The sequence below is a fragment of the Hibiscus syriacus genome, unplaced genomic scaffold (genome assembly GCF_006381635.1).
Source record: "Hibiscus syriacus cultivar Baekdansim isolate YM2019G1 unplaced genomic scaffold, ASM638163v2 tig00111061_pilon, whole genome shotgun sequence".
In the NCBI taxonomy this organism is placed as follows: domain Eukaryota; kingdom Viridiplantae; phylum Streptophyta; class Magnoliopsida; order Malvales; family Malvaceae; genus Hibiscus; species Hibiscus syriacus.
The window spans coordinates 107,048-220,336 of NW_024062967.1; the positions used below are offsets into that span (position 1 = coordinate 107,048).

Below are 113,289 nucleotides of genomic sequence, written 5' to 3' on the forward strand. Positions count from 1 at the left end.
ATTTTTTTTGAGAAAATAACATCAGTGCCTAAAAATGCCTTATAATATACGATTTTAACCAACTTTTTTTGGATTTGCCAAAATGACCAACTAAATCGCAATGCGATCGATAATTCGCAACGCGATCTCCGGTATCGCAAATCAGTTTCCAGATTCGCAACGCGATTCTGACTATTGCATTGCGATTTTCCTAAATTGCAATGCGAATACGTAAATCGCAATGCGAATTAGGAAAATCGCAATGCGATTACGTAAATCGTAATGCGATTACGTATTCGCATTGCGATTTACGTAATCGCATTGCGATTTACGTAATCGCATTGCGATTTACGTATTCGCATTGCGATTTTGTAAATCGCAACGAGATTCTGACTATCGCAATACTGAATTTCTAATTCGCAACTCGATTTCTGAATTCGCAACAGGTTTTAATTTCGCAACACAAATGTTTTGGGTATATAACTACGCAGCAGTAGCAACTCATAACCTAAATCCCTAAATCGCAACTCATTCCATCTCCATCTATCACTCTCTCTGGCGACATCCGTTCCTATATCCAACGCCATCCTTCCCCATCCGGCAACAGGTTTTAGTTTCGCAGCTCGTTTGTTTAGTAAATTAATTTACAATAATGAAATCATCTAATGTTGATCATGTTTGGATAGATTTGTGTTTTGGAGGGTCATGGGAGAATGTTCATGGTGTTTTACAATATATGCCTTTACCCATGAATCTTCAACTAAAACTGTCATTAAAAAAGTTAACTTATGAAACTCTAATATTACGTGTTGCAAATAAATTGAATTTAGAGCCCTTAAGTGGATTTAGTCTATCTTATCAGAGAAATGGTAAAGTTTATTTGTTAACTGACAATGAAGATGTTGAACGATTCATTGCTTACATTAGTGTTTCAAGTGATGATGTTACATTGTATGTTGTTGAACCTAGAAGTAGTGAAGTTGGGTCAGTAGCGGGTAGTAATCAACTAAGTTTTTCAACCCTAGTTTATGGTGCTCAAAATTTAATGGTTCCACCACAATTTTATCACCAAGTAAATATTGTTTCACCACATTTCCAATACCAAACACAATCTCAAAACCCACAACCTTTCCCTAATCCAAATCCCAATCAACTTTCAGCACCAAATTCCGGTTTTCGTATTAACCAGTTGACGATGATGAGCCAACAAAAAAAATTGTGAGTACTAGTCAGTATTCGAAATTTGATCTTGGTCAATACCCGGACTTTGATCTTGGTCAATACTCGGATTTTGATGATTTTTCAGAAGAAGAAACAGACCCTGCGTGTAATGATTTTGATATTGGTCAATACCCGAATTTTGATGATGAAACAGCCGTTGCCGAGGAAGATGTTATTGATGATAATGAGGAGGAAGTTACGACTGTAAATGAACATGTTGAACATCCATTCTGTAATTCATATAACACTGAAGAAGAAAAAGAAGAAGAAGAAATCCCCAAAGAAAAGTCCCCGAAGAAAATACTACAGGAGTATAACTGGAATATGCCAGAATTACTTCAGATACCGGAAGAAGAGTTAGTAAAGATAGCAGTTGATTGTTACACAAAAATTATTCGTATCAAGAAAGATGATTGTTTTGATACAAAGGAAGACTTGAAGATAGCTTTGTATACGAAATGTGTGGAAGATGGCTATCAACTAAAAGTTAACAAATCAAGCAAAGATCGTTTCGAAACAAGGTGTATGATTGACAAAAACTGTATGTGGCGTATGATTGTAAAGAGGATAAAAGATTGCGAAATGTTTCAAGTAAGGACTTTTATTGATAAACATACATGTTCAAGAACCCAAGTTTTTCCTCACCATAGACAGGTAAACAAAAAGGTGTTGGGTGATTTTCTGGCTGAGTTAATGTTTTTGAATGGTAAGGTATATCGGGGACATGAAATTATGACTGACATGAATGCTCGGTTCAAGATTAGTATCTCATATTCTCAAGCTTGGAGAGCCAAATGTTATGCCTTGGAATTGTTGAGGGGGTCGCCAGAAGCATCGTTTGCCCAACTGCCAGCTTATTGTCACAATTTAAAGCTGAAAAATCCTGGGTCGGTAACTCATATCAAAACAGATAGAGATGGACGCTTTGAGTTGATGTTTATCGCCATTGGTGCTGCGGTTAGTAAATCAATATAATTTTGTTGACTCGTTTTTGTTAGTTACATGCATTTCACATTTAAATGATTATATTTCTTGTGTATATGATTTTGTAAATTCGTTCATTTATTAATTACATGCGCCCAGTTATTATAGTTAACGGAGCACATTTAAAAGGTCGATACATTGGAGTAAACTTATTAGGAGTAGCCATGGATGCTAACAATGGGAAATTGCCAATAGCTTACGGGGTTGGCAAATATGAAACCTCTGATTCATGGACATGGTTTATGGGGCATCTTAGGGATTACATAGGTCCTATTAGCAATCTGACAATCATATCCGATAGGGCAAACTCAATTGACAACGCTGTTAGAAGGTGTTTCCCAGATGCTTTTCATGGACTTTGTGGTGTTCATTTGTATAGAAATCTAAAATCAAGGTCTGCTGGTATAAAAAAATCACAAATGGACATACTAGAAGGCTGTAAAAGCTTATCGGGAAGTGGATTTTAATAAGCATATGAACTGTTTAAGACGTGTTTTGCCTCAGTGTGCTCAAACACTAGAAGATGTCGGGTTTGAAAGATGGTCAAGAGTACATCAACTTGGAGCAAGATATGGTTTCATGACGTCTAATAGTGCAGAATCATTCAACGCTCTAAGTCGTCATTCCCGAAAATTACCCATTACTATGTTAATGGAGTTTTTTCGAGCCTCTATTCAACAATGGTACTACAAGAAAAGAAATCATGCAGGTATTATTTCTTTAAATTCGTAACTTATCATATATTTTACTAAGTATTATTTATTTAAATTTACAGGAACATTGGAACATCGTGTTACACCATGGACAGAAAAAAAGATAACGAAACGTGTTGTGAAGTCAACGTCATGGAGAGTTGAACCATGTTCAAACACTTTGTTTGAAGTACTGGATAATAACTTAAATGGGCTTGTCGATCTAAATGCAAAGACGTGTAGTTGTATGAAATGGCAAACATCTGGTTATCCATGTGGCAATGTTATAAAAGTTTCTCTTCATCTAAACCAAGATGATTCAAGCGCATACGCTATGGATTGCTACACTACAGAAGTATATCGACAGACTTATGGCGAGATTGTCTACCCTATTCCACATCCTTCTGAGTGGGACATACCAGATGACTTACAAACAGTTTTGCCACCAGCCATGGACAGAAGGCTACCTAGCCGACCAAAAATCACGATCGTATACCGTCTAAGGGTGAAGAGAAGAAGAGATCGACATGTAGTCGGTGCAAGGAAAGTGGTCATACAAGGTTGACATGTGGATCACCAGTGCCATCACAATCATCTTTTCCTATACCAAAATATGGATCCTCATCAAAATCTAAAGCTCATATGGTGTTAAGCAAAACGCAATCAAAATCGCAATCAAAATCGCAATCATCTTTAAAATCCCAATCACAACCGGCTTCACCTTTTGGGACTGTTAACTTAGGTGATTTTTAAATGCAAACGTTGTATTATGTGGATTTTATGTGTGAACTTTTAACATTTTCAGTTAGGCATATATTAGTAACTTGAGTTTGAAATTGCTATGATCTGTTCAGTTGTTATCACTTATTAGGCATTCATTTGACTATCGCAACACGGAAATGACGTTCGCAATCATCTTAATGTCTACCGCAACGCGGAAATGACTATCGCAATGCGAAATGAAAATTGCAACGAGATAATCGCAATGCGAAATGAAAATCGCAACGAGAGAATCGCAATGCGAAATGAAAATCACAACGAGGGAATCGCAAAGCGAAATGAAAATCGCAACGTGAATTTAGTTTCGCGTTGCGATTTTAGTTTCGCGTTGTGATTTTGTCGTTGCGATTCTCTCGTTGCGATTTTCATTTCGCATTGCGATAGTCATTTTTGCCTTCAACATAATGCAGATTGAAATCAACAAAATCAACCATTATATTTCAATCAATTAAACAAGCACAAATAAGAATTATGTTCACATCAATTAAACAAATCAACTTTTACAAATCATCTTTTACAAATCAATTAAACAATCAAAAAATAAGCAATAATTCTTATTTATTTCCTCATCTACTATTGAATCAACTTTTGCAGCCATATATCATTTTCACGCAGCTCACTTCTGAGATTAACCTGCAGAAACCAAACATTTTCTCAAACAACACTTTCTACACATCTAAAACCTACAAACAACAAATTATTGAATTCTAGGTACTTAACCAAACATTTTCAAACCAAAAGCCTATAAACTTACCAATTGTTTATGGACATTTTTATAACGCGGATGCAGGTAGGCTGCGTCTCGTATATATCGATCTAGCCATATAATGCCGAAACCACAAGCCTACTGCAGCTCTATCTCTATCGGTGGGAGAAAGATACTTTATACTTCCTATGATCAAACACTCCAACGCCAAGCATACGAGAGGACCACAATCCCCTCTGGGTCCATTCGTTTGTTGTGGTGCGGTCTCGTCTCTGTTAACTGTAATATTGAGCTTCTTTGGCTTCTTGTTTCCAGAACTAGTCCAATAATTTATCGCATCCAAGAATTTAGCCAAATGAGAGATCCATCCCTTAATAATATCTCTTAAATCAGCCAATGATATGTAATTTATCATGCTGTCATATACTATTGCCTTAAGGGATAGGAGCTGAAGCTCGATGAGAAGCCAATGTTTACGTTCCAAAACAGGGATAAACACCTGTAATCATAAGTAATAATTCATTCATTTGCGCACTTATTTATGAATACCTTTAAACTCAATCTAAAATAAATACTAACCTTATCGACCTCCCACCATGCAGGATAAAGTTTAGCTTGTCCATTGCCCAACGCAAATGATTCATCTCGTTGATTCTTCAAGTGAACGGCGTTAAAAGACGTCGGCATAATTGTATATCGTGTATTTATTTTATTTTCCTTACGTTTCCTAATTATTAGAAGACGTGACACCCACGCATCGATATGCTGTTTTACAAAAAAAGACATATATTAGTAACTTACATAAATTTAAAAAAAAATAATCAAATTGAAATATAAGAAAAATATAAGACTTACCCCTCCTTCGAAATAGCCATTATCTTCGACCCCTAATAATACACCCCACCAAGACCGATCAAGAAACAAATAGATATCATTGTTGAGCTTGCATATGTCAGTGAAACACCCCTGGCTCCGCTCATGTAGATAAAAATCAAATGCGGTCTTAGCCCAAAGGGTGTTATCCAGAATTGTGTCCGGTAGTTGTCTCCTCTCCACTTCAGATACCGGAATGGTACTGGCCGGTAACTCATACGAGAGCCAACTATCATCCATCATGTCCGGCACGTCAGAGGGTTTCTCAAGAATCTTACATATGACGCCATGTGAATCAGGCTCTTGAATGGTGGGAGGGACTTCTTCAACGATGAAAGTGGCCTCTTGAACGGTGAGAGGGGACTCTCGAGGAATGATAGGGGCCTCTTCAACAATAGGAGTGGACTCTTGAGGGATGACAGGCGAGTCGGGCTTCTTCTTGCGAAGTCTTCGCACTATTGGGGTGTACGGAGACTTAATAGCACGTGCACGCCGTCTGATGCGTGAACTCTGTCGTGCAAGAAAAACCCGACGTAACGCATCCACCTTATCGGGCCGCTAAATAATTAAATACAAAAATCAGTAAATAAACAGACATGATATTTAAACAATGAAAACAAAGACAAATATGTTTCAAACTTGCATTGAATTAACCCAAGTCATTATTCTATCATAGTTCACAAAATGCATCAGATAACAAAGACAAATATGTTTCAAACTTGCAAAACTGTCAACTTAGTATTTTTCTTTGTCTATTGGTTGAAGTAATGCAATTCATTCAAGTTTCAATTTGCAGAAGAAGAATAGTTTCTGGAACTTAAAATCGCAACGTGAAAAATGACTATCGCAACGCGAAATGAAAATCGCAACGAGAGAATGAAAATCGCAACACGAAACGAAAATCGCAACGCGAAATGAAAATCACAACAAGAGAATCGCAATGCAAAATGAAAATCGCAACGCGATTATAGTTTCGCGTTGCGATATTTGGCTTCGCGTTGCGATTTTTGGTTTCGCGTTGCGATTTTGTCGTTGCGATTTTCATTTCGCGTTGCGATTCTCTCGTTGCGATTTTCGTTTCGAGTTGCGATTTTCATTTCAACCAAAAGACAAAACAGTGTTGCTAAAATATAGTTTCAAGAATAAACTATTTCTTCTTCTTCTGCAAATTGAAACTTGAATGGATTGCATTACTTCAACCAAAAGACAAAACAAAGACAAATACTAACTTCAGAGTATTAAAGAATACACAGTTTAACAGAATTGGCAGCAAACGAACAAATTTACTTTCAACCAAAAGACAAAACAAAGACAAATACTAACTTCACAGTGTTAAAGAATACACAGTTTAGTAGAATTGGCAGCAACCGAACAAATTTACTTTCAACCAAAAGACAAAACAAAGACAAATACTAACTTCACAGTGTTAAAGAATACACAGTTTAGCAGAATTGGCAGCAACCGAATAAATTTACTTCAACCAAAAGACAAATACTAACTTCACAGTGTTAATAAACAGTTTAGCAGTATTGGCAGCAACCGAATAAATTTACTAAGCAATCTAAGTGAAATGGTTAATCTAAGTGAAATTACGAGTAAATTTATCATCAAGTTAAATATGAAAAATCTTAAACTTACCTCGTTGCGTAGAGTATGAACCTCATTCTGCAACGATACTACCATCTCACGTAGAGCGGCAACCTCACCATGTAAAGTAGACACCTCCACACACCATGCACCATCGTTATCGCGTAGAGTACCGATCTCCTCACGCAAGGCATTGACCTCATCACGTAACTCCCTTGACTCATCCCGTGGAGGTGGAGAACAGGGAGATAGAAGTCGTGGCATCTTTGTCGGTCGCCTATCATGAGGTGATGGTGGAGAAGAGGCTCGATGATGTGACGGGATAGGTGATGGCTCTCGTTGTAGAGGTGTATAGTCGGGTCGATCAGGTGATGGCTCTGGGTGAGGTGATGGCTCTCAAAGTTGAGGAAGTGGAGGCTGCTCATCATTCGTGCCATCAAGAAAACGCTGACTAGCTTGCCACCAATCAGTGGCAAGCTCAGCCTCCGTGGGTGTCAGTCTCATTAATGGAGTGTTGGCCTCCTAAAAATATAAAAACTCAAACAAAGTTAAACGTCTACTATTAATAACTTGTTTATATATGATAGTATTTGTGTTAACTTACATTATTTATTGTCGCATATGGTATTAAGTCTTCCCAATCCAACAGACGTTTCCTCTTCCAGGAAATAGCCCTAGGAATATCATTTGAAGTTTTTAATGCATATGTCCGCATGCTGGGGAAAGCCTCGAATATCCAAATCTACAAACAATATAATGACAAACATTAGTAATTGTTAAATAATTAATTATAATTTTGAAAACATTATATAGAAATTCTTACCTTAAAGGCCCAAACAAAGCCTGACAAAGTGTATTTCGACCCATCGCCACGCAAACTTTTACGGTCATCAAAGGCAGACGACAACTTAGTCCAGGTAGCTTTTCATATATACGAACCCCACATAAACAGATTCCATGCATTTAGGTCCTCTACCAATAATATTAGCTCATGAGGAATAGGTTGTCTGGCATCTCTGCCTAAAAAGCCGGCATACAAAAGTACTAGAAGGCATACTCGGACAACATCGACGTCATTCATCCGAGTAAAACCATCTTTCTTATTAAACAATTTCTTCAGGTCGTCGACGTGTAAGTTCGGCTTCTTTATTGACTCATCAGGAAAAACCTTGGATAACCATGATGGGCGGGTGATATGACGAGTGTACCGGCCTACATCATCTTGTCCGAATCGTAGACCAGTGATTAAGCAGAACTCCTTCCGCCCAAAACAAGTATACGTCGGTGGAAAATGAAACCATATCTCTTCCTCACCACGTTGTATACTGTCGGGTAGATCGCTCGTCATGGTCTGAAGCCACAAATGGGTCAAATTAGCATCTCCACCCGGATGATGTACTCTCAACCATGGCCCGAAGCAGGTTTCCTCAAACAATTTCTTTGTGCAGGTGAAAGCTTCGAAGCAATTGTAGTGGCTAGGCTAACTTTATTCCTTAATGTCAATGAAGCCGAAAAAAATTTCTACAAAAACATAAACATACCAAGTTAGATATACCAAAAACTACACTGTGAAGATATACCAAAAACAATAAACATAAATAGTAGTTTATTCTTGAGACTAAAATTTGCAACACTGTTTTATCTTTTGGTTGAAATGAAAATCGCAACGAGAGAATGAAAATCGCAACGCGGAAATGACTATTGCAACGAGAGAATCGCAACGCGAAATGAAAATCGCAACGAGTTTCGCGTTGCGATTTTGGTTTCGCATTGCGATTTCATTTCGTGTTGCGATTTTCATTTCGCGTTGCGATTTTCATTTCGCGTTGCGATTTTCATTTCGCGTTGCGATTCTCTCGTTGCGATTTTCATTTCTCTCGTTGCGATAGTCATTTTCGTGTTGCGATTTTCATTTTCATGTTGCGATTTTAAGTTTAGAAACTATTCTTCTTCTGCATTACTTCAACCAAAAGACAAAACAAAGACAAATACTAACTTCACAGGGTTAAAGACTAAACAGTTTAGCAGTATTGGCAGCAATTAAATGAATTTAATAAGAAATCTAAGTGAAATGGTTAATCTATTATTGAAATTACCAGTAAACTTATCATCAATTTCAATATGAAAAACCTAAAATAATGCAAAATTTTCAAAATAAAAATAATTAAAAAAACTAACCCTCGGAGGATGATTTTCCATTTCTGAATGATTGTGAGGGATTTCTGACCGTGAATGGTTGTGAGGGATTTCGCCGGAGATGGGGATGGAAATCTTCGGAGATGGGGACGGATTTCGCCGTAGAGAGTGAGAGATGGAGATGGGACTGAGTTGTGATTTTAGGTTTTAGGTTATGAGTTGCGATTACGGGATATACTGTGGACGGTTCAGTTTCCAATATATTAATATATTCGTGTTTGGAATTTGAAAAAAAATATGCGTTAATACGAATGGCGCTATGTAAATCGCATTGCGATAGTCAGATTCGCATTGCGATTTACGTATTCGCATTGCGATTTTCCTAATTCGCATTGTGATTTACGTAATCGCATTGCGATTTACGTATTCGCATTGCGAATTAGGAAAATCGCAACGCGAATTTGGGAAATCGCAATGCGATAGTCAGAATCGCGTTGCGAATCTGGAAACTGATTTGCGATACCGGAGATCGCGTTGTGAATTATCGATCGCATTGCGATTTAGTCGGTCATTTTGGCAAATCCAAAAAAAGTTGGTTAAAATCATATATTATAAGGCATTTTTGGTCACTGAGGTTATTTTTTTTTGTTCTGGCATTGATCTGGAATGTAAAATGGAAGCTCTACAAGCAGTACCATCCTCTCACTCCATTCTCTGTAAAACCCTAAATCAAAAAATCATCACCGTTTTCACCTTTACAAACACATCAACGTCAACCGATACTCTGAAAAAACAATTTCAATCCCCAAAAACACAAACTATCATCAAACTATGTCAAATTACAAAAACCATTTACTTCTTGATTTCATATCTCCCCTCAAACACCCCAACCCACTCTGTAGATCTTCACGTCGATCTCTCCAGTCCTTCGCTTCGAAAATCATAGACAAAATTTCAGATCTAAAATGTAAGCTCAACCAGGAGGATAAGGAACACCCATTTCCTTCTTTAATCACCAATATATATGTATATCCTAAAACTCCAAACCTATTTCATGGATTCATCCTTTTCCCGACCCTAAAATCCTTACCCAAAACTCTTATCTTCCCTTAAATCTTCACCTCAATTCTCACTTTCTTGGGAATTATGGAGATGGTGAAGGAAGGTAGAGAGAGTTTGGGATACAAAATGGAGAAAGGAAAAACAAAAGTATTATTAAGGAAAAGAAAATTTACCTTCATTTTTCATTTTATATTGCTCTCTTCTCATCCTCATTGGTTAGGTGTTTAGTCTCTCTTCATCTTTGATAAGGATTGTGAAGACACTTAATTTCGTCCTTTTCCATTCGATTAAAATTATTATGTTATATAATATAGTTACGTTATTTCAAATTATATTATATAATATATATGTTTATATTATTTATTTTATTACATTTTTAGGCCCAAGACAGCAGGACTCAATACAATAAAACATTACAACAGCAGCCCAAGACCAACAAGTCAACAACCCAAACTTGTAAGAGAAGACTTGCGACCCGATCCACCAGAGCAACCCGAGACTCGATCTGCTTGTGCTCGACCTGCATCAGTAAGCTAGGGTTTCCAGAACCTTAACCTCTTCTCCATTAGCACCGCAACTACCGAAGACTCCTCTCCTCACGGCCGGTTTTCTCGGAACACCAAGTCAAATAACATATCAGTATCGTAGGACTCCAAACAACCAAAAAAACAAGAATTTTAGTTTGAGTAGGGGTCTCTAAAAATAGATTTTTTTAACTATATATATATATATATGCACGCATGTAATACAAAAGGGGGAGGAAAGATAGAGACGAATATTGCACGAAAATCACACAAAACACAATAGCATTGTAAGAGCATTCAGAGCATTTTTCGAAGTGAAATAATAGGTAAAAGATTTTACCTTGCTTTCGGTTTTCTTTGCTTCGCATGTTACACCTACATTGCCATTGGTTCGTAAAAAACACCGATCGGCCGATGAACGGTGGCGTTTTTTAGATCTTCCCTCTTAGATCTAGCCCTCCTGAGGCCTTTTTTTCTTCAAAAAACCAACTTTGTTTTCAAAACGAGGAGGAAAAGATCTTCGAAAATGTGCAAAACAATTTTGGGTAAACTACACGGGAGACCACCAAACTATGGTCATTAATCGATCTTGCCACCGAACTATTTTTTGTTTCAATTCGACCACCAAACTTTTTAATTAATTCAATCAGACCACTCTCCGTTAAAAACGGAGAATCCGACATGTTCGTTAATAAATTAGCATAATTATATATTTGGTCCTTAATATTTCCATAATTATACATTTGGTCCTTAATATTTATATATTCTATAAATTTAGTTACTATTTTAATTCAATTAAATAAATTTAACTATCAAATTAGAACATGACACGTGTCAATACATGATTGGAAGATTTTATTTATAAATTTTAAATTATTTATTTAACTGATTTTTTAACCAATCAGGTGGTGACACATGTCACCACCCAATTGAAATGGAAAATAGAAGAACACAAATTTGCGCCCAGGGAGAATCAAATCTGAGTTAAGGGGAGAGTTTCCAGGCGCCTAAACCGTTAAGCCAAAGCTCCCCAATGGTTCTAACTTACAATAAGTTTTATTTGACTTGCAAACGTTTGTTAATAATAAAAAAATTAAACAAATTATTTGTTTAAATAAATTATTTTTTCTTTAACCGTTAATCGAATCAAAATTTATTTGAAAATTATTAACCGAACCAAATAAACCGATTTTTTTCTTTAACCATTAATCGAACCAAAATTATTTGACTGTTAATCGAATCGAAATTTATTTGAAAATCATTAATCGAATTAACCGAATAAAATAAATTATTTTTCCTTAACTGTTAATCGAACCAAAATTTATTTGAAAATTATTAACCAAATCGAATTAACCAAATTTTTTTCTTTAACCATTAATCGAACCGAAATTATTTGACCGATAATCGAACCAAAATTTATTTAAAAATTATTAACCGATTAACGGTTAATTTGGGTTGGTTAATAATTTTCAAATAAATTTCGGTTCGATTAATGGTTAAAGAAAAAATAATTTATTTAAACAAATAATTTGTTTAAATTTTTTTAGCATTAACAAACTTTTACAAGTCATATACAAATTATTGTAAGTTAGAACTATTGGGGAGCTTTGTTCCAACGGTTTGGGCGCCTGGACACTCTCCCCGTTATTGCAGGTTTGATTCTCCCTAGGTGCATATTTGTGTTCTTCTATTTTCCATTTCAATTGGGTGGTGACACCACCTGATTGGTTCAAAAATTAGTTAATTAAATAATTTAAAATTTATAAATAAAACCTTTCAATCATGTATTGGCACGTGTCATGTTTTAATTGGATAGTTAAATTTATTTAATTGAATTAAAATAGTGACTAAACTGATAGAATATGTAAATATTAAGGACTAAATATATAATTATGCCACTTTTACTAACGGACACGTCACCAAGTCTGTTAAAATTAACGGTGCTGTGGTCTGGTTGAATCAATTAAAAAGTTTGGTGGTCGAATTGAGACAAAAAATAGTTCGGTGACAAGATCGATTAATGACCATAGTTTGGTGGTCTCCCGTGTAGTTTACCTAATTTTTTTGGGCCATCGCTGATGAGCGACGGTCTACGAGGCGGTGGCCATCGATTTCTGGAAAAGGGCGACAGAGTGTTCTTCGTGTGAAAGAACACTTGAGAGAAAACTTTGAGAGGGGGAGAGGGCTTTGGTTTCAAAGAAGAATTTGTTGACTTATATAGTCAACCCGTCGAGACCCACTGACCCGACCCGACCCATATCCCCTCTGACCCACGTGTTTTTGTTAAGGGGGAAATTGCAGTTTCGGTCTCCCATTTCTTAAAACCCTCATTTTGCCTCGATTTCCTTTCGAATTTCACTATACATTTCATTTTTCTTTAAATTTAATCCTTTTCTTATTATTATTTATTATTTATTTATTGTTTATTTTATTTATTTTATTTCTTTTTATCTAATGTTTCATTTATATGTTTTACTTTATTTTTTTTATTATATATGTATATTTTTTACTTTTTTTAATTTATTATTATTAATATTATTTTATTTTTTATTATGTTTTTCCTCATGTTTTATTTATACGTTTATATATATATATTACTTTATTTTATCTTTTTATAGTTTTTTTAAATTTTTTTATTGTTTTTCCTTATTTTATTAAGTATTATAATATATATATATATATATATATATTACCTACCTTAGCCCCCTCATTTTTTTCTTCTTCATGTCATATCTCTCTCTAACCATGTTTTTTTCATTTTTTAGATGAATTGATAGGTTAAGTTTGTTGTTTTTTTTATTTTTGTTGTTTTTTCCTAGTATTTTATATGTATATATTTATTATTCTTTCATTATTGTTTTTCACTTGTTTTATTAAACACTATATTATATATATATTCTTTTTATTCCTTTTACTATTTTTCTTTTATTTATTTATTTATTTTGTTTCTGTTTTTATTTAATTCCATTTTTTCTTTGTTTTTATTCTTGTTTTGTTTTTATTTATGTTACCATTTTGTTTATTTTGTTTTATTTTTATTTTTATTTATTTTATTATTATTTTTCTTTGTTGTTATGTTTATTATTTTCATATGTGCACACTTTCTGTCTTAATTCAATTTTATACTTCACTACAAATCTAACATTTTTAAGGGTATTTCAATCGATCAGACGTGAGTAACTTGGATCCTATTTTACCTTTCAATTTAACTTTCAATTTTCTTAATTAAAGACAACTGGAAATTAATTAGTACCGAAAGGGCAGTTCAAGGGTGCTACTCCTTCCTTAACTGTAACCGACTCCCGAATCTGACACATCTTTGGTAAACGCAGATCGGGTAAGATGGTATCCGATCAACCTAATTTTTGTCGAAAAATAAATGATCGGTGGCGACTCTAACATTTTTTTCAAGTCGAAGCCCAATTCCGGGCCCAACCGAAAGACGGTTCTGATAGCTTGGCAACCCTACTGGGGACAGGTAAGTGAGTCAGGCTAAGGTAATTTCCAGTTGTCTTTTTAAAGAAAAGGGTAAGTTTAAATTTTAAGGTAACTTTTCGATCCTTATTACTTAATTTTGATTACATTTGCAAATAAATAGTTGTACTGACAATTTCTTTCAATGGTTTCAGTTTATCAAACTCTTTTTTCCAACTAAAGCTCTAAACCCGTTTTTAATTGGGGGTAAAAGCGACGCTCTCGTGAGAATTTATTCTCCGTATGGGCCTAGCAGGTAACTTCTGGGATTCATATACCTTATGCTTTCGTGTGAATTTATTCTCCGTATGGGCATAAGGGAATGTATCCTCTCGAGTTTAACTTAGTCCACATGAGCCTATAATAGGTTTAGGATTAAGGGTCTGGCAAGCCTAAGGGGCACCAGCAAGGAGAACTCGGGTAGCTTGTTATTAGAACCTAAACCGGGAGACTACAGGGAATTAAAGTCCACCCCAAAACCTCATTTTAAATCCTAAGCTATTTTGAGATTATTTCCTGCTTTATTTTCTACTCAAAGCATGTGAACTAGAAATTTATGCAGTTAGGACTTATTCAAAATCAAATTATGGGATAAAGATCATGTTCGGGTATGAATAATAAGCATGTTGGGTAGATATCATGTGGGGTAGGACTTTTATTATCATTTTAATTATCATCTTTATCTCACTAACTTTGTTTCCTTTCATTTTTGTTTTCTTCTATTTTATTTTTTATCATTTATATCATCCAAAAGAGGTGTTGATCCATCAAAAATGTGTTCAATAAACATAAATAATTTGTATTAATGGAAAAAAGGGTTATAATACAATAGATAAAAATTGAGAAGTCTGGCTATGGTCAGAAAAGACTCAGAATAGATCAAGATTTACACCGAGTTCATCGAAAATCAACTTTTTATGGTGGCAACAGTTGTAGGGGCAGACGATAAAAAGTTACTGACCTGAGGAGTCCCTTCAAAGATAACAAGAACAACATGGCAAGGTGATAGCTGAAACTGGAGGCCATTATTAGCATATTCAAGAAACAAGCAGATGAACTTCAGATAGTTCCTATCAATGGAGGGCTACAATGGAGTTTTCGTTAGGGAACAGACTCATCAGATAGTGAAAACCAGAGATGCAACCATTCGATACTTTTAGGACAAGTACAAAAAGCAGCTCAGAGAGGCCAAAATGGTTTGACACGGTATTCAACCGGTGACAAGAGAAGGCGGAAGACGAAGCAACCTGACAGAAGTTGTTCGGGGTCTACCTTTAAAATATTTTTTGTCTCTTAAGAAATAACACTTTTGTCACCAATAAGGATTATTTATAATAACATACACATTTTTGGACCAGTGCCTCGAACATTTCATGCATCATGCATCGCATATTTCGCATTATTTTTTATTTTATTTTCTCATTATATTCACGTTAACTGACAAGGGATGTCTCATAAAAAAGGAACAAAAACTGGACACATCGAGCTCGTTCAAAACAAAGATAGTTAAAAGAGAAACATTGAAGGCAACTTGAAATTACCTGAAGCGTGTCTGTAAAAAGATCCAAAGCAATGAATGAGATACTAGCGCGTGTTTGTAAGATTAAGAAAATTCAAGAGCAACTCATAAAAAACCAACAGGAGATGATCGATCAAGCAAGAAGAATTCATGATGAATCAAGAGAAAAAATGGATAAATTGATAGATATGGTAAATATTGTGATCCATAAAGAGAAGCCACTAGTGGATCCCATTTTGGATGGGACTATGAATGCTGGTGCTAAAACTGAAACGACAATGAACAGAAAACCTATTAAGGAGCCATATACTTCAGGTTAGCCCCAAAAACCAAATGTGGTTGTAAAAGGTTCCACTGGGCCAATAATAGAGGAGGAGCTAATGAGGGATGAAATTTCTCTTGTGAGAGATAAGCTTCACTCAAAGAATATGGTCATATAAGATGACCAAATGTTAATCAAGAAAGCTAAAAATGATCAACCTCTCATGATTAGAGGTTCTAACCCTCTACAATCATCCAGTCAGGACACTCAAGTTCTATCTATAAAGTCATTGCCAAGTAGTATCTCTTCATGGGACTATATGAGAAGAAAAAGATAGTGCAGGGCTTTCAGTCCCCTCCATTCCATTTTTCACTTGAAAAACTACATTAAAAATGCTTACAGTTGGATTGGTTACACCGGGATATGTTCAGCCACAATGGCCCCCAAATGAAAGGTGGACCTATAAGAAGATTCCTTGGATAAACCAGGATGGAACCCCAGTTTGTTCAGTTAAGGTTTCAAGCAACCCTGAGGATCTTTTAGAGTAAGCAATTCAGGGGTGTAAGGTAGAAGAGAAAGGATGAAAGTCTAAAACTCGAAAGTCATCGATTCAATAGAGAATGCATGTGAAGAACATAAGAGGCAAAAAGATGTAAAAGTAAATCTAAGAAGAATGACCCCATTAATGTAATTCGAGACTAGCTGTGGGTTTGAGAATGGATGGGGCAGATGTAGCCAAAAAGACACCTCAAACTGTTTCAACAGAGGATTCCTGCGAAAAACATAGAGCGCAAGAGAATCGAAAAGGAAATCCAAGCAGAAGGGCTTCTATGAATGTAGTCCGAGATTGGCCCATGGGTTTAAGAATCATTTGGACAAACGCAACTTTGAAGACACCTCAAACACCTATATCAGATTTCATGAAGACAAGAGGGGTTCTGGACAGCTTAGAAGGCCTGACGAATATTACGCCAATCACAGTTGCAATATGCGTTTGGGATCCAACTAAAACTATCATCGCCGAGGAAAATCATTATGGATCTAAATTTGGGCCCAATTTCCACCCAAGAAATAAAAACTGGTAAATCGTATGGAAGTAAGATCTTCCCAAGAAGTTGCTTGAGAGGAAGCAGAAGTTTGTGCGTCTGAGGGTACATCAAAATGAGCCTCGGTAAGTGAAACAATTGAGAAATGGGGAGCAAGTGTAGATGAAGGCCCTGATCCAACTAGTGGGGCATCCTGATGAAGCCTCATTACATTTTATGGCATCCTATTTGAATTTATTTTTGAACTTTCTCATATTTGGAACCTATTTTTTTTAACTTTCTTTTTATAAGGATATTGAAATGAATTTATGTTGAATGTTGAACCAAATTTACAACTTGAAATTCTTTGAATACCAGCTGAATCAAAAACTCTGTAAATAATTGGAGTTATAGATCTTTGACATTGTGACATGATTTAAAAATAGCGACACTTGGTTTTACCCTAAAAGATACGCTCAAACACTATACCCTTCTCTTGCAAAGAATTCATAAAACCTTCTCCTTTCATAAAGGAATGAACAAGAGGCTTGGTATTAGGTATGCATAGGAGCGGACAACATGGGACATCTCGTGTGTATGACATTTCTATACTTTTGTTGAAGACATTCAGTGATGATAACAATCCTCACATATGGAATAATCGAGTGTGTGAATCTAGTTCAGCTCAATTGCTTTGAAATTGAACTTTAAAGATGAGATTCCTTAACATTTAACATCACCTAGACTATAACAGGTTCTTCTTGACAAACTTAAGAGATTGAATCCGTATACCCAGATTATAATATTTTATATATACAATAAAGCTTGAGTTATCCCTTTAGAGCAATTGGTTAAACGTCCTGGCTTTATGGATAAGATTCAGCCAGCCTGATAAAGGTGATTATAATACCTATACAATAAAGCTTGAGTTATCCCTCTAAGGCAATTGGTTAAACGTCCCGACTTTATGGACAAGATTCAGCTAGCCTGATAAAGTTGATTATAATATTGAGTTGTCCCTCTGGAGCAAATGGTTAAACACCCCGACTTTATGGATTCAGCTAGCCAGACAATGGAAAATTAAATCTAAATAAGGAGTTTCGGTAAAGATGGACTAAGGGAGTTAAGGAACATCTGTTATAGTCAATTTCACACGAATAATCAGGAATTTCATTTTTAGACCGATATTTCCGCACTGCCTTTGTTAGAGGAATCTACATAGCTTGAATAAATGGAAGATTTCAGATGACCAAAATAGAAGGCCTAGTAATTGATTATGCTAGTTGCGTCATTTTGTCTGCATCCGATTAAAATGCCAAGCCAAGAAATAGGGGCATGTTGCGATGTTCAAAAGGACCAAGAAAGAAACAACATTTTGGTGGCCAAAACCTTAGAAAATAGGAAGCTAACCTAAAACCATCTCATCAATTTTGGAAATTTGTCAAAGAGATATAACTCTGAAAGCGGTAAAGAGCTATTGATTATGTTGATATTATTTGAACTCATGTTTATGATTTGATTCGATTGCGAGCCTAGATTGAGGGGCAATGTTTTATAGAATTTTTACATTTTTATATTTTTTCCCTCTTAAAATAAGAGAAATGAAAAAACATTTTCAAACAAGACAATATCAAATGTGAAAAGTCCTGGAAGTCATTGAGGCTCAACAATGCCAAATTTCGACCAATTCACATTCTTGAAAACAATCAGTCTGAGAGACCGGATAGAACTTGTGGCATTGTCAACAACTTGAGAAGAAAATGGGGCACGATCGATTCCAAGGACCATATCGGCAGACAAAGCATGAGACTCCACCCAAGAGATAAAACAAGAGCTAATTCATATTGTATGGATCTTAGATATACTTAAGAGCATCACATTCATTATTTTTTTGCATACATAATTTTGCAGCCTTTAGAGTCAATTTCAACTTCACAACGAATGATATTGGACTCAACACCAGTTTCATTCAGTGTCAATTTCAACTTCACAGTGAAGGATATTGGACTCGAAACAATGCAACCCTTGGATTTCAACTTCATGACAAAGGATATCCAATTCAAAGCTCAACTTCACAACGAAGGAGCCATCCACGATTTCAACTTCATAACGAAGGATATCGTGCCCACAAGCAGCAATGCAACCCTTAGATTTCAACTTCACAACGAATGATATACAATTCAAAGCTCAACTTCACAACGAAGGAGTCATCCACGATTTCAACTTCAAGACGAAGGATATCGTGCCCACAAGCAGCAATACAACCCTTGGATTTCAACTTCACGATGAAAGATATCCAATTCAAAGCTCAACTTCCCAATGAAGGAGCCATCCACTATTTCAACTTCACGACGAAGGATATCCAATTCAAAGTTACTCTTAACAATGAAGGATACATCCATGATTTCAACTTCATGACGAATGATATCGTGCCCACAAGCAGTAATGCAACCCTTGGATTTCAACTTCACGACGAAGAATATCCAATTCAAAGCTCAACTTCACAACGAATGAACCATCCACGATTTCAACTTCACGACGAATGATATCTAATTCAAAGCTCAACTTTATAATGAATGAGCCATCAATGATTTCAACTTTACGATGAAAGATATCGTGCCTAATGGATCGAATTAAAGTCATCTGCAACAATTGGGACTCATTCCCCAGCCCAGTGCAGCATAACTCAAGGCGAGAAGTGTAACACCCCCAACCCGTACCTGACCCGGATACGAGTCCAAGATGTCACAACGACTTTTTAAAACAATATTCTTATAAAATATCAAAATATTTGAACTTATATTAATAAAATACTATTAAATTATGCTTTATTATAAAAATTTGAAAAAATACGTATTTATGAACAATAAAATACGCTATGAACAGTACCATAAACAGTACCATGAACAGTGAAAAATTTTAATTATAAATTGTGTATCGATGCACTGCTACAGTACTTTCGTAAAACGTATATAAAACTCGTAAAAATTTAACCGTTCATTACTATGCATTTACATTTACATACATACGTTTAAAACATTACAAAACTCGATCATATGATTTTACAAAACCAATTAGAACATATTGGATTTAAACCTTTATTTATATGCCAACCACTATCCTTATTACAAAATACATACTACACATTTCTTTTCTGATCTGATCTTTAGAAAGGAGAACTGACATGTCTTACTTAGCTTTTATCATTCTTCCTCTTCTCGGAACCTACGTGTGAAACAATCACACGCTAAGTCTATGACTTAGTGAGGCATATAAACATATAATAAAATTTTAGAACATTTCATATATTAAAATGCATACATATACACATACCATCATATAATTCATGTAACATATTTCATATCACCAAATCATATACATATCACATATAGTGTATTTGTTATTATCTTATTAACCCATGTACACATGTCACTAATTCTTTTTATCATATAAACATATACTAAACATTTCTATACATATCATGGAATACATATATCATTTAACAACAGAACATACATCATATCCTATCAATCGATTTATTTACTCTCTCTAAAATCTATGTATTAGCTCATGTACACTTTTGAGAACTTAAGGTATGTGAGTACATTGAGGTTATGCACCACTATGCTATCACCACAGCTCGTATAAATATCTCGAAGGACCAGTCCATAGATTCCTAAGAACCTAGGTAAACAGTCCATATGTCCTGAAGAACATAGGTAAACAGTCCATATGTCCCGAAGAACATAGGTAAACAGTCCATATGTCCCGAAGAACATAGGTAAACAGTCCATATGTCCCAAAGAATATAGGTAAAAAGTCCATATGTCCCGAATAACATAGGTAAACCCTCGACCCTTGGCATGTCAACTATACCACTAACGCTTATATCACATAACATGGGCATTATAAATTTATAACAGTTCACATCACTTATTCACATAATTTCTTTTTATAAACACTTATCTTTCTTTTTTGTCACGTATCACATGTACGTGTAATCATTGATCTTATAATCACATATTTCTTTTCTTCTATCACATACTATATGTATGTGTAAACATTTGTTTCATATCATATAACATGTATCACATGTGCATATAATCACATAGCATATAAACTTATACATGTATTCATGTACATACTTATATATATTTTGTGTATCCATGCCAGATAATTTATATCATATATTTTCCTTTATTCATGTAATTCAGTATCACATATACTCATTTCCATTTATTCATGTATTCATACACACATAAGCATCATATCAATCAAAATTCAAATGACATTTAAGGAGTCACTTCTTACCATAGTAACTCCGTCACTGGCTCATCGCAAGCAATGTTTATTTAATAATATAAGTACAAATTAAATTGCACTCACCTTAGCCTTGCTTTGATTCAATCCTAACTCTTTGATTGTTTTGTAACTCATTTAGGCTCGATATCTACATAACATAAATTTCGAGACGATTTTCAGAAGCCTAAACCTTATAACTTGGTATTAATAACTTAGGCTAATTTAATGAACCAAAATTCCATTTTTCCTTTAGGGGTGTATCGATGCACTATGGGTGCATCGGTACACAAAATAGCTTCGAAATTCCCATGCATCGATGTACTCCTTAATGCATCGATGCACCTTCAAAATTTGCCTTAGTGCATCGGTACATACTCATAGTGTATCGATACACCTGCCCATAAATCACTGTTCATACACGAAAATTCACTATTTCCAACTTCAATTCTTCATATTTCATTCTCTTTCATATTCTTAATTCAAATATACATACTTAAACCAATTTCTACTCATTTATCACATCTCAAACCTCAAAATCCTATTCTCCATATAAAAATCAATAATCATACCCAATTTTCAATATACTCTAAATTGAATTTTATCGCTTCATATTTCTTAATTAAGTTGATAACAAGTCAAATTCAACTTATCAACTCTATTTCAAGATTTCACTCAAAAACTCCAAATCTTTAATCTTCCTTAACTCCTTTATCTTTTGATTTTAAGATAACTTAAGCTTTCCTTAAGCTTAGTTATCATCTAATGATCAAAACCCAAACTTTAAATCAACAAAATAGAAATCTCACCTTTGCAAGCTTGGCTCTCTCTTTCTCTCTTACTTGAAGAAGAAGAAGAAGAAGATGAAGTGGAGAAAATATCTCCTCTTCCTTATCCCCACCTACATATATATCATTTTTTTATCATTTCCAAGTCAAATGACCATTTTGCCCTTTTATTCTTTTAATAATTAATAATAACTTTAAAGAAATATCTCCACATAAATAATTAAACTATTCAAATTTTCTACTTTTGTCCCCAAATTCTAAAATTTTACAATTTGGTCACTAACCTGGTATTGAGGATGTTACAAGAAAGGTTACCTGTCAACCATGACCCTCGAGTTCAATTACAGTCAGCTCAAAGGCACATCCAATTTACAGCATAACTCAAGGTGAGAAGGGTTATCTGTCAACCAAGACCTTCGAGTTTGATTACACTTAGCTTAAAGGCACATCAAATTTACATCATAGCTAAAGGCGAGAAGGGCTATCTGTCAACGAAATACCTTCAAGTTGTATTCCATTCAGGCCGATGACACATCAAGGAACTACTTTCCGGTCAAATTTTTCACACCGAGGTCTTTAAGTCAAGAAGAAGACCACGTTAGGAATGGCAACAAGAAGCCATTTTCTATTTTTTTTTCTTACGATTTCAACTTCACAACCAAAGATAGCGTACCCAAAAGGCTAACACAACTTCACGACAAATGAGTCATCTGTAACACAACAACACCGAAGTCTTTAGATCAAGTTTCATCTTCACGAAGAAGTATCTTAAGCTAGAAGATGGTCCAAGAGCTACTTGCCAAAAGCTTTGAGTTTGATTTCAACTTCACGACGAAGGATATTGTGCTCAGAATTTTTTAGTTCCACTCAACCTCAAGAACAGCGAGTCATTTCGTGATTCAATCCAAATTGAAAAATCAGTCTTAATATCGGATTTCAACTCTACGACAGAGGACGTTCGATATGGACGAAATTTATGTCTTTTAATCTTTACTCTATTTTTGTTACACGATAATGAGCAAAGAGGGGTAGCTGAAGACATCTAATTTTGTTCATTTACATTCAATTAAAATTATTATGTTATATAATATAGTTACGTTATTTCAAATTATATTATATAATATATATATTTACATTATTTATTTTATTACATTTTCAGGCCCAAAACAGCAGGACCCAATACAATAAAACATTACAACAGCAGCCCAAGACCAACAAGTCAACAACCCAAACTTGCAAGAGAAGACCCAGGACCCGGTCCACTAGAGCAACCCGAGACCTGGTCCGCTTGTGCCTGACTCGCATCAGTAAACTAGGGTTTCCAGAACCCTAGCCTCTTCTCCATTAGCGCCGTAACTACCGAAGACTCCTCTCCCCACGGCCAGTTTTCTCGGAACACCAAGTCAAATAACATATCAGTATCATGGGACTCCAAACAACCAAAAAAACAAGAATTTTAGTTCGAGTAGGGGTCTCTAAAAATAGATTTTTTTAACTATATATATATATATATATGTACGCATGTAACACAAAAGGGGAGGAAAGATAGAGACGAATATTGCACGAAAATCACACAAAACACAATAGCATTGTAAGAGCATTCAGAGCATTTTTCGAAGTGAAATAATAGGTAAAAAAAAATTTACTTGCTTTCGGTTTTCTTTGTTTCGCATGTTACACCTACTTTGCCTTTGGTTTGTAAAAAACACCGATCGACCGATGAACAGGGGCGTTTTCGAGATCTTCCTTCTTAGATCTAGCCCTCCCGAGTCATTTTTTAAAAAAAAATCAACTTTGTTTTCGAAAGGAGGAAAAGGTCTTCGAAAAGGTGCAAAATTTTTTTAAGCCATCGCCGATGAGCGGCGGCCGGCGTCGATCTATAGTTGTCGACGAGGCGGTGGCCATCGATTTCTAGATGTTCTTCGCGTGGAAGAAAACTTTGAGAGGGGGAGAGGGCTTTGGTTTCAAAATGAGGCAAATGAAATTTTAAAAGAATTTGTTGACTTATATAGTCAACTCGTCGAAACCCACCGACCCGACGCATATCCCCTCTGACCCGCATGTTTTTGTTAAGGGAAAATTGCAGTTTCAATCCCCCATTTCTTAAAACCCTCATTCTACCTTGATTTCCTTTCGAATTTCACCATACATTTCATTTTTCTTTCAATTTAATCCTTTTCTTATTATTTTTTATTTTTATTTATTTTATTTATTATTTATTTTTATCTAATGTTTCATTTATACGTTATATATATATATATACTTTATTTTTTATTATATATGTATATTATTTTTATTTTTTTACTTTTACTTTTAATTATTATTATTATTGTTTTATTATGTTTTTCCTCATTTTTATTTATACGTTTATATATATATATTACTTTATTTTATCTTTTTGTTTTATCTTTTTTGTTTTATTTATTTATATTTTATATTTATATTTTTTTCTTATTTTATTATGTAATATATATATATTATCTACCTTGGCCCCATCCATTTTTTTTCTTCATTTCATATCTCTCTCTGTGACAATGTTTTTCTATTTTTTTGGTGAATTGATAGGTTAGGTTTGTTTTTTTTATTTTTACTTTTATTTTTTCCTAGTATTTTATATGTATATATTTATTATTCTTTCATTATTGTTTTTCTCTTGTTTTATTAAACACTATATTATATATATATATATATATATATTCTTTTTATTCTTTTTACTATTTTTATTTTATTTTATTTTATTTTTGTTTTATTTTTGTTCCTGTTTTTTATTTAATTCCATTTTTTTCTTTGTTTTTATTCTTGTTTTATTTTATTTTTTATTTTATTTTTTTTATTTTATTTTTTTTGTTTTGTTTTATTTTTATTTATGTTACCATTTTGTTTATTTTTATTTTTACTTATTTTATTATTAGTTTTCTTTGTTGTTCTGTTTATTATTTTCATATGTGCGCACTTTCTGTCTTAATTCGATTCTATACTTCACTACAAATCTAACATTTTTAAAGGGTATTTCAATCGATCAGAGGTAAGTAACTTGAATCCTATTTTACCTTTCAATTTAACTTTCAATTTTTTTAATTAAAGATAACTGGAAATTAATTAGTACCGAAAGGGCAGTTCAAGGGTGTTAATCCTTCCTTGACTATAACCGACTCCTGAATCCGACACATCTTTGGTAAAACGCAAATCAGGTAAGATGATATCCGATCAACCTAATTCTTGTCGAAAAATAAATGATCGGTGGTGACTCTAACGTTTTTTTTCAAGTCGAAGCCCAATTCCGAGCCCAACCGAAAGACGGCTCCGACAGTTTGCAATTCCAAAACTGCCAGAACTAAATAAAACCTTTACGGTGGAGGTGGAGGTGGAGGTGGAGGGGGGTGGGGGTGGGGTGTGGAAGAGGACATTTTTATACATAGTCAAATAATGAAAATTAAAACTAAAAGGTGATATTACATCTTATGATTGTTTCATGATTTTTTTTAAGGATGTTAACAATTTGGGGTAAACGATATAACGATTTATTGTTGAAGGGACATTAAATTAACATAAATTTAAATTTTTATAGATAGTTTATAAGTGGTAAATTTGAATTTAAACATTTATTAATTTAAGTGTCGGTCTATATTAAATTTATCTAGACATGATTATTTTATTATAATTTTACAGATTTCAACCATCAAATTTAATCGGATTGGATTGAATCAAATACAAATTTTAATTTAAAATATTGAATTAAATTTCAAATCGATCAAGGTCTCCTAAATCCAAATCAAATATGAGTCGAAGACTTCAATTTTTCAATTGAATTCTAATATGTGAAAAACCCGATCCAACTTAACTGTTGTGATCTCTATTCCTATCCAAATTTCATTCATAAGTGGAGACAAAGGGTTGGTAGGCCTTTCCTCATGAAATGGTTAAAATTTTATCTTGACTTTCCTATTTTATCCCACCAAAAGTTATATATTTCAATTTAATCATATTGAAAAATATTAAATGAATAAAATTAATTTGGTGGCTCAATTCCTCGAACGCAGACTTTAGTCCACATATAGATTTATAGAACATAAAATCATTTGGGCTAGACAACTTTGCTTTGTTTATTTTGCATCATGATAAGTGGTATTACTGAATTTTATAATATAAAAAACATTGGTCAAATCATAAATATTAAATATAATAATTATATATCAATCTTATTAAACGTAAGGATAAATTATTTTATTTTCAGTGAAGCTTTTAAATTATTTGAGTTAATAAAAAAATATTACGTAAGCAAGTTAATAAAAATTATCTTGACTTTTAAAAAGATTTTAATCCATTTTTTTAAACTATAGACCTACTAGTTGCCGAACATTTAATAACTTGTATAGACCGTTGACGAAAATATTCCCAACACAAAGTATAAGTTCAAATCAAATTACCTCCTCTTAGGCGTGGTAATGGGGCGGGTTACGGTTTTGAATTATCCAATTCGTCCTAAACACTTGTGTTTACAGTTTTAGAGAATCCTCATTATATGTTTGGAGATTTTTTTCCCTCATACACATCTCTTATAGATTCTTGTGGATTTCGGTTAATCTTCGTCTCTAAAAATAAACAAACATTTTTTAAATCAATGCAACACTTAAAACTTGTAAGATATATCAGATTGTCTCAAATTTGTCTCTATCTATAATATGAAAGTTTGAAATATTAATATTCATCTAACACCCAATGTATATGTACAATCTTAATCATTTTCAATCTCAATAAATCAATGTATATTAAAAGAAAAAATATATATATAAACTTCAATTTTAGTTCCTTTGAGATGTAACGTGACAAAACATAATATTACAATCTTATCATATATAATTTTTATTAAAATATATATTAAGGGTATATAGGTAAATGATTATAAATATATTTTTAAAAATTTATAAAATATAAGAGATTCCTACGGATATTTTTTGGGAATTCCCACAGTTATTCACACGGATACGGTTCGGTTATCCCTACGGTTCGGATATAACAATCTCATCCTCATCCCCATTTGAACTCCGTAGATAAAACTTCCTCTATCCCCATCCCTATAGATGAAGATTTCAATTATTCCCCAATCGCATCGATTCAAATCCTCACGATTTTCGATTTCCCCACCTGATTGCCACTCCTACCTCCTCCCCCAAAGTTACCTGACTTAAAAACTTGTCAAATTTGTGCGAGATTATTTTATATTTTTGGCGGTATTAATTTATATATTTTTGTATTTAATAAGTTAACTTAATTAAAAAATTTAATAATAATAATAATAATAATTTGATATATTTTTTTTAAATTTTGTAATATCAATGCAACATTATCTTCTAGTGATACATTAACAATCATTATTGTTCTTTTAACATTGAGCGACCAAAATAAAATTAAAATATAATATTTGGTTTATTTGAAAAAAATAATTAGAAGACTAAAACATAAACTAATAAATAGGTGGTTGATCAAATGTATAGTTTGCCCTTTAATTTTTGAGTAAATTATGTATTTAGTTACATGACGGTCACTTTCGTTCCGTTTTTGATACTCAACTATTTCTTGTCAAAATCATACTCAATGTTGTGCTTTGATCACACGACATTAAAAATAAATAGAACTACTAACATGGAGTTTTTTTATTTTTTAATAATGACATGATATTACCTTATAACGATATACCGGCATCAGCATTAATTATCGACGGTGAGTAATGAAACATAATTTAAGATATGATTTTGAAAAAAAATAGTTGCATGACTAAAATAAAATCAAAGTGATAGTCACTAGACTAAATACTTAGTTTAGCCTTTATTTTTCAAAGGAATTAACGTTCTTGTTATTCTAAGTTCTAACGCGCATCGGACACGGAATTTTGGCTTAACTTCCAAGGCCAAGTAACATATATTATATTAAATAATTCATTTTATTTTTATTGTAAAGTGTGTTCTTTTATGGGAACGGACGTATCGTAAAGGTATATCTCCCTATCAAAATGGGCTGTATTACCCATCAACAACCAAATGCTGTACAGCACTTTAAAACTTTAAAGGGAATCTTAAAATTTATTACACATTAAATCAAAATTTATGCATATTTTTATTAAAGATATCAAACTTTATATTGAAGCGATCTTAAAGAGTTACAATAAGCATAAAATTAGGGATGGTAATGGGACTCGAATTTGACGGGTTTTCACTCGATCCGATTCGATCGGATCAATTTAAAAAAAAAACAGGGTCGGGTCGGGTCGGGTCTTTTTAAGTGTGATATTCGAGTCAGGTTTGGTTCGGATTTAGGGAGAAAAAATATCCGATCCGACCTGAACCGAAAAATATATAATTTTATCTTATATATTTAGGAATAATTATAATAATACCCCTCTATATATAATTGTTTTCAATTAAGTCACTGTTTTATTGAATAAAAATATTTTTTTTATTATTTCAGGCCGGATTTCTAAGTTATATATCAGGTCTGGTGAAACCTTGTTTTGGTTGGGTCGGATCGGGTCTTGGGTGGAGGCTCCCTTGTTCTCTGGTCGGGTCGGGTGGACCAATAACCCGACCCAACCCGACCTATGTCCATCCCTACCTAAAACATAAATATTGAGTATTCAATTGATTGTATAATTGTTTAATGTGAATAAAGATATTTTTATCAATGAAGTAAGGGTGAAATCGTATCTTAGCTGGTCTATTAGTATTATTTAAGTGCTATAAGATTATTACTTTTAGAGCTTGCAACATTGATAGATGTCTCTTTAAATCATATACAAATATTTATTATGCATGAGACAAATTAAAAATGTATTTGATTAAAATTACTGACCTAATATATTTCGAAGATATGTGATTTTCTTTCATAGAATGAGATGCTAATTATTTTGTACGAAGAAAAATAATTCTAAAGATGATTTTGTAAGAAAAAGAAATCAGTGACTAAAATAGAAAAAGGCAATAAGTTGTTGAATAATATTATAATTTACCTAAACTTTTACATCGATATTCTTATTTCCACTTATTATTTACGATCATAACGCCAAGCACTAAAAAAATCTATGTGGGCAGCCCATTTTGTAAATCCTGCCAAAAGAAGTAAATGACGAATCGTTCACAACTTCAACAACAGTGAAAAGAATTCAAAAATGGTATACAAATTTCACTATACATATGCATGTATCCAGTTCCCTTATTCCCCACGCTTCCCACAAAGCCTTATTTATCTGGGAAAAAAATTCCCCGGAAAGAGAAGGAAAATAAAAGAGATAGAGAGAAAATATCATTCTCGTTGAAACTACCTGCAGAAAAATCAGAAAACAATGAGTTATTACAATCAGCAACAGCCTCCGGTCGGTGTTCCTCCTCCTCAAGGTCAACTCCAGATTCTTCGTTTAATTGCTTTGATTTTCTTTCCTTTTTTAAAATCACATTCATTTTGTATATTTTTCCTTTTTTTTGCATTGCGATTGAATGGATCTGGTAATCTGGTGGATCTGATTCTTTTGTTCCTTTTGAAATTGTAAGGTTATCCACCGGAAGGATATCCGAAGGACGCTTATCCGCCGCCCGGATATCCTCCACAGCAAGGATATCCTCAAGGTTATCCTCCTCCTTATGCACCTCAGTATGCTCAGGGGCCGCCGCCTCAGAAACAGCAGAGCACTGGTTTCATGGAGGGCTGGTAAGTCCTTTCTATCATTCTCTGTACGCTTTAGGATTTCCTTGTACAGTACAACTTTATACCGAGTATTTCTGTAGCGTATATACGGCTTGCATGTCAGATCTACGGTTTTTTCGCAATTGCCGAAAAAATAAACAAACAGATCTTCAAGTTTTCACATGAACAGTCAAATTGTTCAAGTTTTTTTGGTGAAAAGTCCCCAAAACACCCCTTGGTCAAGCTTTTGATATAGTCTTCCGTTTTGCAAGTCGGGGTGTTTTGGTCATAGAAAATTGTCTTCTACACTTTTCTTTTCAATTTCTGGTTGATTTGAAATTTCAACTTTGAAAATCAATCAAATCTGTTGATGTCGATAATAATCACAAGGCGTTTGAATTCTTTTTTTTCGGTGCAGTTTGGCTGCTCTGTGCTGTTGTTGCCTGCTGGATGCTTGCTTCTGAAGAACCGAGCTTTTGCCGGCCTTAATCGAATCAAATGCTCTTCATTTTCGCATGTATCTCTCTCTTTTCTTCTTGTTTTCTATTGAATCGGACCTTTGCTTGGATTTAAAACTCTCTGTGATACTGTTCTTTAACTTCAATTATATACATCTATATTATTTATCTTAATTGATCCACTGAATCACCCGTGAAGTGAAGAATAATCTGTATTTTGATCCGAGAACTATCTTATAATTTAACTAATTATTAAACAATCGAAATTATTATGTTATATTTATCAAATCTACAAGCCCCTTACTCGATTAATGTCTTTTAGAATTGTTGATTTGGGCCTTTGGGGTACACGAAAGGATGAAACAATCCCTTGCAATTGAAGACTAATTAAATTAGAATTGTATCCAATAATCAGCTCAGCTTGCCGTCGTACATGTAATGTAATTATTGTTTGGTTGGTGCATGGTCTTTTCATTTAAGCAACCCAATCCTGATCTTTCATTTTCTAATCAATTAAATATTTAATCGAGAGTCGAATTAACAGTTAAATCTTTATAAAAGAAAGCATTAAATCAAGATGTATTTTAATTATTAATTTATCTGTTTATATTTTTTTATTAATGATTGATATAGAAAAATACATGGATTGAATTTGTAATTTGGTTTTCTAAAATCAAAATTTACTTTTATCCAGCTTATACCCCTCCTCCATCCCCATACCCACCTAATATTTTTCAATCTACCATCCGCTCACCACTCATGATGGGTACAAATTTTCAAATCCATACCCGTCCACGCGGGTACATTCTCAAATTCATCCCCACCACTACCTACTAGCGACATACCCGTATAGACCCGCCTGACAGCAAACTTAAGTTATACATAAGCAACAAACATAAAAAAACAAGTCCATTAAGAAACATAATAAAATAATCCAAGGATTATCTAAGTTAAGTGTTAATATAGATCTTAAAGTACATAAAACACCATAATAAAAGACATAATTAAAGTCTAAAACATAAATGACAAACACATAATGTTTTTGTTCTTTGGCACAACATTTAAAATTTTAGGCAATACTTGTGACATCTGATACTTATTACAAACATCATTATCTATTTCCTCCAATTGAGAGCGCTCCAATTTAAATTCACTACTACCTACATATATAATAGAAAGTAAAACTAATATAAGTTAGTAACTAAACTTTAATAAGATAATTAAGCACAATTTGACAACTAATATAAACTAAATAATAATATTACCTTTAATATCGGCCCAAAGCCAATTATGAGCACACATTAATGCTTCAATCGTCTCCGGAAGTAGTAACTACGACAAGGACCATATTAAAGACTAAAGAAGAGATCATATTAAAGACTAAATATCCCTAATATTTGGTTAAATTACATGTTATATCTATACAATATTAGAGTTTATAAATTAGTCTCTAAAATTACACCTAAATTCATAATGGTCCAAAATTTAATGGATATTTAACTGGGCGGGCGGATGCGGGGCGAGTAATGTCTCAAACCCATTACCTGCCCACAACCACGACGGGTACCACTTTATAAATCCACACTGTCCACTACCCGCTAAAATTATACTATCTCTGCCCCAATTGAAGCGGATGCGATACAAATCACGAAACTATACTCGTTTGCCATCCCTAGCTGCCAAGAGATCCAATATTTATTAAAATATATTGTTTACCTCTTTTTCTGGTAATATGTTGTTTTCTCTCTTCAAATAATAAAGTAAGATGTTGTTTTCTCTCTTCAAATAATAAAGTAAGAGTATTTATAAATTCAGCCATACACACTAAAGAATATTGTTTTGATGTCAAGTGACACTGACATGGGTTGTATAAATAAAATTAATTAAATTTACATACAGACATAAAATTATTTTCAAAATATAAACTTAACAATTTTTTTAAAATTAAAGTAATCTTGAATTTCACATTTTTTATTTTTATATCTTTCTAAAAATGCTACACACCATCAAAATAATTAAAAGATTAATGAAAATATCACAAAGTTTAAGATGTTCAAAAACATTACTGAATTTGAGAAAAAATATTTTATTTTATTTCATAAAAACTGATAAAATATCACAATTCATATTTAACTGAATTTCCAAAAACAAATGATCAAACCTTTGTTACTCTTTTGTTAGTGCAGTCAAAATTCAGAAGCCGCCAAATTCGCGGGACACGTGTCGATACCAGATCCATTCAGGGATCGCAGCGTGCTTCCACACGTGACACGAGTAAACCCTAGAGCCGTATTTCATAAACAACATAAAGAGAAAGGGCAAAATAAAAATTTAGAAACCCTAACAAAAATTTCCGCCAGAAAATCACAGCATCCCCATTGAATCGCCGTGAAATCTCCTGTAGCATAGCGTCGCCATTATAGAATAATTGAATTTAATTCATAATTTTAAAAAATTTCCCGTCTTTTAAAGAAAAATAACAAGCCTTCAATTCCCGACCTCCGACTCAAATTACCCACAAAATTGTTGTACGGTAATTAGCATTCTTTTCCCCCTAAATGTCTTAGATATTTATGCAACATATGGTGATTTGATTTTTTTTTATGTTGCCATGGGTATTTTCTTTGTTTATGTCTTGATTATTTCAAATCCCTAAGTAATTTTGATTATTTTCCTTTTTTGTGTTTGTACGATCACTTATCTTTAGAAACACTGTGGATGAAATTGGGTTTTCCTTGTGGCTTTATTATTTGAATTAGTATTAATTTTATATGATGCTCCTTCATTGGAACCATGCATTGTTGATTTGGTAGTTATTCTCTGTTAGGAATTAGCTAAATATATGCAATTATAACACAAGATGGTTGATAATTGTTCCAATGTTATTTTCTGAGACAACAATGCTTGGCTTTGATTTTATCTGTTAGTGTGGAGGGAAACGGTTTTAGCAGCTTGTTAAATTTGAAGGTTGTGTTTTCCTTTATATTCCTGTAAATGGGTGCTCCTAAGCAGAAATGGACACCTGAAGAAGAGGCTGCGTTAAAAGCTGGAGTCATCAAACATGGTGCTGGAAAATGGCGGACCATATTGAAAGACCCAGAATTTAGCGGTGTCTTGTATCTGCGTTCCAATGTAGATCTTAAGGTTTGTTGCTTTTACTTGGGTAAAATGATTATGTTTATGGGCTCGTTTTTATTCAAGTCTTAATGAATAGTACCTTTAGTCTATGTTGCTTGGGCTCTTCATTGTTTGTAAAGTATTAGTGTCCGAACCATAGTCACATGGATCGCGGTACGCTCGGTACGGGAACGTGGAACGGAATCGCAATTCGCTAGGTCCCTAAAATTCGGTATGAGGGGGTAGACTTATTTCGGATCGCTCCGGTAAGATGTACTATATAAATTGGTACGATGTACCAGTTTCTTAGATAGAGATCAATTATGCATGGCTCCTTTAGGAACAAAATAATTCAAAACTCAAAATCTAATATGCATAAATCCGATTTAAGGACTAAAATAAATTGAATAAAAAATGAGCATGGCTCCTTTAAGAATAAACCCACGCGAACAAAAATGGACCACCCTGGACCCCAATTAAACGGCAGTGTTTAACCAAACTATCTAAAGCCTTTAAAATTTAACCTAAAAATAAATCATAATTTATGCTAAACCTAATCCCTTCCCCCTGCGCCGTTTTGAACCTCTTCTCTTCTTCATCCTTTACTCCTCACACCCGCATGGCCGAAAGTCTTCACATCCCTAGACCCGAGCAAATTCGAACCCTCTTCTCTTCCATCACCTGAGAAGGAAACCCAAAAGGCTTCGATCATCGATCATCAACCCCGATGAGAAGCTGTTTTGAAACGGTTTCCCCTCTCCCTCTTATTCTCCTCTGATTTTTTCTCTCAAACCCCCAATCCCTTTATTTTTCTGATTGCATCTCCTCTTATCCCTGCTGCAAAACTATGATGTACCGAATCGCGATTTTGAAACGATCCGATTGCGATTTTGAAATGATCCGAACGCGTTCGTACCGCGTTTTGGATCGCAACATTCAGTACGTAGATCGTGGCCAAATGAGCGATTTATGTAACTATGGTCCGAACACTCGTATCTGGCACATGGATATAGTGATATGACTTCTAAGGATCCTTTAATTACATAGGAAAACTTAGAAAATATAACATATCCATCTTATATACATATTTATATACGGCACTCATACCGGGGCTTTGTTTAACATTGGCATGGTTTTGTTCTAGCCAATTCATTTTATTCTTCTGTGTAGGATAAATGGAGAAATATGAGTGTGATGGCCAATGGATGGGGTTCTCGAGACAAAGCTAGATTGGCTGTGAAAAGGACATCTAGCTTTCCTAAACAGGAGGAAAGTACTACGGAGCTTGCTGCTGCTCCAAGTGATGAAGAAATCGTGGATGTTAAGCTCATCACAGCTCCCAACACTACATTGCAGATTCCTTCTAGTACAAAGAGATCCATTGTCAGGTAAGACATCATTCTTGTTTTTGTTTGATGTATTTTCATCTTGTATCACTTCACTTCTGACGTTAATTCTTCACTGTTGTAGATTAGATAACCTCATTATGGAAGCGATTACAAGCTTGAAGGAGCCTGGTGGTTCAAATAAGACAAATATTGCTGCATATATTGAGGCATGGTTTTGATGAAGTTTTCATGTTTTTTAATTCAATTTTATGTTTTCTATTTAAAGAAAGTATAGCAGTCGATGTCTGTAATAAACAGAGAAAAGTGGAGCATACCTGATTTTGAGATATGAGAACTTTAAAATGCCACATGATTGGTTGATATCCACCTTTTAATTTCTTCTTTAACCGGCATCAATTTCTTTTCCTAGCTATCACAAAGAAGAGAAGTGATGTGAGGAAAGGCTGGTGTCAAATAAATGTTTCATTATACATTTCGAATTTTAAGGCGGTTGAAATGGAGTACATATTTATCAATTTTGTCAGTTTTCTGTATGCCTTTTGTTTAGGGTATTGCTAGTCTTATTTACTTTCAAATATAGAACCCTGCCAGTTCTGCATGCCGCAAGAAATTTGATGGCAGTTAACTTGTCAATAATAATTTCGTCATTTTAATATGCTTTCTTGGACTTAAAATGATATGATGTTCCATAAATATTTTGCTGATGACAACACTCACTATGCTTAGCTCATATGTTTCTGTCGGTTCTCCCGTTGGCTTTAGCATTCATATGTTTATGGAAATGTGTTTACTTGAGAGTTTCTTCGTATGACTTACTGATTTTTTCATCAATTTATTCTGCTTTCTTGGATACAACGTTCCACCTCATATTTTGGTGATGACAGCACCCACCATGTTTAGCACATACGCTTTTCGGTAGTCCTGTTGGCTTTCTACGTCTCAGAAAATATGTGTTCACTTTGTTGGCATAAGGATCTGAATCGTTTCCTTACGAAAACCTAATTTTAGAATTTTAAGCTGATTTTTTCTCTTTACGAATAATTTCTCCTTGCTCCGTTCTCGTACTACCCGGTTCTTACACTTCTCTGTTCGCAATATCTCATAGCCTCGTGATTTCCTCCTCTTTAAGCAGACACCTTTAATCCAAAAGTCTAAACTTTGGTTTGGATTCATCGGTTTACCAGTTCGAGTTTGGATCCGTTTCTCTCTTTCTTGAAATTCCGTGTTTGGATCTGTTTCTCACTCTCTCTTCCTTTGAATTTCCGTGTTTTGATCTCTCTCTTCGTTGAATTCACCAAACAGATTCCATACCTTTGGAAAATTAGAGTTTCGATCTGTTTTTTGTTTTCAATTTTGATTCAGATTTACGCTCTAATATGAATTTCATTGCCTTATGAGTTGCTATATAGGTTCAATATTCATCAAGTTTGCTTGATCTATATCAGATTTGGACTTAAATCCAAGCTTGCGTGTTTTAGTGTGTTTGGTTTCAGATTTTATTTCTTCTGATTTTCAGATTCTTGAAAACCTCAATTTCCCGTGATTTTTTATGTTTCCATTTTCCTTCCATCCAAACAGAAAACTAAAATCCCATTTAGATAGAGCAGAGGGAAAGATCTTAATTTCGTTACCGTTTTTATAGTATTTTTTGGTTTGCTAGACATTCTCTAATTCCTTTTTTCCTCTCTTCTATTTGTTGCCTTGTAGTATTTACTTTTCTTAGTCTCATGAATCGAATTTGTTTCTAGGGTTTATATGATTATATAGATCATTTTAGGGGCTTAGTTTTCTATTATTCCTTTTTTCTTCCCCTTTTAGCTCGTTTCTTGTGCTTTTTGGATCTATTCAATTTTTTCATCAACTGTAAGTTGGGAAAAACCCGTTCGTCTTTTTCTGTAGCCTTAGTTTTAACCTAGAAACTTCTCAGTTCTTATTTGGGTAACTTTGATATCTTAATTGTGAAGCTTCAAAATCCAGCGTTTCACTTCCGGCTCAGAAAAATTTGGTCGCTATTTCTCACTTTGCTTTTTACGCTCAAATTTGGAAATTTAAACTACAAATTGTAGTCTCCAACAGAGGGTGCCAGTCCTGCCAGCTCCAGATCCAGGCCTTTCAACAGCTTTCTGCCCAAATCTAACTTCTTTGTTTCTCTAAATCTTTGATTAGCATTTCTAATTCCATTTTCTTGTGTAGAAGTTTTTCATGTGAAGAGTGTTGGTCCCAGACAGGTTCTGAACTCGGCGTCAAAATTTTCTCAAGTTCAAAAGCCAACCCCTCACCATACCGCGTGCACTATTTGTGGATCTCTTCAACCCTCGCGCATCTGTTCAAGATCCGTTAGTTAAATCTCTTTTGAATCTCATATTTTTTATAGTTTGATTTTTTTTTCTTTTCTTTTGGTTCGAATCTGTTAGGTTTTTTTTTCTTATAAAAGAACTTCGTTTTTCGTATAGTTCCACTATTTTTTGTTCTGATTCTTTTTCGCCGTGAGAGAAATATATATTTATTTTAAAAAATCATAATATTTTGAAATTTCGTTATTTTTATTGCTAGGCCGTACTATATCTGTAGGAATAAAGTTATAGATCAAACGGCTGATATAGCTTCCAACTAGGCTTTTTAGTACCCTTCAATTCTCTAGCGTTTTCTGGTGCATCTTCTGTCTTCTTTGGATTCATTTTCTATAGTTTCTCATAGCTTCGACTATAGATGATTACTTGAGGTCATGTCCTTCTTTTAGAGCTCATGGGACGTATAGGGGGAGGGCTCAACATAGTGGTGACAAGAAGACTAGACTTAGAGTTTGCTCGTTGAATGTAGGCACATTAAATGCTAGGCTACTGGAGCTGACCGACGTACTTAATAATAGGAAATTAGATTTTGCATGTATTCAGGAGACTAGGTGGAAAGGGGCTCGCGCTAGAGAGTGTAATGGGTACAAGTTGTGGTATTCAGGCGTAGATAAAGTTAGAAATGGGGTGGGTATCTTGGTATCCTCTAGGCTTAAGGAAAATGTAGTTGAGGTTTGTAAATATCGGGATAGGATCATGATGATTAAGGTTATTATAGAAGAGGAAGTGGTGAATGTCCTTTCAGTGTACGCCCCACACGTTGGTCTAGGGGAGGGGGAGAAATGTTGCTTCTGGGATCAGTTAGATGATGTACTTAGGAACATTCCGGAGGACCAAAGAGTTTTCATAGGGGGAGACTTCAATGGCTAAATAGGTAGTGTAATCGACGGGTTTGACGGTGTTCATGGGGGTTTCGGTTATGGTAGCAGGAACGATGAGGGACGTACGTTGTTTGAATTTTCTACTGCACACGATTTAGTGGTCACTAACTCCTTATTTAATAAGAGAGATGCGAACTTGATTACGTTTCATAGCGGGGGGAATTGTACCCAAATCGACTACATCCTAGCTCGAAATCGGGATCGATGGGCTTGCATTGACTGTAAGGTGTACCCTGAAGAGGCATGTGCATCACAACACAAATTGTTGGTTTTGGTGTTCCGCGTACCGCACGGGCGGAGCACTCATAGGAGAGCTAAACTGGGTAAACCTAGGATCCTTTGGAAGAAGTTACATGGAGCGACAGCTGATGACTTTAAGAGTAAGGTTTTGTCTAATACAGGTTTTGGAACTACAATCTCAAATAATGCAGATTTGTTATGGAAAAATATGGCAAATTCCATCAGAGAGATGGGCAAAAACACCCTGGGGTTGTCGACGGGGAAGGCCAAGGAACATAAAGAATCATGGTGGTGGAACGACGAAGTCCAAACTAAGGTGAAGACAAAGCAAACTTGCTTCAAGGAGTTTCTACAATGCAATGACGACGAAGAAAGGTCGAGAGCTAAACAAAGATACAAGGAGGCAAAGCGGGAAGCCAAGAAAATGGTGGCTAAAGCAAAGGATAAGGCATACGAGGAAATGTACAAGAGATTAGACACCAAGGAAGGACAAAATGACATCTTCAGGCTTGCAAAATCTAGGGAGAATAGGAAAAAGGATCTAGGTAGCATTAGGTTTATTAAGGACAACAATGGTGTTCTGCTAGCGAAAGATCATGATATTAAGAGGGTTTGGGGTAGTTACTTCTTTGGCGTATTTAATGAGGGTGCCTCTCCCTGTAGAGATAGTACCGTTGATGGGTCAGCCGACCATCATACTACGGCCAATGACTGCCCTACAAGTAAGATTGGGTTTGAGGAAGTCAAAATGGCTCTTAGAAAGATGGGAAGGGACAAAGCTGTCGGTCCTGATCAAATTCCTATCACTGTGTGGTTGGCCCTAGGAGAAGAGGGAGTTAAGTGGTTGACCAACATCTTTAATATTATTTTAGAGACTGCCAAGATGCCAGATGAGTAGAGAGAGTCCACGGTGATACCAATCTATAAGAATAAAGGAGATCTCCAACGTTGTGGTAACTACAGAGGTATTAAACTACTCAGTCATACCATGAAGCTATGGGAAAGGGTGATAGAGGCTAGGTTGAGACAAGTTACTAGGGTTTCGGAAAACCAATTTGGATTTATGCCAGACAGGTCTACCACGGAGGCGATTCATCTACTTCGACGACTCATGGAGAAATATAGGGAAAAGTCTAGAGATCTTCACATGGCGTTCACTGACCTTGAGAAGGCTTATGATAGCGTTCCCCGAGATACGATTTGGAAGACTTTGGAAACGAGACGGATCTCAACTGCTTATATCCGGGCGATTCGTGATATGTATTGTAGATCTACTACACACGTCAGGACTACAGTTGGCGACACCGAGGCATTCCCGGTGGAAATCGGACTCCACCAAGAGTCGGCTCTTAGTCCTTATATCTTCGCCTTGATTATGGACGACATCTATTGTGCGACACCAAAACGGTGTACCATGGTGTATGCTTTTCGCTAACGACATTGTCCTAGTTGCTGAAACAAAATCTGAGTTGAATAATAGACTGACTACCTGGAAGACTGCTTTGGAAAAAAAAGGTCTAAGGATCAATATTGAAAAGACAGAGTATTTATGTTCAAACTTCAGTGGGGACCAAAACGATGAAGATGTAGAAGTATGCATAGAAGGACACGTTCTCCCCTCAAAGGATTGTTTCAAGTACCTAGGGTCTATGATACATAAAGATGGGGGTGTAGATGATGATGTAACACACCGTATAAAGGCGGGATGGCTAAAGTGGAGGGCTGCTACTGGAGTTTTGTGTGTGATAAGAAGGTGCCTCTAAAACTTAAGGGAAAATTTTATAGAATGACAATAAGACCAGCGTTGTTGTATGGATCAGAATGTTGGGCAACCAAGAAGGATCATGTAAGGAGGATAGAGGCTGCAGAAATGAGAATGCTTCGATGGACATGCGGTAGGACTCTGTGGGATATGACAACAAACTCTACTATTAGGATGTCCTTGGGGGTGGTGCCTATTTCTGAAAAATTGAGGGAGGGAAGATTACGGTGGTTTGGGCATGTCCTTAGGCGATTATCGTCGGATGCGATCAGGAGGGTAGAGTCGATTACAGTCGACGGTGCCAGAAGGAGATGACGACCAAGGCGTAAGTGGGAAGACTGCTTGAGATCTGATTTGATGGATTTAGCCCTTACCGAGGACATGACCTCTGATAGGAAAGTATGGAGACTAAAGACTAGGGTAGTCGAGTAGTGTGGTCACATCTCTAGGGTGTATCATCTCTGTCTTCTTTTAATGCCTTTGTAGTAATTTCCATGAATTCTACTTTTTATATGTTTCTGTTATTAGTATTTATGAAGGCTTAGAACTGGGCTTGCTATCGTGGACTTCTGTGTAATATTCTCTTCACTTTTAAATTTAGTCGGGTCTTACGTTTCTGTCTATAAGCAGAGATTTTTTCGCAGGGATTTATTTGCAGGGATTACTTCCCATTTCAAACGCGCATATAATATTAATGATATTTATGACTGCATATGAATATTGTTCAACTATGTATTTATGTATTTATTTATACATGCTTTGCATTTTATCTATATTTTTAATTTTCTGACTGCCGGAGGTCTTCCATGGAAGCTACTCTCAACCTGGCGTTGGGGGCAGCCTGCTACCCTACCTCCCCTTACCCCATTGCATATGGGAATTGGGTTTTGTTGTTGTTTGTTGGCATAATTTGCCCTTTTTTCTATTTCTGTAGGAGCAATATTGGGCACCTCCTGGCTTTAAGAGGCTCTTGTCAGCGAAGTTGAAGTATTTAACAGCTTGTGGTAGATTGATTAAGGTAATTTATATGCTGCATGGAAACAAATTTGATGCTACTTTATTACAAGTCATGAAGTCTGTTGTCTGAGAAATCAGTAGATTTCTTGTTTCATGAAATATATTATTTGCATGTGGGTGTGCGTTCTGTTATGATTTTTGGAAACGGTTTAGGATTTTGGAGATGTTGTAAGTGATATACGTGATTAACGAGTTGCATTTGATCTTAAGGTGCACTATGAGTCTGTGTGCTCATGGAATCATTAGAAATTCCTGAAATCAGTAAAAGTGATTATTGTGAATTGTGAACTAAGGTATTACAGTGAATAGGCTGGCTGTCTTTGTAATGCAGAAATGTTTGCAGATTTGTTTTTGTGGGAAATCTAATCTTAAGGACCACTGTTCATCTGTGTGTCTATGGCATCATTAATTTTTTTTTTGGGAAAAAGTTGATTAATGAACTGAGAAGCTATTACGGTATAGCCTGATCACACTCCACTGTCTAATTCACAAATGCTTCTTGATAGTCCTAGTACTGCCTTACCAAGTTCGTGCTAGTTTTCCTGATATACGGTTTTGATTAATTGAATACTTTTCCTTTCAGGTGAAACGCAGGTATAGGATCGCACCAGCTCTGTCATTTTCAGACAGGAGGAGGAATCATTCCACGATATTTTTAGAGGCAAGGCAAAGGGGTTCTCCTCGATTTGATAGGGATGATTTAAAAATCATCACAAAATCTCAGATTGATTTAGAGTTAGCTAGGATGAGGAATATGACACCACAAGAGGCTGCTGCAGCAGCTGCTCGAGCAGTTGAAGAAGCAGAAGCTGCTCGAGCAGTTGAAGAAGCAGAAGCTGCAATTGCAGAAGCTGAGGAAGCAGCAAGAGAGGCAGAGGTTGCTGAAGCTGATGCAGAGGCAGCACAAGCTTTTGCTGAAGCAGTTGTGAAAACTCTAAAAGGAAGAAACTCTCAGAAAGTGGTAAATTATTGTCTATCGTCATTATTTATTTTGCACATGAACATATGCCGATGTAAAAGATATCTGATGGATGGAATGTCATGATGGGATGTGAGAAATACACTGTTTACTTGCATTCCATGCTCACACCCACTAACATAGAATTCTTTGCACAAGGAACATGTATTCTGCATATATGTGATTTCTCATTGCTTGTCATTCCCTTTGAACTTTTTTTATTCTTGGTCATTTAGCTTGTTACATCATACAAAATGTTGTTTGTGGCATATGCAGATGGTTCGATGACTTGACAAAATGACCACTGAGGCGTTTAAATTACTATGTAACAGTCACCCAGTGCTCATCCCTATTTGTAGCATACAACCGGTGATCATTCTTCCTTGCAAGAAGGTCCACTTCAGTATAGTAGATTCCATTAACAGCCTTTCTTGCTGATGGTATCATATGCAGGGATTCTTTCTTTTTGTTTTCTTTTTGAGAATATTTCTGGGATTGCAGTTGATATTTATTCATTTCGAATACCTCTGAACTTGGGACACCGGAGAACATAGAAACTAGAATGTATATGGGGGATAGGAACTGTTTGTTTCCATCTGGGATTTATCTGTTGTGTAGTTCTTTGTGTTCCATGCCATTCTCAATAGAAATGAATTGATTTGATGTTGTTTCCGTGTCAAATCTGTTGTATAATTAGATCTGGATCTTTATACTTCTTGATTTGCTGTAGTTTCTGTGTCAAATCTGTTGTATAATTAGATATGGATCTTTATACTTCTACAAGCAAATGCTAAACAAATCATGATTGTAAAGCTCACTCCACTTACAACACCCATTGCCAATGTAACACACCTATGACAGAAATAATGAAAAATTGACTAATATTTAGGAAAAAGAAGACGACTCAAAAACCCCATGGGGCATATCGACTCAGCGACGGATATGGCAACTCGGCTGACTCAGCAAGAACCGTGATGTAGAGCCAATCAAAATCATGCTCATTTGCTACTTCCATTGGTGACCAATTCTGCCAATTGCTCTACCCTCTGCCGTGACTCGTGTGAACCGAGAAGTGAAGATAGTATTAGTAAGTTACGTTTAGTCTTTTTTTTTAGTTTCGCTTTTACTATTTAATTGGGTAATCGGATTTAGGTTTTATTATTTAGTTGGGTTTAGTTAGTTGAGTTGACTTTGAGTATGATACCTTTATGTTTCAAACCCCCAAAAAATTTGAAGTGCATCAAAATCCTTTTTATTTGTTTACAAACCATCAGCATCTGTACACAAAGGATCAACCAAATTTATGCCCGACTCACCCACCAAACAAATTTATATATAATACTTATGATTCGGCTTTGGTTACGTCAGGTTACCTTTGTTTAAGCACCAAGGTTTTCTTCTTAACTCTGCACTTACATTGCTCCGTCAAATTCTCCTTAGACAAGGCTTCTGATTTGTCTATCTTGTTTCCCACAAAGTAGGGGAATGCCACTTGATGAGGATTTACTTAACAGGTCGTGCACTTCTCTTCTTGAAACTTATCGTTGTCGGCAGCAACAACAACATAACTGTATATTGCAGAAAATCCCAGAAAGAACTAGTCGACTATCAGTGTGAAGATGACATACTGCTGAAAAAATTACCTACACAAAGTGGGTAACAAATATGCATGTTCTACCAGGCAGATATCATATAATCCATGTATGACGTGCAAAAGGAAGTTATAAGAGCAGGTGGTATGGAGTGGTGAGGTTGAAATTGCAAAGTTTGCGGAAAGTAAACAACCAAAGCATATCCTTCAACTTTTTGTTTAGGGCATGCTGAATATAAGCTCACCTGAGAACCGAGTTATATAGTTCCTTCAACTTCTTATTGCCCTCCACTAAAATTTTTGAACTATTTTTCATCTTTCACGTAACAATTTACTGATTGCTCATACTTTTAGCTTAAGATAATTAACTGGGAGATGAAAGAAGAGAATTTACAAGAAACCAGCCTTAGTTGAATGTTGTCAATAAGATGCACAGTGAACATTGTCTACAGAGAGGCTTCTTTCTAAGAAAACAAAGTTAGTTCAAGACCAACAATAAGATAGACTGATAGAGGTAATTAGGATACGAACATATATGAATTAACGAAGAGAACACATTCCTGTGACTTCCGTTAGAAAGCTATCACTGGAAAACGAACAAACAGATTTTGTTTCTAGGAAACGAGAGTCTAACATCCTTTAAAATCTAACCTGTATATTCTCATAACAATTATAATTTTGATATAGGAACAACTTTCTTAGAATAAAGACACATTAAACAACTTATATTTTCCAAGTTCATCCCATAAAGAGAAAAAGCATGAACGACTTACACAAAATAGCTGAAACAGCCCGGCAGTATCTGTCCCACACACTTCGAAACCTTGGTTGACCTTCAAGATCCCATAACTTTATCGTAACATTTCCTTTAGTTACCTTCCTCATATTAAATCCTACCTGCAAACAAAAGAGATGTCACGAAAATAAAAACAAACAGAACCCACCAAACAATAACTTGTAGCATGTGAATCACAAATTCTCAAAAATCAATGTTGGTATCGGCTCCTTGGTTTTTAAAGGAGTAAGGCGTACCGAGACGCAAACTCGGGCGTGCCTAGGTGCGAGGGGCAGCTAGGTACTGAAGATGGCGTCCGCCTGGGATGAGGCGAGACGAGATACAAGAGGCACACACCTCTGGGCTTTAGGCACCGGGCATAGCGCCTTTGCGCCTTTCGGATTTTTTTTAAAGATATTAATAGGAAGTAGAACAGATTAAAGAAAATATAAAAAGATAAAAAAAAAGAATTACAGTAGTAAAAAAGAAAGAAGACGGTCGAAGAAGACTAGAAAACTATTTCTTTTTTCACATTTTCTCATTTCTTAACCCTAATATTTTGACCTATTAACAAGTTCAATCCTATAGCCTAAATTTATTTTCCAACTCTAATGTTATTTATTTATAACAAATTATTATAACTTCTTCCGCCCTTTGTCTGCTTTTAACCTAAATTATATGTTTTTTTAGAAATTTAATTATTTAATAATACATAATTAATTTTAATTTTTAAAACAATAAAATATTAAATTAAATATTAATTACTTAATAAATTTTATTAAATATAAAAATTATTTTTTATAAAAATTTTAAATTTTAAATTGATAATAAAATAAATTTGTATCATTTAAAAATAAATGAAATAATAGTTTTAAATATTAAAAATATTAAGTATAAATCAATAATAGTGTAGATTTTAGTGAAAGGGATTAAAATATGTTTATAAAAATAAATAAAATAATAGTTTTAAATATTAAAAATTAGTAATAAATCAATACATTGTAGACAATTATTTTAAGAGTTAATCGGTGGGTAATAAGTATAAATATACTCATACAAATAATTTATAAACTTTTTAGTATAGATATATTTATAATATAATTTTAAATATAAAATATGTTTCATAAATAATTTATAGATTTTTTAATATAAAAGTGTGCATCGATTACAAAAGGTACGTTCATGCGCCTTGCGCCTAGGCTCAAGGACCTTTTGCGTCTACGTGCACCTTGCAAAGCAAAGGGTACAAAAGGTTTCTGAAACCCAGACGCAAGGCACATGTGCGAGCCTTTCGTATACGAGACATACTATGTATATGATATAGATCAAATGTAAATTATATTTTGTACTCAAAATAACATGATAAATAATATTATAGTTTTTTAAAGATCAAAATATTCATATCATTTCACTATCAAATATCAGCTAATAACACGAATTTTATGTTTACCATTTAGCTATAAAAAAAACTAATAACACGAACTAATATAAAAAAACATAGTTCAAATAAAGAAAAAAACAACTTACAATTTAATCAACCAAATCAACCCATTCATGCTGTGACTTTAATTAAAAAGAAGTAACTCACAAGTCACAATTTAATCGAAAAAATAAAAGAAAACAACCATTCATGCTCTGTATATAGAAACGAAAGAAAAAAAAACAACAACCCATGGACATTCATCCTCTGTTAAGTAGTAACTTACAATTTAATTAAAAAAAGTAATAAGTAACCATAAAACGGAGAAACAGCAGCAACCAAGGGGTGAGTCGGTGGTGGTAAAGAAAGTAAAGAACGAGAAGGGGTGAGTTGGTGGTAAAGAAAGAGGAGGAGGAGGAGCCAAGGAGAGGAGGAGAAGGGGATTACCTGGTCGGCGCCCGGCAGTGGTGACTGCTGTGACAGCCGTGACTGCCGACGAAGAAGAGATCAGCTGGAGTGTGTGCGATGGAGAGAGATAAGTTAGGGATTTTGGATTTTAAAAGGTAGGCTTTTTTAGGTTTAAAATTATAATTATTTATTAATATAATAAAAGGTGAAAACAGATACCATAAGCGATAGGCGCTGCGGCCGGCGCCCTACTCGGAGGCGCCCGCCTCATGGCGCCTATTGTATGTGAGTTCGCCCATACCCAGGCGAGCGATATTTTCGTACGCCTTTTAAAACCAGGAATTCGGCTCTTTGACAGATCACTTACGGTTGGTATCATATCTTCACTATATCAACCAGTCTTGAATGGAGATGGCAAACGGGTCATTTCTATTCAAGTTATTTTAGGTCTAAATTATATTTCGTTTAATTTTATTCATGCCGGGTCATATCTAGTTCGGATCTAGTTTGGATGTATGATAAATCGGATCGAGTGATTATCGAATCGGTTGTTTTTCAATTTGGATTAATATCGGATCGATTGATTTTTGGGTAAAGTCAATATCAGATCAGTTAGATTTCAAGTCGAGTCAATATCGGATCGGTGATTTTCGGTTATGTTAACCTTTAGATTAAGTCAATTTAAGTTGAATTGATTATGAGTCTAATTAAGTATATAGAATTATTGATATATACTTGTAAAAAAAATATGTCATTCTTATTTTTTAATCTTATCATTTATGCATAATTTCAATTCTCAATCATTCAATATTTTTAATTAAACCAATATTTATAGATGATAAATCGATAATTTGACACAAATACGATCCTATAATATGTGTTAGAATTTGTTATCAAAATTTTATATTGATATTGTATAAAAAATTTATAATGAAAACTATTTGATAAATAAATACTTTTTTATTAAAAAAATTATTTCCAATTATAAATTTAAAATATTTTTATTAAATTTTAAAAAATAATACATAACTTTATTTGGTAAGTTTTAGTCGTAACATAAGTAAATTTTATATTATTTTTATTATAAATCTAATATTATTTCCTTTCTTTTGGTTGTTTTCTATTTTTTTTTTAAATTTTGTTATAAATTTAATATTTTTATTAAAAGTAAGATAAGTAACATTTATTTATTATTGTTTTCAATCTTACAATTATATTCTTTTATTTATTATTGTTTTTAATCTTACAATTAGATTCTTTTATTTATTATTGTTTTCAATCTTACAATTAGATTCTTACTTTTTATATTCCTTTTATGTAATAATATAAGTAAACTTTCTATTATTTTTATTATAAATCTAATATCTTTCGGTTTCGGTTCGGGTTACTTTCGATTTCGTTAAATTTTTGTTCAGGTATGATTCGGATCGGTGTGGGCCGGGTATCAAATCAAATTTGAGTATCATATTCGAGTTAAACACCTTGGAAAGCAAAAAAAAAAAAAGACTGAAATTACCGAAACATAGCAGAATTTTCTGTTTCCAAATTTGAGTAGCAAATTTAAGTAGCAAAAAACAAGTCAAGAACACATCCAAAACATTGAAGAATTTTTTGTTTCCAAAACAGAGTGAAAAGACTGAAATTACCGAAAACATTATCAAAACAACTCTCCAAGCCTACGATCCAATTTGCACTATTTCTCCTAAATAAGAGCTGATCAAGAACAACTAATATTAACAACCAAACTCATCTAGAAACATCACAAATGACATCAATAAACTATAATTCTCGGATTTTCGAAAAACGTCAAATCAATTTTGTTTTGAGAATTTCTTATCCAAATCAAATGCAATTGAAAAAATTATTTAGTATGATAATAATACCATCATAAACACCTTAATCAACACAAGAAAGCCTTGAAAAGTGATCAAGAAAATAACACATTAAATACCTTCGAAAATCAAGTTTAATTCACAAATTTCTTTTTAAAAGAATTGATTAATTAAAATCATCAAACATTGGATCATTAATCGTTGAAGCACAAAAAGGAACCTAGGAAAAGAGAATTACCTTGCTAGAAAAAGAGATGAAAGGATGAAGAGGTCAACAATGGCAACACCAAGAAACAAAGGAGAAAATGACAAGAAGAAAGAAAATTGGATCAATCTTGATTGAAGAGAGAAAATCAATATGAAAGGAATAAGAATCAATCCACAAATGAATAGTAATTGAAGAAGAAGAGTTTTGGCTATGAGAGAGCTTTTGGGAGAATTTTTAGGAGAATTTACAAAAGTGTTTGGATGAAATAATGAAGAGAACGGTTAATGAAAATTAAGAGTGAAAATGAGAAAGAATTAATAGAATGAATCTAGCTAAGAAATTGGCAAAAAGGAGATGAAATATACAGTTAAGATTGGAGGGAAAAATCATCCACACAAGCCTTGGTAAAACTAGTTTCATAGATTTTGATTTGTTACCTTTTACATTTTAGTCACTAAAATCAACATCTCCAATTTATTCAATTTAGTCATTTAATAAACATTTATTTTATTATTACTAAAAATCATAATTAATATTTCAAAAATCATTTAAACACTAAATATTAATATTCATAATTTTAAAAACCAAAAATATTATTTTTATCAGAAATCGTGGAAATCACTCGACTACCAACCCGAACTCTCAGGCGTTACAGTTTCATTATTTTCCTCTTGATTTTTTTTATTAAAGAGTGCAACACAAGTGGGTTTCACTTCCTTACCTCAGGTGTACGAAGTTTGGAATACTGTGTTAACTTTGGGGACAACATCCATTTTCGGGATTACACCAATCCAAACAAAATTACTTCTAGGACAGTGACTTCTATATCATGACACAATAATTCATTCTATTTCCTCCCTTATTTGTTTATAACTTGTTAATCAATGCTAACAGTGTTATTGACGACGAAAATGGTAGCATGAGAAGGTTAGGAAATTTAGGTATTGGGGTATTATGATAAATTTTAAATTTTTGATTAAATTAACCCTTATATATGCTTACACGTCATCAATTAACCCCCTAAATTTTAAATTTTTAATCAAAATAATCATTGTTAGATGAAAACTATTAATTGACTAATGATTGATGTATGTTGTTGATGTGATATCTTCATATATGTTTAGTTATTGACATGTCATCACATTTGATGATATGCCACATGCCACATCATCACATTAGATAATGTGGTACATATCATGTCATCACATTAGATGATGTGACATATGACAAATAAATAATTTAGGGCACGTAAAAATATCATATCATCAACATATATTAACCGTTAGTCAATTAATGATTTTGATTTAACAATGATCAATTTAACCAAAAATTATAATTTTGAAGTTCTTTGAGAAAAAGTAATAGATGCCAAAATGATCATTCAAACAAATGTTGGGAACTAAATTTGATATTATGCCAAAGAATTTTGATTGTTGGTCTTTAAAATTTTCTATTTAAATAATTTAAAATGTAAAAATTAATTTAAAATTCAAATCATAGCTTAGAAAAGACTGGTGCAATTAACCCATTTATACATTTATCATTATTAGACTCAAGAAGAAGTTTGTAACAACAGCTTAAACATTAAATTGGACAAAGACAGTACAACTTTCTATATCTTTCGTTACCTTAAAGCTGATTGTAGCCGATAATTTAGCCCCAGGTGAATATAGTATAAAGTATTATTTATTTAAATATTTAATAATAAAGACTTACACTTCTGTACATTGAATGTTCAGATTCGAAATTTAAGAGAATAACAATAAATTCCTCAATGTGATTTGATTCATGCTATTAGAGTTTAGGATAAAGTACACAAATGGTCCCTTCATTATAAGTGTTGCTTTGTGAAGTCCTCGACTATCAAAAGTTACAAAATGGTCTTTTGACTATATGATATTATTTTGTTGAGTCCCTCTACTATTAAAAGTTACAAAATGGTCACCTGACTATTCATTATGCCCCAAACTCGTCATTTTTCGTTAAAAAATAAAGATAGTTTAAGCTAAAAGTTAATTTACTATTTGAGATATGATAGTCGTTTGAGATTCTCAAATCATATTTTATCATATATCAGATAACATATTAACATATAGCTCAAACTACCATCAATTTTTAACGAAAAAAAATTTGGAACATAATTAATAGTCGGGTGATCATTTTGTAATTGTAATAGTTGAGGGACTCAACAAATCAATATCTTATAGTTAGGGATCATTTTTTTAACTTTTGATAGTCAAGAGACTCAACAAAGCAACACCCTATAATTGAGGGATCATTTGTGTACTTTACCCTAGAGTTTAATGGTTATTAAGCTTTAATTATAGGTGGAAAACATTTTGTTTAAGGTAAAAAAAAATAAAATCATGAAGTTTAGAAGATTTATTTACCATTAACATTCATAAAACATATTATTCATTTTATAGTAAATTTTGAAAAGAAAAGATGAGCATACGAACAAGTATTTGACGAAGCGAGATACTTTCACTGGCTCTTGCAGCGGCTTGCTGGTTTGTTGTGCCTTGTGCTCAAAGCACGCGAGCCACGTGTCCGTGGTTCGAGGGCCAGTATCCTCAGCTGAGGAATCTTTCAAAGGGTAAACTACAAGTTGATCACCTTAAGCAATAAGAGGTATTTTCAAATACCTTTATTTTTGCACATATTGTTCAAAATTAAATGTTGATTTCCTACTATTATTATTATTATGTACTTAAAGTTATTCTTTTATTTTAATTTGATTATTTTTAATTCATATATTTCTAAAAATTTAAAATTTTGATCTTGAATTTAATAGTATATGTTAAACATGTTAAGTCAAATTCTATTATTAATAAATGTATTATGTGTACGCTTGTAAACGAATTGAACAAACACGAGTGGAGGTATGTTCATGTTCGTTCGTTTAACTTTAATCAAATAAATAAATGATCACGAATAATTAAATAAATAGAATTTATTATTTGTGTTTGTTCGCTAAAGAATGTAGCTTGTTCATATTTGTTCGTTAAAATTGATTAAAAACATAAACAAACATAAATAATCATAAACAAATTTAAAATATTTAGGGTATTTTTTTTCAATTTATCATGAAATGAAAGGAATAGTGAGTTATTGGGTTAGAAATACATATGTGAAAAAAGTTAGACGAACATAAACGAACATATTACCGAACATAAATGAACATTTTGTTTGTGTATATTTATTTAATTAGATGAAAATAAAATATGGTTCATGTTCATTTAATAATAAATAAACAAATATAAACAAATTTTCCGTGGAATAATTCACGAACATTTCATTGAATATTCGATTCATTTACAACCTTGTCCATGCATAACTTGTAGACTTAATTTGTGTTTCTTAATTTTATCATTTTTAACAAGTATTGATTAGATCATAATTAGAACTTAATCAAATTATACTATAAGTACACATCTATAATTTACACACATTACAATTATTAATTCTAATCATACTAAACACAGTAAAACTTTAGTTATACAAGAACAACAATATAATTTGGTGATGCTTCAAATAATATCACAAGAGATTGATATTCTTTTTTGAGGTTATAAGTTTAAACAGTTGTATCTACATTTATAAGGTGTGTACGCGTTATCAATAGTTAAAAACAGATTATAAATAGACACTACCTTATAATTACCTTAAAACTATTAAAAATATATATTTAATTAATACTTTTTATGAAAAAATTTAATACTTGAACCGTATATATTAAATCACTTCTCAAATCTCAAATATGATAATTCATCATTGAAGATACAAATTATTTTCATATTATATGTTTTTATTGCAACTCTCTTAACACCCAATCCCTACACATGTACCAAACCATTATAAATAACATAAAGCATAAAGCTAAACATTCAGAATAAGACGGGTAAACTTCCCAAAACAAAAGCGAATATCCCGAGAACATATAAAGATATTTATATAATTGAGGAGCTGAAAAGGCACCGGCCCTTGTTCCGGTTTGTTGGCTTTGGTGTGTTTCGGTCAGAGCACACGAGGCACATGACCTTGGTTCGAGGGTTGGTGAAAGAGAAGAAGAGAACAAAGAGAAGGAAGTATAAACAAAAAAATGAGGTATTCAAAAGTACCTCTCAACTTTTTAATTTTTACTCCATTTATGTTTTTTCCTCCCATTTTTTACACATTTTTTGGCGCTCTATTTCCGTAAAGGCTCTTCCCTCCGAGTCCTCTCTCCCTTCTCCAGCAAGCCATGGAAGATAGCGAAAGTGCGAGCGATAACCAGCGGCCATGGCAATCTTATCACACTGTTTACACTAACGCCAAAGCAGGTAATTGACTAACATCTTCTCTTTTCTTAAGTTCCGATCCATCATCAAATCGCTTCTCGCTTTATCTCTTGTTCGATTTCTAGGTATTATTCAATGTCAATATGCCATTTGATATGTTAAGTCACCTCGAATTTTTATATCATTGACGGATAAATTTGAAGATCTGATAACTGTTAGTTGATTTTTTTTTAAATAGAAATTAGGAATGGAAGGAGTTGATAAAGAGAAAGTCCAAAGAGTAGTTTATGAGATGAGCAAAGGATCGAAACACTTAGAAAATGAGGAGCGAAAAGAGGCCTTCATTCGTCAAAAAATAAAGCATGTGCGAGCTCGTGCTGCGAAGCTCTCCGCCTCAGATTTATCTCATTATCAAAAGGTTCTTTTAAGCTTTACCTTTCTTGTAAAATCTATTTATACAAATTGCGAACTTTGGAAATTGTGTTTAGGTAGATGAATGATTTGCTGTTTCTTAGGTTGCGGAGAAGAGAATATTAGAGCTTGAAGCTACACGTGAGCTTTCTAGGATTTGGCTACATGTAGATATGGATGCATTTTATGCGGCTGTTGAAACTTTGACCAATTCTTCATTGAAGGGAAAACCAATGGCTGTTGGTAGTATGTCTATGCTTTTCAGTTTCCACTGCTAATTATGAGGTCTAAATCACTTTACACGATTAACTTGTTAAAATCTGGTTTGTTGCTGGTAAAATTACTCTGACTAAGTTTCATTCAGTCTGTAGGCTCGCAAATTTGGTGTGCGTGCTGCTATGCCTGGATTCATTGCACGTAAATTATGTCTGGACTTGATATTTGTTCCCCCAGATTTCAATAAATATACTTATTACAGTGGTTTAACCAGAGAAGGTTAGATATTTTGATTTTAAAACAGAGTTCTTGATGCATTTTGGGCTTGTGGTTTAACCAGAGTTCTTGTTGTTTCTCTATGTTAGTTTTTCGGAACTATGATCCTAATTTCATGGGTGCCGCTTTGGATGAAGCTTACCTTGATATTACTAGGGTTTGCAAAGAAAGAGGTATTACTGGTGGAGAAGTAAGTTTGAACTATCAATTAATTTTTCTAACTGCTTAACTGACTGGCTTTTAAGCTGACCTCGTCCTTCTATCTGTTTAGATTGCTGAAGAACTCATATCTAGAGTACATAATGAGACTGATCTGACATGTAGCGCGAGAGTGGCTCCGATTCGCTTACTTGCTAAGGTTCTATCATCTGTTCTTGGCATGCAGTTGCTGTTGGCAAGTTGCATCTTCAAATTGGCAACACAATAATCGTTGCTATTGTTACATTGTCATTAATGATGTTGGATTGAGATATTGCATATCATGCCGTAAATTCTAAAATTTCCCATTGGAAGTTGTTGAAGACATTAGTGAATAGTGATGTTGGATAGAGATAGGACAATTCTTTTGTTGATCAACAAAACTTTGTTGTTGACTGTCTACTTTTTTGGATTATATTTATTGGATTTAGTTTATCGGCATACAAAATATCTCAAATTCAATTTGCTTGTCACAGTTTCTGTTTGCTAGTAAAAAAATCAAAAGTAAAGCAATCTAGCAGGACATTTCATATTTATCATCACAAGATTTACATCTAGTTGTTACACCTTTCTTTATTGCCCGTTCTGATTGTATTGTATCCCCCAGGTTTGCTCAGATATTAACAAGCCAAATGGGCAGTTTATTTTACCCAATGACCGCTTGGCTATTATGACATTTATATCCACACTTCCTATTCGAAAGGTATTCATTGATTGGACAATCTTGAACCCTTGTTTCAGAATTGTTATTTCTGATTTGTAAACGATGTCTATCTGATAAAACTGGATTTGTAGATTGGGGGTATAGGCAAGGTCACAGAAAATATTTTAAAGGGTGTTTTTGGAATCAGCACTTGTGAAGAGATGCTGCAGAAAGGAAGTTTCCTCTGTGCGCTATATTCTCGTTCTTCAGCAGGTTAGCATACTAATAAGGCGGTTCTCCTGTTAAAAAAAGAGTGATTATGATAGGAAATTGTGTGAAACTGCTTATATGGTTGGAAATGGGGATAATCCTCTTGCATTCTCTTATTACTACAGTCTACTGGATCAACATGGCAAAACCTAGTGAGTCCAGTCGAGGTTGAACTTTAATTAGAGCTTTCGGAATCATTAGGCAGTCAGAGCAGATATTACATCATCTTTTCTGGTACTTAATTTGATGTGATTCTGTTATAATCATTAGGGGTAACTGAGTTGAGTTGTGTTATTATTATTCTAAATATAAGTGAGCATGATGTTTCTAAGTTCTTGAATTAGTTGTAAATTATTAATAATCATAATGCTAAAAAAACATTTTGACTTTGGCATGTGAGAGAAGCTCCTGCATCTCTCTAGAGCCTCGAGCCCAGGCGTTTTTAAAAATTATTTTCTCCACCCACATCCACCGTCTTGTCCACCGTCCGCCGTCGCCGTCAGCCGTCCGCCGCTACACTCCGACCTCCGTTTGATGCCTTTTTTTCCTGGAAATATCATCTGCTCATGGTGATTCCAAATCTGGGCTTAGATCTACGATAAAGTCTTTCAATCGACGTAGATCTACACGCCAAAATTCCAAGACAACACAAATCTGGCCTTAGATTTGTGATTCCAAATCGTTGCTGTTCTGCCCCAAGACACCACGGGAATCACCAAGATTGGCGACAAAGAGTTCCAACACAAATAACAACAACCAGGCAGTAGGATCCAACAGCTGCGATTTGCGGTTTCATAGGCCACTGTTTTGGTAACGAGGGACAAAAAATCCTCTTCTGTTGCTTCATATGCTTTCCTTATCAAATCAACTGACATCCATTGTTGCTCTGAAGTGAATCCGGAAATTACAAATATCACCGGTACAAAACTTTCTGTTCTTCTCCTCCGCCATCACAGTCTCCAGACGCCATGCCCGCTGCCACCTCCGGTAGTCGTTGACCTCGGATCAGGAGCTCTACTTTCACCTTCATCACAGTTAATCAACGCCAAGTTTCGTATAAAAAACTTTGTTTGATTCGTTCCGGTTCCAGTTATCTTGATCTGAGTTTTGGGTCCTTTCTCCACAATATCGATTGAGATCAGTTCGGCGTAGAATGTATCGATCTCCTATGACAACCGCTGGATCGTCTCGGATCCGAGGTAGGTTGCTCCCAAGGTTATACAATGCCTTCTCACCTTTGGGATTAGCCAAAGGAGAGGTCAGACTTCGGTTAATGGCTCTGCCCGAGAGATTCGAATCAAAGATGGCGACTAGGAGGAGATAACGGGTTCGCCAATCACAACCGGATAACAAAACGCGCGTCGATTTTTACCAAAAGAATCATCATAGCCTTTGGTTTCCTACGGTGTTGCAAAGGAAAATGTTAATGGTGGGTCTGGTGGGAATCGGAAGCAGCTAGTGACCGGTGGCGGTAACCGAGGACAGGTGAAGTCGAGATCGTCTGAGGAAATGCTTTTGAGATGCCGATTGTAGGCTACGTCGGCGACTGAGGATACATTTTTTTGTAAGGAAAATGACGGATGTTGACCAAGATGGAACCAAGGAGTTCACCAAAAAGGGGTATTCCGATGACAATTCTACTGCAGTAGTAAGAGGAAAGAGAATCGGGTTTTATAATTGGTGGAAGGAAGGCCACCCAAAAATCCGTAATGGGTACAGAAGCGGTTGCTTCACGTTATTTATCGAAAATTTACCAGAGAAGATCCATTAGAAGAGGTTTGAATCTTTATTTTACACTCACGGTCGGGTTATTGATGCATTCATTCCAAACAAAAGAAATTTGAAAGGGCTTCGCTTTGGTTTCATTCGTTTTGCAACAATCGAAGAAGCAAGGAAAGCGATCTCAGAAATGAATGGATCTCATATCGACGGGAGCAAAATTAGTGTATCTTTGGCTAAATTCAAATCTCAACAGTCTTTTTGGAGAAAAACCTCTACATCTGTTCAACGTAAATCTGGGATGGAAGGTGTTTCGACGAATAAGCATTGTGAAGTTGAAGGTGTTATTGACGAGGATAAACTTCACGTGTTGAGTAAATTTCTAGTGGGATGGTGCAAGGAATTTATCAAAATCGGTAATCTCGCTAGTCAAATGCAAGCCAAGGGCCTCTGTAACATCCCAAAATACGGGTTAGTGACCAAAATTGTAAAATTTCAGAATATGGTGATTAAAGTATAATAGTTTAATAGTTTAATGATTTGTTCGGAAATATTTCCTAAAAGTTTATAGTAATTATCCAAAGAATTAAAGGGCAAAATGGTCATTAGACTTGAAAATTATAATTAAATGATATATATATATGGATAAGGATGGGAGATTTTCCAGAAAAATCTCTTCTCTCTTTTCTTCTTCATTTTCTCTTCTCCACGTGTGAAGCCAAGCAAAGGTGAGTTTTCTTTTGAGCTGATTATGTGCTGAAATTTAAGTTTAGTTTTGATTATTAGATGCTAAGTAAGATTAAGGAAGGATTAATTTGCTTTAAAACAACAAAATGAAGAGTTTATGAGGATTTAAAGATTTGAAGTTTTTGAATGAAATATCGAAATAAAGTTTATATTGAGAATTGAAAGTTGAATTTGACTTGTCATCAAGTTAATTAAGGGATAGGAAGTGTTAGAATAGGAATTTGAACATGTTGCAAAACTAGTATAATTTTTGAGATTACATAGGAATGACTAGATTTGAAGTTAAAGAAGTGATTATGGAATAGAAATAAGTTTAAGTATGTGTATTAAAGTTAGGAGTATTAAAGGAAGTGAAATAGGAAGGTTTGAGTTGAAAATTGATGATTTTCGAGCTTAGAATACAATTTCTGGGTAGAGGGAACCGATACCCTATGAATGGGAATCGATTCCCCCTCTTGAACGAAAAATTCCAGTATGTTCAGGGGGTATCGATTCCCCTGGGGGGTATCGATTCCCCTCTAAATGAAAATATAGAATTTGATTCATTAAACCGGTTTAAGTTATTAACATCAAGTTTAAAGTTTAGGCTTCTGATAGTTGTTTTGAAATGATATATTTATGTAGATATTGAACCTAAACAAGTTCCGAAATAATCAAAGGATTATAATCGAGTCAAAGCAAGGCTAAGGTGAGTGCAATTTAAATTGTACTGATGTGATTGATCAAACATTGGCTTGCGATGAGTCAATGATAGAGTTACTATGGTAAGAGGTAAATTATATAATGTTATGTGATTACTCTGTGTGCATTAGTACATAGAAATGGATGTATGTTTATATGTTACATGATTTACATGCTTACATGAAAATGCAACATATGATATTAGATATGTGCTTACACATACATTTGATATGTGATAGAAGAGAAGGAACATGTGATTATGATATCAAGGATTACACGTACATGTGATACGTGACTGAAAAGAAAAGATATGTGTTTATAAGAGAAAGAATATGAATAAGTAATGTGAACGGTCATAAATGATAATGCCCATGTTATGTGATATGAGAGCGAGGGGTATAGTTGGCATGCCAAGGGTCGAGGGTTACCTATGTTCTTCGGGACATATGGACTGTTTACCTATGTTCTTCGGGACATATGGACTGTTTACCTATGTTCTTCGGGACATATGGACTGTTTACCTATGTTCTTCGGGACATATGGACTGTTTACCTAGGTTCTTCGGAATCTATGGACTGGTCCTTCGGGACATTGATCGAGCTGTGGTGACAGCATATGTGTGCACAACCTCAATGTACTCACATACCTTAAGTTCTCACTAGTGTACATGGGCTAATAAAGTGATTAAACAAGCATATTGAATGTGATATGTATACGATGGGTTTATAAGTGGTTTGAAATGTGTTACGTGAACCATATGATGTTATGTGTGTTTCTTAATGATAATGATGGTATATGTTTATGTATGATTTATGTTATATGAAATATTATATGTTTTATATGCCTCACTAAGTCATCGACTTAGCGTGTGATTGTTTCACACGTAGGTATGGAAAGCGAAAAGAGAAATAAAGAGGGAGCAAGACAGGTCAGTTCTTCTTACCAAATGTCAGATCAGAAAATATATGTATTGTATATAGAGTGTAGTTGGCATGTAGTCTAAAGATAAAAATTGTATGAACTCTGATATATTTTGTAAACGTTTTGAAATAATTTAAATGTTATCAAAGTTTTTAAATTACTCACTATTTTATACGAATAAATGTTTGAAAAGTCAATGTGATACTTCGAACTCGTATTCGGGTCGGATACGGGTTGGGGGTGTTACAGCCTCACTGATTTCTCGTTAATGAGAGTTGCTGGAAATGCAGTATTAATGATTTTCGAAGACTCTGCTTTATTGAGAAGTGTGAAGAACGATAAATTAGAGACTCTTGCAAAGTGGTTCTCCAGAGTCGAAACTTGGTCAGAGAGTTTGGTAGTGGAGTGTCGTCGAGTGTGCTTAGTTTGCGAGGGTGTTCCTTTTCACGCTTGGAATTGGGATACTTTCAAAAACATTGCAGATAGGTGGGGTTTTTTATTAGCAATCGACAAAAGCTGTCAGTCACCATCATCTTTTGATCGGGCAAAAATTCAAATCCTCACAAAGGCTCAGTGAGAATTGATGAGACGTTGGAATTGAAGGTCGGTGACAACTCCTTCAAAATCATGGTGCATGAGATTGATCCTTCATTTAAACCAAACTCTTGGGTCCTTGAAGAAGTCGATTCTCATTAGGTCTCGTCTCTTCAATTGTGGCTTTGATTTTGTTTAAATGGTTGCAAGTGCTGGTTTTCTTTTGTGTTATGTTCTTTTGCGTTGTTTTCATCATATTGCTGGAGGTGTAACTTACAAATAGGGTGATTGTCGATTGTGGGTTTTGGTTGAGGATGTGAGAGTTTAAGGTGTTTGTTGTAATGGTGTATATCACCATAGGTGGATATTTAGTGTTTTCTTATGTATTGGGTATTATTATTAATAAACTATGAGGTACTCTTTTCTTCCTTCCAATGTTCGTTAACATACTTCTTAGTATGTGGACGAATACGAAGGGAGTTTTTAATGAGACCTTCAACTTTTATAAAAAAAAATAATCATAATGCTAAAGTGACCATCTAAGTAAACATAATTTCATGCATACAGAGGTGATGGGGAATGATTTTCATGGGATTCTGACCCTTTTTCCTTATTATTTTAGTTTTTTTTTTCTATCTGTTGGATTGGGGCTTGGAGGGACAGATACTCCCGAGGCCAGGTTTCGAAAAAGTATCAGCAGTGAGAACATTTTCAGCAACAGAGGATGCTGCATTGCTTTGTCAGAAATTAGGTAACATTCTCTTCTTCTTTTTTCTCCTTTGAATCCAGAGATTGCTGGTTTCTTGGTTTTAATGATCATGTATTTAGTACTTCGTTAAAGTTGAAAATGGTTTTGAAATGTTGAGCTTACCAAATTAAAATAATAGTTTATTGGAGGTATCGGTATCAATCGGTATCAATTTTTTAGCCGTAGCATTTTGATAAGATTGTTAAGATGGATGACAGAATGCACCTTTCTGGTCTCTGTCTTGGGATGTTTTGCAAAAGTCTCCTAATTTAGATGGCATTGTCTGCAAAATTGTCCAATCATTTATTTCAGCAATTTAACTTTGTTCTGTTTGTATTGCAGCTGATATTGCAGAGATGCTGTCAGCTGACATTCAGAAAGAGGGTCTTTCTGGACAAACTTTGACTCTTAAATTAAAAACTGCATCTTTTGAGGTACTATCATGAACCATTATACCGTATTGTTTTTCTCCTTTTCCTTCCTTTTATGCTCAATAGTTAGGGTAAAATGTAAAGGAATGGGCCAATGCTGGTTTCAGATTCTTTTAGCTTTTGGCAACTTAAACTTGATGACTTGTCATCCATTATTGGTTTTATTTCCTCATATCATGTTAGGGCATTCCCTTTTTCGTTTCAGGTTCGTTCAAGGGCGGGCTGTCACTTTGCAGAAATATATTTGTTCGAGTGATGACATCTTGAAACACGCTTCAAACTTGTTAAAGGCAGAATTCCCTATTTCTTTGAGACTGATAGGTAAACTTTAATTTGTTGCCTTTTGATTATTTCGTGGCAGGAAACAAATATGAGTAGAACAAGTCTTTGTTGTCTGCGTGTTCTAAGCTTTAAGATATAACGGGTACATTTGTGTTCTTTGCTGTTAGGTCTGCGGGTGTCTCATTTCAATGTTGATAAGGAGGGCGTACCTACCCAACACAAAAAACTCTCGCCGAGTTTTTAATATCCATAGATGGTCCTAAAAGAATTGGGGATTATCAAAGCTCCTTTGGTTCTGATTTGAGTGATCTCCATTTCAGGAATGAAAAGGGAATCACCATATCTCTTAACAGCCACAGGACGTGTCACTATGAGTTTGGAGGATCGTTTGAGAGCAATCATTTATCAGATATAGATGACAACAATTGCATTTCATACGAAAATGCTTGTGAAATGGAAAAAATTGGTGAACTTTTAAGCCACAAAACTGCAGCCACGGTACTTACTGAAGTTTATGTACCGTTTATTTAGCTAGACTAGATCTTCAAGTATTCACAATACTTAATCTAAATGATGGTTTTCTAATAGGCATTTATCTATTTCGCTAGGTGAAGTTTGAAAATTTCCTAAAAAAGAATTATCACGAGTGTCAAAAGAAGATTCTTCTGTCCGGAGGGAGTCAAGGACAACAACCCTGACAGATCAAACAAAAAACCTAGTTCCTCTGGAAATAAGGATGAGTACAAGTTATTTTGGGTCGATGACTACAAGTGTTCATTGTGTGGGGCTGAATTACCTTCAAGCTTTATTGAAGAAAGACGAGCACTCTGGTTTTCATCTTGCTGAGCAGCTTCAGGATGAGGAATCTGGTACAGGCTCGAGCGCCATGATTCCAAGGCAAAGGTACTACAAATTTTAAAATGGTATTATAATAAATAGTTCTTATTTGATGAATTTAATCAGCAAGCATCATTAAAAAATGTGATTAATTCTCAGCCTGCTACCATGTTGATTCTCTTTTTCTCCTCTTCACTGAAAAAAATATTGATGCATTTAATATAAAGCATACCGCATTCAGAGCGGACAATGTTATATAATTTCCGTGTCGTGGAGGGTTAAGTTTTGACTTTTATACAACGCCATGGCTATGTTATTTAAAATTGCACAACGAAACATGTAACGCGAGGTCCTTATTGTACTTGGACATATTCCCTTTGGTGAATTGCTAATGGTTATTTAATTTACTTGTTATAAATGTAGAGTTATGCCAAAGGAATATGTTGGGAGCCAAAATAGGCGTTAAGAAGCATAAGCCATCTCCAGCGGTAGTCAAGCATCTGCCAATTGACTCGTTCTTTGCCAGGAAGGGTCAGAAATTGTAGTCCTCTTATGTATTCATTTTCTATTTATCTTACACTAGTTTTGTATATATCAGTATTACAATATTTGTTTTGTGGTTGTCTGTTCCATTTTCTTTCATTGTGAATATTCACTAATGATAACTAGTGCAATTCTTTGTAAATGTAATGGAATTCAATAATATTTAGGGTGAACTATACTAATGAATCCTTGAACTTCTAGGAAGCTTGCATTTTACTCATCTAACTTTTAAAATTTGCACTGGATTCATTAAATTTTTAATTCACCTTCATCTCAATCACTGTTGTTACCTGTCATAATCGTTAATGATAATTGATGTGTCACAGTCGCACGTAATTTTTCTCTTTGTCCCTCCCAAAAAAAGAAAGGGTAATCTACACCCATAATCACTTAATTATTGTAAATTTTATGATTAATAATCTTTTAATTTTATCAATTAAATTATTTAACTATTTAAATGTTATCAATTAAGTAATTTACTGTTAATATTTGATGAAAGAGTTTATTTGAATTTATATTTTCACATTTAGTTTTCATTATTTATACATTTAATTAAATAATGGAAACTAAATGTTAATAATAAGAATCAAATATATAAATATCCAAAAGAAATTAATTGCCACGTTAGCTCCTTCGTAGTGGTCATAGGTGTAGTTTACCTAATAGTATTCAAGTCCGTTTTCTCGAATACACTTTACACAAATTATATTTCCACAGCGTGTAGATTATTGCTTTCTTTTCAAATTAAGAACGACTTACAGTTAATCATATCTTACAAGGTATAGTCAATCCTGTCATAACCATTTTTTGTAAAACAATGATTTAATATTATTTTTAAAAATAATTATGACTTTAATTTGAAAAAATTGAGTGATTTTGGATTAGATTTAAATTAAATTGGATAGGAGTCGTCATCGACCTTTGGGTTAGGTAGGTCGAATACCTAAAAACGTCTTTTAAAACAATTTTAAGAAAAATCATTTTTTAAGACAAAATTCGGTCTGCGTTACCGAAGATTCATTTAAATGGATTCGGGAGTCGGTTACGTGCGGGGAAGGGTAAGCACCCCCACAACGCCCTAAAATTGGTACTGTGTAGCTTACACGTTGTCGTAAATGGTGGAAATTACGAATCGAATATAAAATTAAAATATGATCCATTTATTGAAATATAATTAATTTGCTTGGAATCAATTAATTAGAGAAAATTCTTTAATTCGAAAAGAAATCTCGAAATTAGTAATCTTCCGTCGGGAAAACTATTTCGACTATTTCTTATCCGTAAAAAATATTCTCTCTTTGACAAAACACGAATTGAATATATATAAAATTGATGTTTACATACAACAAAATAAATTGATTAACAAAAAAAAAATGAATCGAATATAAAATGTAGAACGAAGATTGATAATTTACATGAAATGAAATAAATTATTATTCAGAGACCTTTGCAATGTTTAAAATGGAATGAATTAATAATTAGCAAAATACAATTAATTTATTTCAAGTCCTTATTTGGTTCGAATGTTGTATTGGATTGCAATACTTCGACCAAGCAATACTTCGATCAAGCAATGCTTTCCACGCCCATTCTACAAATCATTGTTCTTGAAATTTTCCGAGCAACAAGTTAACATATAACATAAAATAATTAGAATATATATATTGAAATATTTATAAGATGCACGCATACCTAATAAAATATAAAGGATAAAATATTTGCAAAATATTATAATCAAGTATGTAATAAAACATTAACTAACGGGTTCTTTATGAAATAAATAAATAAATAAATAAATAAATGAGATCAAACTAAATTTACATCATATACATGGATATAAATAGATATAAGGTCAAAATTTGTAAAATACATACATGCATGCAAATATAATATCATAGATACAAACAATAAACGAAAAATATAAACAAACGCAAGCAATCTACAAGAGAATACAAAACCATATTTAGAGATAATCAAATTGTAGTGCACCTGATTAATTAAGATTAAAGTAAAACTAAGGATAGGACCAAACCACAAAAATAAAGTAATAAAGTCTAGATGTGTAATAAACCATAAACATAGATGTTAAGAATCAACATATAATGACTTAAAATAAAATAAAATTAAACCTATAGGATTTAAGTCTTTATATTCTAAACTTTATTCAAGGACCAAAATGAGTGTTATATAAACATTGAAGCAGAAGTCAAAAACACCATAAATAATAAACACAAACAAACATGGACTAGAATGTGAACTTGCATGAATGCTATGACCGCATTCAAATATTCTCATAATAATTGCAGTTACAAATGGGGATTAAAATAAAATAAAACAAAAATATAAGACAGAATTCGAAAGATTAGCAAAAATGCATAATAACTAGACAGGGACGAAAATGAAACATTTACGAATATAAAAACCAGAGTCGAACATTAGCAAAAAATAAATAAATAAATAAATAATATAACACATAATAAGGACTAAAATAGAAATATGAAACATGAGAGCTTGAAATTAAAATAGAATGCATTTCCATTAATGGCCAAAATAACAAATTACAGATGAGGAAGGACCTAGATTGTAGTTACCCCGCAAGCTAAAATACACATAAGGCCCCCTGTGAAACTACGTCGTTTCACTAATGATGTATAAGGCCCAAAATCGGGCTTGCTTACCCATTCATCCCCATTTCTCATTTCTTATCAAAATAGAGAGGAGAGAGAGATTCAAAAATCTCTTAAACTCCTCTCATCGGAGAGAGGGACCCGGTTGAGCTTGCGGTAGCAAGCAGCGACGCACGACTACTGGCACGGCGGCCGGAGGGACCAGATGGTCCCAAAAGCATCTCCTCACCTTCCTTTACCCGAAACCTAAACCATTTTCATCTAAAAAACACCTAACAACCCTAGATCTAAGATTATACCTCTCGAAAGCTTTGAACTCCGGCGACCACTTGGCTTTCCGGCACTCCTCCGATGAAGGTATTATCCTCTCCTACTCCTCTTTTTTTTTCTTCTCGGTTGTGGTTCGAATGGATCTCGGTTCTTTTTTTCTTCGGTTCTTTTTTTCTTTTATTGATGCATGTGTTGATATCTTCTAACTGATGGATGGTTGAGTTCGTAGGGAATGATATCCCTATACTCATGCTGTCATCTCTTGGATTTGATTAGATTTGCTTGGATTTTTTCTAATTTTTAATTGATTTCTCTGCTATCTCACTGTTGAGGGTCACTGTGGATGATGGATGGACTGGAGAGATTGGCAGTGGCTCGAGAAATCACCAGCGGCGGCTCACTCGGCTCGGGAGTGACCGGTGAAGACCACGCAAGGCTGGGGAAGCTAAATAGCCAGAGGCGGCTGGCTGGCTGGCTGATGAGTTAGGGTTAAGACTCTAATGTGTTTAGGGTTTTCCCAAACGGGCCACATCGGGTTAGGTCACAGTCCAGTGGGTAGAGTCCAGGTCTAATGATTGGATTAGCATATTGGGCTTTGGTGTTGGGCTCCGGAATCTTTGTACTGGGCCTGGAAACAGAATATAATATGTAAATAAAATAATAATAATAATGCTAATAATAATAATTAAAATAACGATAATAATAATATATAAAAAAGACCCGGACAAAAACGGGTGTCTACAGCTGCCCCTCTTTGCACATTCTTGTGTTAACAAGAATAGGGCAAAGACGACAATACAACACGTTTTTGTCTGGTTCTCTTTCTTTTTCCTATAAATTGGATATGCGTGTTGGTGGGGACGACACTGCTCATACGTGATGAAGAGGTCTGGTCGTCTAAAGGTGACAAGGTTCCTACATGATGAGGAAATATGGTCGAGGGATGACACTTCTCATACGTGATGAAGAGTTCTTGGCCATCTTTAGGAAGGGTGATAACTCGGTTCCTACGCGATGAGGACGGCTGGTTATCTAGGGGTGACACGGCTCCTACGCGATGAGGAGATCTGGTCGGGGGATGACACGACTCATACGTGATGAAGAGTTCTGGCCATCTTTAGGAAGGGCGATAACATGGTTCCTACGTGATGAGGACGTCTAGTTATCTAGGGGTGACACGACTCCTACGTGATGAGGAGATTTGATCAGGAGATGACACGATTCCTACGTGATGAGGACGGCTGGCCATCTTTAGGAGTTATGATTTCAAGAGAAACCGATTCAAAGATTTGTTTCAAAAGAAACAGACTCAAAGATTTGTTTCAAGAAAAACAAGCTCAAAGATAATGTGTTTCAAAAGCAACTGTCTCGAAAGAGACAAAATTCGTTTCAAATGACACAACTCAAAAGATGACGTTTAAAGGGAATTGTCTCAAGCGAGACAAAATTTGTTTTTAAGGGAGACGTTCTCAAATATCGGTGTTTCATGGGAAACTGTCTCAAATGAGACAAAATTCATTTCAAGGGAAACGATCTCAAAGATGTTTGTTTTGTTTCAAGGGAAACAAATTCAATGATGGTAAATTTTGTTTTCCAAAGAAACAAACTCAAAGATTTTTCTCAAAGAAACTGTCTCGAGAGAAACAAAATTTTGTTTCCAAAGAAAGAGATTCAATGATTTTTTTTTAAAAAACATTGTCATAAGAGACAAAACTTTGTTTTTCAGAAAATTGTATCTTAGTGAGACAAAATTTTATTTCCAAAGAAACAGACTCAGATTTTTCTTCAAAAGAAACTGTTTTAAGGGATAAAACCTTGTTTCCAGAGAAACAAACTCAAAGATGATCGGAAACAAATTCAATGATGGTAAATTTTGTTTTCCAAAGAAACAAACTCAAAGATTTTTCTCAAAGAAACTGTCTCGAGAGAAACAAAATTTTGTTTCCAAAGAAAGAGATTCAATGATTTTTTTTAAAGACATTGTCATAAGAGACAAAACTTTGTTTTTCAGAAAATTGTATCTTAGTGAGACAAAATTTTGTTTCCAAAGAAACAGACTCAGATTTTTCTTCAAAAGAAATTGTTTTAAGGGATAAAACCTTGTTTCCAGAGAAACAAACTCAAAGATGATCTTGTTTTAAGAGAAAATGTTTCAAGAGACAAAATTCGTTTGAAGGGAAACGATTCAAAGATGTCATTGAAAGGAAACTGTCTCATGCGAGACAAAATTTGTTTTAATAGAAACGATCTCAAAGGTGGGTATTTTCAAAAGAAGTTGTCTAAACGATCTCAAAGGTGGGTATTTTCAAAAGAAGTTGTCTCGAGAGACAAAATTTTGTTTCAAAGGAAATAAACTCAAAGATTTTTTTTCAAAAGAAATTGTCTTTAAGAGATAAAATTTTGTTTCAAAAGAAACAGACTCAAAGATGGATCACATCTTAAGTGAGACCAAATTTGTTTCAAATGAAACAATCTCAAAAGTTAGTTTTTCATTAGAAACTGTCTCAAGAGAGACAACATTTGTTTTTAAAGAAATAGACTCAAAGATGATTTTGTTAAGAGAAACAAACTCAAAGATTTTCAAAATGAACATATTCAAAGATTTAGTTCAAGAGAAACTGTCTCAAGAGATACAAAATTCATTTTAAGAGAAACAGATTCAAAGATTTTTTCCAAAAGAAATTATCTTAAGAGAGACAAAATTTTGTTTCCAAAGAAACAGACTCAAAGATTTTTGTTTCAAAAGAAATTATCTTAAGAGAGACAAAATTTTGTTTCCAAAGAAACAGACTCAAAGATTTTTGTTTCAAAAGAAATTATCTTAAGAGAGACAAAATTTTGTTTCCAAAGAAACCAACTCAAAGATTTTTGTTTCAAAAGAAACAATCTCAAAGATTTTTTTACAAAATTGTCTCAAGAGAGACAAAACTTTGTTTCAGACTCAAAGATTTTTCACGAAATTGTCTCAAGAGAGACAAAACTTTGTTTCAAAATAAATAGACTCAAAGATTTTTGTTTCAAACTAAACAACTCAAAAATTTTTATTCAAAAGGAACAAACTCCAAGATTTTTATTCAAAAGGAACAAACTCAAAGATTTTTTCAAGAGGAACAAACTCAAAGATTTTTTCAAGAGGAACAAACTCAAAGATTTTTTCCTCAAAAGAAATTGTCTTTAAGAGATAAAAAATCGTTTTAAAAGATTCAAATATTGTCGATTTTGTTTATATGGAAATAATCTCAAAGGTGTTTTCAAAAGTGTTTATTTTGTTTCAAATGAAACAATTTCAGGATTTGTTAAAAGGGGAAATGTCTCGTGCGAGACAAATCAGCTTTGAAAATCTCAAGTGATATTAATTTTGCTTTAAGTACAACAACCTTGAAATTTGTATTATGAGAGAAAATGATGTCTCAAGCGAAACGAAATTTGCTTTAAGATATAGTCTCAAATGAGACAAAATTTGTTTTTAGAGAAATTGTCTCAAGCGAGACAAAGTTTGTTTTTGAGAAAACGATCTCAAGTGAGATTAACTTTGTTTAATGTGAAACAAATTCGAAATTTGGATCTCAAAGGGAAAAGGTCTCAAGCGAGACAAAATTTGTTTTGAAAGAAACAACAATCTAAGGTGAGATTAATTTTGTTTTTAGTGAATCAAATTCAAAATTTGTATCTCAAAGGAAAAATGTCTCAAGCGAGACGCAATTTGTTTTAAAATTCTCAAAATTTGTGGAAAAATGTCTCAAGCGAGACATAATTTGTTTTAAAGAGAAAGTTGTCTCAAGCGAGACAAAATAAAATTTGTTTTTAAGAAAACTATCTCTAATGAGATGACACTTTATTTATTTTTATTTTAAAGAAAATAATCTCAATAGCTCAAAGTTTGTCTATTGATTCCTGCATGTTGAGGAAACGTCTTCAGAAGATCTGATTGTTGACTTCAGGAAGCCAAATATGTGGATTGCATTGTTCTTTCAAGTTGAAAACATCTGGTTATTTCCGAGCTCTTATTTCCTGAAAAGATCAGAATGATGCATTTTTGACTAATTATCTTGGATGTTATGATAGATGTCAATATGAAATTTATTTGATTTTTTTTTTTTGAATTTGTCCTCAAGTGAGGAGAAAAATGTCTTTAATACACATGATGATAAATGTTTGATACAAATTTTATGTATCATGTATGTATGTATGTATGTATGTGTATACTTTTCTCGATCTAGAAGGAGAATGATCGCGAGAGCAGTCTTCACTCTATCATTGATTCAACTTGTCCGTATTTCCACCAATGTGTACTCTTACAAACCTTGACCTGAGACCATTTGTTTATTCCATCAAATTTTGCCCTAAAATTTAGCTTCTCTTGCCCCAGCTTCGATCTTGAGCTTCAGATAGATATTTTTTGAATTCCAAGATACGCCTCCAGAGAGATTATCTTGTTTGAAAATGTTTTTCTTCTTCTTTTATTTTCAAAAGTCTGAAAATATCAATAGTTTTGAAAAATGTTTAATCAAAAGTTTTGAAAACATTGCTCCTTTCAAGGTTTCACAATTGACAAATCATAAAACAAGAGTTCATTGGATATCAAAGAATTAATTACTCTTTTAATCCTTCAGTAAATTATAGATATTTGACAAGTGTCAAGATCAATGCTATCTTTGAGAGATGGTTAAGTAAGGAAGGATAAAAAAGTCTCAAGTGGTTAATTTTGGTCAAAAGTATAGTGTTCTCATTTATTTGATGTTCTCTGATCTGATGGAGTAGCTTCTGTACTCAGTTATTGGAAGTGTTCTCTGACTCCCAACTCTCATGTTCTCATTCATGTTGTGTGATGCCTCATCAAGGGATTTGAGCAATCGTCTCCTATGTAATAATCTTCATATTCGAGCCGCCCTTTCAGGTTTTCAACTCAAATCCTCCTTTGGTTTCAAGACGTTACTCAGAATTTTACGTCTTTAACCCCCCTTTGTTATTTTTCTCTATCATGCATTAAAGATTTTAGAAAATCTTTATAAGTAAAATATTAATCCTGATAGGCGGGATGAAATATGAGGATAGTCTCTTCCGCTTAGAAATCCATGTATGATTAGAAGGGACTTGTAAGGCACGTAATGTAGGTCATGGTTCAGGGTTATGAAAGAAAGGGATAAAAGGCCCAAACATGTGTTTTAAGGGTATTTGAACCAAGGATCAATTAACTCTGATGCCTTCGATCTTGTTTTGCTCAATTTGAATCTACTCGCATATCTTTCTCTTGATGTTTTATGATCTTCGAGTCAAGTGATTCTAGAGTGATTGTGTTTGATTAATCTCACGGTTTGAAGCTCAATGCGTCATTTGAGTCAGGAGACTCTTTGTCTGTGTTCTTTGTCCTCTTTTTGTTCTTTGCTTTTTCTTTGATTTTTGCTTTGATTTTTCTCTTTGCTCTTTGTTTTTTTTCTTTGGTTTGATCTTTGCACTCTGCGTCTGGTTCACCTTTCGGTATCTCATTTGGATCAATTTTCTTCACTCAGATTTCCTTCACATTTCCCCCCAGTGTGGAGGGTGATCCTTGGTTAGGGTTGAATCAAAAGAAAATATCATTCAGGCTCAAAGGGGACACAAGGGATATATTTTCTCCTGTTGTGAAGGGATAAAAAAAACCGTTCATCATCTCATACACAGAAGTCCTTGCAGAAGAGGTATCCCCAGGGGGATAGATTTTCAGGATTAATTTTTATTTAAATGAAAACAGTAATTAATGCATGATAGAATTATTTTGAATGAATTCTATTTTTTTCTCTTCGCTTCTTGCTCTCAACATGTCTTAATTGCTCATGCTCGTCTTCAGAAAATTGATGCGAGATGCCCCATGTCTTGTTGTAAGAGGGTTCATGTTCAAGTAAACATCTTGTACTCAATGTCTTCAGGTTTTATTGATAGAAAAATCTTGGTTTTACATCTAAGAAGACGAAGGTGCAACTTTATTGGCTCAAAGAAAGGTAAGGATATGACTTTTTGTGTCTCAAAAAGATAAAGACAATGTTTCAAGGTCTCAAAAAGAATGAATGTCAAAAATTGGTTCTTTTGGTAGTGATCATGAATTATTTAGGGTAAAGAATCAAGAGATTTTATTTTTGGTTTAGATGGGATAATATAGGTCCAATCTTGCCATATGTCAAAAATCTATAATTCTTGAAGAATTAAGAGAATATGTAATTCATTTGATATTCAAAGAACTCAAGATTAAAATTCGTTCCATTATCCAACCTTAAAAGGTAGTATAAATTCAAGTATTAAGATTAAAAATATTTAAGCAAATATAAAAGATATAACAAAACGAGTTCAAACAAAACACTCTCAGTTCAAGTGTTAAATGCAATGCCCCAATTTTCTTCGATTGTACATGCCCTGAATTCATCAAGTTCTGGATCTTGATCTTCAGTGTCTTACAATTCTCAGCGGAATGACTGAAGCTTCCTATGTTGTAGTTGTACCCGAGATCAACATCATGGACCTCCAGGAACGGGGACTCTTTTCTCATATCATCTTGGAAGGCTCAATCCTACAACCAGCCGAACAAGCTCTCGTCGTAATGGTTTCAACTTCTTACTTCTATTCTCAATGTGGTTAGAACCACTTCATCGAATACTGCACTGATTAATTCCATGTTTTTAAGAATGATGAAATGCAGATGCAAAATACAAAGATGCAAATGTAGATGCAAAAATGTTGATCCCAACGATGAATATCTTAGAATAATTTCCACCAGAGATGAAAGCTTTCACATCACAAGACAATCTACTTTACAGACATGCCTTCGCTTAGATGCTGAGTCTGAAATAGATCGCTGCTTCGTCTCAGATCTTCGTCCTTGAAAATAATGCCCCTCAATGATCTGTAATCTGACACCATTAATGCCCCGGCGGTGCTGAAGTCAGTGCGTCGCTCCTTGATGGATAGCGATGAAATAATTGTAGATGAGAATCTACTGTTGGATTACTCTTTGGCTCAATGGATCATCGTTTTAGTCTCGAATGTTGCACAATCTTTGAGCTCACTGCTTCGTTTTGTCTCTTCGTATTTGAAACTGATGCCCCTAAAGCGTTCTGTAATCTGACACCATTAATGCCTCTACAGTGCTGAAGTCTGTATGCCACTCCTTGATTGTTAGTGATAGAATGATTGTAGATGAAAATCTACTGCTGGATCACTCCTCGGATCAATGGATTATCATATCAATCTCGAATGATGCAGGATCTTTGAGCAAGTCTCATTCTTGTACTCTGAACTTCTTTAAGCCCTCGGTGCATGTCTGTGTATGCGACTGCTTGATTGAAAATTTTTATCTCTTCTTGTGAAGATTTTCTCATGGATATCCCCTTGCGGATCAACATTTTCATATTATAGCATGACGATGCAATGCAATGCAAAGAAGGATGAAAAATGACAAACAAAATAAATAAGTTAAGGTGTAAAAACAAAAGAGAAAAATGAGTTAGTACATGTAAAATAATTTATACGGATAAAAATGTTATTCAGAGATGAATATAACACCTACCCCGTCATGATATCTACCCAAACATGCTTTCAATTAAATAACAATCCTACCCGGACATGCTATCTACCCAAAATGATCTATTTTCAAGAAATTGGCCCTAACCGCATGGTATCTAGTTCGCATGCTTTATTCGGGAAAAAAATATATTCTACAAATTTAAAAGGTTAAGGTTTAGAGTCGTTCCTCCTTCGTGTACACCTATTTTGGGTACCTACTGACGGACAAAGGTTCGGTATGACTATACCTAGGGTGATCGTTCGACGGTTCACTATATGCTTGGTTTCGGTTCTAACGAAAAAAAGGGACTCGAATTGTCCTTGATGTCGGTGCCCCTTTGGGCTGCCAAACCCTCGATCCTCACCCATTATAGGTTTCAAGCGGAACGAGTTCAATTCGAGGGGATTCACTGCCTTATACCCATGCGAGGAATAAATTCCTACGAAGGTATAAGGTATGTATCCCATGGGTTATTTGCTAAAACTCATACGAAGAATAAATTCTTACGAGAGTAAAGCATTCACCCTGACTAATTTGGATCGAAGCTCGTGTCTAGATCTTATGTTATGCAAATGCGAGTGATGTGTGTGACGAGGAGCGTACCTACCTTCGACTTAAAAGGAAAACGAAACAAGGAAAAAACTTGATAAAACCTTGACGAATCTGAAAACAGAGATTAAATTATTAGTATGACAGATAAAAATGAAGCAATTAAAAACTTCAATAAACGGATCATAAGTTAACTATGTACTCAAACTTATAATTTCCACTAAGACGACAATGTGTAAGCGACCTACAGCTTAACTCTCTAAAAAACTGGTCCCCAGCGGAGTCGCCAAGCTGTCATAACCATTTTTTGTAAAACAATGATTTAATATTATTTTTAAAAACAATTATGACTTTAATTTTAAAAAATTGAGTGATTTTGGATTAGATTTAAATTAAATTGGATAGGAGTCGCCATCGACCTTTGGGTTAGGTAGGTCGAATACCTAAAAACGTCTTTTAAAACAATTTTAAGAAAAATCATTTTTTAAGACAAAATTCGGTCTGCGTTACCGAAGATTCATTTAAATGGATTCGGGAGTCGGTTACGTGCGGGGAAGGGTAAGCACCCCCACAACGCCCCAAAATTGGTACTGTGTAGCTTACACGTTGTCGTAAATGGTGGAAATTACGAATCGAATATAAAATTAAAATATGATCCATTTATTGAAATATAATTAATTTGCTTGGAATCAATTAATTAGAGAAAATTCTTTAATTCGAAAAGAAATCTCGAAATTAGTAATCTTCCGTCGGGAAAACTATTTCGACTATTTCTTATCCGTAAAAAATATTCTCTCTTTGACAAAACACGAATTGAATATATATATAAAATTGATGTTTACATACAACAAAATAAATTGATTAACAAAAAAAAATGAATCGAATATAAAATGTAGAACGAAGATTGATAATTTACATGAAATGAAATAAATTATTATTCAGAGACCTTTGCAATGTTTAAAATGGAATGAATTAATAATTAGCAAAATACAATTAATTTATTTCAAGTCCTTATTTGGTTCGAATGTCGTATTGGATTGCAATACTTCGACCAAGCAATACTTCGATCAAGCAATGCTTTCCACGCCCATTCTACAAATCATTGTTCTTGAAATTTTCCGAGCAACAAGTTAACATATAACATAAAATAAATAGAATATATATATTGAAATATTTATAAGATGCACGTATACCTAATAAAATATAAAGGATAAAATATTTGCAAAATATTATAATCAAGTATGTAATAAAACATTAACTAACGGGTCCTTTATGAAATAAATAAATAAATAAATAAATAAATGAGATCAAACTAAATTTACATCATATACATGGATATAAATAGATATAAGGTCAAAATTTGTAAAATACATACATGCATGCAAATATAATATCATAGATACAAACAATAAACGAAAAATATAAACAAACGCAAGCAATCTACAAGAGAATACAAAACCATATTTAGAGATAATCAAATTGTAGTGCACCTGATTAATTAAGATTAAAGTAAAACTAAGGATAGGACCAAACCACAAAAATAAAGTAATAAAAGTCTAGATGTGTAATAAACCCATAAACATAGATGTTTCAGAATCAACATATAATGACTTAAAATAAAATAAAATTAAACCTATAGGATTTAAGTCTTTATATTCTAAACTTTATTCAAGGACCAAAATGAGTGTTATATAAACATTGAAGCAGAAGTCAAAAACACCATAAATAATAAACACAAACAAACATGGACTAGAATGTGAACTTGCATGAATGCTATGACCGCATTCAAATATTCTCATAATAATTGCAGTTACAAATGGGGATTAAAATAAAATAAAACAAAAATATAAGACAGAATCCGAAAGATTAGCAAAAATGCATAATAACTAGACAGGGACGAAAATGAAACATTTACGAATATAAAAACCAGAGTCGAACATTAGCAAAAAATAAATAAATAAATAAATAATATAACACATAATAAGGACTAAAATAGAAATATGAAACATGAGAGCTTGAAATTAAAATAGAATGCATTTCCATTAATGGCCAAAATAACAAATTACAGATGAGGAAGGACCTAGATTGTAGTTACCCCGCAAGCTAAAATACACATAAGGCCCCTGTGAAACTACGTCGTTTCACTAATGATGTATAAGGCCCAAAATCGGGCTTGCTTACCATTCATCCCCATTTCTCATTTCTTATCAAAATAGAGAGGAGAGAGAGATTCAAAAATCTCTTAAACTCCTCTCATCGGAGAGAGGGACCCGGCTGAGCTTGCGGTAGCAAGCAGCGACGCACGACTGCTGGCACGACGGCCGGAGGGACCAGATGGTCCCAAAAGCATCTCCTCACCTTCCTTTACCCGAAACCTAAACCATTTTCATCTAAAAAACACCTAACAACCCTAGATCTAAGATTATACCTCTCGAAAGCTTTGAACTCCGGCGACCACTTGACTTTCCGGCACTCCTCCGATGAAGGTATTATCCTCTCCTACTCCTCTTTTTTTTTTCTTCTCGGTTGTGGTTCGAATGGATCTCGGTTCTTTTTTTCTTCGGTTCTTTTTTTCTTTTATTGATGCATGTGTTGATATCTTCTAACTGATGGATGGTTGAGTTCGTAGGGAATGATATCCCTATACTCATGCTGTCATCTCTTGGATTTGATTAGATTTGCTTGGATTTTTTCTAATTTTTAATTGATTTCTCTGCTATCTCACTGTTGAGGGTCACTGTGGATGATGGATGGACTGGAGAGATTGGCAGTGGCTCGAGAAATCACCAGCGGCGGCTCACTCGGCTCGGGAGTGACCGGTGAAGACCACGCAAGGCTGGGGAAGCTAAATAGCCAGAGGCGGCTGGCTGGCTGGCTGATGAGTTAGGGTTAAGACCCTAATGTGTTTAGGGTTTTCCCAAACGGGCCACATCGGGTTAGGTCACAGTCCAGTGGGTAGAGTCCAGGTCTAATGATTGGATTAGCATATTGGGCTTTGGTGTTGGGCTCCGGAATCTTTGTACTGGGCCTGGAAACAGAATATAATATGTAAATAAAATAATAATAATAATGCTAATAATAATAATTAAAATAACGATAATAATAATATATAAAAAAGACCCGGACAAAAACGGGTGTCTACAAATCCGGTGTGGACCCTAGGTGAAACGGTACCATTTCTTTGTTTGATACAGAGAGTGATCCAAAATTTATGAATCTTCCATTTCTTTCTTTGGCTTTGAGCTGTTGCTTTTGTTTCCAGTTTTTGCTTTACAGATTGTGAAATGGCGGATGCACTTGTTTCAGCGACTTATCAGTACCATCTTGAGCAACTTGGACTCCTTGTTCCGTAAGGAGCTCGCCCTTTCTGGCAGCCTCATAACCGAGCTCGAGAGTCTGCAGAGTACTCTCACGACAATCCAAGCGGTGCTCCATGATGCCGAGGAGAAGCAGTGGAAGAGTGAAGCTATCAGGAATTGGCTCGCAAAGCTCGAACAATCAGCCTACGATCTCGAAGATCTGCTCGGTGGTTTCGAAACAGAAGTTCGGGGCCTTGGAAACAAGGTATCCACGTTCAATACCCTTAAGAACCCACTTTTGTTTCACTTATCTATGGCACATAGATTTAAGACTGCAAGAGAGGAATTGGATGCCATTGCCGGGGAGAAAAGCAAGTTCCACTTGCGAGTGTGTGGGGGAAACTGAATTTGAACGGAATGAGGATAGGGAAACCAGCTCCCCTGTGAAAGAATGGGAAGTATTTGGCCGAGCAGATGATAAGGGAAAGATCGTTAGTATGATATTTAACGACGCGAATCATCATGATGGCCTCTACGTTTATGCAATATGCGGTATGGGAGGTCTTGGAAAGATAACGATTGCTCAATTGGTCTGCAACGATGAGAACGTGGCCAAAGCCTTTGATTTGAGGATTTGGGTGTGTGTATCGTATGATTTCGATGTAAAAAGGTTGACTAAAGCCATTGTGGAATCCATTGAAGGGGGATCATGCGACATCCTAGAGCTAGATCCCCTGCAGCTATGCTTAGTCGAGAAGCTTGCCAGGAGGAGGTTTTTACTTGTTCTTGACTATGTGTGGAACGAGTACCATGACAAGTGGGATAGACTTCATGAAGCGCTGCGATACGGAGGGTGAGGAAGTGCAGTCATTGTCACAACTCGACTTGAGAAAGTTGCTCATATGATGGCTACGGTTCCTTTTCATCGATTGGAATGTTTGTCCAATGACGATTCCTGGTCCTTATTCAAGCGAAGAGCCTTTGGGATGGGAACAAATGAAGGCAACCCGAACCTGGAAACAATTGGGAGTAAAATCGAGCAGAGATGTGGAGGGGTGCCATTGGCGATTAAGGCAACTGGAAGCATATTGTGTTTCAAAAGTCTTGAAAGTGAATGGTTACACGTCAGAGATAGCGAGATATGGGACTTGGAAGACGAGGCAAGTAGAATCTTAGCTGTGTTGAGGTTAAGTTATGAACATCTTCCTTCTTACATGAGGCAGTGTTTTTCATTTTGCTCAATATTTCCCAAAGATTATGTCATGAACAAGGACGAGTTGATAGGACTATGGATGGCACCTGGATTTATTCCTTCCCACCATTGGATTTGCACGATACAGGGTGTGAAATATTCTTTGAATTAACTTGGAGGCCATTATTCCAAGATATCGATGAGGATATTCACGGAACTGTTACGTGTAAAATGCATGATTTAATCCTTGATCTTGTGATGTCAATTAGGAGATACGAAATATGTGTGATTGATTCCAATAAGAGGTTGAAATTACCAAAAACTGATCGTCTCTTGTTTATTCATACTAGCAATTCACCAACAAACATTGTGGACTTATCCAAACTGCAGCCATTGCGCTCGTTGATCCTCGATAGAGATCTCGTCTTTCGCAGTGCTAGTAACATCAGTAATCAAAAGTATCTGAAGGTTTTGGACTTTGGCCGCAGATTAAGCAACATTGCGTTTAAAAGTTTGAAGCAGCTGAGGTATTTTTGCCTTCATGATCATCGTGTTAAAACTCTACCCGAGTCAACAAACTCCCTACATAACTTGCAGACACTAAATCTCGAACGGTGTCGAAGTCTTAAAATGTTACCTAAAGGTATGAAGTATTTGAAAAATCAAAGGTACTTAGACCTTAGAGGCTGCGATGACCTGATTTCTATGCCTGTTGGATTGGGACAATTATCATGCTTGCGCAAGCTCAGCAAGTTCATTGCGGGAAAGGACAAGGGTTGTGGCATTGATGAGTTGAACGAGTTGGCCATAGAGGGAGAATTGAGCATCACAGGACTTTGTAATGTGAAGAATTCAAAAGAAGCTGAAAATGCGAATTTGATAAAGAAGCAAAATTTAAGATCATTAAGCTTGACTTGGCAAAACCGGGAAAGTACTCATCATCAACATATAAATGATGAAAAGGTTCTTAATGCCCTCCAGCCTCGTTCAAGCTTGAAGAAGTTATGCATAACTGGTTACCAAGGTGTTAGGTTCCCAAATTGGATGACATATCTGTTGGTAAAGCTCAATCCCACATAGTATTGGAAACACTATTGGGAATGGGTATTTATGGTTTGGATTTCCCACTTCCTTGTTGAGCAAAAGAGAACAAGGGGGACTCTTGCGCACTGCCGCCGTCGCTTATTGCAACGATTACACACATCGGGGTGAATTTGTTTCTAAGGCAGTGGTTATACCAAGATACGGTTTACGAATCTGTTTCTTTTCAATTATTGTTTATCTTTCCTGTCAGTGCTAACGGTGTGGTTTTGCAGTATATTTTACCAACAATTTAGAAACGAATTCTACATACTGCAATCATGACAACACCTTTGAGCAAATTGATTCCCGATCTTTCCAAGCTCGATACACTTGATGGAAAGAATTATAGAAGGTGGTCCTAACGAATCCTGATATTCTTCGAGCAGCTTGATCTTGACTACGTGTAGCTCAAGCCACCACCTACCATGCCGCCAACTCCAGCTGCTGGTAATGATTCGGATGCAGTCCTGAATGATGATGCCATAGCAACTGCCGCTCTCGCTACCTACGAGAAATACGAGAAAGACAACAAAACGGTGCGAGGACATCTGTTCAGTCACATGTCAAATAAACTATTTGATACGTTTCTTAGAGAAAGGAGTGCCAAGGCAATATGAGACATTCTCGAGAAAAAATATGGTGCAGACGATACGGGCATCAAGAAGTACGTTGTCGGTGAATGGATCAAATTCCAGATGACAGACGATAAACCAATAATGGATTAAGTCCATGACTATGAGAACTTAGTCGCCGACATCATCGTCGAAGGGATGCAAATGCGTGAGGTGCTGCAAGCCAATGTTCTCATTGAGAAGCTGCCCAAGTCCTGGTCCGACTACCGCAATTCTCTTAAGCATAAGAAGAGAAAAATTTCGCTTAAAGAGCTGGTGGGCCATATGAAGATTGAAGAAGCCAATCGTATAAAAAATAAGCTTACTAATTCTATGAGTAATTTATCTTTTAGAGTTAACTTGGTTGAGTCTAAATTTAAGAAGATCATGAAACGTGGGAATCAAGATAAGAAGACGAAACCTCATAAGGCTACCAACTTCAAGAAGTCAGGAAATGACAAATCTGAAGGAAAGAAGCTCAAGTGCTATGTCTGTGGTTTACCCGACCACAAAGCTTACCAATGCCAACACCGCTCAGATCACCAGAATGAGAACAAGCCACATATGCACGTTGTAGAAGAAGATGATGAAATCATTGTTGCGGTGGTCTCAGAAGTTAATCTGGTGGAAAACAGTTTGGAATGAGTTGTTGACACTGACACTTCGAAGCATTTCTGTGTAAGGAATGAGATTTTCACTGAATTCGAGGATGGGAACGTAGGTGAACGTGTGTACACGGGGAACTCTAGCAGCACTGAAGTGCTAGGCAAAGGCAATGTTTTACTCAAGCTGACTTCTGGTAAAACTCTGGCTTTAAATAATGTTCTGTATGTACATGCCTTGCGTAGAAATTTGATAAGTGGTGGGCTTCTGAATAAGGCAAACATTAAGTTAGTTTTTGAGGCAGATAAACTTGTACTTTCTCGAAATGGTGATTATGTTGGGAAAGGGTTTTTTAAGCAATTATTTATTTGTCATAGAAACTCAATTTAATGAAAATAAAGTTACCACTTCTGCTTATATTGTTGAATCCATTGATATGTGGCATGCTAGATTAGGACACGTGAATATTCATGCTTTAAAGAAATTGATAAATATGAATGTTCTGCCTAAACTAGACACAACTAGCTTTTTAACAAATGTGAGATTTGTGTAGAAGCTAAGCATACTAGACCTCACTTTAAGACTGTTTCTAATAAAAAGACTGAGCTGTTAGAACTCGTTCATACTGATCTAGCAGATTTTAGAACACTGAAAGTAAAGGAGGAAAACACTACTACATAACTTTTGTAGATGATTATTCAAGATATACAAAAGTTTATCTCCTAAGGACTAAAGATGAAGCTGAAAACTTCTTTCTTATTTATAAGGCAAAAGTTGAAAATCAGTTAGATAAGAGAATCAAACGGGTTAGATCTGATAGAGGTGGTGAATATGGATCTAATTTCTTAAAAGATATTTGTGAAAAGAATGACATAACTCATGAAACTTCATCCCCCTATTTTCCTCAACAGAATGGTATAGCCGAAAGGAAAAATAGAACTTTAAAAGATATGATGAATTCTTTACTAATAAGTTCAGGGTTATCTGATAACATGTGGGGTAAGCCATTCTATCAGCAACTCATATCTTGAACCGAGTTCCTCATAAGAAATTAGATTCTACCCCATATGAATTGTGGAAAGGATACACTCCTAATTTATAATACCTGAAAGTGTGGGGGTGTCTGGCTAAAGTGGGTTTGCCAGATTTTAAGAAGTCCGCCATCAGACCTAAAATCGTTGATGCAGTGTTTATAGGGTATTCTACGAATAATGTCGCATACAGATTCATGCTTTTACAAGATTATTCTATTTATGAGTCAAGGGATGTTGTTTTCTTTGAAAATATTTTTCCTTTAAAGGAACCGAGAATAAATATTGAAACACAAATAGAATATATTACATCCACTTCTTCTAGTAATCTTGCTATGTCTTCTGAACAAATTGTTTTTAGCCTAAAAGAAGTAAAAGGCAAATAGTTGAAACCTCTTTTGGACCAGACTTTATTACTTCCTTTATTTATGAGATAAATGATTTAGACTCCATTTTAGATCCTATAGCTCAAATTTTTCTGTTAGATGAGGATCCTAAAACTTTTAAAGAAGCTATAATATCTATCGATGCTAGTTTCTGGAAAAGTGCTATTAATGATGAACTAGAATCGATAATGTCTAATCATACTTGGGAATTAGTTAACTTGCCTAAGGGATTCAAACCAATCTGTAATAAATGGGTCTTCCGGAAGAAAATGAGGCCAGATGGTTTGATTCAGCGGTACAAGGCAAGGTTAGATGTCAAAGGGTTCACTCAAAGGTTTGGTTTAGACTACTTTGATACACACTCTCCCGTTACGAAAATCTCAACGATTCGTGCATTATTTGCGCTAGCCTCTATTCATAAGTTGCAGGTACATCAAATGGATGTTAAGACTATTTTCTTGAATGGAGATCTAGATGAGGAGATTTACATGGAGCAGCTACTAGGTTTTGAAGCACATGGTATGGATGGAAAAGTCTATAGACTTAAAAAGTTACTTTATGGACTTAAGCAGGCTCCTAAACAATGGTATGAGAAATTCTATAAAACTATTCTCAGTTTTAGCTTTATTGTGAATGGTTCGGATGCTTGTGTGTATTCGAAGATGTTTGGCACTGAATGTGTCATCATAAGTCTGTATGTTGATGACATGTTGATTTTCAGTTCTAACATTGAGTCCATTAACAAAGTTAAGAATTTCTTGTCCACTAAGTTTGAGATGACAGATTTGGAAGAAGTAGATGTAATCTTCGGAGTCAAAGTTACCAAAACTGAAAAGCGATTTTCTTTAAGTCAAGCACATTATATAGAGAAAGTGCTAAAGAAATTTTAAAAGTTATGATGTCGTCCCTGTTCGAACTCCTTATGACCCTAGCATACATCTTGTTAAGAATAATAGAAGTAGCGTTTCCCAAACTGAATATGCTAAATTAATCGGAATCTTAATGTTCTTAATGAACTATACTCGGCCTGATATTGCTTATGTTGTGAGTAAACTGAGTAGATATACTCATAATCCGAGTGGTGAACATTGGATTGCTCTTAAACGCTTACTGAAGTATCTTAAGGGTACTTTGGATTGGAAACTTGAGTTTGTTGGCTTTCCTGCGGTACTGGAAGGATATTGTGATGCCAACTGGGTTTCTGATAATGATGAGGTAAGCTCTATGAGCGAGAATGTTTTTACTTTGGTGGAGCAACAATCTCGTGGAAATCATCAAAGCAGACTTGTATTGCTCGTTCTACCATGGATTCAGAGTTTATAGCTGTTGACCTAGCTGGGCAAGAAGTCGAGTGGCTCAGAAGCTTGTTAGCAGATATTCCGTTATGGGGAATACCGACTCCTTCAGTTTCATTGTTGTGTGATTCATAAGTTGCGATATGTGTGGCTAAGAACCAAACTTACAATGGTAAGAAAAGACATTCACATAAGACATGAATAAGTTAGACACTTAATAAAGAACGGAGTGCTCTCTTTAGAGTATGTGAAGTCGGAAAAGAACCTAGCAGATTCACTCACCAAAGGGTTAAGTCGGAAGCTGGTCCTAGATTCGTTGAGGGGGATGAGTATAAAGCCCATTGGTTGAGGAATTCATGGTGGATACCCAACTTAGTTATCTAAGTTCCATGTGGTCAAACGAAATCATGGAAAGACTCATAGTGCACATTCCTACTGCCTATCCATATGATGAATAATATGCATGCCCAGAATGAGCTTAAGTTCTCTTAATAAATTCATATCCCAGGCTTTGGGTGGTCTTAGTGAGAAAGACTTGATGAATTTACCGATTTTAGCTGAATATCTATTCTTAATAAGTTCATAACCCAGAGTGACTGGGTATTCCTAAATAAGAAGGAAATAATGAACTTACCGACAGAAAGGTTGAGTTTGTTAAACTCTCAATAAATTCAAATCCAAGTATTTGGATGGTTCTAATGAGAATGACTTATTGAATTTATCGATAAATGAGGTTAAATATTTATTCTTAATGACTTCTTAGCTCAGAGTTTGGGTGGTTCATTAATAATGAACTTGAAGAAAGTCACCATACCCTTTGTGAGGTTGAGCTATTATAAAAGCTCTTAATTATTTCATATCCATTTTTAAGGGTGGTTTATGTCGAGATAAACTTGATGAAATAACCTATGTAAGTGATAAGGGTTAGCCGCCTTCTATGAAAAATATTGGGCCATTTTTCTAGCACATTTACTAGAATCCTGAGGTAAGATAGCCAAATATATATATATATATCTTACACATCGAGGACTCAGGTGGATTAAGGGGTTAGTTGTGTGTTATGAGTTTACCCCAATCTTAGAAAGTTCCATACTAGTTTCACTTATCTAAGAGAATTATTGCTCATCATCATTATGTACTAGTTCCAGATACGTTCACTAGTGCTTAAGCAACTAATCTCGCTATTGCTCTTCTGGAAAGTTTCTTTTCGAGTTTTAAAAGAATTCTTTCGCATTAGTGGGGGAATGTTGGTAATGCTCAATCTCACATAGTATTGGAAACACTATTGGAAATGGGTATTTACGGTTTGGATTTCCTACTTCCTTGTTGAGTGAAAGAGAACAAGGGGGACTCTCGCGTACCGTCGCTGCTGTCGTCCGTCTCGATTCGTCTAGTCTCGGCACGGCATAGCTCGGCTCGTGGTCGAGGTCGAGGTTGTGGTCGTGGTAATACTTGTCTTCGACACGTCCGCGTGGATACTATATTTTTAGAGAAAATTCTTGAGGAATTTCTCTTCGAAAGAAACAAATGGAAAAATGTGAAAGATTTCAACTGATATTTATAGGCTATTGAGGACTATTTAAATTCAAATGATAACAGATGATTTATGAGCTATCGGAAATTAAACAGTTTTTTCCTAAATTAAATCATAAACATTAAGATGTACTGGACAGATTTCTAGCTTTGTACAAAGGGGACAAGATGTTAATATCAGGAGTTACAATGATTTAATTTCAGGAGTTACGAGAGTTATAATAGCTGAATAATGATGAAATGAACCTGGACTATTTCGGAGTCAGGTTCATCTAGACGTTTCAGCTGTTATAAAGAAGGGTTTTAATCCTGATATTTTGTGGACAATTTTAACCCTATTTCTAGCTTATAAATATAGAGTTGGTTTCAGCTTCTCAACTCACACTCAATATTCAGAATTCACTCTCCAAGTGTTTTGTAAATATTTTATTTGTGTACTTTCCGATCAGAATTTCAATACCACCAGCAGTCCACTCCGATTTTGGGTGTACGGAATTTGGAGCAATCGTGTTAACCTCGGGGGACGGTCTGCCTACTACAGCGATTACACACATCGGGGCGAATTCATTTCTAAGGCAGTGGTTATACCACGACACGGTTTACGAATCTGTTACTTTTCAATTATTTTTTATCTTTTCTATCAGTGCTAACGATATGGTTTTGTAGTCTATTTTACCAACATGATCTACTTCTACCAAACCTTGTTGAAATCTCACTAGAAGATTGTGAAAGATGCGATTAGATTCCACCATTAGGGAAATTACGCTTCCTTAAGATCCTTAGTATTAAGGGAATGGGTGCACTAAAGTGTATGGATAATGGCTTCTATGGAGATATCGAAAGTTCTTTTTCATCACTCGAGGTTCTCAAAATCGAGAAGGCTCCATGTTTGAAGGAATAGACAACAGTGAATGGTGGAGAACATTTTCCTCTCTTAAGTGTATTATTTATCAGAGGTTATTCTAAGTTGGTTAATCCCCCAATGTTGCAATATCTGAAAGTGTTACATGTTATAGGAACTAATGTTACTTCACTTAAATCTTTAATAACGAACTCCACTAACCTCATATCTCTTGAAATTTTTGAACCCTATGAGAATATAGATATACCTGATGGACTACTGCAAAACCATAAACACCTTAAGAGGTTGTTCATCCATAAAAGTAGTTTAAAGTCTTCATCTGATGTGCTAGATAATCTATCCTCCCTTAAAAGCTTGGGACTTCATTTTGCTCATGTCACAACTTGAAGGCTTGCTTATAGGACTACAAAACCTCAACTATTTAGAAACTTCGAGATTAATTCAATGTGAAAGCCTTGTATCCCTTCCAGTAAACAGATTGCAAGCCTTATCTTCCTTGTCTGAATTGTTTATTCAAAGTTGTGAGAAATTAGCCTCTTTATCTGATGGGGTGTGATATCTGACTTCCATCCGAAGCTTACATATTAAAGGATGTCCAAAGTTAACCTAATTGCCAGTGAGTATATCTAAGGTATGACTCATAAATATATCGGTAAAGAGGACAGATGATAGAGTTGAGTGAGCGAACATCATCTGTCCTTTTTAGAAAGTCTCGTAGTGGGGGTTATGTTTATGTGGGTTGGGGGTGCGGCCCCACAGTATGGTACATGATTATTTTTTTAAATATGTATCAGAGTTTATTTATTATAAAAGGAGATGTAACCTAAACCTATGAGATATTGAATAAAATTTTAGCGTCGCCTAGAGCACCGAGGACGTAAGCACATTGTTGAACCTTGTTAAAATTTTTGTGTTCTTTCTGTTTTCTTTACCCGATTATTCAATAATTGATATCAGATGTCAGGAGCCAAATTCGAAGTTACGAAATTCGATGGTCAGGGTAACTTCAGATTATGGCAAACAAGGGTGAATGATCTGTTGGCGCAACAAGGGATCCTGAAGGCTTTGTGACCTATAAAGCCGGTATCGATGGAGGAGGAAGATTAGGAAGAATTATAGCAACGAATGGCAGGAACCATACGATTATGTTTGGCGGATGAGGTCATGTATCACGTCATGCATTTGTCATCTCCAGATGAAATTTGGAAGAAGTTGGAAAGTCAGTTTATGTCCAAATCCTTAACGACTAAACTGTATCTAAAGCAGCAACTCTATCTAAAGCAACGGCTGTATGGGCTAAAGATGCAGGATGATCATGATTTGGCGCAACATGTGAATGTCTTCAATCAAATCGTTTCTAATTTGGCTTAGCTTGATGTGAAAATTGAGGATGAATACAAAGTGATGTTTTTGTTGTGTTCGTTGCCTCCCTCTTATGAACACATGGTGACTAATCTTACATATGGGAAAGAGATTATCAAAGTTGAGGAGATTGTTGCAGCCTTGTTGGCTCACAACCAGCGGAAGCAGAACACAGGGGAAAACTCTCAAGCTGATAGCTTATATGTCAAGGGTAATCGAGACCGTGGACGAAAACCAGAGAATGCAGGGTCTGGGAAGCGGAATATCAGATCCAAATCTAGGGATAAGAAGAAAATGCACTGTTACAAGTGCAAGGAGGCATGACATATGAAACGAGACTGTCTGAAGTTGAAAAAGCATACTGATGAGAAGCGTGATGACTCATCCAAATCTGTGAATGTGGTCGAGGATGACAATTCTGATTGCAATGAAGGTGATATGTTCTCTATTTCAATGAATCAATTGGAGGATGCTTGGATTCTTGATTTTAGATGTTCTTATCACATCACGCCAAATAGGGAATAGTTTTCGACATACAGGTCGATTAATTCTGGTTCTGTCTATTTGGGTGATGATCGATGTTGCAATATTATTGGTATTGATGATGTCAGAATTAAGATGTATGATGGTTCTTTTCGGACGTTGTGTGGTGTTCGACATATCCTATATTTAAAGAAGAATTTGATTTCTTTGGACACTTTCCACAAGAATGATTTTATCCATAAGGCTGATGAGGATAGAGAAACCATTCGGTTTGTTAAAGGAGCTTTGACTGTGATGAAAGGAAAGATGACTGCAGGGAATATTTACAGATTGTTAGAGAATATCATTGTAGGTGGAGTTCATTCTGCTGAGTCATGTGATGATACTACCAAACTGTGGCATATGCGTCTTGCTAATCTTAGTAAATGTGGTATGGCTAAATTACATAAAAGAAATCTGTTACATGGTGTAAAAAGCTGTAAGCTCAATTTTTGCAAGTATTGTGTTCTTGGTAAACAAACTAAAGTTCGTTTCAAGACTGAGAAGCACACAACTGAAGAGATTCTTGATTATATGCATTCTGATGTATGGGAGCCTTCCACGACATCGTCTTTGGGTGGATCTAGGTATTATGTTAATTTTATTGATGATTTTTCACAGAAAGTTTGGGTTTATTTTTTAAAATAGAAGTCTGACGTTTTTGAGAAGTTCAATCTGTGGAAAGCTGAGGTAGAAAACTAAATAGGACGAAAAATCAAGTGTTTTCGGTCTGAAAATGGTACAGAGTACACAGATTCACATTTTCTAAACTTCTGTAAGGAGCATGGAATTAAGAGGCATTTTACAGTGCGCAAGACACCACAACAGAATGGTGTTGCGGAACGGATGAACAGGTCGTTGAATGAAGAGCTAGATGTTTGCGGTTGAATGCGAGGCTTCCCAAACACTTCTGGGCTGAGACTGTTAACATGGCGTGTTATCTTATCAATAGATCGCCAAGGGCGTCATTGGCTGGGAAAGTTGCAGAATAGGTATGGACTGGTCATGATGTTACTTTTGATCACTTACGAATTTTTGGTTGTCCTGCTTATGTGCATGTACCTGCTGATGATAGATCCAAACTTGATGCAAAATCGAATGAGTGCATTTTTCTGGGTTACAAGAAAGGTGTCAAAGGATTCAAGTTCTAGGATCCAGTTGCGAAGAAAATTGTGACCAGTAGAGATGTTGTTTTTTATGAACATCCCATGTTGCAACAGAAGAAAGACACGACAGTGGTGGATTTCAAGCAATTTCCAGTTGAGAAAACATAAATTTCTCAACCAACTTCTGGTGGTTCCGCTACGGATGATTTGCAGGATTATAGTCTCGCCAGAGACAGGGTGAGACGGACGAATATAAAGCCTCTGAACAGATTGGGTTTTGAAGACTTGGTCTCTTTTGCAGTTACTGTTAGCTGTGATGATCCAATTACTTTTCATGATGCTGTTACTAGTCAGGAAAACGACAAGAGGATGGCTGTCATGGTTGAGGAGATGGAGCCTTTGAATCACAATCGTACAAGGGAGTTAGTTTGCCTTCCTTAGAGTAAGAAGCCTATTGGTTGCAAATGGGTGTATAAGAAGAAACAAATAGTAACAGAAAAAGAGGGGAGAAGTTCAAGGCTCGTTTGGTAGCAAAGGATTTTTCACAGTAGAAAGGAGTTGATTATGATGAAATTTTTTCTCCTGTGGTCAAGCACACTTCAATCCGAGCAGTACTTGCATTGGTGGCTAGTTGGGATTTGCATTTAGAGTAGATGGATGTTAAAATTACTTTTTTGCATAGTGATTTAGAGGAGTAGATCTACATGCATCAGCATGAAGGTTTCACTCAACCTGGAAATGAACATTTAGTTTGCAGATTGAAGAAGTCTTTGTACGAGTTGAAATAGTCTCCGAGACAATGGTACAAATGGTTTGACTCCTAAATGATCAAGATTGGCTACAAGCGATGTGAGTATGATTGTTGTGTCTATGTTAAGAGCCTTGATGATGGTTCTTTTATTTTTCTGTTATTGTATGTTGATGATATGTTAATTGCTGCGAAGAACATGGTGATGTTATCGGTTTGAAAACTTTATTGAGTCAGAAATTTGATGTGAAAGATTTAGGTGCTGCAAAGAAAATTCTTGGAATGGAAATTTACAGGGACAGAGACTCAAGGAAACTGTGGTTATCTCAACGGGGTTATGTTAAGAAAATGCTAAAAAGGTTTGCGATGAGCAGCGCAAAACCAGTGAGACTCCATTGGCGAATCACTTTAAGCTCTCATCAGAACAGTGCCCTAAGACAGATAAGGAAGCTGAAGATATGGAAAAAGTTTCGTATTCTAATGTTGTTGGCTGCTTGATGTATGCAATGATATGTACTCGTTCTGATTTAACTCATGATGTTAGTCAAGTTTGTAAGTACATGTCTAAACCTGGTAAGCAACATTGGGAAGCAGTCAAGTGGATCTTTAGGTACTTAAAGGGTATTGTGGGACATGGAATTGTTTTTGGTAATCAGCGGGATAATCCTTTGGTTGTAGGATATGTGGATTCAGACTATGTGGGTGAGTTGGATAATAGAAGATCTACGACAGGGTATGTCTTTACTCTTGGTGGAGGGCATATTTGTTGGAAGTCTACTGTTCAATCTGTTGTGTCATTATCTACAACTGAAGTTGAATACATGGTAGCGGTTGAAGTTGCAAAAGAAGCTTTATGGCTTACTGGTTTAGTGAAGGAGTTGGGTGTTTAGCAAGGTGGAGTTTAGTTGCTTTGTGACAATCAAAGTACTATTCACTTGGCTAAGAATCAGGTATGTCGTGCTAGAACTAAGCATATTGATGTAAAGTTTCACAAGATCAGAGAGTTGATTGCATCTGGAGAGATTTTTTTCCAGAAGGTACATACTGATGAGAATGCCGCTGATATGTTCACCAAGCCAGTTACGACAGACAAGTTCATGCATTGCTTGGACTTGTTGAATGTTTCGAGTTGTTAAAAAAGTAAGGTAACCCAACCCACATTGAATGTTTCCTAAGGGGAAGGATATTCTCCAAGGTAGAGATTTGTTAGGTATGACTCATAAATATACCAGTAAAGAGGACAGAGGATGGAGTGGAGTGAGCGAACATTATCTGTCCTTTTTAGAAAGTCTTGTAGTGGGGGTTGTGATTATGTGGGTTGGGGGTGCAGGGGCTGCGGCCCCGCGGTATGGTACAAAGTTATTTTTGTAAATATGTATCAGGGTTTATTTATTATAAAAGGAGATGTAACCTAAACCTATGAGATATTAAATAAAATTCTAGCTCCGCCTAGGGCACCGAGGACGTAAGCATATTGTTGAACCTCGTTAAAATTCTTGTGTTCTTTCCGTTTTCTTTACCCGATTATTCAACAGTATCCAACACCTTGCCTTGCCTTCAACATTGGAAATTTGGAATTGTTCTAGTTTGATGTCATTGCCCCAAGGTGTAGGGAGCCTCACGGCACTGCAATTGCTGAGAATCGAAGGATGTCCGCATCTGGAAAGGCGGTGTATGAAGGAGAGAGGCGAAGATTGGCCCAAGATGGCTCACATCCCATCCGTTAAAATCATCTCTGACCATCCTCCCTTCATAAGGTAAAGGATTTCAGCATTGCATTTCTGTATTAATGAAATCATGCGTCCATCCATGATTCATCGATTTATGTATTAATGAAATGACGATATGATTTCTTAAATACATTTTCAGGCAGGGTGACTGGACATGGAGTCTCTCAAGAACAAAAGCTCGGTTCTGTTCATAACCCCGATGAGAGACGAATCATGTGAAAATTAGAGATCAATTCTGTTCCCATAGTGCCAGGTAAGAACATTCTCTTAATGTTTAACTTACACTAACATTCTTTCATGTGAAAATTGTTTATTACTCTACATTTTAATTATCATTTGAAGCAAACAAAACACTCGGCAAATGTCACACTAATTAAATATATAGTTTAAGTAATGCAGTTATATAAAAGTAATATACTGGTATTACAGAACAACGTAACCTTGTTAAAAACCTAGAATTACGGCGGGTATATATTTTCTTGGCACATGCATTGCCAAACTTGAGGGTAGTACTCGTTCTCTTCTGACTCCACCGCTCGAATCGGTATTCCGATCAGCATACATGGCTCACACTGCTTGCACTTTGCATGACAGGAAGCCGGAAATGATCCAGGCCTTCTAATTCCATCAATCATCCCCGGACTTCCCTGCATATCGATATAAAGCACTCAAAGAACGTTACATAAACAGTAAACTAAGAACATGAAATCACTATTAATGTGACCGTGGAATGTACCGACCGGAGAAGGAGAAGGTGACGGTGAGCCGGCCAGCTCGCGAGAGTGAACCGGGATGGAAAAACGAAGAACCGTGAGCAAGATGGTGATGATGATAATGGTGGTAATTTTGTTTATGTGTTCCATGTTCCTAGAGAAAGCAAAAGGAGATCAGGTCATGTATAACGTGATGGCAACTATATATACAGTAGTTTGAGAATCTGGGGTAGTTGAAATTTTCACTGTGTAACATTAAGAAATGGTCAAAACTGATCTCAAATGAACTGAGAGTATCATCATGAATGAGCATAAGCCATGTGCTTACAGTTCCAGATAGGGTCCTAACTCCTATCTTTTCAAGTGGAATAATGAAAGAAATTGCCAAATGCTGTGGTGTATTTGAATGTATCTAGTCCTGATTACTTCAACATACATGCCCTTTGAACTCTTCTTTTGTTTCACTGTCCGGACATGATCCAATTACTATAAAATATTATTAAACTAACAGAAATTTAATAAGTATTTAACCTAAAAAAATTGAAGAAATAGATTTAATTACACAAATTTAAACCAATAAATATTTAATTCTAAATTAACACTATATTCGTATATTGATATCGTTCATTATTTTATAACAATATTTTTCAAAAAGGGTATAATGATACTATTAAAACACTAATTGAGAAATTAATAATTGTTAATTTATTTATAAATATTAGAAAAATTAATGTTTCAAATAATTTTATGTAAAAGTATAACAAATTTATATATTTTTATCAGTTAAATTAGCTTTTTACTTTTCATAAAATATGAGACAGAGAATATACATCTTACTTGCCTTGATTTGTAAGGTTAGTATAGAATTATGCAACTCCAAATCAAAGGGTAGGGTTGAAGATTACAGTACACGTAATTCATCACCAAATAAATCAAAATTATTATATAAGAAAACGTAAAATGAAATATATTTAAATATGTTATAATTTAGGTCACTAACCATACATAAAATAAAATTATATATGTCGATATATTAAATATTAATTTGATATTGATTCTAAGATATAAAATATTTTAATTTCATTATTACCCTTTTATTTAGTTTAGTTCAAGTTTGATCCTTGAACTTTTTTTTTCATTTTAGTACTTTTTTTTTGTTTTATTTTGATATTCAACTTATTAATTTATCTTATATATTAAGATATTTCAATAAAAAATTAATATGTGACACATTTTTATTGAATTAAATGATTTTTAGAATAAAATGTCACGAAATGTTAATTCGAACATGAAAATAAAAAAATTAAATAAAACCTTTATATTTTTAAGTCCACGTGTGCATGTGTAGTATGTACATAACTAATAAATTATATTCTATTTTTACGAATGTGTTGAATGAAAGGAACAATTAATATTTAGTCCCTATACTTGTTAGCTTTTTTTCAATTTAGTCTTTAAATTTCTGTCCATATTAATCTATAAATTTAGCATGTTTTCATTTTTAGTTCTTATGACGACGATGTAAGACTATAGATTATATCATAAGGTACAATATTAGGGTGCCATGTCATCAAAATGATTAAAAACCAATTCATATATCAACAAGGGTAGAAAATATATAGGGACTAAATTAAAAGCTTTTGTCAAGTTCAAGTAGTAAAAGTTGCATTCTTCCATGAATAAAAATATAACTTCTCACTTTCTCGTATGTTTGTTCTTACACCATCTTCTTCCTTCTCTTCTTCAATTCCTTAAAAACTGATTCACGCAATTCCCAGAAAAATTCCACGTGTCAAACAAAAAAAAGCAAGAGATGGAGCTACAGAAATGTCATCTTCTCCAATGGTTTACACTGTTTTCTTTGTTAATGACTTGTTACGCAAGATTCGTGGTAGAAAAGAACAGCTTGAGGGTTACTTCATTGGAGAAGATTAGGGGAACCCACGACACCGCAATCGGAAACTTCGGGATACCTCAATACGGCGGAACCTTAGCCGGAGTTGTGGTTTACCCCAAGAAGAACAAAAAGGGTTGTGAAAGCTTCCATGAATCTGGGATTTCCTTCAAATCCAATCCCGGTTCTCTTCCCACTTTCGTTTTGATCGATCGTGGAGGTACCCTTTTCTTCATATTCCATAATTTTGAGTTTCTTTAGCTATAATTTTAGTGTTTATGATTCTTTTTTTATTTATTTTCCCAGATTGTTTCTTTGCTCTAAAGGTTTGGAATGCAAAGCAGGCTGGTGCTTCTGCAGTTCTTGTTGCAGATGATATTTCAGAAGCATTGATCACCATGGACAAGCCTGAAGAGAACAGATCATCTGCTAAATACATCGAAAACATAACGATTCCATCCGCTCTTATTGATAAAATTTTTGGTCAAACTCTAAAGAAAACAATAAGTGGTGGAGATATTGTCAATGTTAATCATTGGCGGAGGCTGTTCCACATCCTGATGATCGTGTTGAATATGAGCTTTGGACCAACAGCAACGATGAATGTGGGATTAAATGTAGGATTCTGATGAAATTCTTGAAGGATTTCAAGGGTGCTGCACAAATACTTGAGAAAGGTTGCTATACTCAATTCAGGCCTCATTATATAAGCTGGTATTGCCTCCAGTGTAAATCTTAGTGCATCAACTATGGAAGATATTGTGCACCTGATCCCGAACAAGATTTTAGCTCGGGGTATGAAGGGAAAGATGTAATTATCGAGAATTTACGGAAGCTATGTGTGTTCAGAGTGGCTAACGAGACCAATAAGCCTTGGTTGTGGTGGGACTATGTGACGGATTTCCATATAAGATGCCCCATGATGAAGAAAAGATACAACAAGGAATGTGCAGGTGTTGTTATGAGAGCACTTGGTAAATGGTTAATAAAAGAATCCACTTTTTTAGCTTATTTTTATGACTGAATCATGATGTTTTGTCATTCATTCAGGGCTTGATGTTAAAAGGATTGAAAAGTGTATGGGAGACACTAATGCGGATGCAGATAATCCTGTTCTGAAAGAAGAACAAGATGCTCAAGTAATTCTCCCTGCCTAGTTATTTATGGTTCAGTACTGTTTTCTTGTATTTGTTGTGAATTCTCTAGTTGGGAAAAGGAACTAGGGGTATATGTTACCATGGTGCCTGCATAAGTGAGTTTTGGATCAGGGATTTGTATCTTGAAGCCATATCTTAGAAACATATGATTTATGGTTAGTGTTTTCATATCAACTCCTTGCACTACCCAGGTAAGACCGGTACTGAAGTAAGAGCATCATGGGGTGCCACTTGGGTCATTTTAATCGGCTTGGCAATGTCCGGTGGCGGGGCATATCTCATATACAAATACAGATTAAGGGTAAGTGATTATATTCGGTACTTGGAATCGAGGCGATTGGATTGACATCCTCCTATGAACTTAACTTATCGAACTGGATTCCGCCTAATGGTCATGTGTTTTATTACTTTTGCAGTCATACATGAATTCTGAGATTAGGGCTATAATGGCACAAAACATGCCTCTGGATGGCCACGATGAAGTTCCGAATCATATGAGCAATTGAGCAAGAAGACAGAATTCCATTGTTTTACAGAGAGTTGTAACGCTGTTCTTGTTCCAAATTTATTCAATTGCGTTTAAAGCATGGATTTCATTGATATGTAAAATATATATGGAACAATAAATGGCTATTTGTTGCTAAAATGATCTGCTTCACTAACTACATTGTATTTTATGTGATTACAAGAAAGAAAATGGACAAATTTGATAACGATTTTGTGGTAAATTATTGATTACAACTCAAGATTTTCAATAAATAAATCCATTACAAAACGGCAATGACTAGTTTCGATTTAGAGAATTTGCAGATAGCCCTATGCTCCCGACCGAGATGGTCTGCAGTCCCCACACCTCCGACAACATCTTTCTACGATCTCTTTGCTGTCTCAACCTCGAGATCGATTCCGATATCCATTCCGTTGTAAGCAATGGGTGCGTACATCCATAGATCATTGGAACTCAACAGCTTAATCTGCAGCTGCAAAAACTTGACATGTTGGACAGCTTCTTCAAGCATTGTACTAATATCAACCTTTGTTCCATTGGGGACAAGATTCTGTAAAATTCTCAGCCTTTCGTTGATTCTTTCCCTTCTTTTCTGCAAAGATAGATAAGAAGATAGATCGATTAATCGGTCGATTTTCGATTTAATCTTCCCCAATGCTTGATAGAGTTAATGGTGAATACTTAGTTACTTACCCTTGAATAAAGGCTTTGAGGATCAGTGGCAGCTCCCCTATTGGCTCTTGTTTTCCCATTCAAATTTAGTGCTGCATTGCCCTTTGAACCCGAATTCGATTCTAGAGAGGCATTCGAGTCATCATCGGATGAGCAACTGGCCCAGCTTTGCCAGTTGAGACCAGCATTACCACCGTCCTCGTCAACGTTCTTCTTTGACCTTGCATTTCTCCTGGTCCTTTGAATCTGTACCGGTAAACAAAATTATGATCAACAAAAGTGCTGCAGGAGAAAAACAGAGAAAGAAAGATGCATTTGTGTTTTCGCAACTCACGTCTCCCGAACTAGTCCGAGATCGTTTCTTCGAATTCTCCGCTACATTGTTGCATTTCTTCTCCGTCACTATCGGTACCGAAATCTTATCAGAAACAACAGGTTCTTCCATGATTAAACAATCATCGACATCAACGAGAAACGAACTCGTGTTCTTTCAATCTTCCATACAAAAATAAATCGAAATAGTGCCATTATCGGCTACAAAAACAGGGTGAGAATCACTCAGGTAAAACCTCTCTTGGCTCGACGAAGACGAAGACGAAAAAAGAACACTACTAGCAGTAGGACTATAACTACTCATATCCGAAGAACAGGATGAAACAGTAGCATCAGCCATTGTCATGTCCACGTTCACAGGCCAAAAAGACGATGGGATCTTCGTGTTCGATCCCGGATCGAGTTCGAGCCGACCATCATCAGTTAGGGGACAGTTGCTAAGCAATTGAGCCATGAAATCAGCTTCCTGATCAGTGGTATACATCCCACTGAGACAACTCCAATGATCTTCCAAAATGGCTTCCATCGAATCCATTAAAGAAAATAGTTGTCAAATTTTCGTCGGATTTCGATCTGATCCTGGAAAAAGAAGCAGGATAAACAGGCCTATATATACACTCCGGCAACTGAAGCAAATGCAGGTGGAGGACCACGGGGATCTGTTGTAGGCAAAGAAACAGGATGATTTCCAAACAAATTCTTCTCCATGCCAGTCTGTGCAATATCAAGTCAAGTCATTTAACTTTTATTTATGCACAATGTGATAAGAATACACGCTGCATTCATCCTAAAAAGGAGACTACAATATAAATCTGCAATAGGGCAAGCCAAAACTCCAATCAAACAAAATCACTTTTTCTTTCACAAATCACAACTACTTGCATATGATTCACACGTATTCAGAGGTTAATTTCAGAGGCAACTGATGATCTTCAGCAGTTTGAAACATAAGAAGATTGAGCAGGCACCCCAAATACTGAGATCAATGACATTCTAGTATCTAAAGTTGAATATTAGAAGCTTGAAATAGCTTAGAAAACGAGATTTCAGTAACTTCCCTGCAGTTCAATACTCTTGGTGAACAAGGAAAGAGCAGGTTTGGCCATAGCATACATGCATGGCCAAAATTTTACAATAACATTCATTGGAAGTAGTTGGTTCAGCTGAATGCTGAATATTGAATTTGATAGGTCAAGCTTTCCTAGCAGAATGAATTCCATCCACTTCAGAAACCTCTACCAGGGAATAGTTTAATCCGGTAACTTTAATGCTAACCATTGAAAGGAGAACTCAAGCTTGAATAGCACATGCTGAAAAGGATAACTGCATTACAATTTACAACTGGCAAGTGGCAAGAGTAGGACTCCAAAGCACCCATGGTCAAATATGATAAGAAGCAAATAAGGAAAAGTGGAAGAATACCCTGATAATCAAAATATGGAAAACAAAAAAATAAAAATAAAAATCTAAAGTTCATTTTACATTAGAATGAGTAGCCATTCTTTGTAACAGCCCAAATCAAGCATGAATTCACCTGCATAATAGCCTCCTTCAGCAGTGAATGAAGACGAGATGCTGAATCTTTAACACTCTTGGGAGGCCATATCTGGGAAAACCATTGCAAAATGAGACAAGTCAAAGAAGAAATAACCAATATCATTTCACCTAACCGCTACAATACAAGCATAAAGTAAATAATTGATGAATGCCAAAAGAAAATCATGTGGTCTTGAGTCCATTGAAATAATTCAAACAAATGAAGTTACTGGAATATCAGAAACATCAGCAGAGAAGTTTTTCTCCATTAGCAACCTAAATGAGAGGCTAACATCACCTTCAACTGTAAAGTAGTAATATCTTGCAAAATTTTTCTCTCTTTTTGGATGAAATAAAATTGCTTATCCCAAAAAAATAAAAAGAAAGTACTTAAATGAGAGGTTCCAATTATGGCAGTAGTTTTTATACTGTTAACAATCTCTATCCGTCATTTGAAACATGTACATATCTAGCACCTAGATGCTTCCAACTACTTGAAAGGTTCAAGAACATTGTCAACATCATTTCTGAGAACATATATGATATATCGATCACTTCAAACAATACAAACAGAACCTTCTGGGCATGAAAGATCTGATTCATGCTGAAAATAAACAGATTTTGAGAACTTACAGATGTTGAACAAGAAGGACATGCATATCCAGCAGGTGCAGTGTGCGGCGGAAAACTTTTGATATGTGAAACCAAGCAATTTGTATGTATGACATCTAAAGTAGCAAATAAAAAATGTAAGATCATACAGCACAAGTTTAACATGCTGTTTTGCACAAAGAAAAGGCAGTATCTAGCATCTACATCAGCATAAACACATAAGTAAGCAACCCAACCGAGTGGGTACAGAGCCATCCCCTTCCTCAAGCACAGCTTGGCATTTGCAACATCTGGGAGGCCAATCATACTCTCCATATATTACCCACTCTGAGTAAGTACGTATCTAGAACAAAGGGGAAGTAAATCATTATAAGCCTCAAAAAAGCACTTTATGCGAAATCTCCACTCAGAATCGTTTTATAACAATAAAATAAATACATGCATGAATAACCTTTATCTAAGCCTCATTACAACCCATTTTAAGACCCGGTGATAATTACATCTTGTTCTACTTAAGTAGTGAAGATTTGATTGTGTTACAAGCTTATGGAGATGTCATGTGAGGTTCCGACTTTGAGCTTTCTTTGTTAGTAATGTTAAATCCCACATAGTATTGGAAATACTATTGGGAATAGTATTTAAGGTTTGACTTTCCCAATTCCTTGTTGAGTGATAGAGAACAAGGGGGACTCTCGCGCACCGCTGCCGCCGTCTGTCTGTCTCGGCTCGGCACGGCACGGCTCGGCTCGTGGTCATGGTCGTGGTCGTGGTAATACGTGTCTTCGACACGTCCGCGCGGATACTATTTTTTTAGAAAAAATTCTTGAGGAATTTCTCTTTTAAAAAAACAAATGGGAAAATGTGAAAGATTTCAACTGATATTTATAGGCTGCTGAGGACTGTTTAATTTCAAATGATAACAGCTGGTTTATGAGAAATTAAACAGCTTTTCCTAAATTAAATCAAAAACGTTAAGATGTATCTGGACTGATTTCCAGCTTTGTACAGAGGAGACAAGCTGTTAATATCAAGAGTTATTTGATTTAATTTCATGGGTTACATGATATAATTTCGGGAGTTATAACCGCTGAACAATGATGCAATGAACATGGACTATTTTTGAGTCAGGTTCATCTAGACGTTTCAACTGTTACAAAAGAAGAGATTTAATCCTGAAATTTTATGGACGATTTTAACCCTATTTCTAGCCTATAAATAGAGTGCTATATTCAGCTTCTCAACTCACTCTCAAACATTTACAATTCACTTACAAAAGTGTTTTCTACAATTCTCTCTGTGAGTTCTCTCTGAGTGCTTTCCAATCAGAAGAGCAATACCACCAGCAGTCCACTCCGGTTTTGGGTGTACGAAATTCGGAGCGACCGTGTTAACCTCGGGGGACGGTCCGCCTACTGCAGCGATTACACACATCGGGGCGAATTCATTTCTAAGGCAATGGTTTTTACCACGACACGGTTTACGAATTTATTCCTTTTAATTACTGTTTATATTTCCAGTCAATGCTAACGGTGTAGTTTTGCAGTTCATATATCCAACAATTTAGAAATGAAATTCATATACTGCAATCATGACAACACCTTTGAGCAAACTAATCCCCGATCTTTCCAAGCTCGATGCACTTGATGGAAAGAATTATAGAAGGTGATCCCAAAGAATCCTGATATTCTTCGAGCAGCTTGATCTTGACTACGTGTTGCTCAAGCCACCACCTACCATGCCGCCAACCCCAGCTGTCGGTATTGATACGGGTGTGGTCCTCAATAATGATGCCTTAGCAACCGCCGCCGCCGCTCTCGCTACCTACGAGAAATACGAGAAAGACAACAAGACGGTGCGAGGACATCTGCTCAACCACATGTCAAATAAACTATTTGATATATTCCTTAGAGAAAGGAGTGCCAAGGCAATATGGGACACTCTCGACAAAAAGTATGGTGCGGACAATACGGGCATCAAGAAGTACGTTGTTGGTGAATGGCTCAAATTCCAGATGACAGACGACAAGACAATAATAGATCAAGTACATGACTATGAGAACTTAGTCGCTGACATCATCACTGAAGGGATGCAAATGTGTGAGGTGTTGCAAGTCAATGTACTCATTGAGAAGCTGGCCAAGTCATGGTCTGACTACCGCAACTCTCTTAAGCATAAGAAGAGAGATATTTCGCTTGAAGAACTTGTGGGCCATATGAAGATTGAAGAAGCCAACCGTTTAAAAGATAAGCTTACTAATTCTATGAGTAATTTATCTTTTAAAGCTAACTTGGTTGAGTCTAAATTTAAGAAGATCATGAAACGTGGGAATCAAGACAAGAAGACGAAACCACAGAAGGCTACCAACTTCAAGAAGTCAGGAAAGGCCAAACCGGAAAGAAAGACGTTCAAGTGTTATGCATGTGGTTTAACCAGCCACAAAGCTTACCAATGCCAACACCGATCAGACCGCCAGAATGACAACAAGCCACAGATGCATGTTGTAGAAGAAGATGATGAGATCATTGCTGTGGTGGTCTCAGAAGTTAATCTGGTGGAGAACAGTTCAGAATGGGTAGTTGACACTGGCGCTTCGAAGCATTTCTGCGCAAGGAATGAGTTTTTCACCGAGTTCGAGGATGGGAACACTGGTGAACGTGTGTACATGGGGAACTCTAGCAGTTCTGAAGTGCTAGGCAAAGGCAAGGTTTTACTCAAGCTGACTTCTGGTAAAACTCTGGCTTTAAATATTGTTCTGTATGTACCTACCTTGCGTAGAAATTTGATAAGTGGTGGGCTTCTGAATAAGGCAGGCATTAAGTTAGTTTTTGAGGCAGATAAACTTGTACTTTCCCGATATGGTGATTATGTGGGGAAAGGGTTTTTAAGCAATGGTTTATTTGTCATAGAAACTCAATTTAATGAAAATAAAGCTACCACTTCTGTTTATATTGTTGAATCCATTGATATGTGGCATGCTAGATTAGGACATGTGAATATTCATGCTTTAAAGAAATTAATGAATATGAATGTTCTGCCTAAACTAGACACAACTAGCTTTAACAAATGTGAGATTTGTGTAGAAGCTAAGCATACTAGACCTCACTTTAAGACTGTTTCTAATAGAAAGACTGAACTATTAGAACTCATTCATACTGATCTAGCAGATTTTAGAAACACTGAAAGTAAAGGAGGAAAACACTACTACATAACTTTTGTAGATGATTATTCAAGATATACAAAAGTTTTTCTCCTAAGAACTAAAGATGAAGCTGAAAACTTCTTTCTTATTTATAAGGCAGAAGTAGAAAATCAATTAGATAGGAGAATCAAACGGGTTAGATCTGATAGAGGTGGTGAATATGGATCTAATTTCTTAAAAGATATTTGTGAAAAGAATGGCATAATTCATGAAAAGAATGGCATAATTCATGAAACTTCAGCGACAAGAATTGGTTGACTTACCTAAAAGATTTAAACCAATCAGCGACAAATGTGTCTTCTGAAAGAAACTCAGACCAGATGGTCCAATCTACCAGTACAAGACAATACTAGTTGTCAAAGGGTTCACTCAAATTTTGGCTTAGACTTATTCGATACATATTCTCTCATAACGAAAATCTCAACGATCTGTGCATTATTTGCACAAGCCTCCATTCACATGTTGCAAGTACATCAAATGGATGTAAAGACTGCATTTCTGAACGAAGATCTAGATGAGGAGATCTATATGGAGATCTCAACGAAGATCATTATAATCTCATTACGTTTTTTTTTTATTTATCTTTTTTTTAATTAATTTATTTTTAAGTCGTCATTTTAAACCTAGTCAACGTGGAGTAATCAATAAATGAAAGGATGTAGCATGGTTAACGTGTCACGTCAGTAGAAATTAATGGTTCCATCAATTACGACGAATAACGTTGGTTAAAAGACTACATTGATTTTATTTTTAGTTGAAATGCCACATTTAGTGTAAAAAAATACGCAATGACCACATTAATTTTTTTTAGAAGTATAGAGACCTTTAGTACCATTTTGTCTAAATTTAATTGTTAATTATTTAATAGATAACTTAATAATAATTTATTATTATACATTAATAATTTGATAACTTTTTTATAATTGTTTAATAATTTAATGTTATTCATCTTCATTTTCTTTTACACTCTATTTGTTTTTAAATTTGTCATTTAATACTGCAAGTACAATACTTCTTAAATAATATTTCTTTTTATCTGAAAATCCAAATGAAGGAATATCTTTTTCCACATTCTTTTCGTTTTCAAGCACTTCAAGCCACAAATAATTTTGTGATGATCTGAATTTTCGAGTCAACGTATAAAAAATAGTTTAGAATAGCTTTAGGTTTAGAAGTATGTTTGAGCCTCTGAGACAAGTTAAGGTTGATTTTAAATCCAAATATTTGAGGAATAAGCTAACTTGAGGGTATTCAAGGCCAACAAAGGTGATATTAGTGATGCTAAGTGTAACACCCTAGACCTGACCTATGCGTTTCGACTAAGTCTAGTGGATCACATTATGATTATTAAAGACATTTTCCGAAATCGTTATTCTATCAATATAAAATCACATTATAAATAACATGAAATTATAAACAAATTATACTATCAAAATCCAACTCGTAAATATAGTACCAATAAATAATAATTTAATTTAAAACATGTCTTCAAATTCAAAATCATAATAAACCGAGCAGTACTAGCAAAAGAGTCATCATTATAAAATCCGATATTTAAAATAAGGTCCATGTCACCAAAATAAAGTCCACTTGCAAGATAAAAACATTACAATCTGATTTACTTCAAGAGATATGTTGATCCTCCAAGTGCTCGAACCGAGGTATCTAACCAACAGTATCTGAAAGGGGGAAAACATTTTCAAAAGGTGAGCTAGGCTCACTGTGTCCCAACATTTCCATAAAATGTCAATAGGTACAAATCATAGTCCAGTAATCTCACAAATTCGTAAAAGAGTTTAACTTTTGAAAATCATAGTTTAAACCCTTTTCTGGTACACCATCAGTAGTTCTCAAAATTATTTTCCATATAGCTTACTTTATGCACATAGCAAAAAGAAAGCCGACTTAAGGATAGGCTCTGAAGCTTGTATCCTTAAGCCCAAGTCAATAAGTCCATATAGCTTACCAAAGCACACAGCAAAGGAAAGCCGACCTAATGAAACATCTTGGGGCCCTCAAGAGTCACATTAGGCCCATTTAGCTTGATCAGAGCTATTCCATCGTAATTCAATTCCAAAATTCAATTGCACCGTGACATAAATTCCATAAATCCAAAAACATGGTAATCATATACCATTTCAAAACAAAAATTAGATAGCAGCCATATTCCATAAATTGTCACATTAAATTGGTGCATCCATAAAACAATAACCAATGAATTCGGTGTACCATATATTAAAACCAATAAAACAGTTCAGTAATAAGTAGGGAACACTCCTCGACAATAGGTTAAAATAGAAAATCTACTGATTGCTGGTTTCACCACGCTCTGCTACCGTTTTTGAACGCGTGAATAATGGCACACGTGGTTTAACTGATCTAGAAGAGCTGGGTTGAGTTGTCGAACGATCCGGAGAGTCTCTTGTACCTTCAAACAATATTAATCTATCAGTCCCAAATCCTATTTAATTGTTCAAAACTAGACTTCTTAAGTATATAAGCATTTTTCGGGTTTGACTATCAATTTGGGGTATTTTGAGTCTGAATTTGGCCAAACGAATTGCGGAATCGAAATCAGGACGTCGAAAAACATAAAATATGACTTTTCGAAAATTCAGATTCTTGGTCAAAGTCAAAGTCAACTACTTTGACCATCGATTTGGAGTCATTCAGGTTCGAATTTGACAAAACGGACAGTGGAAATGGATTTGGCACGTCGAAAACTATCAGGATAGGTATACTCGGAAAATATTAACGGTCGTTTAATGCTCGGTCAAAGCCATTTTAAGTTTTGGTCAAAGAAAGTCAACGGTCAACGGTCCGGTCGGGTCGGGTTAACGGTCGGGTCTGGTCAACGGTCGGGTCGGGTCGGGTCGGACCGGTCAAACCGGATCAGACCGGTCAAACCGGTTCGAACCGGTTGAAACCGGTCAAACAGGTCAGAACCGGTTGAAAATCGGTTAAACCGGTTCCCAGCAGCCACTCGCCCTGCGGCGGCGCGTGTGGCGCGTGAGGCGTCCTCCGGGGCCCTAAAAATCCCGGAAAAATTTCTAAAAATTATTTTGAGCGATTTCGAGATACTTACAACGATCGGTTCAAATTTTTGAACGGCGGAGAGCTTGATTTCAAATCTGCCGTATCTTTGACTGCACCACCTCCTCATGCGCCGCCGTCTACGGCGGACAAGGTTGACACTGGTGAACTCAAAACGGCACAAGGAACACGATGGTGCGGGAGGTGTCGTAAACGGAGCAACGATCAGCGGTGAATTTAAGATTTTCTCGGCGATAGAGCTAACAAAACCGTCGCTACTTTGACTGGAAATTCCCGATGTTTGGCCGCGTTTCGCTTCAATTAATTTGAAGGGTTTGCTCCTCGCTCGATGATGAACACAACGGTGGTTTCAAAACAACGATCGGAATTCGAACGACGTCGGAATCGAGTTTGGAAGTTGTGTGCGTGAGGAAGGATTTGTGAAATTGATTTCTGTTTTTCAAAACAGAAATCACGCATATAACAATTGCCTGCCGACACTCCAAGGTTAAATTCAGGGCTTGGTCCCTGAATTTTCTTTAACTTTAAAACAAGCTCCAAGTTTTAAAATCTTTCAATTCAGTCCCAAATTTTCGCTAAATTTTCACAATTAAACCCTCCAATTTCAATTAAATATTATTTTGAAAATCGGGTTGTTACAATTCTCCCCCTCTACAAGAAATTTCGTCCTCGAAATTTACCTTATGAGAATAGTTGAGGAAACTGAGCCTCCATTGACTCCAATGTCTCCCAAGTAGCTTCTGAGGGGCCTCGATTACTCCACTGAACTTTGACCATTGGAATTCGTCTATTCCGAAGAACTCGTTCATCTGTCTCCAAGATCTGAATGGGCTCCTCTTCATATGACAAATCAGGTCTCAGCTCTACTTCTTCAACCTGAATAATGTGACCTGGATCTGGACGGTATCTCCTCAACATTGATACATGAAAGACATCATGAATACGACTTAGCTCAGAAGGCAACTCAAGCTGATATGCAACAGGTCCTACCCTCTTCAAGATACGAAATGGTCCAATAAATCTTGGACTCAATTTACCCTTACGCCCGAATCTCAATACTTTCTTCCAGGGTGAAACTTTCAAAAAGACCCGATCTCCCACTTCAAACTGTATATCCTTCCTTCTTTGATCTGCATAAGATTTCTGCCTATCAAATGCCTCTTTCAGACGGTCACGGATTAATCTGACTGTGTCCTCCGTCTCTCGCACTAACTCAGGTCCCAACGTTTTCCTATCACGCAACTCAGTCCAACAGATCGGAGTGCGACATTTACGCCCATAGAGCGCTTCATAGGGTGCCATACGAATGCTGGTCTGATAACTGTTATTGTAAGCAAATTCAGCCAACGGCAAAAGGTTCTCCCAACTACCATGAAAATCGATTACGCAACCCCGCAACATATCCTCCAGAATCTGAATTACTCTCTCAGATTGACCATCAGTTTGTGGATGAAAGGATGTACTATAATCCAATCTTGTTCCCAAAGCCGTATGTAACGCCTTTCAAAATCTCGAAGTAAATCTCGGATCTCGATCAGAAATAATAGACAATGGAACACCATGCAATCTGACAATCTCTGAAATATACAATCTTGCCAGCTTATCCAAAGTATAATTTACTCGCACAGGAATGAAGTGAGCTGACTTTGTAAGCCTGTTAACAATCACCCAAACTGAATCTTTTTTCGAAGGAGTCATAGGCAAGCCAGTAACAAAATCCATAGTAATACGCTCTCATTTCCATTCAGGAATCTTGATAGGCTGTAACAAACCTAATGGATATTGATGTTCTGCCTTAACTTGCTGACAAGTCAAACACCTAGCCACAAAGTCAGATATGTCTTTCTTCATACCAATCCAATAATACCTCTCTCTCAAATTCCGGTACATCTTATCTCCTCCGGGGTGCATAGCATATGGACTACTATGAGCCTCAATAAGGATAGTCTGCCTCAACTCAGCATCATCAGGCACACAATATCTACCTTTAAAGCATAAAACTTCATCCTGATCAATTGCGTAATCTGAGTTTGTCCCCTACTCTACTTGCTCAAAGATGGAAAGCAAGGAGCTATCAAGGGGCTGCTTAGCTTTGATCTCATCAACCAAGGTCGGCTTAACTTGCAATTCTGCTAACAAAGTGCCATCGTCATATAAATTCATCTTGGCCATTAAAGACCTCAACTCCGATATCGTCTTTCGACTCAAAGCATCTGCTACAATGTTAGCTTTACCAGGGTGGTAATCAATCACGCAATCATAATCCTTTAGAAGCTCTAACCAGCGACGCTGTCTCAAATTAAGTTCCTTCTGGTTCAGAAGATACTTTAAGCTCTTATGATCTGTGAAAATGTAACACTTCTCTCCATAAAGATAGTGTCTCCAAATCTTCAAGGCAAAAATTACTGCTGCCAACTCTAAATCGTGAGTAGGATAGTTAGTCTCATGCGGCCGCAGCTGACGGGATGCATAAGCCACCACCTTACTTTCCTGTATTAAAACACAACCAAGTCCTGAATGTGAAGCATCACTATACACTGTAAAATCCTTCCCGGACTCTGGTTGAATCAACACCGGTGATTGAGTCAAAACCGCCTTTAATTTCTCAAAGCTCTCCTGTTGTGCCTCACCCCAGTCAAACAACACATTCTTCCTTAACAACTTTGTCAAAGGAGAAGCAATGATCGAGAAGCCCTCAACAAAACGTCGATAATAACTAGCCAAGCCCAAGAAACTGCGGATTTCAGATACGTTCTTAGGTCGTTTCCAATTCATAATAGCCTCTATCTTGCTGGGATCAACCTGAACACCTCGCGCAGAAATAATATGCCCCAGAAATGACACTTCTTGATGCCAAAACTCACATTTGCTTAGTTTGGCATATAGACGATGCTCTCTCAAAGTCCGCAGAACGATCTTCAAATGCTCGTCATGCTCTGCCTCAGTACGAGAATAGATCAGAATATCGTCAATGAAGACCACCACAAATTGATCCAAATATGGTCGGAACACCCGATTCATCAAATCCATAAAAGCTGCAGGAGCGTTCGTCAAACCAAAAGGCATCACTAAAAATTCATAATGACCATATCTAGTGCGAATGGCCGTTTTTGCAACATCAGATCCTTTAACTTTCAATTGATAATACCCCGAATGAAGATCAATCTTAGAGAATACAGTAGCTCCTCGCAATTGATCAAATAAGTCATCAATCCTGGGTAATGGGTATTTATTCTTGACCGTCATCTTGTTCAATTTCCGATAGTCAATACATAATCTTAGCGACCCATCCTTCTTTTTCACGAATAGAACTGGAGCTCCCCATGGTGAAGTACTATGTCGGATAAATCCTCGATCGAATAATTCTTGCAATTGGACTTTCAACTCCTTAAGTTCCTTTGGAGCCATACGATAAGGTGCCATAGAAATAGGTGAAGATCCCGGATAAGTCTCAATCTCGAACTCTACCTCTCTATCAGGAGGTAACCCAGGCAACTCCTCCGGAAAAACGTCAGGAAACTCACTAACTGTACGAATCTCCTCGATCGTGGACAATGTACCTTTGGTGTTCAAAATACAAGCAATGAAGGTCTCATATCCCTTCCGGATCATATGATCAATTTCCATCGCTGAAACTATATTGGAGAGATAACCACGCCGTTCACCAATTAACACAACAGTCCGACCATCTGAAGTCTTCAGAGTAGCCCGCTTGTATTCGCAATCCAGCTTTACCTTGTGTTTATTCAACCAATCCATTCCAAGAATTAGATCGAACTCCCCTAAAGGAAGTTCCATAAGATCAGCGAGAAAAATTTCTCCCTAAACCTCGAGAGGACAACGCCGAAATACTTTATTCACTAATACCGCTTGTCCTACTGGACTTGTAACTGTAACAGTATTTTTAGTGTTCTCGAACGGAATCTGAAGGTTTCGAGATACTGAGCTCGATACATAGGAGTGAGTGGAGCCATTGTCTAATAATGCAAAGTATGGGGTAGAATAAATAGTAAATGTACCTGCAATAACCTCAGGCTCATCTCTGTCATCACGACGTCTAGTTGCATAAACTAAAGCTGGCTGTCTAGCCTCAGAAGCTGTTGGCCCTCTATTTTGCTGAGGTCGGGCTCTACTGTCTGTCCTGGACGCTGATCCTCGAGTCTTTTCTTGACTACAATCTCTAATTGGGGTCTGTACTGTAGTCTGCGAACGCACATGAGTTTGGGTAATGGTCTGCTCAAACGAATCTAACTGAGGACAATCCCTCCGATAATGACCACTAGATCCACACTGATAGCAAAGACCCATCTTCTTACAACACTCTCATGAGTGCTGTTTACCACAATACTCACAACGGGGCCCATTATAATACGACGAGGAACCGCCTCGACTGACTGCTAAAGGTGAGGATGCTGCAGACCTGAAACGTGTATTGCTTCTCTGATGGGCTAAAGTACGAGTCCTCTTCCCGGACTGTGCTGATGACTCTATCGGGCCTGAAAATTTATTAGATCGATCTTGATCAACACGCTCTCTACCAGAAGCTAAAACCTCCACCTCTTCCGCATCTTTGGATCTGCCCACCAACACATCAAATATCTCATCCTGATGGGTTACAACTTGCCTACGCAGCTCGTATATGAGTCCAAGGGCAAATTTACGACATCGATCTCTCTCCGTAGGTACCATACTGAATCCATACTTTAGCAACTTCAGGAACTCGATCTCATATTCAGAAACAGTCATGTCTCCCTGAACCAGGTCTTAAAACTGTTGTCGTCTCTGAGCTAAGTAGCGCTCTCCCAGAAAACGGCTCCGAAAGCGATCCTTAAAGAAATTCCAGGTCAAACGATCGGTAGGAACACTACTGGTCACTGACTCCCACCAAGTGTAGGCATTACCATCTAACATCGCCACAACACCCTGATATCTCTTAGTTGAGTCCAAACCCAACTGATCCATGCGTCTCTCTGTATCCTGGAGCCAATCCTCAGCTTCAGTAGGAGCTCCACCTATCTGTCCCCCAAAAGTTCTAACTCCATTGGCAATCAAAGTCTGCGAAATAGGAACCTCAGATACAACACCAGTAGCTCTGACTGCTCCCTGTATTAACTGCAGAAATTGTCTACCAAAATTCTCATCCAAAGCAACTCCGGTAGACTCTGACTCAATATCGGTCACTCCTATTATCGGTGTAGTCATGCCAATACCAGCGGCAGGAGGTAGATCCGTTGGGGTCGTAGGAGCATGATCACCTATCGGAGGTGGGGGATCTACCCGTATCTCATCGATCGGATCTGCGAATCTAGCCACTCGACCTCGTCCACGGCTAGTTCGACGACCACGTCTAGCACTCATTTTGATGGATCTCAAGTTTACTACAGAAGATAAAACTTAGGGTTAGATAAGCACTTGGAGTCTCAAACATAGTTAAAATCTTAATAACTTTGTAACATGGCCTTAGTAACTCGTTTTGTAAAATATTTCAAAACCGTATTTCAATGTGGACTCATACACAGTCCGAGGGTTAAAAACCAAAAGCTCTGATACCAATAAATGTAACACCCTAGACCCGGCCTATGCGTTTCGACTAAGTCTAGTGGATCACATTATGATTATTAAAGACATTTTCCGAAATCGTTATTCTATCAATATAAAATCACATTATAAATAACATGAAATTATAAACAAATTATACTATCAAAATCCAACTCGTAAATATAGTACCAATAAATAATAATTTAATTTAAAACATGTCTTCAAATTCAAAATCACAATAAACCGAGCAGTACTAGCAAAAGAGTCATCATTATAAAATCCGATATTTAAAATAAGGTCCATGTCACCAAAATAAAGTCCACTTGCAAGATAAAAACATTACAATCTGATTTACTTCAAGAGATATGTTGATCCTCCAAGTGCTCGAACCGAGGTATCTAACCAACAATATCTGAAAGGGGGAAAACATTTTCAAAAGGTGAGCTAGGCTCACTGTGTCCCAACATTTCCATAAAATGTCAATAGGTACAAATCATAGTCCAGTAATCTCACAAATTCGTAAAAGAGTTTAACTTTTGAAAATCATAGTTTAAACCCTTTTCTGGTACACCATCAGTAGTTCTCAAAATTATTTTCCATATAGCTTACTTTATGCACATAGCAAAAAGAAAGCCGACTTAAGGATAGGCTCTGAAGCTTGTATCCTTAAGCCCAAGTCAATAAGTCCATATAGCTTACCAAAGCACACAGCAAAGGAAAGCCGACCTAATGAAACATCTTGGGGCCCTCAAGAGTCACATTAGGCCCATTTAGCTTGATCAGAGCTATTCCATCGTAATTCAATTCCAAAATTCAATTGCACCGTGACATAAATTCCATAAATCCAAAAACATGGTAATTATATACCATTTCAAAACAAAAATTAGATAGCAGCCATATTCCATAAATTGTCATATTAAATTGGTGCATCCATAAAACAATAACCAATGAATTCGGTGTACCATATATTAAAACCAATAAAACAATTCAGTAATAAGTAGGGAACACACCTCGACAATAGGTTAAAATAGAAAATCTACTGATTGCTGGTTTCACCACGCTCTGCTACCGTTTTCGAACGCGTGAATAATGGCACACGTGGTTTAACTGATCTAGAAGAGCTGGGTTGAGTTGTCGAACGATCCGGAGAGTCTCTTGTACCTTCAAACAACAATAATCTATCAGTCCCAAATCCTATTTAATTGTTCAAAACTAGACTTCTTAAGTATATAAGCATTTTTCGGGTTTGACTATCAATTTGGGGTATTTCGAGTCTGAATTTGGCCAAACGAATTGCGGAATCGGAATCAGGACGTCGAAAAACATAAAGTATGACTTTTCGAAAATTCAGATTCTTGGTCAAAGTCAAAGTCAACTACTTTGACCGTCGATTTGGAGTCCTTCGGGTTCGAATTTGATGAAACGGATGGCACGTCGAAAACTATCAGGATAGGTATACTCGGAAAATATTAACGGTCGTTTAATGCTCGGTCAAAGCCATTTTAAGTTTTGGTCAAAGAAAGTCAACGGTCAACGGTCCGGTCGGGTCGGGTCAACGGTCGGGTCGGGTCAACGGTCGGGTCGGGTCGGACCGGTCAAACCAGTTCGAACCGGTTGAAACCGGTCAAACCGGTCAGAACTGGTTGAAAACCGGTTAAACCGGTTTCCAGCAGCCACTCGCCCTGCGGCGGCGCGTGTGGCGCGTGAGGCGTCCTCCGGGGCCCTAAAAATCCCGGAAAAATTTCTAAAAATTATTTTGAGCGATTTCGAGATACTTACAACGATCGGTTCAAATTTTTGAACGGCGGAGAGCTTGATTTCAAATCGGCCGTATCTTTGACTGCACCACCTCCTCACGCGCCGCCGTCTACGGCGGACAAGGTTGACACCGGTGAACTCGGAACGACACAAGGAACACGATGGTGCGGGAGGTGTCGTAAACGGAGCAACGATCAGCGGTGAATTTAAGATTTTCTCGGCGATAGAGCTAACAAAACCGTCGCTACTTTGACTGGAAATTCCCGATGTTTGGCCGCGTTTCGCTTCAATTAATTTGAAGGGTTTGCTCCTCGCTCGATGATGAACACAACAGTGGTTTCAAAACAACGATCGGAATTCGGACGGCGTCGGAATCGAGTTTGGAAGTTGTGTGCGTGAGGAAGGATTTATGAAATTGATTTCTGTTTTTCAAAACAGAAATCACGCATATAACAATTGCCTGCCGACACTCCAAGGTTAAATTTAGGGCTTGGTCCTTGAATTTTCTTTAACTTTAAAACAAGCTCCAAGTTTTAAAATCTTTCAATTCAGTCCCAAATTTTCGCTAAATTTTCACAATTAAACCCTCCAATTTCAATTAAATATTATTTTGAAAATCGGGTTGTTACATTAAGCAAGAGGGAAAGGAATCGGATTTCAAGTTTAATGTGATAAGATGTGTCGATTATTTAGGATTGGAACGTGATGCATGTTGGTGTTTTTCAACGTTTTGGGATTATATTTTGATCACTCTCCGAAAAAGTTATTATATAGGAATTTTTTTCTTAAATTAAGCTTGTACATATTTAGATTTATGTTACATATTTTACATTATTTACGTATTGAGAGTGAATTATTGGAACTTAGGTTAATTTTACTGCTTTTACTGTAAACTGTTATACTAATGTTGTGATATTGTTAATGATGTAGTTGTTGCTATGAGCCGATACTAGACTAATTGTCGAGTCAATTTTACAACAACTACTGAATCGCTAGGCAATTAGAGAAATTTCAGGAATTGATAAAAATATTTATATAAGTAAATACAAATATTTATAAAAGTGTTTGTTGAACTAATTTACGTTAGTATAAGTAAATGTTGATAAAATATATTTGGGCAATTAACTTTTATCATGGTAAATAAGTATTAATAATTTATTTAATAAATGAAGTTTTTCAAAATTGTTTTCAAAAATTTCTCTAACAACGAAAAATGATTTACATAACATTATTCCAACACCAAAAAATAATTTTATGAAATTGTTTTTCTAAAAAATATAATTCATTTTCCATAATTCAATTTCAATAAAAACTAACGGTCCCTAAGTTTGAACAAGGAAATTTATGTTTGTGTTTTTTTGTTTTTAAATGTTTATATATTTGATTCATGTTAGTTTAAATTTTTAGTATAATATTTATGTTTGTTTATTTTATTTTTGAAAGTGTTCATATTTTTTCATTTAGCAGTCGTAACAATGTTTGATTAACGTTTATGAACATGTTCATTTAAAGTTCGTAAAAATATTGATTTAATTTTAGACAATCAAGACTTTTTTATCCTTTTATTTGCAAGTCAAATAAAAATAATGAAATTATGCCACTAATCTTCATATATTTTAGGCCTCACATTTTTAACTCAAGAATTTATCTTATATTTAATTTTATTAAAATGTAAAAACATGATTTTTTTTTTACAGTCTTCTCATAAGTGAATTGAAATTTGATTAACTATATAGATAAAGATGAAAGATAGAGACATAACCGATTAGCCGTAATTAAACAAACCCGATTCACAAATGCTTCTGTTTTTATATTATATTTTTAAGCGGTCATGAAATGAGACTTTCACACTACGAAGTAAGTACTAAGCCTAGCTGAGTTATAGGTCATTGATAAGATCACCTTACCAGCAACGTATCTAGTCGTCACAGCCAAACACTCATCCTACGAAATATGTATTCTATATTAACACGCCTTACTGTCACTAGGATTCTCATACGTGTCCAAATATAAACCCGACACGTAGTAAAATCTACGTGGCGTGCTGGGGGAGACTCCCAACAAACAGAACGCTTTTGATGTGGATAATATCAAAGCTTACTTGTCGGTTATGTCATTACCTGTTAAAGTCCTTCAAAAGGGAATTGCAGAGCGCCACGTGTGAGTAATGTTGATCTAATCGCGGGTGACGTGCCGTATGCCTTGACGGTTCCTCTTTTGTCAAGCTACGATTTTTACACATCAGAATACACTTCTATTACTTCACTCTACTTGGCTCCACTC

At 35.4% G+C, this 113,289-nt stretch overlaps 6 protein-coding genes, 2 long non-coding RNA genes and 3 pseudogenes across 8 annotated transcripts; 7 read left to right on the top strand and 4 right to left on the bottom strand.

Annotated features, from left to right (window-relative positions):
- Positions 1–29,131: 29,131 nt before the first annotated feature.
- LOC120151590 (cysteine-rich and transmembrane domain-containing protein WIH2-like) lies at positions 29,132–30,160 on the top strand. The gene is made up of 3 exons (XM_039163991.1): positions 29,132–29,299; positions 29,453–29,609; positions 30,004–30,160. Exons 1-3 carry the CDS (start codon positions 29,248–29,250, stop codon positions 30,047–30,049), a joined length of 255 nt encoding a protein of 84 aa, XP_039019922.1. The 5' UTR covers positions 29,132–29,247; the 3' UTR covers positions 30,050–30,160.
- A 2,165-nt stretch (positions 30,161–32,325) lies between these two features.
- LOC120151589 (telomere repeat-binding factor 1-like) lies at positions 32,326–41,899 on the top strand. Its single transcript, XM_039163990.1, has 6 exons — positions 32,326–32,576; positions 32,995–33,187; positions 34,331–34,548; positions 34,631–34,715; positions 40,678–40,761; positions 41,344–41,899. The coding sequence occupies exons 2-6, from the start codon at positions 33,038–33,040 to the stop codon at positions 41,803–41,805; spliced, it is 999 nt and encodes a 332-aa protein (XP_039019921.1). The 5' UTR covers positions 32,326–32,576; positions 32,995–33,037; the 3' UTR covers positions 41,806–41,899.
- An 831-nt stretch (positions 41,900–42,730) lies between these two features.
- Positions 42,731–46,253, bottom strand: LOC120151600. The gene is made up of 3 exons (XR_005518632.1): positions 45,952–46,253; positions 44,083–44,206; positions 42,731–43,286 (listed from the first exon to the last, which is right to left on the bottom strand). It is a non-coding gene; the product is annotated as an uncharacterized LOC120151600 (long non-coding RNA).
- A 5,866-nt stretch (positions 46,254–52,119) lies between these two features.
- On the top strand, positions 52,120–61,685 carry LOC120151593 (annotated as a pseudogene).
- Positions 61,686–66,720: 5,035 nt separating this feature from the next.
- On the top strand, positions 66,721–76,863 carry LOC120151631 (putative disease resistance protein RGA3). Its single transcript, XM_039164016.1, has 2 exons — positions 66,721–66,735; positions 75,946–76,863. Exon 2 carries the CDS (start codon positions 76,103–76,105, stop codon positions 76,823–76,825), a length of 723 nt encoding a protein of 240 aa, XP_039019947.1. The 5' UTR covers positions 66,721–66,735; positions 75,946–76,102; the 3' UTR covers positions 76,826–76,863.
- On the top strand, positions 76,836–84,618 carry LOC120151608 (putative disease resistance protein RGA1). Its single transcript, XM_039164003.1, has 3 exons — positions 76,836–77,328; positions 77,430–78,208; positions 84,383–84,618. The coding sequence occupies exons 1-3, from the start codon at positions 76,871–76,873 to the stop codon at positions 84,442–84,444; spliced, it is 1,299 nt and encodes a 432-aa protein (XP_039019934.1). The 5' UTR covers positions 76,836–76,870; the 3' UTR covers positions 84,445–84,618.
- Positions 84,619–90,490: 5,872 nt separating this feature from the next.
- Positions 90,491–90,895, bottom strand: LOC120151609 (EPIDERMAL PATTERNING FACTOR-like protein 5). Its single transcript, XM_039164004.1, has 2 exons — positions 90,773–90,895; positions 90,491–90,679 (listed from the first exon to the last, which is right to left on the bottom strand). Exons 1-2 carry the CDS (start codon positions 90,893–90,895, stop codon positions 90,491–90,493), a joined length of 312 nt encoding a protein of 103 aa, XP_039019935.1.
- Positions 90,896–92,526: 1,631 nt separating this feature from the next.
- Positions 92,527–93,860, top strand: LOC120151610 (annotated as a pseudogene).
- Positions 93,861–93,878: 18 nt separating this feature from the next.
- On the top strand, positions 93,879–94,250 carry LOC120151595. Its single transcript, XR_005518630.1, has 3 exons — positions 93,879–93,891; positions 93,988–94,097; positions 94,213–94,250. It is a non-coding gene; the product is annotated as an uncharacterized LOC120151595 (long non-coding RNA).
- Positions 94,251–94,665: 415 nt separating this feature from the next.
- Positions 94,666–95,844, bottom strand: LOC120151632 (annotated as a pseudogene).
- Positions 95,845–95,915: 71 nt separating this feature from the next.
- On the bottom strand, positions 95,916–101,491 carry LOC120151611 (zinc finger protein-like 1 homolog). The gene is made up of 6 exons (XM_039164005.1): positions 101,480–101,491; positions 99,192–99,278; positions 97,680–97,800; positions 97,479–97,573; positions 96,844–96,915; positions 95,916–96,023 (listed from the first exon to the last, which is right to left on the bottom strand). Exons 1-6 carry the CDS (start codon positions 101,489–101,491, stop codon positions 95,916–95,918), a joined length of 495 nt encoding a protein of 164 aa, XP_039019936.1.
- Between the last annotated feature and the right edge of the window lie 11,798 nt (positions 101,492–113,289).

Coding starts and splice junctions, on each gene's coding strand:
- LOC120151590 (XM_039163991.1), top strand. CDS start 29,248: ATGAGTTATTACAATCAGCAACAGCCTCCGGTCGGTGTTCCTCCTCCT. Junction 29,300..29,452: donor CGGTGTTCCTCCTCCTCAAG/GTCAACTCCAGA, acceptor TGAAATTGTAAG/GTTATCCACCGGAAGGATAT. Junction 29,610..30,003: donor ACTGGTTTCATGGAGGGCTG/GTAAGTCCTTTC, acceptor TTTTCGGTGCAG/TTTGGCTGCTCTGTGCTGTT.
- LOC120151589 (XM_039163990.1), top strand. CDS start 33,038: ATGGGTGCTCCTAAGCAGAAATGGACACCTGAAGAAGAGGCTGCGTTA. Junction 34,549..34,630: donor ACAAAGAGATCCATTGTCAG/GTAAGACATCAT, acceptor TCACTGTTGTAG/ATTAGATAACCTCATTATGG. Junction 40,762..41,343: donor CTTGTGGTAGATTGATTAAG/GTAATTTATATG, acceptor TTTTCCTTTCAG/GTGAAACGCAGGTATAGGAT.
- LOC120151631 (XM_039164016.1), top strand. CDS start 76,103: ATGATGCCGAGGAGAAGCAGTGGAAGAGTGAAGCTATCAGGAATTGGC.
- LOC120151608 (XM_039164003.1), top strand. CDS start 76,871: ATGATGGCTACGGTTCCTTTTCATCGATTGGAATGTTTGTCCAATGAC. Junction 77,329..77,429: donor GGTGTGAAATATTCTTTGAA/TTAACTTGGAGG, acceptor GATGTCAATTAG/GAGATACGAAATATGTGTGA. Junction 78,209..84,382: donor TAGGTTCCCAAATTGGATGA/CATATCTGTTGG, acceptor TATTTTACCAAC/ATGATCTACTTCTACCAAAC.
- LOC120151609 (XM_039164004.1), bottom strand. CDS start 90,895: ATGGAACACATAAACAAAATTACCACCATTATCATCATCACCATCTTG. Junction 90,680..90,772: donor CGTCACCTTCTCCTTCTCCG/GTCGGTACATTC, acceptor ATCGATATGCAG/GGAAGTCCGGGGATGATTGA.
- LOC120151611 (XM_039164005.1), bottom strand. Junction 97,574..97,679: donor CACTCGGTTGGGTTGCTTAC/TTATGTGTTTAT, acceptor TTGCTACTTTAG/ATGTCATACATACAAATTGC. Junction 96,916..97,478: donor GTCCTTCTTGTTCAACATCT/GTAAGTTCTCAA, acceptor TGGTTTTCCCAG/ATATGGCCTCCCAAGAGTGT.